Source organism: Xenopus laevis, chromosome 2L, assembly GCF_017654675.1.
Source record: "Xenopus laevis strain J_2021 chromosome 2L, Xenopus_laevis_v10.1, whole genome shotgun sequence".
In the NCBI taxonomy this organism is placed as follows: Eukaryota; Metazoa; Chordata; class Amphibia; order Anura; family Pipidae; genus Xenopus; species Xenopus laevis.
Genome location: NC_054373.1, coordinates 62,266,586 through 62,410,764, shown reverse-complemented (window position 1 = coordinate 62,410,764; position 144,179 = coordinate 62,266,586). Strand labels below are relative to the sequence as shown.

The following is a 144,179-nucleotide window of genomic DNA, read 5'->3' as shown; positions in this document are numbered from 1 at the left end:
GGAGGAGGAGGACCCAGCAGCAGAGGAGGAAGAAGAGGAAGAAGAGGAGGTAGAGAGCGAAGGAGGAGTAGAGGTGGTGGCAGAACCGCGTGCAATCCGTGGCGGTGACACCAACTCCACTGTTGTTGTTGAGCCACACATTCCCTGCTTCCCAGCCATTACCAAGTTCACCCAGTGGGCAGTGTAGGTGACATACCTGCCCTGACCATGCTTGGAGGACCATGCGTCAGTAGTCATATGCACCTTTGGCCCAACACTAAGTGACAGAGATGCGGTGACTTGGCTCTGCACATGGTGGTACAGGTGTGGTATTCCCTTTTTTGAAAAAAAATTGCGGCTGGGTACGTTCCAACTGCGGTGTCCCAATTGCTACAAATTTGCGGAAGGCCTCAGAGTCCACCAGCTGGTATGGTAAAAGCTGGCGGGCTAAGAGTGGCAGACAAGCCAGCTGTCAGACGCCGGGCAAGGGGGTGACTCGCAGACATTGGCTTCTTACGCTCAAACATGGCCCTCACAGAAACTTGGCTGGGGGCAGATGACTGGGAATGGGAACTGGTGGTCAAGGTGGAAGGCGGAGTGGAGGGTGGTTCAGACGGGTCAAGGACAGCAGAGGTAGAGCAGTAAGATGCTGGACCAGAAGGAGGGTGGATTTTAGTTTGTCTGTTGCCTTTGAGGTGTTGCTCCAAAGTGCTTTGTGCTTGCCGTTCATGTGCCTTCGCATAGAAGTTGTACCTATGTGGCTGTTGGGCTTCCCAAGACTCAGTTTCTGACTGCACTCATTGCAAATTACAACGCTTTTGTCAGAGGCACACACATTAAAAAAATCCCACACTGCTGACCTTTTTGAAGCTGGCAATCTGGCGGTAACAGTAGAAGTTGGCGGCGTTGGCGGCAATGGCGGGTGCGTTGGTCGGCTGACCACAGGTGCCGATACATGTTGTTGCCCTACTGTTCCCTGCGAGCTGTCCTCCCTGCTTCTTCTAAGTCTTATTCTCCTCCTGCCTCTCTGACTCTCCGTCTCTCCATCTGAACTATCCTCCTCTTGCTCTCTTCTACTGGGCACCCACAAAACATCAATCTCCTCATCATCATTCTCCTCAGATGCATCAATTTCTTCTAACAGCTCACAGAAGGAAGCAGCAGCGGGGACCTCCTCATCACTCATTATGTCCATCTCTGTTGTGTTCTCTGCCAGAATTAAATCTGGTGTAACGTCCTCATCTCCTTCATCTTCTTCTGCCAATAATGGTTGCGCATCACTCAGTTCAAGAAACTCATGTGAAAATAACTCCTCTGACTCCAGTGAAGAAGGGGCGCCGGTGGTGGAGGAAGTGTTACGTGGGGTGCCCATGGCAGTGGAGGATGAGGATGTTGTGGTAAAGTTAGAAACGGTAGAGGATGGGGTGTGCTGTGTAAGCCAGTCAACTACCTCTTCAGCATTTTGGGAGTTCAGGGTCATTGCCTTTTTAAAACTGGGCAATTTCCTAGGGCCACAGGATAGCATAGCAGCACGGCCCCTAGTGCCTCTGCGTGGCGGCCTGCCTTTCCCTGGCATTATTTTTAAAACAACAACAACAACTCAGGTGGTGTTTCTGGAGACGGTATTATTATTGATATTTAGACAGATTGTGAAAAAGCTCACACAGCTAGATGGCAGTTGTTTGAAAATGAAGAACACACTGGGCAAACAAATTGAAACAATGCCTGCAAGGTCAACATATACACTACTACAGCAGTGGATACGGAATATATTATTGCTGCTTGAAAAACGTCACTCAGGTGGTGGTTCTGGAGACGGTATTATTATTGATATTTAGACAGAATGTGAACAAGCTCACACAGTTAGGTGGCAGTTGTTTGAAAATGAAGAACACACTGGGCAAACAAATTGAAACAATGCCTGCAAGGTCAACGTATACACTACTACAGCAGTGGATACGGAATATATTATTGCTGCTTGAAAAACGTCACTCGGGTGGTGTTTCTGGAGACGGTATTATTATTGATATTTAGACAGAATGTGAAAAAGCTCACACAGCTAGATGGCAGTTGTTTGAAGAACACACTGGGCAAACAATGCCTACAAGGTCAACGTATACACTACTACAGCAGTGGATACGGAATATATTATTGCTGCTTGAAAAACGTCACTCAGGTGGTGTTTCTGGAGACGGTATTATTATTGATATTTAGACAGAATGTAAAAAAGCTCACACAGCTAGATGGCAGTTGTTTGAAGAACACACTGGGCAAACAATGCCTACAAGGTCAACGTATACACTACTACAGCAGTGGATACGGAATATATTATTGCTGCTTGAAAAACGTCACTCGGGTGGTGTTTCTGGAGACGGTATTATTATTGATATTTAGACAGAATGTGAAAAGCTCACACAGCTAGATGGCAGTTGTTTGAAAGAACACACTGGGCAAACAATGCCTACAAGGTCAACGTATACACTACTACAGCAGTGGATACGGAATATATTATTGCTGCTTGAAAAACGTCACTCAGGTGGTGTTTCTGGAGACGGTATTATTATTGATATTTAGACAGTATGTGAAAAAGCTCACACAGCTAGATGGCAGTTGTTTGAAGAACACACTGGGCAAACAATGCCTACAAGGTCAACGTATACACTACTACAGCAGTGGATACGGAATATATTATTGCTGCTTGAAAACGTCACTCGGGTGGTGTTTCTGGAGACGGTATTATTATTGATATTTAGACAGAATGTGAAAAAGCTCACACCAGCTAGATGGCAGTTGTTTGAAGAACACACTGGGCAAACAATGCCTACAAGGTCAACGTATACACTACTACAGCAGTGGATACGGAATATATTATTGCTGCTTGAAAAACGTCACTCGGGTGGTGTTTCTGGAGACGGTATTACTATTGATATTTAGACAGAATGTGCTGGGCAAATAATGCCTGCAAGTGCACTACTATTGGTGCACTACTATGAAGAACAGCAAACAGCACTGGACACGTTAAAGAACAGTAAGATAAGTAAAATAAAAAAAAAAATATATGTATATTAAAAAAAAATTACTCAGGTTGGTGCTGCTGAACTACTAGGAGCAGCAAAGTAGCACACCAGTCCCACTCCCCAACACAGCTAGACTAATAGCACTGGGCTCTTATAGTAGCAAAGTAAAAAAACAAAAAAGAAAATAAAAGCAGTCCTTACAAGGACTATTGGGTTATTACAGCAGTCAGCAGATGAGATCAGAAGAGATCAGTGCCCACAGCAGCTACATACAGAGCACTGCAGTAGAAGGTAGATTACTAGCCAGCAAAGCTACCTAACCTAAAATGTCCCTCAAATCCTTGCAGAGTTCTGTCCCTCCAATACAGAGCAGTATCAAGTTGATTACTAGCCAGCAAACTTACTATCAACTGTCCCTCAAATCACTAACAGCTCTCTCCCTACACTAGCTCTTCCAAGCACACACAGGCAGAATGAAAAAACGCTGCAGGGCTTCAGTTTATATATGGAAGGGGAGTGGTCCAGGGGGTGTGGGGGTGGTCCAGGAGGGAGAGCTTCCTGATTGGCTGCCATGTATCTGCTGGTCTGGGGTGAGAGGTCAAAAAAAGCGCCAGCTAAGGCGAACCCAAAATATCGAACGTCGCGCGACGTTCGCGAACATTCGGCGAGCGCGAACAGTTCGCGACATCCCTAGTTAATAAGTAGAGTGAAATAGTTCCATTCAAACTGACACAGATATTCCCTTTGGTTTGAATGGATCTCAGCAGGTTTGAGGTCTCAAGACATCCAAACAACTGGTTCTGCAGATAAACCCTTATTGCAAATACTGTACATCTACTAACCCATATTGCGATAACCCGGCAAAGATCATACCTTCAAGCATTTGAATATTTAAAAGCAGCACAGCTTTAAGTATGCAAGCCAAAGGGCCTTGGGTAGGAAGTTTGTGTTGTGCAGGTTTTCCACTTAACCTATTTAAGAAGTATGTACAAGTGACCTACTTTTTAAATTTTAGTAAACAAAAAAAGAGTGCATACATGGTATACATACATGGAAATAAATGGAGTGACTGAATTCACTTTTCCTTGTCCTTTAATAAGCTTATATGCATGTGCAGGTGAGCTTTTTTGAAAGTTTCAACAAGAGCGCAGTGCCATACCTCCCAACTTTCTGACAAATTGTGCCCCCATCCGTTTCATTTTCCAATTGTTGGGAGGTATGGCACACACCAGCTGACCAAAAGGAACTAAGGTTTCTGCAGTAAGCATCAGTTAATCTCAGATCCATGTCTCCAGATTCATGATGTAGCAACCCTAGTAACAATATAAGGCAATTAGAAGAGGCAATAGCCCACATAGCCCATCAAGAACAGGTTTGAAGTGTGTAGGTGGCAAGCTAATTACAAAGATGAGATCTAGAAATGAAGCAGCTGAAGAGGTAATTGTGCTGGAATGTGTAAGATACACAAAATGACTACACAGCTTATGAAAGTCAAAAGCATGGGCTTTTCTTGGGCAAAACAAAAGGGGTGAAATCATTGCAATGTTACTCCCACAGAAGTTACTGGGGCAGTAAAAAAAACAACAAAAAACTGCATCAACCCTTTCAGTGCAAGACTTTTCCAATAAGGTAAAAGACGTTGTGCTCTTTCACTTTTTTTGGGTTAACTTGTCTAGGAAAACTGTTTAATGTTTTATGCTTTAAGAACAACATGAGTTCATGAATGAATTTGTGTCTGATTCCACTTCTGCAATTTATGTAAAGATCATATCATGCCCTAGACATGAGCCAACTGTAAAATTAATGTTCCATGGTCCCTCAAATGGCTGGGGAAAATGTTTAACCCAATCAAGTTCAAGTTAGAACTTTTGCAGGCAAATCCCGCTTAAAAAAAGGAAAAGTCACCACCGTTTTTTCAACTTTAATGCATTTTTGGCAGACAGGATGTGATGTAAGAGACATAAGATTGAGGAGGATGTAGCTTCATTTTAGCAGTTCACCTGGTCTGTGGTGGCAAACTCTGGCAAAAGAGGTAATGTTCAGTAAAATCCGCACTTTAGTGAATTTGCGGAGCAACGACCATTCGTCTGAGCTAAAAGTCGCTTGGTGATAAAGTGCGAACAAACGCTAACAACAGTCTTTTTAACTAGCTAATTGTCGTCTGCTCCTGTTACCAAATTGGCAATGTCCCCTCACAATGTCACTTCACCCTTTAGTAAATCTGCCCCTTTATCTCAATTCCAGAAAAATATGGTGATTCCTAATTTAGTTTCACTCATATGTGATACTCATACTCTAGAAAATGCGGAATATTTTTCTATTTTTGTAGCAAATGTTATTTATTATTGACAAATATGGCAAATGTATTTTAAACAATGTATGCTGTATAAAACATGTATCTCCATAAGAAGTATTTTGTAACTTTTCAGTAAGTGATTTACATTTTTACAAGATAGAAATGCATTACTGTGTGCACTTTTCACTGTGCAAATATTCTGTCTGGCTACTTGAATCGTTTACATTTTGTTCTTAAGAAAGGCAAAAAGCAGTCTGGTTGGAGAGACAAGATCAAATTGAAAAGCAATTACTGAGAATTCCACCAGGTGGTGGTGGTGGGTTGTTGAAATAACTTAAATGAAAGTTGCTATGTGAATTACTTAAGGAGGAACTGCATGGTGTCCATTTCATTATTTGATTCATTATTTGCATTCAATGAAAACATTATAATTAGCTTTCTTTTTGATTTCCATCAATATGTATGTAAACATAATTTGTGTGACGGAAGTGCTCTTTATCGACGCAGAATTAGGCCCTCAGTTAGATGGAGAGGACATCCTACTTAAGAGTGGCACTAAAAATGTGCAAGTGCCAGTTGCATCTTTTAAACATTATATGGTTTACTGAAAAAGAACTAACAGAGTAGGATGGAGCACACAATCGGCAGGCTCTGCTGCAAACGGATTTATTATGTCACAACATGTTTCGGATCACATGGATCCTTTTCAAGTCACTTGTTGGTTTAATTGTAATCTGGTCCGCTGGTGTGGCCTGACTGGAGAGAGAGCACTGAAACCGAGAGCTTGAAAAAGGGCCAAATGAGGCCTGAAACGTTGCGGTAATGCCCGTCACTTGAGCAATAAAGGCATTTTAACTTCTATTACAATTGTGGTGCTGTTCATATCGTACTTGGAGAGAGAGCACTATACACAGGTGGAAGGTGATTGAACAAACCTTTTGAATTATTTACTGAAAAACCAATCTGCACAGACACTCACTTATACAGTTCAATGGCCAATTACATCTTAGTGTACACTGTATATTTTAGGGCTATATACCCTATTATCTTGTGAATAGTGCAACACTTGTTTGATACATTTTATTTTATATTCATAATCCTAATTAAAATCGTGTAAGATAAGTTATAAAAACCATACCACATAGAAAAATACAAATAGTTCCAATATGCCACAAATGTAAATAAAAAAAGGGTGCTTTAACAGAGAGTGTTTTTTTTTTTTTTTTAAGATGAAGTCCTTTTACATGAAATGTTTATTTGTTGTCTAATTAAACTGGAATCTCTGCAAATGTTTATTTGTTCGTCACTCGGATTGAAGTCTCTGAATATTCATTGGTGTAGCAACGTTTGTATCATATTATACAACATGGGCATTATGTTCCAGTGGACATCTTCAAAAGCAACTCATCCTTCTAGGAACATTAACAACTGTATTTATTCCCAGAGTGGAATCCTAGCTCGTTTGGTCATAGTTCCCACATAGGGCAGGTAAGTAACATCCTTACTATGGAAGTACAGTACTGAGGTAGATATGGTTCTCACAGAAGGAGATTGTAGCTTCCTGGTTAAAATAGTCCTTAAGGTCAGATCTTAGTCTGAAGGGTCTTGGCACTCTTGGCAGTCTTTCATGTCATCGGAGTAATTCTCTATCTGGATAGTAGTGGTGTGGAAGTGGAACTTATTCTGTAGTTGTGAGCTGGCCTCTTTTAGCACTGTTTGCGAGTCTGCATTCTCATCTGTAAAAAAGGAGTTAGTATTTTGGTCAGACTGGGACCTGATAAATCAGCAGAAAGTCTCCATGTACCCAATGCTTTGTTGAACAATGCAATTAATAATTAACACTCTTTATAGAATAACCCCACAACCCTATTCCCCGCCATCCTTCAATGCTTTATAACAGCTACTTCCAGTACCAAACGGAGCTTTTCATACCTTTAGGTGCCAGAATAAAAGCCGCATATGTTACATTCAAGAAGCATAGAGTAGCTTTATACACAATACAGCAGGTACTATATCAGCTTCATCTTAAATTGTAAATATTATGCACATATGAAGACACTTTGGGAAGATGTGCGTTTTCCCGAAAAATCTTTTCAGAAAAACCTTTTCAAGTTTAGATTTCTGTCAGGACTTGAATTTTCGGATTAAAAAACACTCAAATTTTTCAGGATTTTTTTATTTTTTTTAAACTTTTTTTTTTTTTTTTTTAAAAGAAAAACTAGATTTTTTTAGATTTTATACCCTGAAGCTGGAAATTGCTCGAATCTGAAAATCCTCCTGCTAAAACCTTTTGAATAGCCTTCATGATGTTCGGGGTTTTTTTTGGTGGGTTTCGCTCTAAAATTCAATTCATTAAAGAGATTCGATTTTTTTTACGCAAAAAACTTGATTAATTATAGTTTTTGGGTTTATTAACCCCAAATTTACTCAATCCAAAAAAATCGATTAATTAAAGTTTTCGGGTTTTTAACCCCAAATTCACGGATTCCAGTTTTTCCCATTCAAGTTTTTTCTTAAATTAGAGGAATATTTGAGTTGTGAGGTATAAAAAAACCTCACCTCACAAACCTCAAAGCGCATCCTTTGATAAATAACCCCTTAATCTTGCAAACTGGTCTAAATGAATGCCTTTGGAAAACTATTGCATCAATACTGAAATTATATTCACAGTGAAGCTAAATAACTAACAGGTGCTACAGTTCAGACCAAAAATCAGCATCTTAAAGAGATACGGACACCAGAAATTATGCCTTTTTTACATCTATCATAAAATTGACTTTACATGCTACTTATAATTTTGCCATAGTATTTGCCCAAAGCTTTTACATTACCTATCTGACTTCCTGTGTCAGACTACAGTGAGGGGGCTGCCATATTTGAGCAGCAGGAGTCAGTTATCATTAGAAACTAACTAACAGGCTGAGATGCGACAGTCAGGTTGGCAAAACAGTCAGGTTTAGGAACTTCAATTAACTACTTACAAAAACAAACCTATCAGCACGGCTTATAGGTAACTTTTAATGTACATTTTTTAAGTGTCAGTATCACTTTAATGGCCTTTGTACAGGGGTCATGGAGAGGCCTGCCTGACCAATATCTAGCCAAATTTTAGGCAGATTTGAACCACTTCACTTAAAAAAGGGGGAGAGATCAGCTTTGTGGTTGTGGATATAACACAATTAGGATTTTTATTAAAGACAAATCATAGAGTTTCCTTCCTTACTGATTGCTATATGAACAGAGAGCACAGGTTGGGATACTGTCAGGGCCCAGATATGCAGACTATGAAGAGCTTTCACTCCACTGATCGAGAGCAAGGTGTCCTTCACCAAGTTAAAATCCACTCCCTTAGGGGTTCCTAAAAACAAAAACAAAACTGCAGTGTTAAAAGAAAAAAAAAAACCCTCTTGGCAACCAGAATATACTGCCTTGCAGCCATTGGTTCTTTCCCATAAAAGATATGTTGCTTCATTATTACAGTAATCACCCAAAACACATTTTGAACTCTTTACCAAAGTCTCGGATTTTAAGGGTTGTACATATCACTAGTGATGAGACTGAAAGGGAGAGGGCTCTCATGATATGGCAGATTGCTTTTTGTCAAGAAGTTATCCATTGAATTGGACTAATGAGATTAAAATCTGGGTCATGCCTTTGGATAGATCTGTGGTCTTCGTAAATTGATTAAGGAGAAGGATGAGAAATTTGACCACTAATGGTACCCACACCCCCACAAAAAAAATTTGTATTACAGAATTTCTCTATTGTTTCAATGTATCTGGAAATATTCAAATTAACTAAAAATGGAATATCATTGAATATAGGGGGAACGAAAATCCGAAGAAATATTCACACCTACAGACACAATAAGCATATATCAGTTATCCTTGAGGAAAATGGACCGCTTTGAATGGTAAATTCAAATTTTCAATTTTTGTGTGTGTCAAAACTCACAAATTCGAATTTAACAGCACCAACTCGAAAGTAAATTAGAATGTGAAATTTATCACACCTCGACCATGGAAACAGTTCTAATTCCAATATTCGCCACCTAAAACCTGGCGAATCAATTTACAAGTCAATGGCAGAGGTTCATTGACCCATCTGAACAGTTTTGAGTTTTTTCTTAAATAAGAGGACATTTGAGTTTTGAGTGTATATAAGATTAGAGAGAGAGAGAGAGAGAGAGAGAGAGAGAGAGAGAGAGAGAGAGAGAGAGAGAGAGAGAGAGAGAGAGAGAGAGAGAGAGAGAGAGAGAGAGAGAGAGAGAGAGAGAGAGAGAGAGAGAGAGAGAGAAAGAGAGAGAGAGAGAGAGAGAGAGAGAGAGAGAGAGAGAGAGAGAGATAATACACAAAAGAGAGAGAGAGAGAGAGAGAGAGAGAGAGAGAGAGAGAGAGAGAGAGAGAGAGAGAGAGAGAGAGAGAGAGAGAGAGAGAGAGATATATATAATACACGAGAGAGAGAGAGAGAGAGAGAGAGAGAGAGAGAGAGAGAGAGAGAGAGAGAGAGGAGATATATATATATATATATATATATATATATATATATATATATATATATATATATATAGAGAGAGATATATATATATATATATATATATATATATATATATATATATATATATATATATATATATATATATAGAGATATATAATACACAAGAGAGAGAGAGAGAGAGAGAGAGAGAGAGAGAGAGAGAGAGAGAGAGAGAGAGAGAGAGAGAGAGAGAGAGAGAGAGAGAGAGAGAGAGAGAGAGAGAGAGAGAGAGAGAGATATATAGATATATATAATACACAAAAGCAATGAATATCTTGTAAATTATATCCTTATAAACGGTGAGTTCTGATGTCATTTCTGTCACATGACTCACTGAAATTTGAGTATTATAATAAATAATGTACCCCCAGTTGTAAAATATGAGGATATTAGAAGTTACAGTTATAATATCCTTATATTTTACAAGAGGGGGTACTTTATTCACTATATAATACACAAAAGCCATGAATATCTTGTAAATTATATCCTTATAAACGGTGAGTAGTGATGTCATCAGTTATAAACGGTGAGTAGTGATGTAATTTCTGTCACATGACTCACTAAAATTTGTGTATTATAATTAATAAAGTACCCCCAGTTGTAAAATATGAGGATATTATAAGTTACCTCGGAGTTCCATGACCTGTATAAAAACACTCGGCCTTCGGCCTCGTGCTTTTATATGGTCATGAAACTCGGAAACTTATAATATCCTTATATTTTACAAGAGGGGGTACTTTATTCACGAGAGACAGAGATAGAGACAGAGATAGAGACAGAGATAGAGACAGAGACAGAAGAAAAAAAAAAAAAACACATTGTTGGAAAACACACAGACAACTCAGGGAAAGAATAAGATGCATCAAGCCACTGGCATTAGACCCTAAATCACAGAAAGACTCTTGGACAGGTTCTAAAGCAATCCATTGCCTAGCACTGCCTGCATGCAAAACATTTAAATGAATGCCAATTGATCACATTTCAGATTTCCCCCTGGGGTGGCATTGTGGATTGTCTGTTACTACAAAGGGAGGATTTATGAATTGGACATTACCTAGAGATTTAAATTTACGCGTACAATTGAACCATTTCTTGCCAATCAGATAATTATATTGGTAGGGCAGAATTTGTAAGCTGGTGAAAGACAAGCAAGTTTGAGAAGCTTGGGGGCCCCCTTGAATTAAATAGGGTACAGCTGGCTTTCATTGTGTCTAGTTATCAGATATATCTTTTATTATACTATCGCTAATAAATACAGTTAAATGTTATTATATAATACACTTTGGGCTTTTCATATAATCATGTTTTTAAATGAATGTATACACTTCACAATGATTATCAGCATGCTTTTATCGTTCACATTTTTATATACGCTATATTTTTATAGCTATTTATTGCACTGATCACTTTGAATTACAATACTTACACTACATTATTAGTGTGTTTGCCTTGAGAAAGGTCCCAATGGGAACGGTTGTTTGTACATGCACCTTTAATACACAGTGCAAATGTAATTCCCTGTGTTGCTGGTCTTTTTTCTATTTCTTAATATTCCAATTACCTTGCACCTGGGTCATGAAATAAGTTGTTGTGCTGTCTGATTGATATTTATATATTATATATACATTGCTTCAGCACTTACCTTCCATTAGGACTAGAAGGACATCTCTAAGGATGGTCAGTGTTGTGATCAGAACTAGCACAGAAAACAGGAATGTGCATATAGGATCAATAATTTTATACTCCGGCTGTAGAGACAAAATATTTATTATAACTGAAATATTTAACCAAAATATCCAGCATTCTACAACAGAAGTAAGGTTTACACAGCATAGCATACAGATTGATAGAGGAGGTAAAATGCCCTACTTACAACAAGTTACAGGAGAGTGAATTCTTGGAACTGGTGTAGCTCTAGAAGTCTGACTCTTAAGGCAATTTGCAAACCATTTAAAATTTATAAAATGACTGAAAAACTGTGACAGTGTTTTAACCATTTGAAAATGGGTTTTGGTTTCAATTTAACAAAAACCGACAAAGGATTGTCATAAAGAGACAATCAGTTCCTGTTTGGAGTAGCCAACAAATGTGGCTGTTGAATCCATGTGGAGTGACTGAATAAGTAACTCATTTTGGTCTGCATATGGCCACCTTAACTTAGCATCTGTTAGTAGATCAGTCTAAGGGGGTTAAATTAATCAGTTTGGGGAAAAAACCCGATCAAATTGAGCGAAAATCCGAATCATCCAATTTTTGGAATATTTTCCCCCCGAATTGCTACATTTTTTAGAGTTTTTGCCGGAAAACTTGAATTTTTCAGATTATTGGGTTAAACTCAACCCAGACCACAATGTCTTCAAATTGAGATTGGTGCCTCTCCCAATGGTGCCTCTCCCTCTCCCAGTTTTTGCCCCAAAAAGCCAAACCAGATAAATTCAAGGTTTAGTAAATAACCACCCTTAGTGTCTGCTGCAACCAAGAAGTTATGTAAAATCATTAAACTGCTGGTGGCTTAGCCTAGAAATAGCAGCTAGAAAGACTCTTTCAGTCTTTGCTCTTGCTCACTTCTATCGGTGGAAATTAAAACTAAACACTTTAAGATAACTACATTAAATGAAAAGAACTGCATGGAGCAGTTCTCCGTTAACATTAGAAACTATAACTGAAAGGTTGAGAAGGGACAGTCAGGTAGGCAAAACAGTCTGGTTTAGGAACTTCAACTAACAATTACTTACAAAAACAGAACAAAAAAAACAATTAACATGACCTATAGGTAACTTTTAATGTACGTTAATATTTTGAAGAATAGTTTTTAAGTGTCAGCATCACTAAGTAAAACCAAAATTTCATGAAAAATTCACCAAAAAAGAAATTATCAAGGAAAACATACCTTATAATAAATTACGTAGGCAGCAATGAGCACCCCAACGCTTTGTAATAAATCCCCGACCACATGGATAAAAGCAGCACGGACACTAGGATTACCATGATCTCCAGCACCATGAGAGTGAGAATGGGAGTTTCCAGTTCCGTGACTGTGTCCATGCCCTGTCTGATGAAGAATTAACCCCATTCTTCAGGGAAAAAAGGTTTTACAGATTAGGATTTCATTCAGCTACATAGCAATTAGCCAGAGCAGGCAAATAGATAAATGTATGTAAAAATCAGAGGTGTACTGAGTCCACCTGTAATGTAAAATGATTGGGCTGATTCTCTACTGCCCCATAATCATAATAAACTGCATGAATACCCCTTTCCAAGGAATGATCCAAGAGATATTATGTAGCCTAGTGAAGAAATGGGTCACTGGCCTGCTGATTCCTTGAATGCCTTCTTCTTTTTCCATCTTAGATTTTAATCTTACCATACATAATACTGTAGCTAAACAAAGAATTTGGGTGCAACATATGGTAGAAACTGACGCATACAATGTTACTAGAGGTTGAGGTTACAATATCTTGCCTGCAACAAATGCTAAAATCAGAAATGCCATATCCTGCACTCTGTTTCAATAAAATAATTCTTCATTCTAACCGTTTGCTTGTTACTCTGTAAAATGCCTTGTATCTGTGAACTAACCCAGCGTTAAGTCCAAAACAAATACAAAACAATTTGTGTTTTACAATGTACATGTTGTGAATAAACTTTAATGCATATTTTATCCGATTTTATGAAATCTGGATAAACGATACAATACCTATAAACTGTATTATTTACAGGAGCAATAATTGAGAATTTTGGCTTTGCAGTACTCACATGATATTGACTGCAACTGCACCGGCAGAGGTGATCAGCATAGCATCGCCCGCAATCTCGTAATCTCCTGATATTATACGCTCCACAGCCAGGTAGACCAAGACTCCAGTCACAACCCAGATTGAGAGAACAGAGAGGAGTGCTCCCAATATCTCTAAAAGAAAGAGAAATTAGTGGTTTTAACAATCTCATTTTAAAAAGAAACCCCATCTTCATCTGGTACAGGTCAGAAAATCACCTTACCTGCCCGATGCCAGCCAAAGTTCATAGTTTTAGTAGCTGGCCTTGAGGACATCCACAGAGCAAATAAACTGATCATCATACTGGCAAAGTCTGTCAGAAGGTGAGCAGCATCTGTCATGATTGCTAAACTGTGTGCCAAGTACCCACCTACAGAGAGAAGCAAAAGCCATTTTAAGTACGAATATATGCAAAGGCCACAGGGAAACTTGAACCTCCAAGCACAGCCCAGTTAACACTTTCTCATTTATTCAGCAAACAGTAGCAGTGTCAGGTTGACTACACTATAGGCAAAGCTGCCACATGGAAGTAGGTATGCTGGAAACAAAATCTACTCAAATTTCCAAGCATTTATTGGGGCCAGAGCCCCTGTCACCATCCAACAGCCACCTAACCCAATTCCAGATCATGGGGCATTGGGGAATTGGTGAGAGCAATATTTTTCCAATGCCCATTTTATGACCTCCTTAATGACCATATATATTTTACAATAATTGGCAGGTTATGACATTTGAACACATTTCTGGAAGTTTTAGTGCAATGTTTTGTGTTATAACTGTTTTGCATTGCCCTTTAAGCTGCTAGTCTCAGTTCTCCCAAGAGACCTGCTTATCTTAAATAGTTACAATTGTATATTTTTACAAAAGTATCCAAGTGCAGCTGCTGAGTGTTCTGAGCTTTTTGCCAAAAAGTCTCTTATTTTAATTAAGTTTCAGAAACTTTGTATCTTTTTCTGGCGTCAGTGCAGGAGATCAAAGAGAAAGTCGGGACATTCCAGTAAGAAACCCGGGACTGCTTGAAGAGCTGTCAAAATCGTGACTGTCCTGCGAAAACGGGACAGTTGGGAGTTATGCATTCCCCAGTGCTCCAGAACAAAAGCAAATATGGCTTAGCTCCTAGGCCAAAGCCTCTGTGACCTTCCCACAAATCCCACAAGAAATCCATTATGCATAATGATGTTGTACAAATGCATTTTTTTAAAATTATTTATTCATGCACGTTAAAGGATACAACCATGTTTGACTTGTAGATTACTTTCTTGGTTTCAGCCTGTTCTAAATAGCTATTATGTGGAATTGTTGTAGAAATTTGTTTTGTTTATTTATCTCAGTGGTATGCTCATTTGTACATATGTATATTTTTATTTACAGGCACACAGCACTGCACGGCATTTTATTTTTCTGTAAATATAAGTTATTCAGCAATAGAAGCCTTAGAATTATGGCCACATGGTGCTTTAGCTGCCTAAAAGCCATGTGTGACACTAACCTTCTGGATCTACATATTTGTGATATTTACTGGAGCAGGAACAGCCATGATTGCTCCTCATGTAAAGATTAGGGAAACTATTATTCTCGAGACAAAAACTTTCATTAAAAAAACAAAAAAAAACCAAAAGTGGTGGAATTCTTGTTTAGTTTTATCAGCCAATAAAATAAGCGCCTCTCCTATATACAGTACTCAATGCTTTAATCAGAAAGAAAATCCCATAAAACTATTCTACTGTTTTCTATATCCATTCTTGGTCAGTATAAGGTCCCCTCAGTCAAGACTGTTGCCACATACTGCATTGCATGTAGATGGCCGTTACCCTAGGGTTACTTACCTATCACTTCTCCGATCATGAACAGTAGGCAGACGACTGATGCTACATACAGCTTCCTACGGGCCTTTTTTTTCTCTTTGCTATTCCAATCACCCTGTTCCCGGTTAGAATGACAGTGCTGTTTCTCCTGATGACCCAATTCAATACCGTTTAAATCAGATATATAAGTGAACACCTGGCTATGTAAATCCTTCCCGGGGATTCCACAATATGAGCTGAAAGACATGGGAAACAAAATTGTATGATCGGAGACCAATACTATTTATTTAAGCAATTCATAATAAACCGTGATATTCTGCATCTTATTCAGTCTTTAAATGAAAATGGTCACTGACTCCAGCAAACAAAAACTGATAGTGGCTACAGGTTACACTATTATTCCTCCTTGCTAAAATAAAAAACCTAGCATCCATACAGCAGTGGAAATTTGAAATTGCTAGATATTAACTTTAGGATGAACTGTTCCTTTACATCTTACTACTGGGTCTACCAGTACAACCACTTCAGGAGGGAATTCTAAAACCACACATTTTAATCCCCAATTAAGAAAGGGGAGAACCAATTTGTCAGCACAGTCGCTAACCTTTTGACTAAACCAAACTGGACCACCAAATTACGTTGCTGGGGAGTGCTCACATGTGCACTTTCAGACTGGTCCACTAGGAGAACTGGGAAAAACCACTGTGGGCCCCACTCCTGGTGAACTTCTCCAGCCCCATCTCCTCTGACAACCATTATCTCATATATCCATGCTGCCCTGCCTCCAGTGAAGTCAGTCGGGCCCTGCTTTGTAAGAGCATGTTGTTTTGGGCTGGGTCTGAATTGGGAAAGGGTGGGAGAATGTGTTTGCCTTTTGCAATATGTGGTCTATACTGTCTTGCTCATGTCCTTTTTTCTTCAGGGTTCTCAACAGTGAGCTGCAGGGATCTGCTCCCACTTCAAACTTGCCCCAACCTCTCTTGGCTTAACAGAATACTTTTAACAAAAGTCGATAGGATTGTGTACTGGATTTGCAGAAGCACACTATCTTGTCTTCTGCAAAAAGTGTTCTATTAAAGGGGTGGTTCACCTTTAAGTTAACTTTTAGTGTGTTATAAAATGGCTAGTTCTAAGCAACTTTTTAATTGGTCTTAATGAGAGTCACAGACCCCATTTTAAAACAAATGCGTTGTAAGGCTACACATTTATTGTTATTGCTACTTTGTATCACTCATCTTTCTATTCAGGCCCTTCTCCTGGTCATATTCCAGTCTCCCATTTAAATGAATACATGATTGATAGGGTAATTTGGACCCTAGCAACCAGATTGCTAAAATGGCAAACTAATAACAGGGTGGGGTTATGTGGACAGGGTGGGGTTATCTGGACTAGGTACAGAACAAGATGTAGCCGTTGTGGCTATACAATGCACAGGTATTCAGTTATTTATATGCTAAATGATGTTCACTTTCATATACTAATGATGTCCTTTTGCCTATGACATCACTCTTTTAGTATCAGTTTTGCTCACTACAGTATTTAGTTCTGGGACTCGGTTTGTCTTGAGTGTTTACTTGTGTTCATGCATAAGAAGAGAAATACAATTAAGTATTTCTTCTTCCCTAGCAGGATATCACAAAACCTGTATAGCCAGTGGCCTTGTTCATATACAATTCAATGGGAAATAGCTCTGCCAAGGCAAACTAGGTCTTTAAATATAGTTAGGTCTAATAACCTAACTTAACGTACAGTTAACACCAACAGCCAAAGACCAATGACTTATACTTGGATTATAACACACTGGCACCAATTTCTTCACATAAGTGCTAAATTGCACCAGTGTATTTGCCTGCAGAAAAAATATCAAAGCCTGGCTTTCATTTCATAAGAAAAATAGATCAAAACTTGTTTGATATATAGATAATGGGCCTCAGCAGCTAGAAACCTGTACCCCTCTTAACTGATGCGGTGCCGCTCCCCCCTCTCCCCCTGTGTTAATAACAAGGGTTAAAGGGGTGGTTCACCTTTAAGTTAACTTTTAGTAAGTTATAGAATGGTTGATTCTGAACAAGTTTTCAATTGGTCTTCATTATTTATTTGATGTAGTTATTTTTTAATCATTTCCCTTATTCTTCTTCTGACTCTTTCCAGCTTTCAAATGTGGGTCACTGACTCCATCTAAAAACAAATGCTCTGTAAGGCTAAAATCTATTGTTATTGCTTCTTTTTACCACTCCTCTTTCTATTCATGTTAATTTTCATATTCCAGTCCCTTAATGAAATAAAATGCTTGGTTGCTACGGTAATTTGGATCCTAGCAACCAGATTGCTGGAATTGCAAAATGGAGAGCTTTAAAATAAAAATACTCAAAAAAACACAAATAATAAAAAATGAAACCCAATTGCTAATTGTCTCAGAATATCACTCTCTACATAAAAGTTAACTCAAAGGTGAACAATGCCTTTAAGCATTGCAGCATTAATGTTACATTATGGGGGGGGGGGGACATGTGCAAGACTTCTGTGACAGTCACATGCACAACCTAAAGCAATAAGTGATTTGTGCTTGACTGTGATTTGTGCATGACTGTATGAGGTGCAGGCTAATTGGAATTCACAGATAGAACTATAGCAAAATATCCATCTGGTTAGTATTTTAAAACTCTTAATGTCATTAAAAATAATATTTACAGAGGACCAGCAGCTACATTCGGTAACATCCACGTAAATGCTTTATAAATTGGTGGGACAAAAAAAAAATGCGTCAAAGGTTGGAAAACTTAAAATCAGGGTATGTAATTTTGATGTTTCATTGTTTTTATTTCCTGGCATTTATATAGGGCAGATACATTTCCACAGCTTTTTACATAGATTATGCATCATTCATCAGTCAATGTATGATGATTCAGTGGCATAACTACAGCGACATCAGACACTGAGGCCACATAGAGGCCAAGTAATAAAATGTATCAATAGTGCATGGGAAAAGAGGGGCAGGAGTATAGAACCCAGAGGTCTGGTTAGCAGGGGGACTAGGGATTCAACTGAACTATAGGATTTTCAAACATAACCAATTTATAAGGCTATTATGGTAGCTCAAATTTGTGGCTCAATGGCACCCATTGGCTTTTATATTGTTAACTGTCCCCCTCTTCACAGTGCATCAATGCAAAAGTGGTCTTCCTGCACATCACTAATAAAAAATAAAAGATTAATATGCAGTGTTATGATAGATCTGACAGCAACATCAAATTAAAGCAGCAAAGTACCTACTGGGTGCTGGGTTCCCCTGCAAAAATATTTTCGGGGGTTTGGCATGCACAGCCAACTCAGCATCCCTCCTGCCTGAGTGCGTCCCCCACTCCTCATTCGTTCTTAGGTATTATAGTGGCTGGGGAGAGGTGATTTCTATACTATAGATCCAGCCCCCCCATGACTGTAGGGTCTGCTTCCTCTATGGTTACACCACTGTCTTAAAGAGCATTACGGGACTCCATGTAGCTGTGCCTGTCAGTGCAGCTAAACACCGAAGTAATAGGTGCAGATCTGCTTCTCCCCACCTGCCTAAAAAATGCAGTTGGAAAGAAGTGGTTTCATAAGTTTTGCGTGATGATTACCCCACCCAATTCTGCACCTTATGGGGCATCAAGCATCTTCCATCTCCCATCACATCTGAATCAAGGGTTAACACTTCATCTGATAACTAGTAGATTGCTAAAACAGGTCATTTGCAGGACTGTGCAACACTGGCAGTTTCAATTTGTCCTGAAATGTATTTGAAGAAAATTCCACCATTGCACTTACCTATATTAATCTCTACCAGTGTAGTGTTGATAAGCATGTGAGTAATGGAATCTTATAAGAAACAAACCTGAACTGAAAAGATTCCTGCCTCAGTGCTTGCATGTTCTATACAAACAGGAACATGGGAGGAGTGTAAGAAGGTGAAGTGAATGTGGTTACTATTACTAGGAGGCTAGCGGAATCTAATGGTTATTTACTAACTGAACATTGTGCAAAAACGTCTCTATAACCTCTTACCGTTTCTCCCCACTCAGTAGCAGCCGCTTCTCCATCTCTCCTTCCATTTTGGGCAGCCTTTTCAGTAGTTTTTCTATAGATATGAATCCCCAGGTGTCTTCAGGTGGAACTGATAGTATGAATAATGAATGAGTCAGAGCTTCTTCAGCTCCCAGCTCTCCTACTGGCCTTATGCTCTGCTCTCCTTGTGCTTTATCATTCACTCTCTTTATCCCCTCTGTGTCCGTGTGAATTTAGCCCCGGGTGCAAAGTGCCGGCTGCAAAACTTTTGCAGACTTCCAAACTCCCCCTCCCCCTTCTATTCTATCCCGACCCTTTACTAAAGAAGGCAACTCTGGCACATGATGACCAGTGGGATGTGTGCTCTGCTCACACCCTTTCTATTTATTCAGGCTAACAGCACCATTGTCTCAGAATCTAATAAAGCGTGTAAGGAATTTTGGGATGGACACTTAATTTCTATTTATACTCAAAATCAGGTGATAGTAATTCTCATTGAGGGAATCAAAAGTTACAGGTATGGGATCCGTTATCCGGAAACCCGTTATCCAGAAAGCAGTCTCTCATAGACTCAATTTTATCCAAATAATCCAAGTTTTTAAAAATGATTTCCTTTTTCTCTGTAATAATAGAACAGTAGCTTGTATTTGATCCAATGTTGAGGAGGAGGCTTAAGCAGCGCAGTTTCAGAGTGGCTGCACAGGTGGTGCAGTCACACGTTAGTCAGTTTATTTGCAGTCTCTGGTAACAGTTGCAGGAAGGCATTAAACTAACCACTGACTGAGGATGCTGGGAGTTGGAAGCAACTTGTTAAAAGCCATGCCATTTTTACATTGCTGAATTTATGGTTAATCTAAATTGACATCTAAATTGGTGATTTGCAATTTCTACTGGTATATGGATGCTTGTTTTTTTTATTTATCTTAGCAATGAGGTGGCAGTCTGGAATACTAGTAAAGGGCCTGAATGGGAAGATGAGCAATGAAAAATAAGTAAGCATAACATTTGCAGCTGCTTGATGAGTTTTTGTTTGTTGGAGTCAGTGACCCTGACAACCAGACCCCATTTTTAGTTGAAGGCTAAAAAGATGCAGAATATCAAGGCTTATTATGAATGACTAAAACAAAGAGGTATTTGTATCAAATTATATATATATATATATATAATATAATTTGCCGTTTTCCCTGTCTTTCAGATGCTATTCTGGAGTCCCAGGGAAGGATTCACATAACCAGTTGATCTAAATTGTATTGAACTGTGTCGTCCGGGGGAATCAGCACTGTCATACTAACCAGGAACGGGATGATTGGAATAGCAAAGAGAAAAAGAGGGACAGTCATAAGCGGTATGTGGCTAAGGGGAACTTATACTGACCTAGGATGGATTTAGAAAAGAATAGAACAGTTTTATGGGATTTTCTGGCTGATTAAAGCAATGGGTACTATATAAGAGAACTTATATTATTGGCTGATTAAACTAAACACGTTTGGTCTCTACTGTTTCACTCGTCTTTGCCTGAGAAGCAATCATGGCTGTTCCTGCTCTTGTAAAAATTACAAATATGTAGATACAGAAGGCCTACAGTATATAACATATGGCTTTTAGATGGTTAGAGCACCATGTGTGCCATAACCCTAAGGCTTCTACTGCCCCTCCTCTAAAAACCTTGCAGTGCATCAATGTAAAGTTGGTCTCTATGCACATCACTAATAAAAAAAACTAAAAGAATAATATGCAGTTGTATGACTGGTCTGATGGCAACAGCAAATGCCACAAAAACAAAAAATGGAGAACACAAGTGATGCAATTGCAACAAAGGAGGCTATACATGTGCTGATCGAGTAATGTCAAGTGTGGAGTTTTTAGAGTCCCACACAATATAAACATCTTAATATTGTTCCAATAGTTCAGGCAAATAGTTTGAACAATCAGAACAGCAAGAAATGAAGAAGTGATACAGCTTCTCATTTGTTAACTCGCCATAGACTGGGTGATAGAGCTGGTTATCCCTTAGGGCAAGGGCACACAAAGTGTAAGACCCGCTTCCCTTCATCTGCAATTTTTTGGGGCAGGAAGGACAGGAAGTAGGGAGCACCAGACAACTCCACCAGAGGGGGAGCCAAGGAACAGGCCAGCGCAGGTGGAGCAGGTCTAAACTGAGATTAAAAATAGGCCATGGCATTTATGGTACACAGAGGCCCAAACAGCCACTGTCTGTGGCATCTTACAGCAGCCCCTCTGGCATTTGTCAGAACTCACAGAGGTGCAGGGTGAGCTATACGTCATTCAACAAGGCAGCAGAACTGTTAGGGAAAGCAGGCCAGGGGGCACTGATGGAAAAAGCCAAGATCAAGTTGGCATGCCACCTTCTTGTGTTTCACCCTCTGTGTTCTCATTAAATGGGTTGCCATTGGTGGGGCAGTATTTTTGTTGACAAATGCCTAATAATGGGCTGCTCAATAATCCTTGCCTTGTTTGAGGTCTTGTTCTTTCCTGGATTGAGTGGTTAAGGCAGAAGGAGTGGTCTTGGCCATCCATTGCCTGGATGACTTCCTATTTACAGATCCAAGGAAGTCAGTACACTGCAGATTGCTTTTGTGCCCCATGGAAAGGGTAGCTAAGAAATTTGGGGCCCCTTGTGCCAGAGAAAACAAAGGGGTCCTGTTTCCACAATAAAAGTTCTGGACATTGAGCTCAATTTAAAGAGCATGGAATTTACCCCAAGACAAAATAAGTGCCTTGGTACACTTGGACAGCCAAGAGGTTGGCATTCAGGCAGGTTTAATCACTCTTGGGAAGCCTGAACTTTGCCTGCCGAGTGATGCCTCTAGGCAGAACTTTTTGTGGAAGGTTGGCCGAACTACCTTTGGTAGCCAAGTAGCCCCACCACTTTGTGAGAATAGGTAGCAAAGTAAAGGAGGAGTTGGCAGTTTGGAGTTCCTTTTTGGAGCAATATAATGGTAGGTCCTTATGGAATTTGGAGACAATTGGCAATTATAATTTGTTGTTTACAGATAGTTACTACTGTTAAGGTATTTAGTGCTAGATGTCTGCAACTCATTATGGGTAAGGGCCAACCATGTACCTGTGGTTTTCAATAACATTGTGAATGCTCCCTCTCTGTTTCAGTGGAACCAGCTTTGCTAACTAGCACCGACAGCAGAACAGGAGGAACTTCCTTGTCTGGAGTGGCTGTGGGAGTTGGGGGCCGGGAGATGGCAGAACTGGTTAAGTGATATGTGACCCCATAAACTTGTACCAGGTTTTCCTAGGTGTGGGAAGAATGGGAGGCCAAAAAATCAGCAACTTGGTGAATATGGGGGTGGGAGAACTGACAGGGAGGTGGTTTTGGGGTGGATCAATCAGATGCACAAAGAAGGAATTTCTGTTTTGGCAGTGGAATCCAGGATAGCAGGTTTGTCACTCCACTGTAAATTAAGGGATTGTCCTGATGTCACAAAAAAAAAAAATCATATAGCAGGTGTTGAAAGGTTCAGAAGGGGAAATAAGGCTAAGGATATGAGGAAACTGGTTTCCTTTCTTTGCTGCAAAAAGTTTGAGAAGGTTTAAGAAAGGTACACTTTTGCAGAAGAGCTACATCAAGCCTGTGTATTCCCTTTGTTACCAGCATATGTATATTAATGTGACATATGTAAGAGTCCAAAAGTTCAGCAGCCATAGGAGAGTAATGATCTCCACCTCCAAAGTGTACTCTTGGATTTCTAGGTTCCCCTCTATTTGGCAGTGACATACAACGCATGTGCAAAATGTTTCTCACTTTTGAAAATAATGGGGCTTATCAAATAGAGACACAGAAGAGGCAGGCTAATGTCACACAAGGCACCACCTTGGCTCCTCTCTGCCAGCATTTTCTCTGCAGGCAGATGCTCTACCCTCTGCTACATTATGGTCATTCTTGTTGGGGTTTAATAGAGATTTTGTAAGATATACAGAGCAGGGACATAACTGTGGGTAAGCAGAAGAGACATGTGCCTAGGGCATCCCGGTACCTCTTCCATCTACTAACCCGTAATGGGGACCTTTTTCCCCACATAGAACATAGAATTTGCGCTCTGTGGCTCCCCCGTGTGACCACTGCTCAACTGAGCAGGTGCAAGCGTGATGTCACCGCGTGAACAAGTGCGTGCATGTTGCCCTGCCTAGGCAATCCGACTGACTTGGTCTGCCTTTAATACAGAGGCATAGTTAGCATTTTCAAAAGCTTAATTTCAAACTAGAAAGTTTTTATTTTTCATTGAAAAATCTCGAAAATTCCTAATGCCTTATTTATTAAACTCAGTTACATAAACTCAGTTACTTCAAAATGTGAAAAAAACTCAACCACGGCGCAATTGCATTGTACCCATCGTTTTCAATGAATCTACCAACTAAAATAACTCGCTGTGACAAATCCCATTGACATCTACATGAACTCACCAACTTTTAGATGCCACATTTTTACATTCCATTTTTTCAAGCTTAATAAATCTTGAAAATGCAAGTTTCGGAAGTTCTAATCTGAATTTTTGAGTTTTTGCGTAAAAACCTCAAATTTAAATTTTCATAAATGGGCCCCACATTATACAGTACAGTGCTGAAAAGTCTGTATACATCCCTGCATTACTTTTTTTCTTTTCATAATTGATGTTGCAGCCAAAATGTGCATATAATGTCAAATTACACTGGGGATCCCCTTTTATTCAGGCAGAAAAAAGCATATCTGCTCTCATCAGCTCTGTGTGTATCAGCACTGATAGGCACAGCCTCGCCTGTGTCCATCCAGTTACATTAGATTACATAAATACCATCATTTATTGGGGATTATGAAAAGAATATGTAATGTGCGGTAGGAGCACAAGTACAATAATTCCTATTACTTTAAATGAGAAGAGATTTATATTACATGGATTTCCATGTATCCAGTATGAGCGGAATTACTTATATAATTATAATAACACAATATAAACAAGCTTGCACATGAATATCATTAACACTAAAATTAATTTATTAAGATGCAAAAGAAAGGCAGTGAAATTGTATCACACAAATTGGGATTCACCATGTGGTGTTACCACTTCTTTCCTCCTGCCCTCCAGGTAACAATAGTCCCTAGGACTAATGGATCGACCCAAATAGAGAGTCACAGCACCCATCGCAAATATAAAATATATTTCAATAAATATATACATCCGGATAATGATGACCTAGAATGCAAGTCTTCTGATCATTAGCAGCAGTCCTGAGTCATTGCCCACAGGCTCTTTTTCCACTAGTCTCATGTGATGTCCCCTTTCCCTGGGAAACTCACAGGGAGAGTATGGCATATCCTCCCCACACTGTTCTCACATGCTTTTCTTGCCCTGGAATTCTTGCTGCCCTGTGTGCAAAGAAAGATAAAAATAAGCTGCAACAAGCAATCTAATGTTTTTCAAATTGGATTCTGCCAGAACATGTTTGGGATGGGGAAAAATGGGCCAGTTTTGTGAATTTCTCTTCATCCAGTAGGTTTTTGTACTATACTGCGGGGCATATTTATCAAAGAGTGAAACCCAAGCTTACCTCAGTGAAATTCTGCCACTCTCAATTCTTGCAAGCATATTTATCACTAGGTGAAAGTTAGAATTAACCCTTGATAAATACTGTACAACTTTAAAGGAACAGTTCAGTCTGAAAATAAAAACTGCATAAATAGATAGCTTGTCCAAAATAAAAAATATTTCTAATATAGTTAGTTTGCCAAAAATGTAATGTATAAAGGCTGGAGTGACTGGATATGTAACATAATAACCATAATAACTTCATGCTTTTCAGCTCTCTAACTCTGATTTAGTCAGCGACTTTAAGGGGGACCACATGGGACATATCTGTTCAGTGAGTTTGCAATTGGTCCTCAGCATTCAGCTCAGATTCAAAAGCAACAGTTATGACCCACGTGGTCCTCCCCCAAGTCACTGATTGGTTACTGCCTGGTAGCCAATCAGTGGAAACCAAGAAAGCTGAGAAGCAGGAAGTAGAGTTCTGGCTATTATGTTACACATCCAGTCACTCCAGCCTTTATAGATCTATGCCTAACTAAGATTATTATGAAACATCTTTTTATTTTTATTTATCTAATTTTTATACTGAACATATACTGAACATTTCCTTTAAAGTAATAGAAATTAATAGAGATTGGTGGTTTCACTCTGGCAAATTGTGACAAGCTCTAGTTTCACTCTTTAATAACAATGCCCCTTTAGCTCTACCAGTGCCTAAATTCATAACAAATTAGCATTTGAAAACCGTTGACTATTCTATATATTATGAATAATGAAAAGGAAATGTATAATCATTTGCAGTGTAGGGTAGTTCACGAGTGAAATTTGCAACCAAAGAATGTTGGTAAATAATAAGGTTTCCATGTCATGTCACTGAAGCATGAGAGATGGTAAAAAGTACCCATTAATACTCTATACCGTTATACAATGTTACCTCTGTGTTATACCAAAGGTATTTAAAGATTAAGAAAATAGTTCTGGCTGATTTGAAAATGCTGAAATTGAATCTTGATGGAGAGCAGGATTTTGTTATATAAAGGCTGCAACAGAAATACAAGGTACATAAATAGGGAGAGCCAAAATATTAATACCAATTAGTGCCTCTGTAATGGTCTGAGTGTTGCAAGATATAATTGAGGCTCAGTTGGATGCTATAGAAACCAAGAGCTTTCCTTTGTTATATTTGTCTACAACACATTTTCTTACCTTCAAGTGTGTCCTCTTCAGTTTCTTCATATTCCTCTATTTCCTCTTCCTCATCCTCATCACAGTCTGTAAAGATAAGCGATTTAGTGGTACAGTACTTCTCAAATGGCTTATACCGCACTAGGGTCCCTCTTGAGGCAGTTGAGGATATTTTAATGAGGTATATTCTGTGACACATGATCTGATAGCTATTATCCAATGTACTCAAGCTACCAGGCAGTGGTGTGAATAATAGACTTAAAGATAAATAGGAGAGAGCAACAGTTTTTTCTCTGCTAGGGTCAGTGACCCCCATTTTAAAGCTGGAACAAGGCAGAACAAGTTGGCAAATAATTAAAAAAATATAAGACCAATTGAAAGGTTGCAATGAATAGGGAAGCCTATTAACTACTACTTTAAGGTGTTTTTTTTCTTTAATTCACATTACTTGAAGAATTTATTTAAACTGATTTTCCTTAAAGAAAATGACTGTAGACTGTATTTGTTATAAACAATGGTGACTGCATTAAACAAAGTGCTTTACAACTTCGGTCCCCAACTCACTTGCACTGAAATCAATGCTTTTAAGACACTGGCTGACATGCTCCATGTCTAAAGTGAACTGATCCATGTTTTCAAATCCAGGTTCAGTCTTCTCCAATTGGCAGCCTTTAGATGCATCCATTAGTCTGAAAATATATAATGGAATTAACAGTCAAATAGACCAAACAGCAGGAATATTATATATATATATTATATATATATATATATATATATATATATATATATATATATATATATATATATATATATATATTAGATAGATATGAAAACATATTAGGTTATAAAATAAAAAGGGCAACATTTGCCTAGGTCTAATGACCCATAGCAGCAATTCAGAAGCAATGCTTGCTTTTGAATAGCGGATTAGTAAATGCAACCTACTGGTTGTATTAGATTAGTAGAACTGTAGCAAACTTTTATTGCTTTACTACCTGTAGTGCCTTATTAATACTTGTCGTGCGTTTTAACAACTATATTACCACTTCTTGCACTAACTACCATTTCCATTATACAACTTTTTCATATGTCACCTCGTTTATTTCAATAGCCCTTTCTTACTGCTGGATTTTCATCTGCATGCTTTAATTTTTTTTTTTTTGTTACTACCTGACAATTGTACCATATTGCATTTTCTGTGGTCAATCATCTCTACTTTTGTTTTCTCAGAGCTAAAGTTATTGTTATTATTTTATTATAAACTAGAGTAGATCACAATTCATTTAAAATGTCATATGATTTTCATGCTTTGGATAAGGAATGTTACTTACTTTTTAATAAGCTGTTTGGACTCCTGCAGGAAAATAGCAGAACAGAAGAGGTTAAGCAGAGCATAAGAGAGGGCTACAAAATAGGAAACACAGAATGTGCAAACTAAATTGGACCATTATAATAGTAAGATACAGGAATGTGTATTTCCTGGATGCTACATTTAATTTTGATTTAGACTACTGGGCATATTTATCAAGGTTCGAATTTTGAATTGAAAAAACTTCGAAATTCGAATTCAAAAAGACCAACCAAAATTAAGTCAAAGTTTTTTTTGGTCGAATAGGTCAGTTTTCGATCGAATTGGTCCATATTCAGCTGAATTAGAATCGTACAAATCTAAGGAATAGCGCATTTGATCAAATTCGATTCAAACTTTGATTTCTCAAAGTCCACCAGTTGACTCCAAATAGGTTTTAGGAGGTCCCCCATAGGCTAAACCAGCAATTTGGTCTATTCCCTAGTCGAAGTACACAAAAAATAGCTCGAAATTTGTTTTTTGTTTTTTTTTCATTTGAAAATCCACCTCAACCTTTGATAAATTTGCCCCTAAATGTCAGGTTTGTTAACCTATTATACATCAATTAATAGTCCATGTGTTGAAAGATGAACTTTTTTTAAAATGGTAGTGTCATACACTCTGGATATGTACATTTTCAGCCTGTGTGAGCAGTGTCACAATGTACCATTCCAGCAAGTTGATGGATGCAGAGGATAATGTATTCATTCCATTTCTGCAATTTATTGGTGCACTAAGGGCCAAACTGGCTAGAATAATGTGTTGTGACTTAATCTGCCTGAAATCTTCTCTGATTAAATACTATAGCAGGTCTATTTATAAAGGTATGCAAAATATTTTATGCCAAAAAAGGTGTAAAGGTTATTAAAAATATAAAGTTAAAAATATAAAGTCATCCTTACAGCAAACAAGCAGTACAATTTCAGGCATGAGACATGTTGTCAAATCTGTTTAAAAAGTAGTGACACTCAAACCTGTTTTTTTACTTGAGCTTTTTGAAACATCTTTTACTCCAAAACTATGCACTATAGTGTTTAAGGTATAGTTCATCATCACATTACATTAACATTTAGTATCTTATTCTAGGTAATGTTTCAGTTGGCCTCATGATTTATTTTGCGTAGTTTTTGGATCATTAGCAGTCCTAGTCTGGCTCTTTCCAGCCTGCAGCTGAAAATAGTGCCTGTCTGCTTGAGGCTTTCATTTTGTTTTTCTTATCTGCTGTTAATTGCCTTTTAATTAAAAAGAAACCTTGTATTCAAATTCAAATGCAGTATTTTGTTTACTCAGATGAAAGATCTTATATAAAATATTGGGCATTTAACAATGGATGGGGAGGCAGGTAGTAAATTACCAGAAGAAAGTTAGCAGGTCCAGGCTGCTCCATAGCCTGAAAAGCATTCTGTAGCACATTGGAAGAAGACTGAAGCTGTTCCTGATACCGTACAATGAGGGAACGCACAAAGTTCAACTTCTCTTCCTCAGCTTGTGAAATCCGCTGGACCAGATGAGTCTTTTTCTCCTCCAGGCTCCTGAACAGTGCCTCAAACATCTCATTCATGTGCTCCTTTTTACTTTGAGTGTTCTCCTAAATGGGAAGCAGTAAATAAAGAACAGTTAATTTCACTTTTCTCTGTACAAGTTACAAAAGCAGGATTTATGGTTTCCTTTAAAACCATAAACTAAACTACACCAAACTATATTCTTGAAAAGATATGTTAAAGTTTCCATTATCAAAATTATATTGCCTGCCAACTTGGCCACACTTAACTAAGCAACTTATTGGCTTGTGTATGGGGCCTAAACTGTGGCCTACTTGATTAATAACTGGTCGGGTACTACCCAGATATCGAGTGGGCTGAGTGGAAATCATAACAGTGTCTGCTGCACACTACACATGCAATTTGCATCTTCCAGATCAAAACCATCTATATATTGTATTCTTGGAAAGTATTTCACTTAAATAAAAGCTTCACACCAGATGATAGTTTGGGAAATATTAATCTGTATGTTTCTCACCTGTATGGTTTTGCATGATTCTTCCAGTTGGCTAAGAATACACTGAATTCTATCATTACCCGCTACCAGCATCGATATGCAACTATTCAGCTCTGTCTGTAATAAGATAAGAAATAAGGGAGCAAAAAGTAAAAATGTTATTAAAATTGGGGAGGTAAAGCTTGATACATTTATCTGAAGTTCTGAAAACTTGCTTTTGAATATGTCATATAGCAAGACAGAAACTTATGTTTTGGAGTGGTGAAATGAGTAGCATAACTAGAGGCACAAAAAGCCTAAAACACAGGCCCAGTAAATTAATCTATTACTGAAAATGTTTTCTGCTCCTTGTTTTATGTTGTTATTAATAAATTGACAAAATGGAGAACCGGTTTGGCAGCTACAATTATGGGCATTAGCAATTAGCATGAATGTAATGGTGAGGCTGATGCGATGAGCACATTGGGAGCTAAAACTTATTTTAAAGATGTTGTTCACCTTCCTACACTTTTTCTAGTTCATTTGTTTTCAGCTACAGTAGTTCACCAAAAATAAAGACTTTTTTTCCACTTACTTTATATTGTCTATTTGTGAATGTTTTTTTATATGAAATTTAAAGTTTAATTTTTCATATGCTTATGTCTTTCTGCAACAGCTCGGGGTCGGTCTGCAACTCTATAAACTGTTCTAAATGATACCTTACTTGATACATTTGTTTGGCCCTGAGTTTCATTAAAGGAGAACGAAAGGTAAACTAAAACTAGAAGAAGAAAGGCAACCTTTAAGAGAAAGGCAACCTTTTATTTCACTTATTTAGCTTAGTTATTTGTGTGTTGCTGCTTGTACTTTGTAGCAAGCATACTGTGTCACGATAGCAAGTGTCTCAATCGGATGACGTCCCCAAAAATAAGTCTCTGTTTCCTTCCCACTGCCCTGGGTGTAAACTTAACTGAAGCGATCCTCCTAGCCACGATGGTGCACTCTTAGTTAGCTTGGGTCAAGGGGAGTAATTCTTCACACATGCGCACTAGTGAAATGTAGTCATGGGAAGTAGCATTTACCTAACTAAGATGGCGGTGGCGTTTGGAGACAAAACTTGGGAACTTTGATAAACCAAAAACAATTATTTACTTAGTTTTGTGGGCTAAAAACATAGCAATAGGCCACAACTGCTGTATGTGACAACTATTATCGTGGGAAGTCGTTAGTTGACACCTTTCATTCTTCTTTAAAGGTAGCAGTTATAATTGATACATTAGTTGTTAATATTACCCCAGATGGTGTATCAACTAATGTCGCATATTGTAACAGAATACACCCCTGATTAAACTTCAATTTTGGAAAAACGGTAAAAAATAAAAAAGGAAAGCAACTGAAAAGAAGTCTTCATTTCTGGTGAAATACAAATAATCTGAAAGGTGTTTGGAAGATAAATGTATGTAAATTACCGCTTAGAAATGATAAAGCTGCATATTCTTTAATAGTGATCAGCTCAAATGACCCTCTTCAACCTGCCCTTCCTTCACACCCCCACACAGCTGTGAGACTACACTGCAACCTCAACTCTTTCTAAATATATCAGCTGACTACTTGACTATGCTGCATCTATAAATAAGAAGTAAAGAGCTACTGAGACTCAGCACTGTGTGGGACCTTGAAAATTAATTTTGAGACACTTAAAATGAAAGTCAGGGAGCCTAAGGCTAACAACCAAACCCCTGGGATGTATCCATTGGCTGTCTGTTAAGTGATGAGTGGATAAACTGTGAAACTGTGGCTCATAGGCTATAGACCACAAGCTACATGCAAAAAGAAGCAATGATCCATCCAGCTTGTGTAATGATAGTTTTATATCTCTCACCAGCTCAATGGCTATGCTTTATAAGGGGTAGTCACAGTTTTCATCTACAGATATAAAACGATTGATAGATAACTATGGTAATAGTCATTCTGCCCTATTAAGTCTTGTTGGTGGTAAGTAGTGCATTTGGCTACTGTGTGTCATCATAAATACTAATTTAACAATTGCATGAGGTGATTTTCATAACCTGCTGTGTGTTAATGTGCTTCTGCCAGGGAGTCCGATATTATGGTTCTGGCAAATGGTGTAACCATAGTTTGTATGAAGGTGTTTCTTGTGTTTCTCTTACCTTCTGACTCTGGTACACATTCTGGAGGGGAGACACATCACAGTCTTTATGAACTCCAAATACTTTGCACATAGAGCATGTTGCCACCTGGCAGCTGAGGCAATAAATGTTTATTTTTTCATCTTCGTGCTTCTCACACATTGGATGGTTTTCCTTCTTTTCAGGTCGACTGAGTAGTGGGAAAGAGAGAGGGAGAAAGATTTTTTTATGTAACTAACATTGGATATGTTTTTCTTGCACTACAAATAACAACCTCTAATGCACTGATTATTGCATCTTTGGTTCTCACCTAGAACAGTCTTGTTTGTAGATATCTATTATGTTTTCCACCAGCAAGTTTCTCTGAAGCCCATATACTCCATGACGATCTAAGATAACTTCATGACGACAGGTTGGGCAGCGGAATCGCCCCCCAGATGCTGACGTCCTCGTTGACCAATATGGGTTACCAGCCTGGAGTTAAGAAAATGTGTCAATATCTGTCATATAGCCACATACCTTAAATGTACTTTAATAACATATTATCCACAAGTAAGTGTTTACCATTGTAAAATGATGTATTAATACTTATGGCTAACATTACATTTGGTTTCTAATGAACTACTCTGTATAATATTTGTGAAAAAAAAGTAACAGACAGACATACAGAGAATGTTTAGACTAAATGACCTCCACAAACCAATGATACATATATTTGATGCTAATAAGAGGTTACAGATAAAAGCATCAGGCTGCATAAAGCATTATATCTACATGCAAGAAAATAAACATGCATGAGCCACAAGTCAGTGGTTGCACAAACTCCAATAATGTATAACTAGATTATTTTACAGACACTTTAGAAACAAGACCAGAGAATTTCTTCTTACCTGAAACACATCATTGGCACACTTTCTACACAAGTTATGCTGGCATGGTAGGATTACCACAGGCTTGTTGAACATTTCCAGACAAATAGGGCAGATTAGCTGCTTTTCAAGATTATCCATAGGATTATTCTCCCGGATAATTTCTGAATTGTAATCCATTTTGCCAAATAGTCTTTTTTAGCTTTTAGGTCTCTCCTCTTGTGTCCTTAGGGGGACTTTATGTAACAGTCCTCTGTGTGAATCTTTGCTTTCCAGTCAAGTCGCTTCTCTTGTTCCAAGATTAGCTCCTGATTTCTGTGCAGACCCTCAGACCATCCTATTTATAGTCTGTGTGCTGGTCACATGCAGATGGTGGGGAAGGACATCTCACACATTCCTATGTCTGTACTGCGGGCTCAGATTTCCTATGGTCCCTGAAAGTTTGCAAAGCTGTCACATGAAGTAGTGAGTAATCTGAGAGAACCTTTTCTGTAAACAGGATAACAGGAGGATCCCTTAATGAGTGGAGTTGTTTCGTTTTATTTATGAAACCAGGAACAACATGCAAACAAATGCAATATAAATGGAAAATTCAAGTTATTTAAGTCAATCCACCTGTCCCCCTTCAACATATTTTCTGTTGTTACCGCTTACAATAAACCACACAGAGCTATAATATGTGATGTACTATATTCCATTTATACATTTTTATATTGTTCGTTTGAGTAATGACAGTCAAACTTATGGGCCACAAGCTACATAAAATGTGCTGCCCAATATAGATGGTACATTACTCCTCAACTGAAACACGCCATGGTCTCTTCAGCCTCTCCTTTGTGCTTTAGAGCATGCAGTGACACATGTACCTATTTACATGCATGGTGGCTATGCCCTATTGTCAAGAATACACAAGTATTTCAATTACCGGTAGCTGCAAATATATTGAAAGTTCCAATTGATCCCACACCTGAAGCAGCTTTATTGTGCCTCCCCTGTAAAAATGTTATACATGCTTATAATCCATTGTAGTCTCAAATATTTGCTACTGCTGCTCAATAGGTGATGTCCTGGACCGCTGTCAGAAATCGCAGGGCCACAAACAACAACATTTTCCACCCACTCCGGCATGTGAGCACCCGCCCTCCCTTCTGAAGTCTGAGGCTCTCTGACAGCAGTGGGCCCAGTTAATCAAGTAAGTGCAGCACATTCGGACCCCCTAAGACACAAAAACCCACAGGGCCTGGAACAACCTGGTGATTGCTCTCAACTGGCTTTCAGCCAAATTATCACTTAAGTCTATCAGAGGCTTAATTATATGCATAATATGTATTATCTTATGGCTTGGCTTGAAGACACTTTGGACTGTTACCATGATATTTGGTCTCCCTGGGACACATATACAAAAGATCAACAGATACCTGCAGACTACCTTGACCTACTGGTGAAATTAGGAATTGTAATTTTTTTATACTGTCCTTCACAAGTGCTAACAATGTTGCTTGAGGAAAGGTCTAGAATTGTGTGATAAGATCACTGTTGGCTACCCTTTTGATGTTACATTGTTCTTATTTCGTTTTGTTTTTTTATTTACTTTTATAAAAAAAGTACCTGCCCCAAAAAGTGCACAGATTTCTTTGTGTCATCACTTTTGAGTCCAGTAAATGTCAATAAACCTCCATATTTCTGATATTGTTGCTTTTTCCAGTAATGCTGCTGAAATAAAAGCTGTCTACTTTCCTCTTTTGTCACTGGTAATACATTTTCTTTCAACCTGTACCAATTGCATTATATTGCATCATACTGCATCATACATGCATTCTTTTATAGTTTGTTCTGTTAAACCAACCCAAATTCCATATCTATTCAGCCAGTTTACTCTAAATTATTATACATTTCTATCATTTCTATTACATTTCTATTACTATGTACAGAAAGCACAGATTCGCAGCACAAATCAAAATTGGACACATCCTAAATTTAAAGGGGACCCGTCACCCCAAAAAATATTCAAAATTCTCTTTTATCACATTAGTCAAGCAAAATGAACTTTGATTACACTATATAAATTATTTGTCTCTTGTTTCCTTCAGTCTGGGAATTCATAATTATAGCAAGTAGACAGGAGCCATTTTGTGGACACTGTTATTAAGGCAAGCCTTGCATCATCTCAGAATCTTATTTGTGCACCAGAATGGGGGACCCGATGTCCATCCCCATGCACTGGCTACACAATTCAATGGTGAAGAGAAGGAAGGAATGTGTGGAGAGCAGTGACTGAATGGAAAGTGAAATTAACTGCCTGCCCCTTCTCTATGCCTAAGGCATAGAGGAGGGGCAGACAAAATTTGATTGACAGCTGAGATTTTTAAATTAGTTTACAACAGCTATGAATGCTTTAATAAAAATAGAAATTGGATTTGTTTAATTTGAAAAGGACTTTTATTATACAGTTTTTTGTGTCTAGGTGACAGGTCCACTTGGATTGGATCTGTTTTTTTTGGTTTGATCCAGGTAATGAGCAGAGCTCACGGAATAAGTGGCTGCTTGGAGTGCAGTCACACCAGAGAGCGGTGGAGCTGGGGTACTGTCCACTATTGTTACTCTGAGATAAATGCACCTACCCAATTTTAAATTTATGTACAATTTTTTTTTCTGTTATCACCTTATTGTTTAAACCTCTTGCCACACATAAAACACAGAAAGTATGTTTGTTTTTCTGTAGCTGTGTAAGCCATAAAGATCATATACACTTCCTAGGTAGTGATGCGAACTTAACAAAAATTTCATTCAATCTGTTGAAAAATTTGTAAATCTCGTTTAGCTGAAATGCTTTGGAGTCAAAGGGAAGGCAATGCTACATTGCAGTTTAGGCATTTTTAGCGCTGCAGTGGCATATACATTGCCTTACCTTGTTAGGGAAACTCATTTCCACTACAACTGTTCTTCATGTTGCTACTTTCTTCCAAACACGGTTTCCAGATAGCTCCTTAGATAGACAGGGCGGGAAAGGGCTCCAGTGTAATTGGTTATGTGGAAAGTCGAAATTCTAGTGCAAATTTCCAAAATCTTTCACTCCTCCCTATTCTTGTCATTTATATTAATGATTGTGTATCTTTGTACCAAATGAAACATGGGAGATAATATGCTGTAAAGCACAAGCTTTGAGACAATTTTCAGAATTTATTTACAACACTAAAGGCATAGTATGATAGGTCAGGTTCAGGGTAATCAATGTAAAAACCTGCCAGTATTTTCATGCATCAATTGCCTTTTTTCTCATGTGCAGGATTTTTTCCAAGTCTTTTTAAAAAATAAAAAGTTCACGAGGTGCTGAGCCTTTTAAGTTTTGGAAAAAACTTACGCCCTAGAAAAAAGATGCAATATTGCCTTGCATTTTGTACATATAAGATATGCTTCTGATATATTTCTCTGTGTTATGTTTTAGGTACATTTTGCAGCTGTGGAACTACACAAAATGCAAAATTGACAAAGTCCAGATTGTGTTAGGTATGGTCTTTTAGGTGTCCATAATATGAATTCCATAGGAACCAATCCTCCATAAATGGTAATGAAGTTAAATGTAACCTAATATTTATTAAAAATGTAAAGCCAATAACCGATACTACACAGTTTTCACTTAAAGGGGTGGTTCACCTTTAAAGGGATACTGTCATGGGAAAAAACATTTTTTTCAAAATTAATCAGTTAATAGTGCTGCTCCAGCAGAATTCTGCACTGAAATCCATTTCTCAAAAGAGCAAATAGATTTTTTTATATTCAATTTTGAAATCCGACATGGGGCTAGACATATTGTCAATTTCCCAGCTGCCCAAGTCAAGTGACTTGTGCTCTGATAAACTTCAATCACTCTTTACTGCTGTACTGCAAGTTGGAGTAATATCACCCCCTCCCTTCTCCCCCCCAGCAGCCAAACAAAAGAACAATGGGAAGGTAACCAGATAGCAGCTCCCTAACACACGATAACAGCTGCCTGGTAGATCTAAGAACAACACTCAATAGTAAAAGCCCATGTCTCACTGAGACACATTCAGTTACACTGAAAAGGAAAAACAGCAGCCTGCCAGAAAGCATTTCTCTCCTAAAGTGCAGGCACAAGTCACATGACCAGGGGCAGCTGGGAAATATCAAAATTGAATATAAAAAAATCTGTTGGCTCTTTTGAGAAATGGATTACAGTGCAGAATTCTGCTGGAGTAGCACTATTAACTGATGCGTTTTGAAAAAAACATGTTTTCCGATGACAGGATCCCTTTAAGGTAACTTATTATATGTTATAGAATGACCAATTCTAAGCAACTTTCAATTGGTTTTCATTATTCATTTTTTATAGTTTTATAATTATTTGCCTTTTTCTTCTGACTCTTTGCAGCTTTCCAAAAAGCAAATGAATTGTAAGGCTACAAATATATTGATATTGCTCATTTTTATTACTTGTCTTTCTATTCAGGCCCACTCCTATTCATATTCCAGTCTCTTGCTCAAATCATTGCATGGTTCGTAGGGTAGGCTCCGCTGCGCTGACTCTGCATGTGCGGTCTGTATTTCTAGAGGGGACACAATTCAGGGGTAAGTCTGTGCAGGGGGGAGGCAGGGATGGGGGGCAGTGGAGGGGGGGGGCAGTGGGGACTTAAAAGGGGGTTTAGTTCTCCTGTAAGGAAAAAGGTTTATTGTGCACATGTGGAGAGAAATTAACATGCTGACATTCTGAAATGGCATGGAGATAACAAAGTTTTATAGTCTTCTACATGAATTCCAGAGGTAGGCGTTGTATTCGGTCCACCTAAACTTGTAGGTTTGTTGTCCATGGCCTTGAGGATGGAATGGACAGCTCTTTGTCTGTGGTGTGGGAAGGTAGAATTATACATAAGCACCCCCATTGATTCATGCGCAAAAACATTGGCATTATTTCATGAGAAACAAAAATGTGAAAAATCATAAAGCTACAGAAAATGCAAACATTACCATATTGGTGGGAAGACACTTATATTCTAGACACTATTGCTAGAATTATAGGGACAAGATGCAATCATAAATTATCTTGTTCCAGATTTGATACAATTGCCATTGACAAACAAATCTCTGTTAAGAAAAATTATTTTAGTCTAATCTAAAGTATAATTGCACCCATTAAAATAATAATAAGAACTTATTCCTGCATACTAGATCCATGAATAAGTAATGTACCGGTACTCCAATAGGGTCAAAAACAAAAATATTTCTATCCCATGAAACTGATTTGTTTGTAGTCTAATGAAGTCAGGTTACAACTTCTCTATTGAGAGCATAGGTTAATTTAGGAATTTGTTTACAAGCAAGAAGAACTAGATACATTTCATATATTGCATGGGCTATATAAAGGGGTCATATGATGTCTCAATTCCCTGAGTCATTGTAACAGGTACAGAGGTTCCCAGAAGTGCACAGGAACAAGGGGGAGGAGGAGGGCTGTTGCTTATTTTCCACTGTTACATGAGCACATGATGTTTAGTGCCAGTAGGGATAAGAGAACTGATAGGTAAACAAACTGCCGAGTCCAGTAGACAGGATAATGTATCCAGCAGTGAGGCAACTTGAAATGTTCTAGGGTAGTTAGAAGGATAGAACGTTCCAGCTTACACCTACAAGGTAATTTTACAACAATTATTAACAAACACATACATATAAATATATATAAACAGATTGTAGGACTTGCATGTGCTCCTATTTCCTAGATCATTTTGAAATAAACAACAAGCAAAAGGCTGCCAAGACACCCTTACCTTAAAAGAAGCAATACAAATGAATTTGATTTTATCAAGAAGCAATGCACATGGAACCAACTTTATCGAGAAGCAGCGCAAATGCAATTGACTTTACCAAGAAGCAGTGAAAATTAAATGTACTTTTCCAATAAGCAAATGAATTGTACTTTATCAAGAAGTAGTGCCAATAAATTTCACTTTGTATAAAATTTATACTAGGGATGCACCGAATCCACTATTTTGGATTCGGCTGAACCCTTGAATCCTTCTTGAAGGACACAGCCTAATACCGATATGCAAATTAGGGGTGGGAAGGGGAAACATTTTTTTACTTCCTTGTTTTGTGACAAAAAGTCATGCAATTTCCCTTTCCGCCCCTAATTTGAATATGCAAATTAGGATTCGGATTCAGCTGAATCGGAATCCTGCTGAAAAAGGCCGAATCCTGGTCGAATCCCGAACCGAATCCTGGATTCGGTGCCTCCCTAATTTATACAAATTGTGCATAAGTTCAAGTTTATAATATATTTACTTGTATTGTCATAATAACTGGTTGGGTTCAGAGGGAGACTGTCACTAGCTTTGGTTGGACATAACTTTTGTACGATTGCTGTCAGGGGCAGAACATCGGCTTATCTGTTCTTTTGTACTTTATTTGATCGGAATGGTTAGTGGCAGGTCGGGAGATGGGAAAGTCCGATCGTACGTTGATTCGTACGATTGGATCTTTGCGTCTGTGGCCAGCTTAAACAAACTGTACCAACAGGGGCGATCCTGGCCCCTCCGCCACCTGAGGCAGCAGCAGTTGCTGTTGCCCCCCCTCCCCCAGAAATTCTCTCTTAAAGTACCAGGAGCAGCATTTTTGCTGCCCCTGGTACCTAGTGGGGCGCTGCCGTCTGAGGCGACAGCCTCAACTCGCCTCGTTGGCGAAGCACACCTGTGTACCAACTAAGCAATAATGGCTCTTTCACTAAACTAGTGAACACATGCTAATCCTATTGTTCTTTTCAGTCTGGGGAGAAATTAAAGGAACAGTAACACCAAAATATGATAGTGTATCAAAGTAATTAAAATATAATGTACGTTTGCTCTGCACTGCTAAAACTAGCATGTTTGCTTCAGGAACTACTATAGTTTATATAAACAACCTGCTTTATAGCCATGGGGGCATCTATTCAAGCTGGAAAAAACGAGAAAAGGCACAATTTACATAGCAGATAACGGATAAGACTCCATTGTATTGTATAGGGCTTCTCTTGTATGTGCTATGTAACCTGTGCTTTTTCTCCTTTTTCCAGTCTGAATGGCTGCCCCCTTGATTACACAGAAGCTTATTATATAAACTATAGAAGTCTTTCTGAAGCAAACACACATCATTTACCAGTGCAGGCTAACATTATATTATATATTTATTACTTTAAAATGCTTTAATTTTTTGGTGTTATTGTCCCTTTAAATAATTATTTTTCAGGATGTAAAAAAAGCATTGGTACATGTTCACTAGGTAAATGAAAAAGCATAACAGTTCAAACTTCCCTCTAACACAGATGAATTTAGGCTGGTTATTTTGGCCACTACAGTTCCTAGGATGGATAAGGCATGATTCAGTGTGACACTCTGAAATAGAATAAGACACAGTCCATTTGTACTAAGGTAACTGGTGCATCCCCGAACACGCAGCCCTGGGTGACTTATTGTATAAACTAAACGGTTGAGGGTAAGCATGGCACAGCTTAATTTGACAAACAAGTGTTTATGCCAAAGTCTTTTCCATGGATGTAAAAGGTGAAACATGCAAAGTTGCCAAATGTCCGTAATTTCCTGGGACAGCTCCTATTTTTGATGCTCTACCAGGAAGTTTCTGGACTTGTTCCAGGTTTTTTAAAACTTAATCAAAAGAATTTCAATGTTCCTGTAACCAGAAGGCAGTTATATGAGATTATTTATGAAAAAGGCAGGGAGGTTAAAATGTTGTTTCTATAGTAAGTTGTTATAAAACCTAGAACTAGTGGCACCACCACATTGGATATACTCCATGTGGATGTATATAATGCTTAATATGTGTCAAATATGAACACCAGCTAAGATAGGCAGAAAGCAATTCTACAGAAACTTGCATCATTTAGGAAGATATAATCAAAATACTGGTCCTAGACAAGTGTTAGATGTAATGTAACACCACCTAGAAAGGGATATATATAGGCCTGGTACTGAGCTTTAGAAGTTTCAAAAGTTATGCAAGAGGTGGCAAAGTGTATTGAAACAACTGCAGCAAAGGTCTGTGAGAGTGATTTTATTGTGCAGTGTTACAGCTAAAAGGAAAGTCCCTGTAATTGGTGTGGAGTGCGTTTTTTTCATATATTAGGATTAATAATCTATGGAAAACAGTAACATATATCTAATCAATATTTTTCCAAACACAGACTATCATAAGTAAATGCAAAGTGGCTGTGCTATTGTGGATTTAGTAAATTATCAGAGGAAAGTAGAAACGCCAATAATTAAACATTTTCAGCAACATTTTGAGTATTCAGTTACAAAAATATGCGGCTGGTGCAGAAATGTTAACCAGCACTGAAACATTGAATCAGAGGGACAACCAAACAAAAAGGAATACAAAATTTGGATCAGAGAATGCAATGAATAGGACTTGTGCTGAACATACTTTTTGCGTTTCTTTTAAAGGCAGACTTCATTACATATTATAACATAAAATAAAAGAAAGAAGGGTGAGGAAAAGAACTATAAAACAGGGAAATTGAAGAAACTCCATGTTTGGTCCTTGTGAGGCAGATAATATGTATTACCAGTGCATAGATAATTCCCCTGCATAATGGACTCCTGCTAACAAAAAAAAAAAACAAAAAAGGAAGAAGAAAGGGGGTTGCATACGTGTAATCTGATTATATAGCTCAACAGGCACCAAACATGGAGTAGCTTTAAATTCCCTGTTAGCTAAAAAGTAACTTCAGTTGATTAAACAATAGACAAAAAGGTATGTTGGTACTAGTCATGTTCATTGAACTAATGCTGAACAGAGGGGTATAGGAAAACTATACCTTCAGAATGAGTACTTAACTAACAAACAGCTGATTTAATATTAAGGGGCATATTTATTAAACCTCAATTTTTTTCTTGTCATGTTTTTAAACTTGAATTTTTAGAGGCAAAAAAACTTTTTTTTTTTTTTTTTTTTAGAGATTTATTATACCCCAAAGCTGTTAAAAATCCAAATCCAAAAATACTCCAGCTAAATCCTGTCGAGGTTTCATACGATAATCTAAAAAATGCAATCGACTTGGGCGTCAAATGTGAAAAAGTTGTATGATTCGAATTTTCGTTAAACTTTTTTTGAGACATTTCCCACACCAACTTTTTTGAACTGCTTGTTTGATAAATTAGTTCAAATTGTGGATGAGAGTTAGGTCGATATGGATATCTGTAAACATTGCTCTTTTACATCTCTTACCTTGAACCACCATTTAGTGATGGTCTGTGTGTTACCTCAGAAATTACCAGACCAGAAATAATGCAGCTCTAGTTGTAACATAAATAACTGTGGGAGTAGACAGAACTTTGTTCATTAATTGGCTGATGTGACCTATCATGTACTGTATAAATACATTTGGTTTGTGTGCACCCTGAATCATTTGATCCCAGGGGGTGGCCATTTAGATGAACAGGGTTTTACATATGAGCTGTTTTACGCAATATATTTTTGTACAGATCTAAATTGTTCGGAGGTATATTTTCTGTTAACAAAACAACAGGTTAAAGGGGATCTAAACCCAAAAAATTGCATTCATGTTCTAATTTTAGTATTTCTAGTACATTGGAATGTTAGACTGCTAATCACAGGCTTTTGGCTCAACTGAGAATTATAGACCCAAGGCTTAACTAAATATAGGAACTGTATAGGCAGTTAGGGTTGCTGACTTCAAAAAGAGCTGTTGAGCCAAGCCTGCGATTGGCAATCTAAAACTCTCTAAAATTGCTAAAAGAAACATAGAAAACAGAACAATCATATAAGTTGCAAACATGCTTAGAGGACCACTCTGAGTAAGATCTAGTTTAAATAATAAGCAGTACCTTTCTGTGTGAGTTTTGGCCTTCTCAGTTCCTGCTGCCTGTGACATGGAATGGAAGATCACAATACTCTCCAGACACTACAATTTTAGTAGAAGTACTGTAATACGTTTGTAACAATAACCTTGATGATAGAAGCCAAATCATATGCCTGGGCTTTTTACATTCGTTTACAGACCCAGACACACGAAAAAGGATATGCAAGTACTAACACAACTCTAAATTATTCCATCTACACACTGCCCAACAAGCATGGACTAAAGTATCTTCCATCAACAACCAAACACTTTAGTATTAAAACAAATACAGTACTAATCCAAAGAATCGGAGAAGGTGGCCTGGTACGGTTGATATTTGTATAGCTTGAAATTTTACCAAGGACCTAGGAGTTAAATAGTTTTTATTATTATGAATGCTTCATCTTTATGCTGTATTTTTTATTAAACAATTTATTGTTACATGTTATTTACCATCTAATGTCAAATTGATAAAACTGTGGCCACCATCATTTCTAGCAAATTTGAAGGTGTTAGTTGGTCATTTATGTCTAGACTAGTAATTCCTTGGGAGCGTTGTTGTCTTTGCCTTAGTCATGTATTATCCAATAACTATTTCAAAGGGTTCATCTTTTATAGTGTTAGCAGAGAGTTGATCTGAACTTGCATGTGCAGCTTCTCTGTAAGTGAGGACAGACACACCAACTTCTGTGTGAACAGTAACTTGGTTGCTTTATAGAACTCAGCAAAACATGTCTGCAACAGGAACTTTTCATAGAAAGCATACACAGCAAGAGGAAGAAGAAAAACACACAGGGTTACAGGTCAAACATGACATCACATTGCTAAGCAACAATAGACCCTCCCTGCATTAAGTAACATCCACTGGAACAATCTCTGTCTGTTGTTTTCCAACATATAGATGCCAAAGTCCATTTGGGTATAGTTTTTTGTGTAGATATACAGGGCTAAATTTAAATTTGCTTCTCTGCCCACAGACAGGCTTGATTGATAGCACCCCAAAAAGTAATTTAACTCACCACGCAGTACAATGTTTTGGGGGACCAACCCCCTTCCTTAGGTACAAACAAAATGAAGGCACGTGTTACAAATTTAAACACAAAGCAAGTGACATAATTAGCAGTTGGGAAATACTCCCCTGTATGGAAAACTTTTTAACCTCTTGTATACAAAATTTCCCATACCCACTAGCTACAGAAACAGTTTATAAATATTGTATGGTTATTCAGAATTATATAATATTTCCTTAAAGGGATTTGGGAAAAGTGCACTGTACAATGTGTTAAAAAACCATGTACATATGAATAGCACCACCTCAGAAGACGGGGGCAAGCAAAAAATGTTTTCTTTACACTTCAACTGTACCACCCTGAAGATACTACCATAGTCAGGATCCTGTGGGTGCCTACAAATAAGCCTAGGTAGTCTAGTCTAGGTGTAGGTAGAACTGTTTCAAAAGGCAAATGCCTATTTGCATTTTAATTTGGCATACATTAATTTTGCACATTTAGTACAAATTTTCTGACAGTGTGTGTAAACAGCAAACGATGCAAAGATGTGCAATCCAGTCTTCTCACTGTTTACTTCCTGATTACCAGATCTCCCCTCTCCCAGGAGTCATGTGCCGTTTTCCAGAACATGTTGTTACCAGCAGTATGGGCTGCCATGTAAAAAATGAGGGAACAGAAGGTCGGGTTGGGTTTGGGGTGGTGTAACAAAATTCTTGTGGCATAGGAAAAAGAAGTTGATGTTATGCACTCACCAGTTGTTATATGTCAGTCAGAGTAATAGCTTCTATGCCATGTGTCTGTTCTTTACAGACACCCTCCCTGTCTACAATCTTCTTGCTGCTACTCCTTGATCCTCCCTTCACTGTGTATAAGATGAGGTTATTAGAAATGATAAAACACTGTAATGGGTGAAATTGAACAAGTACAACAAAAGAAGTACAGTAGTAGGAAGACTGTAGATACACATTACTGAAATCATTATCTACAGGTGTTTCTGACCAACCTCCCTTTACAGTTCTGCTCCACTTGCCAGCTGAGGGAACTAGATGCTCACTGTTTTCTGAAACCAACTGACATTAAATAATCTATTTGACAATACAATGAATGAACGAATACTGTGGATGCAACTCGAGCAGAAATAGTGAAATAATGTATATTTTTGTCATGGTTGAGTAGAGGCCTGTCTTTTGGAAAAGAACCTTTTTATCATAATACCGCAATCATGCAGCAATTCAAACGATGTATTGTGTGTCAGCAGCATTGCCATAAGTGACAATGAAAAAAAGGGATTTAGCTGCACAGTTTACACACAAAAAAAAACATTAATAGCCAGATTAACTCATCAAGATCCCATAAAGAACAGAAGTTTTAGAGAGGTAATTCCAACTTTTGTTCAATGATGTGCAATCTTTCTCCATACGCCAGCAAGTTCTGTCAGAATACAGGTGGTGAAATACACAAGTCTAGCCACTCTGCTCTCTCACTTAGCCTACTGGCAAGCAAATCAATCACATGTGCAGGGAAGGAGGGTGAAATATTTGTTTAGGGAGGCTACAAGAAGTGTTCATCTGGACCACTGTGACTTGATTTACTGATAACTCTGTACTTCTTTCTACATGTAGCTTTGTATAAAAGAGGCCACAGTGAATCAGACGGAGGCATATGAGGCCTATTGTTTTATTGGGTCCAGAGCTGCCTGGGCGGGGGGGGGGGGGGGGCTGAGTGTATGTCAAGGCCTGCCCCCTCCCCTAGCCAGGGGGGACAGGTGTGAAGGGGTGGGGTTAGAGGGGGTTAAAAGGTGCAGTCAGAGCAAGGGTAGGCAGATAACATTTTGTTTTAATAACAATAATAATTATAATTTTGCCATGCTGCAGTTTTAACTTTACAACTCTGCTGCCGTTTCACTGTATGTGTTTAAAGGAATTGTTCAGTGTAAAAATAAAAACTGGGTAAATAGATAGGCTGTGTAAAATAAAAAATGTTTCTAATATAGTTAGTTAGCCAAAAATGCAATGTATAAAGGCTGGAGTGATTTGAAGTATAACAAGTCAGTCAGGACACTACTTCCTGCTTTTCAGCTCTCTTGGTTTACACTGACTGGTTACCCTGGCTACCAGGCAGTAACCAATCAGAGACTTGAGGGGGAGCCACATAGGTCATATCTGTTGCTTTTGAATCTGAGCTGAATGCTGAGGATCAATTACAAACTTACTGAACAGAAATGTACCATGTGGCCCCCCTTCAAGTCGCTGACTAAATCAGAGTTATAGAGCTGAAAAGCAGGACGTTGGATTCTGGCTGTTTTATTAGACATCTGTTCACTCCAGCCTTTATATATTACATTTTTGGCTAACTAACAATATTAGAAACATTTTTTATTTTGCACAGCCTATCTATTTACACAGTTTTTATTTTCACACTGAACTATTCCTTTAAGTTTAGCTGTTGAGAATTTGGTTACTAAGAAATGCAAAAAGCCATATTGCTTTGTCTGTTAGAGACAAGAAGTTTTAAAATAGATCCACTGCCACTGTAATCAAAAATGCAGGGCTGGATTTACATAGCTAGCGCCCCTAGACCCGCTGTCGTTTGTCGCCCCTGTCCCCTTCTTTTTTTTCGCCCAAATTTTCATCATCAGCACTGGAGCAATGGGGATTGGCACACAGGAAATTTAAAAAAACTATTGTACTATTGTATCTCCTGCGCATCCCCAGTGTTTCTGTGGATGTGTTTGGGCAGCATGCCACCCCCTAAAATTCTGCCGTCCTAGGCCTGTGCCTTGGTGGTCTCTCAAAACATATATTTTATCTCCATCTTCACACTGTTTTCAATCAGGGATGCCATCTCATGTCTTTAATGACAGAAGTTTCTGATATATACCTAATACAGGGCTACATAGGTTTCAACAAATGACTGCTGGTTGTACTGTTAATTTATGTCAGCACTGAAAGGGATAAGATACCTACTCTGGTTTCACTCTCATCATTTTAATTTCATCAGTAATCTCAAATTAATCACTTGACATTATGTTCCTCATTACCTTTATGGCTACCTTACCCTTATGTCCACATTTCCGTGCCCATTTCTATCCTATGATCCTCATTATTATCATAATTGCCTGCCACTATTACTAAAGGAAAATTCTGTATAGTTGTGGCCACACTCCAGTCTGCCTTAAAGTAATACTGACACTAAAAAAACTACTTTTTAAAATATTAATATACATTAAAAGTTACCTATAGGTCATGCTGATTGTTTTTTGCTGAGAGGTTTGTTTTTGTAAGTTATAGTTGAAGTTTCTAAACCTGACTGTTTTGCCAACCTGACTGTCCCATCTTAGCCTGTCAGTTAGCGTTTCTAATGCTAATGAACTCCTGCTGCACAAATATGGCAGCCCCCTCATACAGGAACATGGAGCATCAGACAGGTAATGTAAAAGCATTGTGCAAATACTTTCTGGCAAACTTATTAGTAGCTTTCAAAGGCAATATTGTGATAGATGTAGAAAATAGTTTATTTCTGGTGTGAGTATCTCTTTAACCAGGGCTGGAACTAGGGGTAGGCAAAGTAGGCCAGCGCCTAGGGCACAAAAGCTGGGAGGTGCCAGGCACATACTTCCTATGTCACCTACCCTATGCCCATTTAAAATGGGACTCTCCATGGAAAATGGGACAACTGACAGATATGGGGAAATATCAAATGCAAATATAATCAATATAAAAATTCCCTCAATACTTTTATGATTGTTACAGTTAATTTACTCTGTAAATGTCACTCAAGGGCATGCATCAATGGACAAATTGCAATCCTTAATGGGGTGACAGGGGCCCAAGGGTCCAAAGAGTACACTGAAGCACAATTTCAGTATATAGTGCTTCGCAACATTTTATCAGCCCCTTAACCAATTCTCTCCTTTTAATTAATCCCATGCAAAACTGTTCTCTTTGATATTTTATCATTGAAGTTCAACATTAATGTGATACTTTTTCAGGTTTGAAAACAAATTACATAAATATTTAAAATATACAAAGGGTTCCTTCACCCAAAAACAAATACTGGGACATTCAAGGTCAAGGCCTACAGAGCTTTCTACCCCCCCCCCCCAGGAGTTACCTGCTTTTAGACCCTCTCCACTGGCCTCCCTTCACAATATGCAATTTCTCTGGGTATTTCAGTTTCTCTGAAAGAATTAAATGTGCACATTCACAGCAATCATTAACAGTAATCAGTGACATGGAAGGGACTAATGAGCTTGTTCATTGAGCATTCAGTTGCTTCTGCACTATGACTTCATATTCAGTAGGGCAGTGGTGGGCTTCACATGCCCATACCTCCTAACTGTCAACTGGGACAGTCCTGATTTTGACAGCGTAGCCCGCAGTCCCGGTCTTACTGAAATGTCCTGAGTTTCTCTCTCTCTTGCTCTACGGCATTGACACCAGAAAAAGATACAGTACAATCTTTCTAAAACTTCATTAAATAAGAGACTTTAGGCAGAGAGGCCAGAACACTCAGCACCTTGACTTAGATACAATTCTTGGGAGAACTGACACTTGCAGCTTAAAGGGCAATTCACCTTCATTAGCAAAACTGTAATAATACATAAAACATGTACCTAAAACCCCCAGAAATGTGTTCAAACTTCCCATAACCTGCCAGATTTTGTAAAAGGGACGCAGCATTAGGGGTGGCCACAAAATGGGCATGGCCATTAAATTTTCCACCATACTATGCACGCCAGATTTTTTTGTCCCTCTTTCCATTTTTCAAATGTTGGCAGGTATGCATGCTGTCTATCCCCTGACAAACTTTACTCTGGAGATGTCTATGGACCTATAAAGTAGGGTTGCCACCTTTTCGAAATGGTGGAGGGGGCGGGTTTGTGACATCAGGGGTGAAGCCATGCTGTAAATGGGCGTGTCAGTGGCATCAGTTTTGACCCTGGCAGCCCTTCAAAATATCAGGCTGTCCAGGTCAAACCCGGACAGGTGGCAACCTTACTATAAAGCATCAAATAATGTTTTCATATTTCTAGCCAATACCCTATGCTTCTTTAATTATGGAGGCCATAAATACATATCCAGTTTTCCACTGAGTGTATGGTTTGCCCTTAAAATGATGGTGCACCTGGTGTTTCTTTACTGACTGTACTATTATTGAGTTACAATATGAGTTTGGTAATGTTTTGTGATAAAAAGTTGGTTTGCCTAAATGTTTAGCCTCCCCAATTCACTTTCCTTTTGATTTTTTTCATATGTTGTGGAGGTCTGCCCTTTTGTAATGTATATGTGGTGGAACGAGTGGACAGATTATTGGGAGGGGCTGGGGAAGACCCAGCGGTCTTGGTACACATAGGTACCAATGACAAAGTTAGAGGAGGTGGTGAACTCCTCAAAAATGATTTTAAAAAACTAGGTGCAAAGCTGAGGGCGAGGACTTCCAAGGTAATTTTCTCAGAGATATTACCTGAGCCACGAGCAACACTAAGGAGACAGTGGGAGCGTAGGGAGATTAATGCGTGGCTGAAAGATTGGTGTAGGGAGGAGGGTTTTGGGTTTTTGGAGAACTGGGCTGATTTTTCAGTCGGCTACAGGCTCTTTGCTAGGGATGGGCTGCACCTCAATGATGATGGGGCAGCTGTTTTGGGAGAGAAGATGGCTAGAGGGTTGGAGGAGATTTTAAACTAGGTGTGGGGGGGAGGGTTCAGTAAAAGATTCAGTGGAAGACAGGTTAGATGAGATAGTGGGCAAAGAAAGGGAAAATGGGGGAGGAGATTTGGCTGGAGATACTGTTAAGGATAGGGAGGACCACATGTCATATGTTCAATATGGTACCAGTATTAAATGTATGTTTACAAATGCAAGAAGTCTGACTGGTAAAATGGGAGAGCTGGAGCTGCTGGTGTTGGAAGGAAAATATGATGTGATTGGTGTGGCCGAAACATGGCTGAATGAGTTGCATGACTGGGCAGTAAATATCAGTGGCTATACTTTGTTTCGGAGGGACAGAGGCAATAGAAAAGGAGGAGGGGTATGTCTGTATGTTAGGCAGGATTTAAAAGCTCATATAAAGGAGGAGGTTATGTTAGAAAATGAGTGTGCAGTAGTAGTATGGGTGGAGTTCTTCACCAATTGTAAAGAATCCAGCAAATTAATTGTAGGAGTATGTTATAGACCCCCTTATGTAAGTGAGGAGGAAGAGACAAAGCTCCTAATGCAAATAGAAAAGGCTGCTAGTTTAGGTAAAGTAATGATAATGGGGGATTTTAATTACCCAGATATTGACTGGAGCAACGGTACTGCCAGATCAGTTAATGGGAACAAGTTTATAAACTTATTGCACGACAATTTTTTAGCACAGGTTGTTGAGGAGCCTACCAGAAAAAATGCTATTCTTGATTTAGTGATCTCAAATGACCCAGAACTTATAGCAAATGTGCAAGTCATTGAACCCCTGGGTAATAGTGACCATAATGTTATATCTTTAATGTCTGGTGCAAAAAACAAAAATATACTGGGGCAACAAAAACCATGAATTTTGGAAAAGCTAATTTTAGTGCCTTGAGGGCTGCCCTACAGAGCATTGATTGGGGCATTAGGTTTTCAGCTAAAAACACAGAACAGAAATGGTTGTCCTTTAAAATGATATTAAATCATTACTGTTCTCAATTTATTCCCTTAAGGACTAAACGTAGAAGCTCTAAGAATCATCGTGTGTGGCTTAATACAGAAGTAAAGAAGTTAATGGGAAAGAAGAGAAAGGCATTTGTAAATTACAAATCTGTAGGGACAGAAGCTGCATTTAATGAATATAAACACTGTAATAAATGTTGTAAATCAGCAATCTGGAAGGCTAAGAAAAGAAATGAAGAGTTAATTGCGGTGGAGGTGAAAACTAACCCTAAAAAGTTTTTTAAATATATTAATAGTAAAAAGATGCAGGTTGAGAGTGTTGCTCCATTAAATAATGGTACCAGTATGGTTGTAACAGATACAGATAAGGCAAATGTGTTAAATCAGTTCTTTTCTTCAGTGTATACAATAAAGGAGTCTGGGTTCACAGGCTCACTTAATAACTGCACGAATGGTTCAGCTCAATCTAGTCAGTGGCTGACTCAGGATATGATTCAAAAAGCTTTAATACAAATTAATGTAAACAAGGCTCCAGGGCCTGATGGCATACACCCCCGGGTTCTAAGAGAGCTTAGTTCAGTTTTAGATCAGCCCTTATTTCTGATTTTCTCAGATTCACTGTCATCTGGTATGGTGCCTATGGATTGGAGAAAAGCTGATGTTATTCCAATATTTAAAAAGGGATTACAATCTCAGCCTGGCAATTATAGGCCAGTAAGCTTGACATCTGTGGTGGGCAAATTATTTGAAGGCTTGTTAAGGGATCACATTCAAAATTTTGTCCTAATGAATGGCATTATGAGCAACAATCAGCATGGCTTTATGAAGGATAGGTCATGTCAGACGAATTTGATTGCATTTTATGATGTGGTAAGTAAGATTCTGGACAGTGGGGGGCAGTAGATGTGATCTATTTGGATTTTGCCAAAGCGTTTGATACTGTGCCCCACAAACGACTGCTTTGTAAACTAAGGTCTGTTGGGCTTAATGAAGTCGTTTGCACATGGATAGGAAACTGGCTACAGGATCGGGTACAGAGGGTGGTTGTTAATGGGACATTCTCTACTTGGAGTAAGGTTCTTAGTGGGGTCCCCCAGGGCTCAGTATTGGGTCCACTTTTATTTAACTTGTTCATTAATGACTTAGGGGAGGGTGTTGTAAGTAATGTATCAGTGTTTGCAGATGACACAAAATTATCCAGCCCAATTAATTCCATCCAGGATGTGGCATCCTTGCAACAGGATCTTGACAAACTGGCAATCTGGGCAGCTAAGTGGCAAATGAGATTCAATGTTGATAAATGTCATGCACCTGGGATGTAAAAATATCCAAGCCACTTATACCCTTAATGGGACTGCACTAGGCAAATCCATTATGGAAAAGGACCTTGGAGTCCTTGTAGATGATAAACTTGGCTGTAGCAAGCAATGCCAGTCAGCAGCATCAAGGGCAAATAAGGTCTTGAGCTGTATTAAAAGGGGCATAGAGTCAAGGGAGGAGGGGGTCATTCTTCCACTGTATAGAGCACCTGTAAGGCCCCATCTAGAATATGCCGTACAGTTTTGGTCTCCATCACTCAAACAGGACACTATTGTATTAGAGAGGGTACAGAGAAGGGCAACTAAGCCGGTAAAAGGTATTGAAAATCTTAACTATGAGGAAAGACTGGCCAAATTGGGGATGTTCACGCTGGAGAAGAGGCGCTTAAGGGGTGATATGATGACTATGTATAAATATATAAGGGGATCATATAATAATCTCTCTAATGCTTTATTTACCAGTAGGTCTTTCCAGCTGACACGAGGTCACCCATTCCGATTAAAAGAAAAGAGGTTCCGCCTAAATATTCGGAAGGGGTTTTTTACAGTGAGAGCTGTGAAGATGTGGAATTCTCTCCCTGAATCAGTTGTACAGGCTGATACATTAGATAGCTTTAAGAAGGGGTTGGATAGCTTTTTAGCAAGTAAGGGAATACAGGGTTATGGGAAATAGCTCATAGTCCAAGTTGATCCAGGGACTGGTTGATTGAGGAGATGAAGAATATTAGTACTGACAGTGGGCCCCTGGTCTAAGGTTTTATGGTGGGCCCCTGGTAGGGTTGCCACCTGGCCGGTAAAAATGGTGGTTGATCCCAATGTTATTAATAGGGAAAAAAGATAAATCTATAGGAAGGCCAGTATTTTTTTCCAGAAAATGTGGCAACCCTAGCCTCTGGTGTCCCAGTCCAACACAGTATGGGCTTAATAAACCACTTTTGATACAACTTTAACAAAAAGGTGTGCACCTGGATTTTTTTGCAATTACTCTACTGACCCTAATGCAAGGGAAGGGTCTTCTGGGTAAGCACCCTGCACTTCCAACAAGTGTTATATTTGGGATTAGGTTGTTGAGCTCTCCACCATCGTCCTATGTTGTGGAGGTCTGTCACACAGTTCACACACAAAATATCTGCAGCAAATCTGGTGGCCCTAGTCATAGTACTAATAAATACCAGTCCACCAAAAATACCATGGGATTCTGCGTTTCTGTTTAAATCGCTTACCAGTAGAAAATAACTTACCAATTAAATCAGGGTGGTTGAGAATATTTTAGGTAAATTAGACTTACTTTTGTTTAAATGTAATACTAGACATATTTGAATGTGCATGTTGATTCTGCAGATATTTGTTAAAAATACCATGTAGCAACATAAACAGGGTCGGACTGGCGCAGTCGGGGCCCACCGGGTTGTGAACCTCGGGGGCCCCGTGCGCATGCGCAAAAACTAGTGCGCATGCGCGAACGTCAGCCCCAATGCGCATGCGCGAACGTCAGCCCCAACGCGTGCATGCGCAACAGCGCCGAAATTTTTTTACTGCCGTTCGGGGGTCAATCTAGGACCGGGACTGGGCCGGCGGGGGCCCAAGTGGGCCGGGGCCCACCGGGTTTTTTCCCGGTTTCCCGCCGGCCCAGTCCGACACTGAACATAAACCAAAATTTTCATCTCATCAATCAACCAAATTTACATTTTAATAGTATTCTGTATCTTCTACTTCTTGGCTCCTTACTTCATTTGCTAAATGCTTGGTAATAGCATGTACAAAAAGCATTTGTATTTTGTAAATGTTAATCCGATTTTCAGACACAAGTACGATCTGTGTCTAAAACACAACTGGGCCTGGGAGTTATTTATTGTACATGAACAGCAGCAGCACAATTGGTTACTTTTTTTTTATTATTTTACTCATTCCCTTATTAAAGATGGCGATGTCTAAATCAACGTCACAAGTTCAGTTTCTATTGGCAGCTGGCTATACGGATGTAATGATTTGATATTTTCCCGCCTTAGTTGCGCACTCTCGCGTTCCTTGCTTCTGCCAGTGAGAGACGTTGTTCCCGCGTGACGTACTGGTGAGAGCGCGCATAGTCTCGGAAACGCGCGGGACAAAATGGCGGCGGCCACAAGAGATAGACTGACTGAGGTAAGCTACTAAACATTTACATTAAATGTTGACATGCAGTGGTGCATATGAGTATCTATATGCTAGACATTTTGGCACATACGATATATATCATCGGCTTTATGCGCTTCGTTAAATAAGCTTAATTAGTAATGTATGTGGTGCATTTACATTGTTAATAGAAGACCATTGTCACAGTACTACTTGATTTCTCACAAACTGATTAATTATGTACAGTCGTGTTTACCTGTGTCTGGTTATATTATAATCGACACCATAGATAATGAGAACTATTTAAGCAAATACATACTCTATATGGGTTTTTGCAAATATTTATTAGTGTGTAGAATTAAATATACCCCTTGTTTCTTTCAGAAGCTAATGTAGGGAAAACCTGCAAGAATGACAAAAGTTGTGAAAGCATGAGAGAAACTGCATGTAAGATATGCTTCTATGCTTATTAGTTATTGTTCTGAAAATATTTCTTTTGTTTAAATGTCATACTTGACATATTTGAATGTGCATGTTGATTCTACAGCCATTTGCATGTTTAAAATATTATGTAGCAACATAACCCAAAAAGTAACATTTTCATCTCATCAATCAGCCATATTTACATTTTAATAGTACTCCATATCTTCTACATCTTTATTGCTAACTTCATCTTCTAAATACTTGCTGCATGGTCTAACCATTAAATCTAATCATATATATTATTGTATTCATTGGCTTGATTGATGCTTTTTTTTCTTCAAGCTGATAAAAGGATAAAAATACTCAGACACTTTTCAGCTATTTAACTTAACTCTCCCAGACATTCCAGCCACACACTTAGGGGCAGATTTATCAAGGGTCGAAGTGAATTCGATGGAATTTTCAAAGTAAAAAAAAATCAAAGTAATTTTTTGGATACTTCGACCATTGAATAGGATAATACGACTTCAAATTTACTTCAAATTTGATTAGAAGTAAAGTTGTTTGAATATTCAACCATTCCATAATCGAAGTACTGTCTCTACTTAGACTTAGACTTCAATACTTTGCCAAATTAAACCTGCCGAAGTGCTATGTTAGCCTATGGGGACCTTCTACAGCAGTTTTCTAAGTTTTTTGAAGTCTAAGTAAAATCGTTAGATCGTAAGATAAAATAGTTTGATTCGAAGGATTTAATAGTTTGATCGAACGATTTTACTTTTACCACAAAATACCCAAATTCGATGAAAAAAGTTTGAATTCGATATTCGAAGTATTTCAATTCGATGGTTGAATTTCGAAGTATTTTTTACTTTAAAATTTGACACTTGATAAATCTGCCCCTTAGACTTGTGAATACACAGTAGTGTAAAATATGGTGTGGTGCTCAGGACTGCCATCAGAAATCACAGGGCCTCATACGACAAAATTTTCTGGGCCCCCTGGGCTGCACCCACTGCAAGCCCCACCTACAGGTCCACCATCCCCACCCCACAGGTCCGCCCCCCACCACACAGTAAAAAAACAAAAAAAATATTGGTGGCTAGGGTTCCCACATGTTAATAAAAAGATATTGGTGGTCAGGGCCCCCCCATAAAAAAACATTTGTAGCCAGGGGCCCCCCCATTAAAAAATATTGGTGGCTAGGACCCCACATGAGAAAAAAAATTGGTGGCCAGGGCCCCCACCCCCACATTATTAGAAAATCAGTGGCCAGGGCCCCTTAAACGTCCATACCTTCCCGAAGTCAGCAGCTCTCAGAAAGATGGGGGGCCCGGCTAATCAAGTGAGTGTGGCGTGGCAGGGCCACCCTTACCCTCGGGCCCCCTACAACTCTTCCCCCCTGTCCCCCCCCCGATGGCTGCCCTGGTGGCGCTACATTACTTTTTCTTCCCCAGGCTGGTTTATTTTTTTGCCTAAAAGGATCACCTACCCGTTGAAAATAACTTACCAATTAGATCACGGGAGTTGCCAATATTTTAGGTATTACTTTTGTAAATCTATATGTATAACATTAGAATGCAAATCATATAATATTAACATATATTATTTTAAACGGGTTGTTCACCTTCCAAACACTTTTTCAATTCTTTTCGGATTGTTCCCTAGAAATAAAGACATTTTTCAATTACTTTCCATTTTTTATTTTTTACTGTTTTTTTTAAATCGATGTTTAAAGTTAATGTTCCTGTCTCTGGTGTTTCAGTGTAGCAGTAATTCAGATGCACTTTTACAATTAACTTTTACAATTTTGCTACATTTAGTTAATGTATTAGTATATTATATAGTATTAGCAACTATTGTATCAATTCCAACAGCAGCCTGTAATGGGATTCTGCTCAGCAGGGACAAACATAAGAAATGTTTCAATTAAATGTATCATTTTAGAACAGTTTACAGGGTCAGTCCCCCCCCCCAGCTGTTTTTGCAGGTGAAAAATGAAACATTACACTTTAGTATTAGAAAAATTAGAAATTCATTGGAAAAAGTCTTAATTTCTGTTGAAGTATCTGAAACCAAATAAACTGAAAAAAAGTGTTGGAAGGTGAACAACCCCTTTAAAGGCTCTATTTGTTGTTATATGCACTGTGTAATACTTCAATTATAAATCACAATGTATTAATGGAATATTTATTAATGGAATGCTTTCATAACTATTGAATTCTATTAGTGCTGCATTTACAGCTCAGGGCACCCTATTTTATAGTTTCTAACTTATAATCCATAAGAAAGCACTTGACATTATATTTTTTCTATACACAACCAGATATTGGCTCTCTACTTGACCACTCTTAGTTAAGTTGGCAGCCAATTGGCCTATATGTGTCTTTCTGATTATTTTCTGATTGTGGCTTGGTTTTTTAATATTTTATTATTTTTTTAATACTTATTATGCTGAGCAGACGGACAAAGTAGGTGTTCTTTCAGTCTCCTCTTATTGAGTTTTGCAAAAGCATAATGCAGAGTCTAAAATATGTCCAAAATCCATTTTACAAATAGTGAGTTTGAAGATGGTGAGCAGCCAGCCTAAGTATGACCTGATCCGGGAGGTGGGCCGTGGCAGCTACGGTTTGGTATATGAAGCGCTGGTACGCAGAACTGGCCAACGGGTAGCTGTTAAGAAGATCCGCTGCCAAGCTCCTGAGAATGTTGAATTAGCTTTACGGGAGTTTTGGGCATTAAGCAGCATCCAGAGCCAGCACCCAAATGTAATTCACCTGGAAGAGTGCGTTTTACAGAGGGACGGCATGGTTCAACGCATGTTACATGGTTCCAGCTCTGTTCTCTACTTACCGGTGAGGAGCTGAAGTTTCTTAAGAAGGGTTAGAGGGGCCATAATGGATTTATAGAATTTTTATCAACAGTAAGCATTGTATTTTTGTTATTTATTTAAAAAAATTGTTCACCACATACCTGCTTTCCCCTGGCTGCAGTGAAACATGCAGGTGCCAGATAGTAGCAAAAATAAACACAACTTTTATCAGTGCTATATTATAACCCAATAGTATTAACAAAAAACTGACATGTAAGTTAGGTTGAAAACAGACACACGTCCATCAATCTTTTATGTCTATCTTAAACCTGGCTAACTGCTAGTTCATCCAGTGTAAGCCAAAAACCCCCTTCTGAAGCTTCTCTGATTTACTTCATTGCAGAGAAAATGCCTTTCTGACTGCAAGAACCAGTCCCTGGTTCAACTTGTACTAACAGCTGTTTTCAATAACTCTCTGCACTTGCTGAAAAGCCATCCAACCCCTTCATAAAGCTATATAATACACATGAGCCATGAATATCCTGTAAATTATAGCCTTATAAACGGTGCTTAGTGATGTCAACGGTTATAATCGGTAACCTGTTTATTCTAATAAAGTAAACCCTGTTACAAAATATGAGGATATGAGAAGTCACCTTGGAGTTCCATGGCCTGTATAAAAACACTCGACCTTTGGCCTCCTTCGAAACGCCTTGGTAACTTGTAATATCGTTATATTTTACAGTAGGGGTACTTTATTCATTATATAATGTATCGTGACAGTATGACTGAAGAGAATGTCACAACTTTGCTCTCACTGTAAAAAAAACAAAAAAAAAAAAACTCTTTCTGAATATTTAGATGGAACCTCCTTTCTTCCTTGGGAAGTTTCCTATAGTTATGACTGTGAGAGAAAAGACATTTTCTATTGTGTTTGTGTCTTCTTGTTTCCTTATAGTTGGTAGAGACGTCGTTGAAGGGCGAGATTGCATTTGATCCACGCAGCACCTATTGTCTGTGGTTTGTGATGGACTTCTGTGATGGAGGCGATATGAATGAATATATTCTTACCCGCAGGCCAAGCCGCCGCACTAACACCAGCTTCATGCTGCAGCTAAGCAGTGCTCTTGCCTTTTTGCATAAGAACCAGATCATCCACCGTGACCTTAAGCCAGACAACATTCTGGTGTGCAAGTCTCGTGATGGAGTAGATGAGCCTACACTCAAAGTGGCTGACTTTGGTCTCAGCAAAGTGTGCTCAAGCTCTGGCTTGAACCCAGAGGAACCAGCCAATGTTAACAAGAGTTTCTTGTCTACAGCCTGTGGCACTGACTTCTATATGGCACCCGAAGTGTGGGAAGGACATTACACAGCCAAGGCAGACATATTTGCTTTGGGTGTCATTCTTTGGGCCATGCTGGAGCGGATTACCATCACTGACACTCATACCAAAAAGAGACTGTTGGGAGGCTATGTTCAGCGGGGGGCTCAAGTGGTGCCAGTAGGGGAAGCTTTGTTGGAGAATCCAAAGCTAGAGCTTCTTATTCCTGTTAAGAAAAAGTCCATGAACCGGCGCATGAAACAGCTGCTGCGCCAGATGCTTTCTGCAAACCCACAGGAGCGTCCTGATGCCTTTCAACTAGAGTTGAAACTTATCCAGATAGCTTTCAGAGATTTCACATGGGAGACGTAAGATCCTCCGTTAGTACATTGTAAGGGACTAAACAGGATCTGCAGAATAGCTTGTGATTGGAAATATAATACCGCCTTTTTGTTTCATAATCACAAAATATTCTTAGTAGCCCTGTAAAAAAATGATCAAATTAATATGAATGTCATAGGTTGTTTCAGTAACCTGTTGCTTTACCTCTAAATGCCTCTGTTCTCTTTCTCTGCCCTAGCAGAACATGAAACATGCACTGAATAAATTCCACACTAGAGGTGGCTTTGACTGCCTCAGGTGTAGCACAGAAGGGCTTGGTGTTTCAGATCTTTCAGGTCTCTTGTCTTGTAGAGCCAAGCCTCTGTCTTATAATAATAATACAAGCGGTTGGCTACTTTTCTATAGCACTGTTTGCCTCTTCAGTAGCAGATATTGGATGATAAACCACAACCTGTAAGTTTGGCAGCACATGGGTTATAATTTCACATTCCAGTGACAATGCTTGACCTACACAATATGTGTGATCAGCTGATGATTCATAAGTTATACATGAGCGTAGAATGGGTTTTTTGTTTTTATGACTGTATGTATTTATTAATATGCAGTATATGTGCAGAGATGACTGCATTTCAATGTTAGATGTCCCCCAAGTGTCTGTCAATAGAAGATTAGACTTCTTTACTAAATTATATAGATGTGGCCTCCCCAACATGTGGTGTTCAGAATTGTAAATCACTTGTATAATTAAAACATCTTTGTTTATTGCTAGCTGTCTAACAGTATCCAATTCTTGAGTTTAACCCTTTGCATGCTGAGGGATTTGATCCACCAGTGCTGCAGTAAACACACTGTGACAGAACAAAGAGAAACATGGAAGCATAGTTGCCACCACAATGGTATTTTTGTCTCCGTGCCATATATTCTAAATGATTGAAGGCCTAAGGGTTAGGTCACAACGTTATTGGGGAGAATATTCTATATGGGTGTGTTTTTGGTAGTTAATGATAATTTGTGAGTTTTTATGCACAGAGGTTTCAGTTTCAAAAGGCTAGAAAAAAAACACATTTGAAATGAGTAGATCTAGGATTTTGACCTCCAAATTATTTAATTATTTTACTGTTATGATATTTAAAAGCATGAAATGTTATTAAAATCTGAAAAATGTTGTGCTTTAGAGATCTTTTAGTTGACTACAGCAATAGGTCTGCAATTTATGGGAGATACTCTTCCAAATTACCTGCATATATAGATTTTTTTTGCTTGCCATAACATCTCTCCCTTTTTTGGGGAAGCAAAAAAAATGGTGTTACAAACTAAGTGTAGGACAAAGGATCTCTTAGCAATGGCTGATCATTCATTTTTATAAACAAAGATATAACAATATATTTCACTGCTTTAATGTACATAATCCAACATTGCCTTCAGGTAGTCCTCCCAGTGATCGTTATGGTTGGCATGCTCAAGTATAATATTATTATTTACATATAATTTGCAGATATATGTTACAAACAGCAGTGATTGAATTCTCCTCGCCAGCATAAAGATGAGCCACTTACTATCCAGCAAACCCTTTACACGCAGCACCACATTCATGCAATCCTACTGTCAAGCACCACACATGCACATTCATTTATTTTCCCCATTGAGCAAATAAAATAGCATATTATATTTTATGAAAAAAATGCAAAAAAAGTTCAAACAAAACTTGTAATTTATTGTGATGTTTCAGCTGTTAATAAATTGTAAACATTATTTTTTTGTTTGTTATTTTTAATTACATCCTAATTAGTATCCATGTTTTGTCATGTTTTCATTGCATATATTTTATTTTGTATATGGTGATGACTTGAGCATATATTTTATTCTTGCTATACTTTTTCTGTTGGGCTGTTAGAAGCAGTTAGTTTAAAGAAATTTCGTCACCAAGTTTTGAAATTTTAAAAGTTGTGCAGTAACGCCCTCCTCAGCCAGCTCTGACTCAAAATGGAGATAAAATGACAGCGTTGTAACATGTCTCCACCCCCTTCGATTTTCCATTTGACAGCAATGACCCTTATCTTTACTGCACAGATGCATGCATACAGATTTGGACACATTTTTCTCACACATTTCAAACTTGTTTAGTGCAAGATTAAACAGAACATGGAATACAGTCCTTCTACTACACACAATGTATTTATGATCGATCAGGAAACTTCTCTCCTGAAAGAAACTGTGTGAGTGGGCAGTTCTGGGGATATTGGAGCATAATACTGAAGGACAATAAAGCAATAACCCCCCCCCCCCCCAACTAAAGTTAGTTTGTTGCAGTAGTACAGGGATGGGATCTAATATCCTGAATGCTTAGGACCTGGTGCTTTTTTCATAAAGTTTTTTTTTTTCTCTAATTTGGATCAACATATTTAAAGGGATACTGTCATGGGAAAACATTTTTAAAAACGCATCAGTTAATAGTGCTACTCCAGCAGACTTATGCACTGAATTCCATTTCTCAAAAGAGCAAAAAGATTTTGTTATATTAAATTTTGAAATCTGACATGGGGCTAGACATATTGCCAGTTTCCCAGGTGCCCCATGTCATGTGACTTGTGCCAGCACTTTAGGATGGAACTACTTTCTGGCAGGCTGTTATTTCTCCTGTTTTTTCTAACTGAATCAGTCTCAGTGGGACTTGGCTTTTACTATTGAGTGTTGTTCTTAGATCTACCGGGGAGCTGTTATCTTGTGTTAGGAGCTGTATTCTGGTTATCTTCCCATTGTTCTGTTGTTAGGTTGCTGGGGGGGGGGGGTGAAATCACTACAACTTGCAGTACAGGAGTAAAGAATGACTGAAGTTTATCAGAGCACAAGTCACATGACCAGGGGCAGCTGGGAAACTGACAAAATGTCTAGCCCCATGTCAGATTTCAAAATTGAATATAACAAAATCTGTTTGTTCTTTTGAAAAATGGATTTCAGTGCAGAATTCTGCTGGAACAGCACCATTACCTGATGCTTTTTGAAAAAAAAACATGTTTTCCCATGACAGTATCCCTTTAAGTCTAGTAAAAAAACAAAAAATGTTTACATGTAAAAATTGCCACTGTGGCAAGTACAAGGTAAAAAAGTAAAACAGACAGAAAATGCAAATGATCTGCTTACAATGGAAATGGCCTTTCCGTAATTCAGAGCTGAAATTTCTGGATGTCAGATTTCAAGATATAATATCCTATAACTGTACTATAATTTAACGTAATTATAAGCTGCAGGAATGGGATAACTGTGCTAAGGACTGATAATTAGTATTTTTCTTCACAATTGATATTGAACAATCTAAACGGGTTGTTCACCTTTAAATGAATTTATAGTATGACATAAGTTATATTCTGAGACCATTTGCAATTGTTTTTCCTTTTTTTTTTTTTTTTTTTTTTTTTTTTTAGTAATTTGTGTTTTTGAGTTATTTGGCTTTTTATTCAGCTGCTCACTAGTCTGCAATCTGGTTGCTAGGGTCCATATTACCCTAGCAACAAAGCATTGATTTGAATAAGAGACTGGAATGTGAATAGGAGAGGGCCTGAATAGATATATGGGTAATAAAAAAAAAATAGCAATAAAAATATATTTGTAGTCTTTCAGAGCATTTGTTTTTTAGATGGGTCAGTGACCCCCATTTGAAAGCCGGAAAGAATCAAGTAAATGGCAAATAATTAAAACGCTATAAAACATAATGAATTGAAAAGTTGGTTTATTTTGGCCATTCTATAACATAACATTTAACTTAAAGGAATTGTTCAGTGTAAAAATGAAAACTGGGTAAATAGGCTGTGCAAAATAAAAAATTTTTCTAATATATTTAGTTAGCCAAAAATGTAATAAAAGGCTGGAGTGATTTCATGTATAACAAGTCAGTCAGAACACTACTTCCTGCTTTTCAGCTCTCTTGGTTTACACTGACTGGTTACCAGGCAGTAACCAATCAGAGACTTGAGGGTGGGGCCACATGGGTCATATCTGTTGCTTTTGAATCTGAGCTGAATGCTGAGGATCAATTACAAACTCACTGAACAGAAATGTACCATGTGGCCCCCCTTCAAGTCGCTGACTAACTCAGAGTTATAGAGCTGAAAAGCAGGAAGTTGGATTCTGGCTGTTTTATTAGACATCTGTTCACTCCAGCCTTTTTACATTACATTTTTGGCTAACAAACTATATTAGAAACATGTTTTATTTTGCATAGCCTATCTATTTACACAGTTTTTATTTTCACACTGAACTATTCCTTTAAAGGTGAACAACCCCTTTAAGTTGCTATCAAATATTCATCAGTTCTGTATCCAACACTTTAAGTCTTTTGGCTACCGAAACCTAGAACTATTTAGACTTCTTTTAATATTCCATGGTTAAGGCAATGGCAAATCAGCTTCTTTGGGCTCCATAAGCCCTGCATTTTTTTTTTTTAGTATGCCATAAAAGAAGCCTCCAAAACAGCCCTCTATAGACTTTAATGTAAAGGATTTGTTACAGCTTGTCAGACAGAAGCAGCTGGTGAATTCATCCAGAAACTTTTTAGTATTGTAACACTTAAACAAATGTGTGACAAGGCTCAATTAAGGTTCTATGGCACTGCTTTTATGGGCTAGTAAATGTATTTGTTAAAATTCCTACAAGTAGCCTTGTATAGCATTGCCCTAAAGGTCCCTAGGGCTCTTCTTGAAAAGCTTGCTCAGTGCAAAACTTGAATATGCTTTTTTTGTTTTGTATAAAAAATAATCAAAACCAAATGGGGGTACGTAAAAATCATGTTTTCCTGTAAAAAAAAAAAAAAAGTGAAATTCATATGGGATAAACGGATTTCTAAGGAGAATGAGTCAAAATTATGGCAAATCCTAAATTGAATCCAAATCGTAATCCTGCATATAGGGAAAGGTTAAAAAAAACCATGTGAGCAGCACATATTGGAGAAAAAACACAATTTCCTTGTTCGTGTGATGAAAAGGGTTTTTTTTGGAAAACCAAATCCCGAATGTGTGCATCCCTACCGGAAAACCCAGGTCCCAAGACAAATTTTGAAGGGAACAATTCTAGGGATGGGATGGGCGAATTTGACCCGTTTCATTTCGCCAAAAATTTGCCGCCAGCAAAATGTTGCCGATGCCCATTAAAGTCTATGGTCGTCCAAAAAATTGTCGCGCGCTGAATTTTTTTTGACGCGCGTCTTTTTATTTTGACGCACAAGGCGAAAAAATTCTCCCATCCCTAAACAATTCCCATTTCTATCGATTCATAGCAACAGGCTTCAGTATCTACTGTTTGAGTAGTAGCATTTTATGACAACTAATTAGTTGGGCCACCAAAAAAACTCTTGTGCCCTTCATAGCCTTTTGGAAGCTCAAATATAAACACTACTTTCATCTTCCAGTTTAGCAAGATTAGACAATCAGTACTTACCATTACTGTCAGCATGGCTTAATACTGCAAGACTATCCAGCAAACCATAAATTAGCCCACACTCCTATTAGGGCCAACCCTAATGTTTGGGAACTGCTGGCCTAATTATGAACCAGTTTTGCTTGACCTCACATGGGGTTGTTAAGCAGTGGTCAGGAGTGAAATTTGGATCCCCAAGTTGGTTTTGACAAGTCACCCTGATCCCCCTTATTGCAAAACTGGTGCAAGGGGCACGTGGAGGATGGCAGATAGGGGTTGTCTGGGCCCCTGATGCGGCAGCTCCAGTAGGCCCAGATCCTCCCATTCCAATGCTGGCATATATTTTATATATATATATATATATATATATATTTATATGTTATGCCACACAAACCCTTACTGCATGGTACGTAGTCAAAATAGCTGTCACTGCCACAGTAACAAAAAAATAGAAAGAAAAAAAAAATTGACACAGCACTTCCTTCATATTCATGCAAAACTGAAATTTATTAAAAGCAGATACCGGTACCACAACATTTCGAAGTACCTAAGACTCCTTTCTCAAGCACATGATTTCAGTGATACAAAATGGTACAACCCTTTTAAAGTGCAAAACAGGAAATCACTTTTAGGATATGACATCACGATAGCCTGGCACATTTGGTTAACCCTTTGATATCATCTGTTTCCTTCACCTCTACTCCCACTACCTCTACTCAAACACAGGAGATAAACCAAAAATAACAAAACAGCAGCATCGGTTATTTACAAAAAAAACATACAAAGCATAATCCTTATTTAACCCATTGGTGGCCAATAAATTTAACTGATGAATCCCCCACACTTCTCTCTTTCTCAAAGCCAGGTCACAATCACCCCCACGTTTAAGTGGAACGACTTCTTCCAACACCATATCATTTAGGTCCAAATCTGAGTTCTCCACATAATCAAGAGGTAAAGACTGGCACACTCAGGGTTTGTATATTATGCAAAAAAGGAGAGTTTATACGACCTTTCTGTCCTAAACCAGCAAGGACCTTCGTCAGGAACAGCAGCATATTAATACATATCCAAAGTTCTCTCGATTATGGTGCTGATCGATAACTCAAATTATCAGCACAAAATGCTGAATTAATTTCTAGTGGCAGTTCTATGTTGATAACATATGGCACAGTCACAATGTTTCCAAATTCTTCTTGATAAACGGGAACAAGTTAAAATAAATGTTAAAAGTAAATGTTTATGAGTCTTCTTTAAAGCACCAGCTTCCTTTAAAACTGGCGCTTGTATGTTTATTCACCTGCTCCTGTCCAAGACAGCCTTGCTATTTGATAGCTACACTGTGCATAAGTGATTCAGGGTTGTTAACATAGAGGGTGTGACGTGTGAGCTCTGTGTCCATTAACCTTTTCTGTTCCTAAAGATCTTTACACAATGCATATAATGTCAAGGGATTTTTTTTTCTTGCGAGTAATTTAAAAGCGTCTAGTTTGGTTTCCTACCAGTCTTATGTCAGCCTGGAAAATCTAAATCTCACAATATTCGTAGTGCCACTGTATGCACGATACTTTCAGAGAGTAGAATGGGTTAATGCTATTGGAGAAGGATCTAATTGCAGAGAACAAAGTCATAACCAGAAGTGAGACTCCATGTGGAAAGGGAGGAGACTTGCCTTGTCTCATTCCTTAAGTTTGACCGATCGATGCTCCTCTGACGTTAGAACTTCCCCACACACCTCCCGGCCGGCCCATACTTTTCTCCACCTTAGATTTACCAACACCTTATAATTACAGTTACAGTTTTACCTCTGCTCCTGTTTGTATGATAACGCTTTGCAGAGATTCTTGCCATATCTGGATTTGGACCCTGGCTCACGCGGAAGGTGAGATTGTAAGAGATTCTCAGTCTTGCATCTTTAGGCAAAATGTACTAACTAATTCTTCTTACAGTATGTAACATTGAATCATATGAGCCAACACCACAGAAACACTGTCAGCAAATGGTAACTATACTGGACATGAGTTTCTTGTTACAACAAAACACATTTCATCTATTGTTGTAAATCGAATGCTTTGACCTGCTCTTGTATGTCAACCGAACTAGCCCATAACTGTATTCTTTAATGGTAGTTACATCTCTCTAAGCTCAAAGCTGGGTAACTTGTATTCATCTAAATATTGTTGAACTACAACTCCCAGTAGCCCTCTGACAATCAAAGACTGGGTGCCTAGTAAATGCATTTGAACTGGAGAAGCATGGGTTGCTAGTATGCTGTTTGATTCATAGCTGGATGCCATTTGATCTTTTATTGCTGTAACCTTTCACATTTCGCTTAGTTATTTCTTTCTTTTGAGACTGTAACTTTGTTATAGCATAGATATATTCATTTGCACTGAATGTGGTGGCCTTCTCGTTTATTTTATTCCATGGATAGGTAGCTGTGCATGTATTTAGAATGATGATTCTACAGTTGGCATGGCTAGCCTGGGTTCAGTCTCCTTTCCTGGACAGAGCAATCCCCTCCCTACAGATTCCTGGCTATTCTTGGCTGGTCCCAGCTGTTTTAACATTTTTTTTTTTTTAAATCTCCGACTCTTTGGAGACCAGCTTTCTGTTTTTAGTGGAGGAAGGAGCTGTCTCTCTGTTACAAAGGTGAGTGCCTGTTTTCCCGTTTGTTAAAGTTAGATACTTTGATTTATTTATTAGCAGAGCCAATGGAAGGGTAGTAATTCAGACCTTATCTCTGTTATTTTTATCTCATCCAATGGGATGCTTACCTTGAATTTCCCTTTGCATGCTGTATTTTCGTCTTTCTCTGCATTGCATAGGCTTTTTCAAAGATGTTATGCAGCTTACTGGCTGACCATCATGGGCAAACCGTGGCATTTGAAAAAACAACAATATTAATTGTGGATTGTTTTTGCTAAAACAACATATATGCAGTCAATTTTTGTGCTGTTGCTTTATAATATAAGTAATGTTTGTCTCTGTTTCCCTGCAAAGAATTGTCACCTCTTTTTTGCATGCAGCAGGGCCAGCATTTAGGTAAACTACCCGTGCAGCCTCATCTGTGCCATGTGGAAGTTTGCATCAGAATGATCAGCAACTTAATTCTCCTCTTCATGACATGCGATTATTCTAAAGTGTGCATGCTAACTTGTGGCAGTACTCATGAAACCAGTAGCATATAGTTGCTGAATATTGTTACAACATCCACAGAAGTTTTGCCAACTCCTGTCTGAATGTGCCTCTATATTCTAAAGTTTTATGTTTTAGTGCTGATGGTTTTATTGGGGTAGTGTAATGTGTTACCTAAACTGTTACTGCTTTTGGATTGCAAGCAGAGGCTTATAAGTGCCTGCTTTAGAACCAAGGTCATTGCCTAGTGGGAACTAATATACAAATGGATACAATAGTTGCTCCAAAGGAGTAGTTTTGTACACTGAAGCTTCATCACTGAAGCAACAATATTGTGCCACACAAATACACTAAGGGGCAAATTCACTAACCTCCGAAAATTTGCCAGCGGCAGCTTCAATCACAGCACAACACTTTGTCAGGACAACGCTTATTCGCTAACATGCAAAGTTACCTCCAGGGCGCCGAACGCGGGCGAAGTTGCGCTAGCGTTACCGCGCCAATCGAATCTAAGTTGCACTAGCGTTGCCTAATATACATTCGACGGGAAGTTAAAGTTCAATGGATGTATATGTTGCAGCAAATACATTACACTACACAAGCCCAGGGAACCATAATAAAATAAAATAAAGTTGTTATATGCCCTACACATGAGCCCAGTGTATAGTTTATGTGCCATATGTTAGGAAATAAAAGGGGGGAAGCTGGTTACCCCCAAAAAAAATTACGCTCTTTTGCAGCCTATCACCCTGAAAAAAAGGAAAAGACGCTAGCATTTTTTGGGACTTAGAAAAATGTTCAACTATTTTTTGAGGAAGTCCTATCTACTCTATTGCACTTCGCTGGTCTGAGGTAGAAAAGGCAAGTCTAGTGCAAGATGTAACGTTCAGTAAAATCCGCATCTTAGTGAACTTGCGTAGTTACGTCCATTCGACAGATCACAAATTCGCCTGGCGTTAGGGAGCAAAGTACCGCTAGACTCTATCTCCTTCACTAGTGAAGTTACGCAGGCAACCGTTAGTAAATTGGTGAAGTTCCGAAATGACTTCACGTTGGCAAGTTTTTCGTTAGTAACTTCGCCCTTTAGTAAATTTGCCCCTAAATGCTTAGAAATAGGTCATTTGACATTATCATTACAAGTCCTTGCAATGTTAATTTGTATTTTCATTGCTGATCTATTTTTTTTGGCTATGATTTGTTCAGAACAGGCATCAACACCAAAATCACTTTGAATGGAAATGTCCTGTAAGAGCCAATTGCAGTCAAGTGACATGTTACATTTTTTAAACAATAAGCGCTTTCAGCTCTTGCAAGCAAATCTCATTAAAGTTAATTGGGGGCATTTTCTATGGTTTTTACCTCAGCCCACAGAGCCACAAAAAAATTATCACAATTGCTTTATGTGCCATTGCCTGAAGACAGCTGATTGGGCAGAATAAAATGGACTGGTTGGAAAAAGACACTGCAAAAAGTGGACAAGAGTTCATTTGGAAATAAAGCAAGAGTAGATAAGAAGTGTTACACAACAAGTTACATATCTGGGATGGTTCAGGGATTGTGTGTGGCATTGCAGGTTAAAGATCAGACTTGGAATTGTATTCTGAATTATAGCAAGAGTCTTAGGACTTTTACATGCAAAAGGCAGAGAGAAGGAATGTTATCACACTGTTGGCTATTCACTTATATTGATAAAAAAACATAAAGTTCACCTAAAAATTAACTTTTACTAGCCTACATCCTTGTAATCTAAACAAGGATGCATGTTTGACATGGTTTCTAAATTGCTTGTCTTTGTATTCAGCCTTTATATCTGCATTTAGATGGTATGATCATTTACAATATACAGTCATAGTGAGGATTTATTATGAGGCTGATCTTTCACAATAATTATTATTATTGTCATTTTTGCCTTTGCAGAATGATCCCATTATCCAATCTGTCATTCATACTGCCTTTTTGTTAGGTTTAGTGAATCAAAATACCATACTGAAGGTAGTTTCTAACTGAACAGCTCCCGAACAGAAATATCAATAATGTAAAAAAAATCTCAAAAACAAAAAGCACATCTTTTTTAACTGCTGATAATTCCAAATTCATTGCATATACAGCTTATATCTTTGACCATTTTTTTGTTTGATTTTAATTTGTGTTTCAGTGATTCTGTTCTTCAAGTCACTCTAAGTTGACTATTTGGGATGATCAGCAGGCAAGCGCAATTGAGATTTGAACGTCACCATGAATTCGAAGTCTCCTCGATTGCATCGAGCAATAGATGGCATCACAGCATTTGACCGTCTAGAGGCTGATAAGGCCAAATACGTTAAGACTCCACAAGTCAGAGAACAAAGGCAAAACCCTGCTATCAATGCCACACTTTCCCCAACTTTGTTACGTAGATCAATTCAATCAAATCACAACCACAACACAGAGACCAAACATACTGCCAGCTGCAGTCCAGTAATACAACCTAGAATTCTGCAATGTCATGTTGAGCAAAGGACAGAACAATCATACATTACAAGCTCAACCACTACTATATCAGGAACTCCCCTTCAACATCGCAAGACTTTAAGTTTGAAGACAGAGCATTCCCGCTATACTACCATTCCTTCCAACATACCAACAAGATCTGTTAAGTCATACACCAGTGAACCACAGACTGATGAAACTCTTAATGTTAATCGCACAAGCTACACAGTTCAAAAAATATGTGAGCCTAAGCAAGATAATGTGGTCCCATCTCCTAGTTCCCCATTGACCCAACCTTTTTCAATGCGTCGGTTTAGTGGAAAGCGGCAACACCGACCTGACTCCCTAATAATTTACCGCCAGAGGAGGGATATCATTCAAAATGAAAAGGAAAACAATGTGAGCAGTGGAGGACTGGTCAACCGGCTTCTTCAAAGCACTCCACTATTAAAAAGGCGTATTCCTCTTGCACAGGGCTCTCCCCAGCCATGTTCTGAGGAAAGCCCAAACTCTCCTAGGGCACAGAGAAAAGCTGAGGAGACGTTGAGGTGCCAGGTTCCTAAGTTCAGTGCCCCACAAGAGGCAGTATCAAAAGATCAGTCCTCACTACCTCCTTCTGATGTTCAGCATTTTTTTGAGAGCTGTGGCTTAGAGGGGAGCCTCCTGGACTTGCTTGATAATGTATATCAACTTGGTGGGGATCCAACAATTGGAAGTTTAGAATCTGTGGACAGGGTAAGTGGAAGAAGTATGGTTTTACATGAGGAAGCAAAAGAAGAGAGAACTCCGGTGTCTGTTATTGAGAGAAATGCTCGAGTCATAAAATGGATTTACAGCTGCCATAATGCCAAAGCTATAAGTGTTCAAAGAGAGAACAACACATCCAGAGAATCTACAGTGTGAGACACATAAAGATCTCAAGATGTCAGAACAAGCAATGGGACATATACAAAAGAAGAAACCTATGCGAGTCACAGGAAAAGAGAGAGACAATTATCACAGGAAAAACAAAAGATCTGTGATTAAATGTAAATGTGTTTTTATTAGATTTCAAAGGGAAATAAAAAACCCCACAAACTTACAGATTACATTGCTTTTGCTCTGGACAAAGCCTCATGTACATTGTATGCAATACTATATAGTCAACAAAAGCAATTTCATGTTTGCCATAAATTTAATCAATGTAGCTATGCTTCACTATATAAGAAAGGAAAAACAGAGAAAAGAACAGGTAAGATTAAGGTAGAGTAAGAAACAGAGAGTTGGGTCCCCCCCATACAGCGTCACTGAACGCTGCAGTAAACAATTGACACCTAACCCAAATCAATTCAGCCTAGCAATTCTGTAAGACAAGTTGTTTGTTTGCCACATAGCTGATCCACGGTGCCCATATCTCCATAAATCTGTCCATAGATCCTTGTACTCAGGCTGATAACTGCTCCGTTGTATAGATAACCTGTATTTTATGCAAAGTCCTTTGCCATACTATGTCTGGCGACAACCAGCTAATGGCCAGGCTCCACTTTGCAGCCGAAAGAATATGCTTGGCTAAGATTAAATGCATTTTTAAAGCTAATTATCTTAATGTCCAGTTTCACTTACAATTCAGGTGTAACTTTAAGAAGGGGTTATAAATGTTGTATTCTCCCACGTGATTTAGTAATGTCTTCCACCAACAGTATGAATGGTATATTTGTTAGTCTTTAACTAGTTCTTCATATGCTGCTCTGTTTCAGGTAAGAATATGATGCGTGTGTGTGTGTGTATAGATTGTGTGTTTTTTTAATGTGATATAGAAATGTTTTGGGTAAATAATGTAGCACCTGGTATATTTATGTACTTTTTTTTACATTAAGTAGAATCCTATCCAAACTGTTTCCCAATTACTACTTACTCACCCACACATTTTACTTGTGTGTAAATGTCAGGTGTGTCCAGACATCTACTAAAGGAAAACTGAACTGCAGGTTGCTGCAGCCAGTCAAAATCTGACCCAGAATGTAAACATTAATTCATTGCATTACATAAAGAGAAAACATACTACAGCTTATTTACCAAAGTATGGTGCAAGTATTAGCATACAGGAAATACTTGTACCAGTACCTCTGACAGTTGCAAAGTGTTTTACCCCTGTGCCAGTGTGCCTTTGTGTCCCTAGTTTGCAGGTTCTTGATGATACATAAGCAAAGGGTATTCAAACGACCCACCTGCCTAAACTTCTGTACGAAGTTCCGCCAACAAAGTGAGGCAAATATTTGCATCCCGGGGCACAACACACAGGGCAAAGTAAAAAAAGGGCACTCTGAGCATGTTTTTGCACTTAGCATCCTTCCCCAGTTTTTTTGCAAATGAGGTCCACACAGTGTTGTATTTTAAGGAAGCACGATCATTTTAATCCATTGTTTTGAAATTCTGAATAATAAAAATACATAGAAGAGTGGTCTAATAGAATTGCTTGTGAACAGTGCTGGGAAACTGTGATCTACTGGTCACCAACTCAAGATCTACTGGTACAAGCTACATTTGAGCCCCTTTGCCCTAAGCACATCAAAGCTTGTTTCCCTGTCCATCCCAGAGAACATATCACTCATAGTTTTGGGAACAGTATTTTACTTCAGAACCTGGAATGCACAACAAAGCAATACACATCAGAAAAGGTCATTTGTGTCCTGCCAATGTACCTCTAACAAAAGGAGTACCAGATATTACTGAGGACAGATCACGAATTTGCAGAACAGAATATATTTAAATGTGAGTCAAAGGTGTTTTGTTAAGTGAGGAATCAAGTTGCACAGCCATTTTCTGAGTATCTTAAGTCATATAGGCTCTTGGAGGAAGACCAAGCTGATAAAACACTCCAAGGCAGAATTTGTTGACACAGCAGCTTGAGGGAATGGCTCAAGTGATATAACTCCTCAGGAGTTCATAGTGATGGGGCTTTTCAGGGCTAGGGGTTTTAAGTGTTCTTGCTCCTTAGCTCAGCTATTTTGCTGGTAAGAAACCCCCACCTAAAGGGAGTTTCCTCTGGCTGGACTTCATTGGGTTCTTCTGGAGGTTCTGCCAGGACACCCCTTGCCTCTGATCGTTCTGCAGAGCTCTGCTGCCACCTATTGGCAAAAACATCCCATAGTGCTGAGGAACGCTTTGGAGGTGGGTTGTCTTTGGGCTGCTCTTCAGGAGATCTGCAAGAGATCGGAGGTTGATATAGAACATATTTTCTATCATAGGACTTTTGTATCTTAACTCATACTTACTGTTCTTCTACTTGCTCTGGTTGTTGTTCTTCTTCTTTACTGAAAAGGGAAGCAACACTTCTCCAACCCAGTGCACCTTGAACCTGTGGGTGGTTAGATGTTACAATGCTATTAATACAACACAGAGCGTACTAGAGAAAAGAATACAGTTGAAAAGAACTAAACTATGTGTCAGTTCAACTTGATCAAATTAATAATACATAATTATTAATGCAGTATACCCTTGCCAAAAGACTAGCATTTACTATAACACAACTGGGGTTTACTTTACTATGACCATGAGCAGAAGTGTAAGAGCATGCCCGTTTAGTGATCATGCAAAGACAACAGGGTCTGGCTGCACTCTGCACTGTGCAACAGATTTTAAAAACTTGCACATGAAGCACAGTACAGCATTGGAGGCCAGCCCTGTCCTTACAGCCTTCCATAGGACAAGCGATAAGTACAGGGCCCTGTTATGGCCTGTATTTGTCTCCATTCCCTAAGTAACTTAGGGGGCACCTACTGTAAGCGCCTTCCCCTGACAGTCATGTTTACAATGATGCTGAAAGCAGGCAGTGCTGTATTCATTGTGGTGTGTACAGTAGGTTTTGATGCACTGAAGGAACTGAAAAGAATTGTAGTAATTCAACTAGAGTTGGATGCAAAGTGAAAACTACAAAAAGATTACCCCTGTTGTGTGTTATTTACTCTGCATAAAAGTATAACAAAATTATAAATTCACTGTTTTAAATTATTATTTAAAACTATTGTTTTAAAAAGCACCAGTATATTTTCACAACACTGTGAAATAAATTGGAAAGAACATATGCAGTATAATAGACATACAAAACAATGAAAAAAGGGCCCTGCTCATAACACCATAGACTAGCAATACTTATTTACTTGTATATGCTATTATCAAATCAAAATAACATCTTGTTGCTATTTCTGATTTTGCTATTGCATATAGTTACAGTACTATGAAACACTTTTCAGGGGAAATATAACTGACTTAAAGGCAGATAAATTAGTATAAATCTTATCTTGCAATAAGGCTGATGTATGTAACAGGTGTATCATCAATGTAAAAACATATTCATGTCCCTTCAGTTATTCATGAATAATGCATAATCCTGCAAGTGTGAGGATAGAACTTAATTTGGGTTATGTAATTAAAGACATTAAGTTTGCCTAGGAGCAGTGATTAATAGCAATCAGCAGATAGAATTTATCGGTCACCTGTTTAAAAGCAAACATCTTATTGGTTGCTGCGGGTTACTGCTCCTGGGCAAACTCAATGGGGCTCATTTATAAACACTGGGCAAATTTGTACCTGGGCAGTAACCCATAGCAACCTGAGGAATGAGACTGAGAATGAGACTGAGGAATGAAATTGCTATCCAGAAGCTAATGTGCAATTGTGTATGGAACGAGGATGCCTGATTATTCTACATCAATTGTTAAACTTGCTTTATAAAGTGTAATCCATTGCCAAGGCTAAGATTCCTATTAGAGATCTATAAAAAGTACACTGTGAAAATCTTGCAATATGTATGTCACCAATCACAGATGTGCATTTTGGATATCACTATTATTATACAAAAAATGCTTGTGTGCAGTTTGATTATATCCTATCACTTCACAGCCAAGCATGCTGATCAAATTGACTATGGAAATGTTGATCTACCTTCAAATATTCTGCTACTGTATTTAAACCTTTTTGGAAAGACTTTCTGCCCACTTCCTGGGATGCTGATCACCTCATGTATTATTAGTAGGCACTAGATAAACTCAGGGTCAGACTGGGCCAGTAGGACACCGGGAAAAAACCTGGATCCGCACCCTACACATCAGAAGTTTTTCCTGCAGTGACCGGAACACAGTATGTGTGCACAGGGGGGGGGGGGGGTTTGTCGGAGGTGGGGCCCCCCAGTCCGAGCCTGGATAAACTTCACCAGCAGATGTTTCATGTGGTATAACTTTTGACAGAAAAATTCTGTAGCGATGACAAACCCTCTTGTGTTAATCAACTGGAATGGCTCTACAGCTTGGTTATTAATCTCTTTGCTTTTGTTATTGTTTCATCCCCATTGTGTATAGTTATCAAACATAGGATTTTTAGAATTTTTTGATACGTTGGGAAAGAATGGGAGAGTATGGTAGATCATGACAGGGAGTTTCAGAGACAGGCAGTTGCTCAAGAGAAGTCTTGCAGTCAGGAAGGGGATGAAGTGATGAGAGGAAAAGAGAGGTAAATGTCAGAAGCAGAGCAAAGGTTACACGAAGGAGTGAATATATAGGGAGTGGCTTCACTGTTAGGGCAAGGGCACACCAGAGATTAACTGCTAGCGATAAATCTCTGCTTCTGCAGGCGACTAATCTCCTGTAAATGTCCTTCCACTTGTAATAATGTGAATCGCTGTTGGTAAAACTCATGTGTTGCTTCAGTCTCCCCAAATTGCTTGAAGTTGTCTTAAGGGAAGTGGCCGACAGGGAGATTTGTCGCCCCCAGTAATAATGCATGACTGTGGGCAACATATCTCCTGAAAATGCATCTCTATTGGAAATAATTGAAATCACCAACGGTAAAACCAACGCATCGCTTCATTCTAAATAAGTTACTTGAAGTTGCCTCGGGAGGAAACAACTTTGTGATATGTTGGTTTTACTGCCAGCTATTTCTGTTATTTCCAGTCGATTGCATAAATAATCGCGGACAACAAATCTCCCCATCGGCCACTGCCCCAAGAGAAAACTTCATGTCACAGCGGGTACATTATTTATTATAATACATAACTTGCAGAAATGACAGAAATTGCATAACTGTGCACCATTATAAACGATGACATTACAAAGCATTGTTTATAAGGTTATCATTTAGAGGATATTCAGGGCTCTTGTGTGCTATAAGACTTTGTTTTTTTACAGAGTAAAATTATAGGCAAAATATACTTAATCATGTTAAAATCAGATAAACATCATCCAGAAAGCTCCCATAGACTCCAGTTTAATGAAATAATTAAACCTTTTTGAAATTATGTATCTCTGTAATAATAGTACAGTACCTTATACTTTATCCCAACTAAACTATAATTAATCTTTATTGGATCCAAATTATCGAAAGACCTCTTATCCGGAAAACCCTAGGTCCTGAGCATTCTGGATAACAGGTCCCATACCTTTACAGAAAACATACTTTTAGCTATATTTCTGTATAAAACTGCCTTGTTAAATTGATCAAGAAATACAGTTTTTGCTATTAAGTAAGAGAGGTGAATCCTGAATATAATGTTTCCATACAAATGGCTCATTGAACTATTGTATTTATGGCTAGAGTGAGTATCCTTCAATTGTGAAGACTATTCTGGACACCTGTTGACCCAAACATGTAAAGAGATCTCTCAAGCAGCTTTACAAAAGGATGTGATGCTGTGCATGATTAAACACATAAGGTGAATGTGGTTATTCTATACCTTTTGGGCGAGCTGGGACATATTTAACCCTTCGGCTTCCACTTCAGGATTTTCTTCCTCTATCATTTCCACAGTATCGTTCTGTAATGCAAGGAAATATGAACAATTGCCCTGGATTATGCCATCTTCTGTTCTCCCCACCTCATTTTTTTAGCATTGTACATTTCCTTTGTCTTTTTCCCATTTCTTTAAAATATGTCCTTTAATTTTTATCAGTCTTCCATATGCATTACACAGTGATTCTAGTTTTCTTTGCTTATTTCCACTACAACCTTTTAAACGAAATTGGTCTTCCTTATCGTATTTGTGTAGTCTTCTTTCATATCTACAGTATAATATCATACTCAATGTCACTCCCTTTTAGGGACAATAGCAATTTAAATTGCAGTATTAACACGTATCATAAGCAAATATCTAGGCAATACTGTCATGTTACTGTAAATTAGCCTTTAATTTAAAAAGAAAGATAAGATATATACTGTATTTTATTATTTTGTAGTGACTAGAGGAATTGTTTTCTTTTCTATTCTTAGCTTGAATCAAAATCTAGAGTTATTCAGAATCGTAATACTTACAGAGGCACTCATATGTCTATACGGACACTGTTACTATATCAAGAAGGATCAACTTGCATTTTATTGTTACTTTCTCATTTTTAACCCTTTTGCATGTCTAATGTGCCTCTTACTCTCACTATTAATCGGTTACAACACAGTTCAGGTATAGGAGAAATTTACTGTATATCCTTTGTGCACTTAAAACTTGTCTCCTGCTCTCAAATTCCCCCTGGGGCTTTCCAGCTGCAACACTGTGCTCTCAAGCCAAAAATTCCCTTACACTATTTGTTCTCTTTCATTCTTCACTTCCTAAGTCACATTGAACAAGTTTGTACCAGTGCAGTTACCCGTGCCAACCAATCATTTTTGCTTTCGTCGTTATTCCTGCAGCTGGTTGCACAATGATAACCACTGAATGATTTCTATAAGTTACTACCCAAGTTTAAATGTGCCCAGGGTTGCTCACTAATACCCAGGGCCCACTTTTGGCAGTTGGCAAGAACTCTGACTATTCCCTCTTACCTCCTCCTTGGGTTCTTCTTCTTGTTCTGCATTGAAGCTCTGCAAAACTTTTGATTTATACAATTTCCAAAAATTCTGACTCATGGTAGAAGAGTTCTATAGAGCTGGTGTAGATGATCTGGAAAAAGTAACACTACTGTGTATCCTCCTGGGTTGGATGCAAATTCACAAAGAGTTCTTTCATGTAAAGTCCTTTTGCAATATTGATAGGCTCCTCAGGTGTACAGAGTATATCTGTGAGTGTGCAGAGTGCTTGACACTGTGCAAAGTTTAGTGCTAATGCTGGAAAGTTGGAATATAATTTTATAGTTCAGTGCTTCTTTTTAGGGTGCAGATTGCCCACTGCGTCTCTCCCAAGGTCTGGCAATGTACAGAAAACTTCCCAATTACCAGCTGGTGCACCAAGTGACTTGAGTGCTGCAAATTATGGATAACATCTCCGGTGCAAGGTTCCCTGGCCCCTATTGGCTCTCACATGCAAGTCGTGTGACTTCATTAATGTTACATGAAGCCGTTCATAGAAGAGAAATTAGATAGCATGCTTGTTAGAAGCTAGGAGACTGATCCTGCATAAGACATGGGAAGAGGACAGAACTGTCACTAACCTTGTCCATGCCACCAACTATATATAAGGTTGGCTGGGCCTTTATATCTAAATGCATCATCACCCAGGCCAATGTGGTATTTTAATAACATCCATTAAGGCAAATTACATTACATATGTTGCCCTTATGCAGATGAAATTGCAATCTAATACACAAAAAATAAAAGAGAAATGGAAGCAAAAAAGTAGATAGTGTTTCAAGCTGAATGAAAGGTCAAGGAAATTGTTTATCCTGAATATAGTGCCCACATATAAGGCAACACATCTCACAAGATGAAGTTCACACAACAAATGCACATCAGGGCAGCATTTAATTTTTTTTTTTAAACATTTAAATTTTTATAGCAGCAATATTAAAAACTATGAATACAGACAGGGTCAAGAAGTAGGCACATCATTGTACTGGTCCCAAAAAGCCAAGTGTCTTTCTTATAGGGCCTTCGATGCACAATCAGGAAATCCACAGCACATTCTGAACTAGGAGCTTCATGTAATTCACCCAGGCCAAGGGACATCTTCATCATTTGTATTCAGCACACAAAATTATGTTGTGGGATCCCCAGGCCTAACTCACTAGGACATGCTCAGATTGTTGCCCATATGCAAGTGTGCAGCAACAAACCTAATCCTAATCCTACAAACCTCGATTTTTTTCTGGTTGAGGTTTTTAGGGGGAAAACTCAAATATTTTGAGGAAAAAAACCTAAAATTTTTGGAGATTTATCATACCCAAAGCTGCTAGGAATCCGAATATGAAAATATGCCATCTCAAACCTGTCAAGGTCATGTAGAAGTCAATGGTAGATGTCCCTAAAGTTGCTTCTTCATATCATGATCTGGGTTGGATAATTGAAAAATGTGGGGTTTGAGCCGATGCTCCAAAAAAGTCATGTTTTTGCAGTGAAAACATGCCAAAATCATGTTTTCGCCAATGGTGCAATTTAAATTGACAATCAGGTTTGTCGCTCCGATTTGTTTCGAGAAACATTATTGAAAAATGAGTTGAAATTGTGGAAGATAATTTGGTTGGATTTTTTTTAAAGATAAATGAGATTAATTAGAGTATTAGTAATTGTGCCCCTTAGTGTCCTTAATGAATTGGGCAAGAAATTATGGATGGCTGTACTTCTAAAAATCATGTGTTATCTAATAATTGTTAGACATTTTCACCATATAAATCAGGAATGTCCAACCTGCAGCCCACCAGATGGTTTTAAACTGCAGCATCCGGCACCCTGCAGCTACTGGAAGGATATTGCAAGTGGGAGCTATAACTCAGCAACTACTGGAGGGCCAATGGTAAGGCAACTGCTGTGAGTGCATCAGTGTTCTTGTATTGTCAGGGACCACCCATGATCTCTCCCTTGACTGTGAGGAGTATATGCAGAGTGAGATGGTTTCTCGTAAGAGAATTATGAGATCATAATATCAATGTTATATCATATCTGGAAGATTCTTTATTCATAACAACGAATGTATTCAATTCTGTAAGACTTCTCACAGCTTTCAAATAATAGTCATATGGATCAGTTATAGAGTGGCACCACAAAAAGGGGATCTATAATCTGGAGACCCATTATTCCTCACAAAAACAGGAATGGCATATTTCATAGCAAAATAATTTTTAACCAATTCTTATTTTTTTCTGACTTTATTTTTCTATATGATTACAAAATAGTACTTTTTACTTGATGATAACTAAGATAGCATAAATTCATGTTGGTAGCAAAACTATTTTATAGTTTTTTATGTTGTGTCTTTTAATATCATTTAGGAATGGTGCTCCATGTTATAAAAAGACCCCTTATCTGGAAAACAAACATAGTAATAGATACCATACCTTTATTGATCAGTACTAGAAGGACCTGTCCTGTTGTTTTAATGAGCCAAGAGTATTTATCTTGTTTTAATATAATATGAGATAGCAATAAAATAAAGTTATTCCTATTTTGGCACTGATCTGTATCAAAATATGGTTATTTATATATGTATATCTGTTTTTATATAGTGCTTCTACGTATGGGTCTTCATCTAAGGATGGGGCCACACCATGGCCGGGCTAAGGTATTTTGGCTCCATAGGCAAGAGCTTCAATCAGTATCCCCCCCCCACTGGGTCCTGCATTACCATTTCTCACCGTAACATTCATATTGCCCCTGTACCTTTGCCAGCACCTATCATATTGCCCCCATTTGTACCTGTGCCAACGACAGTCAGTCCCCCAACCTGTACCTATTCCAGCAGCAGCCAAAAAAATACATCATATTGCCACAAATTTGTACCTGTGCCAGCAGGTGCCAAAACATTCATCTTATTGCCACAAATATCTGTGTACATGTGCCAGCAGCCACCATATTTCCCAATATACATGAGCCAGCAGCAGCCAATCTGTCATATTGCCCCCAATCTGTACCTGTGCCAGCAGCAGCCAAAAAATCCACAATATTGCCCAGAAATATGTACCTGTGCCAGCAGCTGCCAAGAGGGAGGCATGGAGTGCTTCTGCCTGCAGTACAAATCACGGGCAAGAATGGGTTGGAGCAGCAGTTTATAAATTTGAAAAACTTTTTAAGACCAAGCAAACCAGGGTTTAAAAAAAAAAATTCCCCTTAAAAGTGCACCCCCCCTATGATTGTGCACTAGGCAGGTGCCTACTCTGCCTACCCCTTTTTCCGGCCCTGGGCCACACTTATGTAGTGGATTTGTTTTTGTGTGTTGAGCAATCTGTATGATACTTCAAAAATAATCCTGGGGCCCCTATTTATGAGCAGATGGTCATAAAATTAAGTTTGCAATGACAAAATCAACCAGATCAATGGAAAATGACAAATGTTGCTTGTTACTGGATTCACAAATTATTATTTCCGTTTTTCACTAATATTTCACTAGTATATACAAAGGCTGAATTATGAAGCAGGCATACAAATTGACTCATTTTGTGTTTGAATGGCAACACTTCCAGTACATGGCATTAATAATGAAAAAAAAAAGTATAAATGAACATAAAATTTGTTAATCAGATAGGGAGATGACAGAAAGTAATATTACTATAGTAGCACACACACTTTGTGACCAGTGCTTTACCCTTCTTTGAAACATACTGCAGTAATAGAGCAGTTATTGTGAATATTGAATTGGCAATATCTATTGATGTAGTCACTGGACTGAGAGAACCACCTAAGATCAGCATTAGCTCTGGATCCAGAGATTGGCTGTATTATTGCTTTGAATGCAGTTTTCTATTTTGCATTTGTACCACTGTGTAGGATTGTGTTATCTTTTCTAGTGTCTGCTGCTCTACAGCTCATTATCTTGTTCTGTATCTCTATTCTCTCTCTGTCTCTCTCTCATGAAGTCTGTTGCACACAGACATATTTGTGTCTTGCTAGACCCATTTTTTTCCATGACGATTTTTTAATCCTTTTCCTTGGCCATTTTTATTCTAAATACCCATGATAATGTCTGCCGCTGTGGCTGTCTGATATCCTGTTTCACCTGTAACTGATAACTGAGAACAGGAGCTTGTCCTGTGTCTGGAAATAGAATCTGCAGATAAATAATTTCTCACATCTCCCTGCATGTTAAAGACTTGATGCAAGCTACGATATAGTAGTACAAACAGAGTTTAACAATAAAAAGATATGTAGATGGATAGACAGGCTGAGATAGATATTGAAGTTAGATGGATACCAATATAGCAGTATCTGCCCCTGTTAAAGGGGTTGTTCACCCTTAAGTTAATTTTTACTATGATGTCGAGAGGGATGTTCTAAGACAATTTTTTATTTTATTTTTGTATTTGTGGTTTTTGAGTTATTTAGCTTTTTATTCAGCAGCTCTACCATTTGCAGTTTGAGCAATCTAGTTACTATGGTCCAAATTAGCCTAGCAACCATGCACTGATTTGAATAAGAGACTGAATAGGGGAGAATGATCAGCGCCGGATTCCACTTTTGGGCGCCCCTAGGCCGCGCGGTCCGACCAGACGGCCGCGCGGTCCGACCAGGCGGCCGCGCGGTCCTAGTGCCTGCCTTCCCAGCGCGCCGGCGAAAAAACGCCGGTGCAGCTGGTGCATTTGAACGGCGGCTGGGCGGCATGCCGCCCCTATTTCTTTGCCGCCCTAGGCCCGGGCCTATGCGGCCTTGCTGCAAATCCGGGCCTGAGAATGATGAGTAACAAAAAGTAGCAATAAAAATAAATGTGTAGCCTTACAGAGCATTTATTTTTCAGATGGGGTCAGTGACCAATATTTGAAAGCTGGAAAAAGTCTGAAAAAAAGGCAAATTATGAAAGAATTTAAAAAAAACAATGAAGACCAATTGAAACTTTGCTTAGAATTGGCCATTCTATAACATACTAAAAGTTAACTTAAAGGGGAACCACCCCTTAAAGGAATCATTTTACTATATGGTTATAAATAAAAGGAATTTACCCAGTACATTATCCAGAAAGCCATTATCCAGAAATCTCAGAATTACGGGAAGGCTGTCTCTCATAGACTTCATTTTATCCAAATATTTAAAAACAATTTCCTTTTTTTTTGTACTAATAAAAGAGTAACTTGTCCATGATCCCAACTGAGTTATAATGAATCCTTATTGGAAGCAAAAACAGCTTAGTGGGTTTATTTCATGTTTACATGATTTTCTAGTAGATTTAAGGTATGAAGATCCAAATTACAAAAGATCGTTATCTGGAAAACCCCAGACCCTGAGCATTCTTGATAACAGGTCCCATACATTCTAGGAAACCTCTTTCAATAAATTTGTAAATTGTTCACTTATGGTGCACTCTCACTAAGAATTGAAATGCCATAAGTATATGCAGCCCAAATAAGAAGTAATTCATTATTAGGAAACAAGGTTAAATAGAAATACAGGTATAGGATCCCTTATCCGGAAACCCGATATCCAGAAAGCTCCGAATTACAGAATGGCTCCCATAGACTCCATTTTATCCAAATAATCCCAATTTTTAAAAATTATTTCCTTTTTCTCTGCAATAATAAACCAGTAGCTTGTACTTGAGCCCAACTAAGATACAATCAATCCTTATTGGAAGCAAAAACAGCCTATTGGGTTTATTTAATGTTTACACGAATTTCTAGTAGACTTAAGGCATGAAGACCCAAATTTACGATCCATTATCCAGAAAACCCCAGGTCCCAAGCATTCTGGATAACAGGTACTTGCATATTGGGAAATTATGCTACAGAATAATGATAGGATAGCACAGAATGTGGCCCATACTTGATCAGCAGTACTGATATCCATGTTCTCTTATAATGTAGGGCGGTGGTCCCCAACCTTTTCTAACCATGAGCAAGTTATGATGTAAAGAGAGTTGGGAGCAATGCAAGCATGAAAAATGTTCCTGGGGGTACCAAGTAAGTGCTGCGATTGGCTGTTTGGTAGCCTCTATATTGACTGGCAGCCTACAGGAGGCTCTGTTTGGCAGTACACATGGTTTTTATGTAACCAAAACTTTTAACAAAAAAAATAGTATTTTCTGTCTACTGCATTGGCCCCCTGGATTCAAATAAGATTCAAACAAGAATCAGATTGCTTTGGCATGCTCTTTGAGAAGAATCCAGGTCCAGTTTGCATTCTGTGAACAGGAGCACTGGCCCACGTTATCTGGTGATCACAATCACTTGGGGGTGCTTAACTTCTGGCACTCCCAAGTGATTGTGACTTTCTCTCATTTTCATTGAGAAAACTATGATTAGAAAAACTAAAGCATCCTAACCACTAAGCTTTGCTGATTAGCAGTGAATTGGCATTTAGTGGTTATCTGTTTGAAAGCCAACCTCTGTTTGGTTTTTAGTGGTTAAAAGATGTAGTGCAAACCTTCCAAGCTTATTGGTTGTTCGAAATGTCATAATTTGTTTTGCATTTATTGAGACATGATATTGAATACCACCATTATAAATCATGAAAAACAGAGCTGCCCAGAGGCTTTCCACATAAGTCACCAGTCCAGCTGGATAGTTTGCACACAGCTCACATTTATTTATATTTTTAGGCCAGACTCACTCCCCAATAGTATCTTATACTAAATTAAGATACTATTCATCAGTTGATTAAAAAAAGGAAATTTGTTGAGTAATGTGTTTATTTCATTAAACCTTTGGACTTGCACAGGTCTATCATTTCCATTCTGAGATAATGTTCCCTTTTTAAATAAAGAGAGCACATCTGCAGTTCTCTGTGCACAATGTCACACTTCAAAGAGTCCCTGAGGATTAAAAATAGTTGCCTGGCTACCTCTCATTTGATCTTCCTGTATACCATCTATTTCTGGTAATGTTCCAAGTACAGTACATGTTAAGTTTCAGGTTTTGTTACTATTTATTAAACAGCTTGAATTGTGGTTTCAATTAAAGTAACAGTTCAGTGTAAAAATAAAAACTGGGTAAATAGATATTAGAAAATGTTTCTAATATAGTTAGTTAGCCAAAAATGTAATGGAACCCAAAGTCCTGCTTTTCAGCTCTCTAACTCTTAGTTAGTCATTGACTTTAATGGGGACCACATGGGACATAACTGTTCAGTGAGTTTGCCATTGATCCTTAGCATACAGCTCAGATTCAAAAGCAACAGATATGACCCATGTGCCCCCTCAAGTCTCTAATTGGTTACTGCCTGGTAACCAATAAGTGGAAACCAAGTGGCAAATTTCCTTACCTCCGAAGTTGTGCCAGTGTGACTTCGCCAGGGAGCCGCTAATTCACTAAAATTCGAAGTTTCGTTCAGGGAGGCAAAAGGTAGCGAAGTTGCTCTACCGTTTATTTGTCAAGCAAAGCGAAGTTACGCTAGCGATGCCTAATTTGCATATGGCGCCAAGTTACGATGGACGTACATGTAGCAGAAAATACATTACACTACACAAGCCCAGGGAAGCTTCATAAAATAAAATAGAGTTGTTATTTTGCCCTATACAAATGTAGGGGGAAAAAAATTACAATCTTTTTCAGCCTATCACCCTTAAAAAAGTAAAAGACACCAGCGTTTTTTGGGACTTAGAAAAATTTTAAACTTTTTTTGAAGCAAGCCCTATCTACTCTATTGCACTTCGCCTGGTCTGAGGTGGCGAAAGCAAGTCTGGCACAAGAGGTAACATTCAGTAAAATGCGCAAGTAGTTACCTTCGCCATAGCGCAACTTCGTCTGGCGTAAGGGTGCAAAGTAGCGCTAGAGTAGGTCCACTTCGCTAGCGAATTTACACCAGCACCCGTTAGTAAATCGGTGAAGTAACCCAATGACATCACGCTGGCGAATTTGCGCTAGCGTTAGCCGCTTCGCGCTTTAGTGAATTTGCCCCCAAGAGAGCTGCAAAGCAGGAAGTAGTGTTCTGGCTGTTATATTACACATCCAGTCACTCCAGCCTTTATACATTACAGTTTTTATTTTGCGTAGCCTATCTATTTACCCAGTTTTTATTTTTACACTGAACAATTCCTTTAAACCTCAGTCCCTATAGCCAATTTACCCTCTAATCATTAATGTAGCATAATTGTTTTACAAACCAACAGTTGTTATCTTCTGATTGGTTGCTATGGGTTTCTAGACCTGGTGCAGAAATGGCAATCTTTATTATATTACCTTCTAGATTGTTTGCAATATTTATATGCAAAACAAGGGTTGGGTTTGCTATTGAGAATGCCCCTAGGTTGGCCACCCCCTCTAGCCCATAATCCCTTTTTTGTCCCACAATGTGCCGCACACTGGGTGCTTCTCTCCTACAAGCACCCAGAGCACAGGCATGGGGACGGGGCAGGGTGGTGATTCATATAACTGCCAAAATCTTCCCCAGTGCTCCATGTATCAATCGCTCCATGACTTTTCAAAATAACAAAACCGTTTCGAGTTTCCCTGCCATTTTCTTGAAATGCGGCAGAAGAATCCAGCTCAGAATAATTCATCAGCCCCAAACCATTTTTTCAAGGGGTAACAGTGTCCTATTAATCATACACTTCTTTTTCCTGTATGCATGCTCAGCTTGCTATTCAAGCATCATTTCTATTTCTTTGTATAATTTATGCTGGGATTAAAATTTAAAAACGTTTTCAGTTGTTACTAAATATTTGTATGAAGCTTAGCTTTGTAAAAATCCCATGTATTTAAGAGCCAATATATTTAGTTGTACTGTACAGCAAATGGGTATATACATTGAACATACAAATTACATACAAAAAAACAATCAATACCCTATACAAGAAGGCCCAAGAGAGATTGCAATCTAAAATTCAAACATATTACAGAATTGATGACCCTATGCCCTTCTTGTGTTTCATTATTCAGAAGCCCATTATCCAAAAAGATTCGTATTACAGAAAGGCCATCTCCCATAGATTTAATTTTAAACAAATAATTCAAAATGTTAAACATTATTTTCTTTTTCTTTCTAATAATAAAACAGTACCTTGTACTTGATCGCAACTAAGATATAATTAATCCATATTGGAGGCAAAACAATCCAATTGTGTTTATTTAGGGGCAGATTTATCAAGGGTCGAATTTCGAGGGTCGAATTTCGAGGGTTAATAAACCCTCGAATTCGACCCTCGAAGTAAAATCCTTCGAATTCGAATATAAAATTAGAAGGATTAAGCACAAATGCTTCAATCGAACGATCGAATAAAAATCGTTGATCGAACGAAAAAATCATTAGAATCAAACGATTCTAACGATTTTAAGCGATCGATCGAAGGATTTTTATTCTATCAAAAAAAGGTTAGAAAAGTGCTGGGGAAGGTCCCCATAGGCTAACATTGCAGCTCGGTAGGTTTAAAGTGGCGAAGTATGAAGTTGAAGTATTTTTTTAAAGAGACAGTACTTCGACTATCGAATGGTCGAATAGTCGAACGATTTCTACTCGATTAGATCAAATTCGATCTAATTTGACGCATTCGATGGTTGAAGTACCCAAAAAAATACTTCGAAATGCGAATTTTTTTTCATTCGAATTCTTCACTCGAGCTTAGTAAATCTGCCCCTTAATGTTTAAATGATTTTTAGCAGATTTAAGGTATGGGTATCCTTATCCAGAAAACCCCAGGTCTCGAGCATTCTGAATAACAGGTACCATTCCTGTACCAGATCAACTGTTGGCCACCCAGACCCACCATTTTACCTCGGTAGCATTGTGTCAGACTGAATTGCATTTTGTAGAAGTTATACAGTATGAGTTCCATATTGGTGCAGGAGGGCCACACCAGCACAATGTAAGGAGAGTATATTACCTTGTCTTAGATATCTGTTTGTGCATATGTAAAACATTTTACTCTGCCAAAACAGTTGCCCTTTTCTACTCAACAAAGCCTTAAAAATGTGCAGAATACAGAACAAAACAAACAAAATAATAACCAGTTTAGCAACTCTGGGTATTAAGAAGTAAAAGGCATAATGTTTGCCTTGGTCAGTAAACCATGCTAAATAATAACATGTTGGCTCTAATGATTTTACACCAGTAAAATCTAGTGGTCCAGGGCAAAAATTATAACAATAAAACATATCTCCCATTATTTTAATCTGACTTATTTATGAAATAACAGTTACTAGCTTTGTGCTTTGGCTGAACAGTACACAAAATACGTAATCTGCCTTCTGTATGTCAGCAGTGCAATAGCCTTTCATTTTAGGCTATGGGCACACGGGATGAAGGCTCTAACTTTTGCCAACCTGTGTATTTTTGGAGGCTGAGAGAAGCAGATCTGCTCAGTGCCAATGCTCCATTGATTTGAATCCGGTAAGCCTGTGTGTTGTCACATACACAGCAGAGCTGAAGCAGAGTTCAGTATTTGGGTTGACCTCCATCTGATCAAATTCAAATCAATGGAGCAGGAGCACTGAGCAGATCTGCTTCTCTCAGTCTCCAAAAATATGCAGTCTGACAACAGCCACTGACAAAAGCCTGTGTGCCCATAGCCTTAAGGTGGCCATACACAGGGCGATTTGCCCGTGCCCACATTGAGGTGGGCGATAGGCTGAACTGATCGTGGTCCCTAGGGCCCAACAATTGGATCAGAATGGAGGCCCACACATGGGCCAATAATCTGCCGATTTGTGTAGATTTCAACGTGTGCTGAAAATTCAATTTGTCTCCTGGTGTGCCCAAACACCTGCTCATTGGGCAAAACATGTTGCCTCACAGCTGTGCAAACTAAAGCTAAATATGGAAGCCACAGCAGTGAGCGTGAGTTCCCCTCCTTTCAATGGATACAAGCAAACCCAATAATTCATTGCCTAGAAAGGGGGGTCTGAGCTGACATGTAGAATGAGTGACAGCTACACTGTATTGTTATGTTTTGGGTAGCCGTAGAGTATAATAGTGCTTTATTAGCAGAGTCAGACAGCCATTACACAACAGTAAGCTTAGACTCGAACACTCTCAAGCTGTACAGAAAGTCCTGTGTATGCACAGTACATGTACTGTGCACAGTGACACCTGCAGGCCATTTGTATAAACACCACACGTATCTTATTGGTGCCATTTTTAAAATGTCAGCTGTTCATCCGACTGCAAAAAAAACACTATTTAGACTATGTGCAAAGTTGTAAAATTCACCCTGGGTATGTATCCAAACAGAAATAAGCTTTTACTAGTCTAGCACAAGCACAATAAGAATATAGTGCCACTTGGTCCCCTGAGAGCTAGATGTCAGTCTAAGAATGTACTGGTGATTTTGGGAAATATTGTGACTGAGACTCTAACACGCTGTGGGCAGGGCTCGATTTTAAGGGGAACTATCGTGAAAATGAAAATTTAATATAAGCTACTGAAGTAAGAAACTTTCTAAATACAAGCAATTAAAAATTGTGCATTGTTTCTGAAATTAAGTTTATCTTCACTATTCCTCTCTCAGCATCTGTTTTTCTTCATTCTGTCTTCATGCAGCAGTTGGGTGTTGGATGAATGATTCAATATATATTATAGGGGGGGGGCTTCCTTTCCTAGCAGATGAATTAGAGCTCACTCAAATAACTGATTTGAGTACAACAAAATTCTAGAATGCTAGAATCTAAATCGCCAGCGGGATGGCGCACGGAGCGATTTGTTTTCCGAAGTCCCCCAAAGTTTCCTTGTGAGGCAAAAAAATCACTCTCCATATCCCTGTTATGAATACATAGTACAGTTATGGGACCTATTATCCAGAATGCTCGGGACCTGGGGTTTTCTGGATAATTAATCTTTCTGTAATTTGGATCTTCATACCATAAGTCTAATAAAAAAATCATGTAAACATTCAATAAACCCAATAGGCTGGTTGTGCTTCCAATAAGGATTAATTATATCTTTATTTGGATCAAGTACAAGCTACTGTTTCATTATTACAGAGAAAAAGGAAATCATTTATAGAGATGTGGATATTTGGATAAAATGGATTCTATGGGGAAATTCCCTAACCAGCGAAAATTTGCCAGTGATGGCTTCGTAGCCATCGCAACACTTGCGTCCGGGGCGCTGAGCGCTGGCGAATTTTTGCTAGTGTTACTTCGGCAATCAAAGCGAAGATGCGATAGTCTTGCCTAATTTGCATATGACAGGAAATGATAAAGTTACATGGACGTATATGTTGCAGCAAATACATTACATTACACAAGTCCAGGGAACCTTAATAAATAAAATAGAGTTGTTATAATGTCCTACACATGAGCCCAGTGTATAGTTTATGGTCCATATGTTAGAAAATGTATGGGGGGAAACATTTACGGACCTTTGCAGGCTATCACTGTGAAAAAAGTAAAAAACATATTTTTTGGAACTTAGAAAAATTTTGCACTAAAAATTGAGGAAGTCCTATGCACTCCAATGCACTTCGCCTGGTCTGAGCTGGCGAATGTAACATTCAGTAAAATCTGCATCTTAGTGAATTTGCGGAGTTACCTCCATTCGCCAGAGCTATAATTCGTCTGGCTTTAGAGTGCGAAGCAACGATAACGTCTATCGCCTTCGATAGCGAAGTGCTGCCTGCGCCCGTTAGGAAATCGGCGAAGTTCGGAAATGGTCACGCTGGCAAATTTTCGCCAGCGTTAGTCACTTTGTCCTTTAGGGAATCTGGTAGATGGCCTTTCTGTTATCTGGAGCTTTTCAGATAACGGATCACATACCTGTATAACAATACCTATGATAATGTATAAAAGCGGGGAAAACCATTTTATACCAACCCATTGGATGTTTCTCCCAGGTGCTTATTTTTTAATTCCTGATTTGGAGGAAAGTTTTTTAATCCAATTGTACTGCCAAACAGAGCCTCCTGTAGGCTGCTAGTCCATATTGTGGCTACCAAATGGCCAATCACAGCCCTTATTTTGCACCACCAGCATTTTTTATGCTTATGTTGCTCCCCAACTCTTTTACATCTGAATATTGCTCACGGGATAATGCAGTCTTCATTGGACGGTCTTCAAAGGTCCATCCTATGATCTGATTGTTGGCCTGGGAATTAGTCTAATTTGGTCAAGCACATGGATGGCCAAATCAGGCAGAGATCTAACTGTAAATGACCAGCTATTTCAGAAACTGCAGATCATTTTGAATTTACTGCAGGATAAAGCAATTTTGGCAAATTCTCCTATAACCCCCATGTGATCACATTTGGTTAGAAATGACGAAGACACAACTCTTTTCCACTTTCTTTAAATCAAAGCTATGTGGACATGCACTAGGGAAACTTTTCTTTAGCTACCATTCACGGTTCAATAAATGCCAACTTAGTCAAGGTAGATTTGGTCTGCAGCAGGTAAGTAAAAAAAAAACCATTTATTGTATTTATTATAGAACATAGGTGTATATTGCCCCTGTAAGGAGAGTCTTATAATGTTACTGTAACTAATGGACATATATATGTATAGATCACTTATTACTATGCTGTCTACATGCTTTAAACATATATTTGATTGTTTTAACAATATGTTAACATTATGCTTTCTAATATTGCAACTATAGTGGCTAAAGGCAAACCCTTTTGCCGTTATTAGAAATCTTTATTGTTGTAAAATCAATAAGATTTAAAATAAGATAGCTCAGGGTATCGTTCTGGGCAGGCTAATATTTAATTTGTTCTTTCAAAGGTAATGTTCATCTCATGAGCGTGGGAGCAATTGGGCAGCCATTGAGGTAACAGAGAGAGGAACACTGCCACCTGTAATACATATAAACCCCATAAGTGCTTTTAAAGATAAATGCTTATTATACTGTATTTGGAAGTACTTTTCCGTTAAAATAAAAATAATAATTTGTATTAACTGCAGTACGGCAGCCACCTTATTTCTTTTATCAACAATGTTATATTGGACATTTTTTATTTCATATGCATATAAATGATGTATTGCAGCTGGGTGTGGTCTATGTCTCCTCCATTTCTTAATGATGCTGCACAGAGATTTGCAGGTCTGTACTGAGTGGGGTACTTAATGCTCTCTCTGCCAATGTAAAATAAAATCATCCTAAGACCGCAATATCACCTTTATCCATAGCACCACGAAAAATAGCAATATGCTTGCTACACATTACAAACTAAAATATTCCTTGATGAAAATCTACATAATCCTTTCCATATCCCTATTAAGAATACATAGTACAGGTATGGGACCTATTATCCAGAATACTTGGCACCTGGGGTTTTCTGGATAAGGGATCTTTCCGTAATTTGGATCTTCATACCTTAAGTCTACTAAAAAAATCATTTAATAAACCCAAAAGGCTGGTTTTGCTTCCAGTAAGGATTAATTATAACTTCGTTTGGATCAAGTACAAGCTACTGTTTTATTATTACAGAGAAAAAGGAAATCATTTTTAAAAATATGATAATGTATAAAAGCGGGGAAAACCATTTTATTACAACACAATAAAACAGTGATATAACAATAAACAATACTTCCTTTAGCTTTTATATAAACAGTTTTTTTTCCCTAGGTAAGAAATGTCAACATACAATGCAATAAATAATATTTCATTATGTCCTTGTTATTCGGAAGACCTGGATGGACTGTACTGATTAGAAGGTGACTTTATATGCTGCATGCCTGACGTCAGTTGGGAATGTGATAAGAAGATTTCCTGGTATGTAGAAATATAATCATGCGAGGCATGTATTTCTGGGAGATCCAAAGCTCCTGAAAAAAAGGGAGGTTAGATTTTAGAATGATAAAATGTTCCTGCAAATTATTCCTTACTCTAGATTGTGTGTCTAGGATAAGATTTGCATCCTAAAATCAGATTAGAATCTTACATGAAATTCTATTCATTTTTGACTTTACTATTTTGAAAATCATCAATTCCATAGCAATAAAGGACAAAATTATCATATACATATACAAATAAATTGCATGCATCTGCTTTATCATTATAGGTATAGAAATAGTTTATAACATTATGTTACTCAAAAATGACACAAAGGGGGTTATTTATCAAAGTCCGAATTTATCTCAATATATTTTCTGAAAAAAAAACTCTGACCAAATCTGCACGGGTTTTTTGGGCTTATTTATTAATACACTCGCCTGAAATTTTTGTTTGCAGGAAAAAATCGTGAAAAATTAGATTTTCACTATTTTTTTCAGGTCTTTCATCCGATTTTCACGATTTTTTTGGATTTTCCACCCGAAAATTAATTACCCAACCTGCTAGTGATATTTGACATGATTGCAACATTTAATAGTTATTTTTAGACATTTTACCTGTTAAGACGTTACTATTTTTAATAGATTCAAAACTCTGTCTTTGAAAGGCTTCAAAGTTAACTGAAGCGCTGCTCTCACAAATGTCATGAGGAACTTGCTCTTCGCCAGCTTTGCATACTTCAAACTTCACCCACTGGTAACTGTAAAAGGAATACATTTGTGTAGTTTAATATCTGAGCATTTCTTCTCCAAAGTACGTGCTTTATAAAGACAGGCCTAATTGTTGATCAGACAATCATAAAAAACATGGTCATGAAATGTACACATACTTCTCTTATCTGTAATGATACAAATGTATAGATCCGGACAGTAATACTTTCCACTGCCAGCTATTTTCAATCTACTAAAGCAGAGGCCTGCACGAGTGCACGTTTACTGTAGCCTAGCTCTCCCAATCCACCACATGGACATTTCTGCAGACATCTCTTTCTAAGCAGACCATGTAAACAAAGGAAATTGACTTCTATTTTAGCTGGCATAAAGGAACATCTTCATTCATGTTCCCTATGTGTTCTTTCTCTGTGTTGTGGGCAATAGCCTCTGCCCCAAGCCCCGATTCTCACCAGGGACTCCAAATTTTGTGGAATTTAGCAGAGGTTCTGTAAGCTTTTTGGGTGAGTTTAATTAAGGGGAGCAAATTATACACTTACTTAAAGGACCAGTAACATCAAAATTTTTTTTTACAAAATTCGTTAGTATACAACAAAAAATAAACACCAAGACAAATGAAACTTTTAAATTGCAAAGCCTTTATTAAGAAATAACTTACCGAAACTCCACTTCCTGTCCTCTTCAGAAACAGCGAAAGGGTGACCATCTTTCCTGCAGTGATTGATTTCTCCTCCCTGGCTATTCTCCTACTCAGTCCATGTCTCCCAGCACTCAGCGCTGTGCTCAAGGTAGAGAGTCGGGACAGCAGCAGCAGCAGCATGTCCAGCAGCAGCCCCCACAGCATCCCATCCAACAGGTCCACGAGTCTGGAGGCTGCACGCTGCTGCAGGAGAAGGCAAGGATTCAGGAAAGGAATCCTCCGCTGCGATTGCGGCGACAGCAGCAGCATGTCCAGCGGCAGCCCCCACAGAATCCCATCCAACAGGGCCCGCTGCTGCCTCCGCCACGGAGAGCAGAGTTACTTCAGGGCGGCTTCCTACAGCCACTTCCCTCCCTCTGTCGTTTGGCAAATGGCGATCGGCAGTTGTCTCGTTTATTCAGTCACAGAGGAGGTTCCGTGTAGCCGCATCCTCCAGCCACCGCAATCACGAATAAAGCAAGTAAATGTGCCGGCGGCTCCTCTCCCCCTTCAGCTTCTCAGGTCACTTGCCGTGTAGCTGCCTCCTCCAGCGCCGCAATCAAGGATACAGCAATTGAATGTGCTGGCGGCTCCTCTTCCCCTTCTCAAGTCACTTGCCCATGTAGCCGCTGCCGCCGCAATCGCAGCGGAGGATTCCTTTCCTGAATCCTTGCCTTCTCCTGCAGCAGCGTGCAGCCTCCAGACTCGTGGACCTGTTGGATGGGATGCTGTGGGGGCTGCTGCTGGACATGCTGCTGCTGCTGTCCTGACTCTCTACCTTGAGAACAGCGCTGAGTGCTGGGAGACATGGACTGAGTAGGAGAATAGCCAGGGAGGAGAAATCAATCACTGCAGGAAGGATGGTCGCCCTTTCGCCGTTTCTGAAGAGGACAGGAAGTGGAGTTTCGGTAAGTTATTTCTTAATAAAGGCTTTGCAATTTAAAAGTTTAATTTGTCTTGGTGTTTATTTTTCGTTGTATACTAACGAATTTTGTAAAGAAAAATTTTGATGTTACTGGTCCTTTAATCCAAGAGTCCCTCGTGGGAGAAGATGTGCTTTCTGGCAGGCTGTTGTTTCTTCTACTCAATGTAACTGAATGTGTCTAAGTGCTTCCTGGATTTTTACTATTAAGTGCTGTTCTTAGATCTACCAGGGAGCTGTTATCTTGTGTTACGGAGCCGTTATCTGTTTACCTTCCCATTTGCTGGGTGGGGAAGGGGAGGGGGTGATATCACTCCAACTTGCAGTACAGCAGTAAAGAGTGATTGAAGTTTATCAGAGCACATGTCACATGACTGGGGGCAGCTGGGAAAAATCACAATGTCTCTAGCCCCAGATTTCAAAATGAAATGTAAAAAAAATCTGTTTGCTCTTTTGAGAAACGGATTTCAGTGCAGAATTCTGCTGGAGCAGCACTATTAACTGATGACAGTATCCCTTTAAGACCCAAATCTGGGGCAGTTATTCATTAGGTTTTTCCCCATAGCCTTGAGTTTCTAAAGGGGTGACATATAGCAGTTAAAACATTTTATAGTGCAATGGTACTGCAATGAGACAGGAGTACATGTTGTTATTTGTCTCATCCTAATCATCCTGGGATAGGCCAGAGATGATTGCCAACGATTTTGTGCTGTGCAGATAATACAAGTTGATCCAGGGACTAGTCCCATTGCCACTTTGGAGTCAGGAAGGCATTTTTCCCCCTCTGAGGTAAATTGGAGAGGCTTCAGATGTTTTTTTTTTGCCTTCCTCTGGATCAACTAGCAGGCAGGCAGGTTAAAATAGAGTTCAAAGTTGAACTTGATGGACGTGTGTATTTTTTTCAACCTAACTTGCTATGTTACTATGAGAGGGGCGTGACATCACAGGAACAGGTTCCAATTTAACCTGGAAACCAGTTTTTTTTTTGGGGGGGGGGGGGTTCGCCAAGGTGCTTTTTTGATGTTTAAGGCTTTATAGGGATATAATACACAAAAGCCAAGAATATCCTGTAAATTATATCCTTATAAACGGTGAGTTCCATGACCTGTATAAAAACACTTGGCCTTCGGCCTCGTGTTTTTATATGGTCATGAAACTCCTCTGTAACTTATAATATCCTTATATTTTACAAAAGGGGCTACTTTATTCACTATATAGTTTTTCTTTTCTGTCTTTAAAGAGACACTGTCATATCCATTGCTATTTGTTACAATTTAACATCTTACATTCTGTTATTTTAGAGGTTCAGCTTTAACATATTTATGAGTTTACTAATCAGTAGCAGATTATCTGTTCCACTCATAAAATAAATCAATCTTGTGCATCAACTGGCAACAACACAGTAAATGTGCCTTCCAGATAAAGAATGATCATGTCTTCCATTTTGTTTGTGACACTATAGATTGTATTGTGATTATGTTCCTACCATAAATCAAATCAGCAGTTGTTGTTTCTTTCTTAAAGGCAGCAGAGTCACAACTACCAGAGGATGCACTACCAGATATGAGTGTGAGCACAAGTGACTTGTTAAGAAGTAAAATTTTCCCCAAAAGGACACTGCTTTACACAATATTACACTTAGGCACAACATTAATTTTGATGATAGTTATTTTCTATTAAAAGGGTGCTTCACCTTTAGTTTTTTTTTTTTTAAATTCTTTATTTTATCATTTTCACAAAAATAAAAGAATAGAAAGAATAGGAACAAAGAAAAATACAGAAGAAAAGAATGGGAAGGTATTAAAGAATAATCCACTTATTATTGTGTATTATAATACACTTTTATGGTGTATTATATGGGTAATTTCTTGTTAATTTTTTTGGTAGGAGCGCTTTGGCCGCATGCAGTAAAAATAGAGTGAGACTATTTGAAGTTATTTTGTCATCCACAATAGAGAAATTCAGTAGTATTTGACTTTGATCCTTGATATCTAGGCTACAGTTAGTAATATTATTAATCGTGGAAATTACCGAAGTCCAAAATTTATCCAAAATTGAACATGTGAGCCAAATATGGGAGTCTACTGTGGTGTTACACCTCCAGCACAAACTGGATAAGTTCGGGCTCATTTTACTTAATCTAGCCGGGGTATAATGCCATCTGGTAATTAATTTATATTCTGTTTCACTGGACTTTGCTGCCCTAAATGATTTAAATGTGGTAGAAAATATTCTATTCCACATTAATGGTATACTTTTTAAGTTTAGTTCTTTTTCCCATTTAATGCAAATTCTCTAATTCTCGTGTGGATGGTTGGGTTAGAAGTAATTTGTAAGTCTTAAGGTGGCCATACACGGGCAGATAAAGCTGCCGATATCGGTCGTTTGGACCGATTTGACAGCTTATCTGCCCGTGTATGGGGGCTTCCGACGGGTCTTCCCGATCGATATCTGGCCACGATATCGATCGGGAAGGTTGGATTTTTACCCGACCGACCCGTCGGAGCCGCTTGGCGCATCGTAATTCGATCGTTCGGCCATACGGCCGAACGTTCGAATTACCCCCGATATAGCCACGCAGTTTAGTGGCATATCGGGGAAAGATCCGCTCGTTTGGCGATGTCGCCAAATGAGCGGATCTTGGAGTCTATGGCCACCTTTAGAGTGGTTTAGTGATCTTTAATGGGGACATTAACATCTGCTTCCAAGGAGTTAAGATTCTAGACCAATTTTTTAGTATATTTCTTTGTATAAAGAAGTATAGTTGTCTGTACCCCTAAATGTCCCTCGGATGATGACCCCAACGATTTTGTATCTCTGTGAGAGACATTATCTTATTGTTAATTATGAAGTCTTTGATCCTAGTTGGTCTGTTTTCCCACAGGTTCCACCTGTTAAATGAACCAGGTTCCATACTAGGGACAAATTCTGAGTTATACATCAAGGGTTGTAGTATGCAAGGAGAAAGGGATAAATGAAGTTTATTTTTATTTTCATGGCATATTTTTAGTGTTGTCTTTGTCAATGGGTGGGTAGAAATATCCCCTAACAGAGAAAACTTTTCTATCCATAAAGTCTGCTCAAGAATAATCCAGTCTTTTTCTTTGTCTTTAGCAAACCATTTAAGAATTCTAGAGAGATGAACAGCAACATAATAGAGGTAAATGTCTGGCAAACCTAGTCCCCCCCCCTTGTCTCTGGGTAGAACTAGTAAGTTGTGTTTTAGTCTAGGTGTTTTTCCCTTCCAAATGAATCTGGAAATTAAAGATTTTACGAAAGCAAAAAAGCTTTTAGGGGCAAATATTGTGAGGGCTTGAAATACGTAAAGAAATTTTGGAATAATAAACATTTTAACTGCTTGGATTCTTGCCATCCATGAGAGTCCTAATTTTTCCCAATTTTCCTGACTTTTGTGTTGAAGTTAGTAAAGGTAAATAATTGTCTTGAAAGACCTTGGTTACATCTGCCTGAATTATTATCCCTAGGTATTTAATACTCGGCTTTGCCCATTTAAAAAATAAAATTTCTCTTAACTGGACGGTTAAGTTAGCTGGACAATTTATATTTAATATTTATGATTTAGTATAGTTGATTTTAAAGTTGAAGTGATCTCCAAACTTGTTCAATAATCTTACTATACTGGGTAAAGAGGTTTCTGGTTTTCTCACGCATAATAATAAGTCATCTGCAAAGGCACCGCATTTTTATTCTTTATCTGCTATTTTTAAACCTGCTATGTCCATATTATTCCTAATATGATTCAGTAATGTTTCCATCACTAAGACAAAAAGATAAAAGTGAATACTAATCATAGATACAGTTAGAAAATGGTATACTTAACCACAGTGGTGAAGGTGATGTCTTGTTCCGTAAGCAGTTCGAGTAAATAATAAATATAGTCTCACGGGTACATTCACCAAGATTTAGATTAAGGAGTGCTCTTTCGTTGTGGAACTTGTGACCATTTTCCTTGAATCTCAAATGAGAGGTTAGGAAGTTTGGTGATGTCTGTAGACCATCCCGGTAGTTCAATTGCAGGGAGTTGTAGTTTCTTGAGAAAGTTATCTGTATCGGAAGGAGATCTTAATACTGCAGCTATCCCATCCTTAGAAGCCTGCAGAGAAAATGTAAATCCCCAACTTTAGAGGATATTGTTACTTTTGAGTAAGTCAGTAAGAGGTTTAAGGAGATTCCTTTTTGATAAAGTGATTTGAGAGAGATCTTGAAATAGAGTAATCTTATTATCCTCATATGCGAGATTACTTATCTCTCTCACTTTAGAGAGTATGGTTTCCTTCAAGGAAAAACTGTGCAGGCAATAGATGATGTCCCTTGGAGCGTTTGGAGGAGCTGCCTTTGATTTAAACACCCTGTGGGCTCTTTCTATTGTGATGTCCATATTTAGATCTCTTTTCAGAATACTGTTAAAAATTTGCTGTAGTGATTGGACTGCTTCAGAGATTCCCCTTACTTGTTTGTTGTTTCTTCTGCTTCTGTTTTCTAGATCTTCTATTTGTCTTTGTAGTTCATATATGGCGATATCTTGTTGCCTGACTTGCTTGTAAATGATTGCTTGATTTTTTAAGGGACTTACTGGTATTATGTTCCACATTGTCTGTCCGTGACGAGAGAGCTATCATATCCCTCTTTAACTCCTGTATGTCTTCCTTGATGGACATAGCCACATCCTGCAGCATAGCTTTTATGTCAGCTTCACTCTGAAAGTGAAAAGCTCCTCCTTTTCACTTTCAGAGTCTTCTATCAATTGCAGCTTATAGCCCTCTCTTTCCTTCTCCCTCTCCATGCAACCAGCCACCACAGCAGTACTGTCTCGTGCAGTTCCTTTAGGTTAATAATGGAGCCAGTTCTCCCAATGCCATTTCCCTCATTCCTTGGTGCTGGGTAATTGCCGGAGAGTTCACCGCCTTTTTCTTTAATGCTGGCGAGTTAACCACAAGCAATTGTACTCCTGGAGACTTTGCCTCAGATATTTTTATTGCAGGGAGTTTGTCCTTCACTGTTCCCGTTCTCCCCATTGGATTCAACAAATTTAGCAGTTAGTAGAACCTGAGCTGAGGACCTCTTACAGGACTTACACAGGGTTCAGTGAAGTGCAACAGTTGTATCTTTGGCAACTAGGTCAGCTGATAATGACTGGTTGAAGGCTGGTTTAATTGCTAGTGCTGCGGGTTTCCGCATAGCTCATCCGGAATTACTACAGCGGTTCTGCTGTTCAGCCGATTTATGCTATATGCGCGTGTCACAGGTGTAGCCAGGGCTGAGAATTTCTCACAGTGTTTCTCCGAGTTCAGCTTTGTGCAGTTATAGGTTATACCTATAGTTATAAGCTGCGCTGCTAAAGAAGCTAATAGAAGCTTTGATGATCGTTGGTGTAGCCCTCTCTTCTGGCTCACCCGGAGTGAAGTAGCGTGCAGAGTGCTACTCTTAGTAATGTTAGCCGCAGTTCAGCTGTTCATCCCGGGTACGGCAGCTTGCATTATTTACAATTGCCTGGTGCGTTGCTGTAGCGGCTAATAGCCTTTGTAGTGGCTGGTGCTGCGGGCCTATAGCAAGAATCACCTAGGATATGGAAGAGGTTCTCTAGCGTACTTTCTGGTGCGTGGTTTTTCACGGCGGATAGCCTCTGTGATGGCCGGTACTGCGGGTACTGGTACGGCGGGCCTCTCGCAGGTATCCCCCAGGGCACGGAAGCGATTCAGCGGCTAATAGCCTCTGTGATGGCTAGTGCTGCGGGTCTCTCGCAGGGATTCCCCAGGGCACGGTATCGACTCAGCGGCGTACAGTGCATCTCGTCTCCCCCTGAGCCACGCCTCCCTTCACGTCAGCACATCATGACGACAAGTTCACATTTAGTATGTTATAGAAGGGCAACTTTTCAACTGACTTTTTTTTCCATAGCGTTTTAATTATATGCTGCTTTCTTCTGACTTTTTTCAGATTTCAAATGTTTGTAAAGATACAAATGTATTGTTATTGCTCTATTTTTATCTTTCTAAGCTAAATAACTCAAAAACCGCAAATAAAAACCAAAGCAAATTGTAGAAAAATATCACTCGCTGAATCATACTAAAAGAACAACCCCTTTAAATTCTTATATGGTCACACAGAGTAATATTCTGGGCATTTTTTGGGCATGAAATCCATTGGTGTCCATTAACAGCATGCAAAGAGTTCTGTAATTGCCAAATGAGAAATTTAGGGGCAGATTTATCAAAATGTGAGTTTAGAGCTTAACTCGCCTACATTCTATTCATTCCCATGGGATTTTTAGAACTGTGTTTATCAATGGGTGAAACTTAGAACTCTCCATTTCATAAAGACCGTTCCCATAGGAATGAATAGGGAGAGTTTTATTTATTAAGTTCTAAACTCACATTTTGATAAATCTGCCCCTAGTATGTTACCTATTCTGAAAAACAATCAATTAGTCTTAAGGTTTATTTTTTCATTGTTTCCATTTCATTCCTGACTCTTACCAGCATTCAAATGGGGGTCATTGACCTAGGCCAGGGCTGTCCAACTGGCGGCCCGCGACCCCCCCCCTTCTTTGGCCCCCCAGATGCTGTGTCTGGTTACCATATGTAAAATTTAAAAGGTATCACTGTAGAGATAAACTGCACCCTGCATTGTTTAAACCTCAAATTCAGACTCTAATCCCCTGTATCACACCTGTGATCCCCCTGTATTGTTCACACATGTAACACCTCTATTGTTTATATCCTAAAGGCCTGTACTGTTCACACCTAATGGGTGCTAATGGGGCACCAGCACTGTGTCACTGTATGTAGTACATATTAGACTGGTCCGGATTCCTGTCTCCTGCTCTGTTCTGCCTTCCCTCCCTGCAGGGCTGGAACTAGGGGCAGGCAGAGTAGGCGCCCACCTAGGGCACAATCATGGGGGCACAATTTTAAGGGGAATTTCCTTTCTTTCTTTTTTAAACCCTGATTTGCTTGGCCTTCAATAGTTTTTCAACTTTATAAACCCCCTGTTCCAGACAGAATCACTTTGTGGGCAATATCTTGGCTGCTACTTGCACAGGTAAACAGATGATATGATGGATATTTGGCTGCTGCTGGCACAGGTACATATATGGAATCAATAGTGTGTATTTTTTGGCTGATGCTGGCACAAGTACAGATTGGGGGCAATATAAGGAATTGGCTGCTGCTGGCTCAGGTACATGGGGCAATATGGTGGCTGCTGGCATAGGTACACAGATGTTTGAGGGCAATATGATGGATTTTTGGCTACTGCTGGAACAGATACAAACTGGGGCAATATGATGGATTCTTTTGGTTGCCGCTGGAATAGGTACAGATTGGGGGTAAAATATGATGGATGTTTTGTCTTATGCTGGCACAGGTACAGATTGGGGCCTGGGGGCAATCTGATGGATTGACTGCCATTGGTAAAGATACAATGGAGGCAATATGATAAGTGCTGGCACAGGTACAGGGGGCTATATGACTGGTAAGGTGGGAAATGGTAATGCAGGACTGGGTGGGGGGCACTGATTGAAGCCTTTGCCTAGGGTGCAAAAATACCTTGGCCCGGCACTGCCTCCCTGTGTGTGCCATTCTCTGCTTGCCCAGTGCTGCTTGAGTGTGCCATTCTCTGCTTGCCCTGTGGAATGTAAGCCTGTTAGGGGTTTGTTCTTGGGGTTATTAGCATTTGGAAATTGTTGTCAAGGGCCCCTAAGGTGTTTAATCATGTGTTGGGGGGGTTGTTGTATTATCCACAGGGGAGGATGAGGCATATGGATTTAAGGGTATGTTTTTAATATGACTTCAATTTTTCAAATATGAGTGATGAGGGATTTCCCTGCAGTGAGCACCAACCATTTGGTTTTTTGGTGTGCTACCCCCGTTAATGTGGATATGATCTTAAAAGTTCTTGCGGTAATATGGGTGTGGTTTACAGTGGGTGTAAACTGACATAGGTCAGTAAAATTTTGGCCCTCGATACCACAGAACTTGGACAGCACTGACCTAGGCAAACAAATATATAGTGTTCTATGAGGGAACGTGGCCAGATATTGAGTAGATTGCAGGATATTTATCTCATCTCTAAATCTGGCCAATGTGGTCTTTAAATGCTGTTTGCAAGAATATTGTTGAATCTTACCTTGTACATTTTCGTGCTCCGGGGCAACTCTGTATTAAATTCTGAATAGTAGGATGAGTAAATCCAAAGAAATATGCTCCTGCAAGATCCGGTGTAGAAAACCTTTTTCCTCTGAAGTTGCAAGAAAAAAATGTCTACATAAGAGTACTGTATTATGGATTTATCTTACACCAGATTCACTGTGTATTTATACAAAATACATTCACATAAGGAGGCCTATTTATTTAAGGTAGAATTTCTGAATAAAAAAAAGTATGAACAGAAAATAACTTGATCCGAAAAAAATAAAATAAATACAATTACTATCTTAGCTCAATTGATTTAAAACGGTCAAATAGGATCAGCATAGCTATAGGATTTCAATAACTTTTTCTGGTTTTTACACTTTATAAATATAAAATTTTTAGAGCTTTTGAAAAAAAAAAAAGGAAAACCACAAATCTTGAGAGAATCGTAGAAAAATAAATAGCAATTCGATGTTAGTAAATCAGCCCCTAAGTAAACAGATTGATAAAAGCAAAACTTCTTCTTACAATGAAGTGCTGATTTTTTGCAGAAGGATGGAATGGCATTCATTGGCCGAATTTGCTACAATGGAATTCTGAGGATCATCGTCTGGTACAATCTCAAACTGAAAGAAAAAGTTACGTTTTGGGTTTTTATGTAGGTGAAATACAGCATCAGAATTTTAATAAAATAAAGATAGAAATAAATACATAGTTTGTAATGAGATCGATCGATCGATCGATCTATCTATCTATATCTATATCTATATCTATGGGTGGGTTTTTTAACGCAAACTCCAAGTGGGGGTATAAATGCTTGTTGAGGAGCAGAAAAACAGTGTACATCAGAAAACAAGCCAGATTATACGAACTATCACAGATGAGGGTGACTATATAAAAAATGTGCAACCACCGGGAGCCAGAAGTATACAAACAAAGGGTTCCAGGCTCTTCTAATTTCTGTTTATGTTGGGCATAGTAACATTGTGGGGCTCATTTATCAACACTGGGCAAATTTTCCCATGGGCAGTTACCCAGAGCAACCAATCAATGATTAGCTTTTCAAAGCCAGCAGCAAGTAGAAAAATGAATGCAACAATATGATTGGTTGCCATGAGATACTGCCCATGGGCAAATTTGCGCAGTGATGATAAATGAGCCCCAGTGAGTTAGGTTAAAAAGACACATGTCCATCAAGTTGAAATTTAGGTAAAAAACCCCTTTTGAAGCCTCTCAAATTCGTCCTCAGAGGGGGAAAAATTTCCTTCCTGGCTCCAAGATGGCAATTAGACCGTCCCTGGATCAACTTGTACTATGAGCTATCTTCCATAACCCTGTATTCCCTCACTTGCTAAAAACTATCCAACCCCTTCTGAAAGCGAAGTAACTTTGCAAACTGGCATATGTAATAATATATGACCTACTGTAATTTAGCAATCACATAGTATAAGAAAAGAAACAAAACAGAGGCATTATTAGTTTTGACTGAGCATTATTTCTTTACCAAAATAACAGTTACCTGTGGTCTTGTGCCACCATCTTTTATCTGGCAAGTGTAGAGACATTTTTGATCGGTGTTCTTCATGCTAACGTAAACTCTAGTGCTACAAAAGCCTACAGGATAAATGGCAACTTTATCATGAAATTCTGCACGGTCTGAAATGATCTAATTGGAAACGATGGCAAAACACAAAAAGAGAGAGATAATGAATAAAAGACATGCAGAACCACATATACTTAACCATACAATTAATCTTAAACCCTTTAATTGCTAGCAGAATTTCACATTTTGGTTACGTGAAATGCCAGCCGTTTTTGAAACATTTGAGCTCTCTCACTTTAGTGGCATTTTCTGAGGGGAAACCTATGGTTTACCTAGGAAAACTATACATTGTTTTTTTCGGGAGAAACTGAGCTTTCTAAATCTGCCTGAGTTGTCATGTATTTTCACCTCTGCAAAAAGATTTATAGCTCTAAATACAAAAAAAAATGAAAAAATCTTATTTTTCACAATATATGCATTTATACCATAAAAATATTTAATTTTACGCATGAAAATCCAACTGATTTGGAAAGCCTCATGTTTCTCGAACGTGCCAATACCAGATATGTATAGTTTTAGGCAGATTTAGGACATCTGTACAGCAAAAACTCCCGGCAGTATATTACCGAATTTTGAAAGCAGAAGGCAGAAAACGGCATATTTTAGATTCCAAGGCCACAAAATCCTGAAACAGTAGGTTTACCCCAGGAAACCATATATTTTTGTAAAGTACACATTCTGCCGATTCCAAAATGGGTAACTATGTCTCTCTACTCCTAACTACCAAACATCAAAGTTTTGGTGAAATACCTGAAAATTGCCTCAAAGCTTTCCAGCATTGTATCGTCCATGTATCATTAAAAGCAAAAAGCATCCTAAATATGAATGCCGGGGGTCTACTAAACAGTTTGATACCCAATAAACATAGATTTACCAAACTATGTGGCATACAGAGACCCCCAAATCCACATAGGGCATATGAATTTTCACGTATGACACTCTGGGTACTACAACATACCGGTAAGCACCCAATGAGAGCCCCTAACAGTATGGAGACCCTAGAAAACCATATATTTTCCGAAAGTTCATAGTCTGACGAATCTAAAGCAGGTAATTACATCTTTCTACTACAAACTACTAAATCGCAAAGCTATGCTAAACATAACGGTTTTTATGGAATTTCTGAAAATAGTCACAAAGATTGCATTTTTACCCCATTATATACCCCACGTTTTGTAACGTACCCACAAAAGTCATCCTAAATATGAAAGCCAGGAGTGTACTGAACAGTTTGATGCCTAATATGAAAAGATTTAACAAAATAGGTGGCATACAGAGACGCCCAAATGAAAACAGTACAAATGAATTTTCACGTATGACACACTGACTGCTACAATACAAGCACCTGGTATGTGCATTATGCACCATAAGACCCCCTAACAGTATGGAGACCCTAGAAAAACATATATTTTCCGAAATTACACATTCAGACGAATCTAAATCAAGTAATTACATCTTTCTACTGCAAACTACCAAACCGCAAAGCAATGTTAAACATAACGCTTTTTATGAAATTTCTGAAAACAGTCACAAAGCTTGCATTTTACATTATATACCACACATTTTGTAATGAAACAGCAAAAGTCATCCTAAATATGAAAGCCAGGGCTGTACTGAACATTTTGAAGCCTGATATGAAAAGATTTACCAAACTAGGTGGCATACAGAGACGCCCAAATGAAAATAGTACAAATGAATTTTCACGTATGACTCTGACTGCTACAATACACGCACCTGGTATGTGCATTATGCACCATAAGACCCCCCTAACAGTATGGAGACCCTAGAAAACCATATATTTTCCAGAAGTAAACAATCAGACGAATCTAAAGCAGGTAATTACATCTTTCTACTGCAAACTACCAAACCGCAAAGCAATGCTAAACATAACGGTTTTTATTGAATTTCTGAAAATAGTCACAAAGCTTGCAGTTTACCCCATTATATACCCCACATTTCACAACGTACCAGCAAAAGGCATCCTAAATATGATGCCAGGGGTGTACTGAACAGTTTTATGCCTGATATGAAAAGATTTACAAAACTATTTTGCACACAGAGAACTCCAAATGGTTATATAGCAGACAAAATTTCCATGGTCAAAATGAAGTAACAAAGAGAAATGGTATAAAATCACAAATTCTTTATTTTTATATATATTCTATATAACACAACGGTTTTTTTAATACAAAACTGGATGTTAGTGACACTTATCAGTTGATAAAAAAGTTAATATATCTGTGCTATAAGGACCGTTAATAGGATAATATATGGACTTAAATGAGAAAATTAATTATAAAGTGCTAGTGCAATAGATTAGTCCAGTTAATTTATATTCATTCCTAATAATTAAAGTGTCTTAAGTGCTGGTGCAAAAAGTGACTTGTTGCTAATTATTGATTGAAGAATTCCTTAGCAGCTCATTAATTAATTTTCGAATTGATAAATAATAAAGTGCTATAGTGCTTGAATCAAATGACCAGTTCATCCAGAAAATTTCATATACTTGCTCAGACAACTTGTACAACTTAGTAGGAAAAGAGAAAATGTAGTGGGTGGAGAAGTCCCGTTTAGGCTGTCTTATTTTTGCGATCTTCGGGACCCCACAAAGATGGAGAAGTCAGGGCTTCTGGGACTGTGGTCTCAGTGTTACCTTGTCTACCTCTGTTAAGAGCTAGCTATCCTACAAAACCACAATTCCCAGAGGGCTTAAGAGAGAAAGCAGATTGCTTAGATAAGAAATGGATTCCTGAGCAGGTATTGAAGAAATAAACGTTTTTTAAAATTGATCTAAAACCCCCCAAATATTATGTTAAAATGGTATAAACCATTTGTTAAGATGTAGCCGACGCGCGTTTCGCTTTAGCTTTTTCTTAGGCAATTTATCTATTTATCCATTTCTTATCTAAGCAATCTGCTTTCTCTCTTAAGTGCAGGCAGCAAAAGAGCACGTAGATTTCACGTGCCTGCTGCCGCCTAAGGGCCCCATGGCGATCGCGACCCAGGGGCCCCTTGTTCTTCGCCTAGGCTCGTTGCCTAGGGGCTGGGGAACCTGAACGGAGCACGAAGAACGGATCGAGTGACTTTACAAGTCGCTCCTCTGTTCTGAAAGTGCAGGCAGCAGCAGGGCACATATATTACACGTGCCTGCTGCTGCCTTGGGGCCCCTGGGCGATCTCGCCTCAGGGGCCACTCGTTTCCAGCCCCTGCTCGTTGCCTGGGTGCTGAGGAACGAAAAGGAATGGCGCAAATGTCTTGAAAAGCCGCTCCTCCATCCCCTAACCCTGAAATGCTGCAGAACATAGAATCTACGTGTGGCATTTCAAGTGCCATTCCCACAGAACATAGATTCTTTGTGGGGTGGCACTTAAAGGGTTAAACAGATTCCACAGTTAAATGAATTTGTCGGATTCACAACTCCATAGCTCCTTTCAGTTACTCTCCCATCAGTTCCTATCACTTATTATTATTCAAATATGCCCTATTAGCAATTGGTTTTTATACTGCATACAGTTAAACTTCTATAGGCAGTTGTGTATTAAAGGGTCTGTTGCCTTTAATTTAACTTTTAGTATAGTGAATGCTATTCTGAGACACCTTGCAATTGGCCGTCATTTTTTATTATTTGTGGTTTTTGAATTATTTTGCTTTTTATGCAGTTCCAGTTTGCAAGTTCAGCAATGCGGTTGCTAAGGTCCACATTACCATAGCAACAATGCATAAATTTGAATAACAGACTAGAATATAAATAGAAAGATGACTAGACTAGAAAGATGAGTAATAAAAAGTAGCACCAACAGAGCATATGTTTTTAAATAGGGTCAATGACCCCCATTTCATAAGGGTCAGAAGGCAAAAAAATTAAACAATAAAAAAAAATAACAAAGACCAACTGAAAAGTTGATTAGAATTGACCATTCTATAACATACTAAGAGGCAATTTTCGAATTGAAATTTTCGAATTGAAAAAACTTCAAAATTCGAATTTGAAGACCAACTGAAATTAAGTCAAAGGTTTTTTTTGGTCGAATTGGTCCGCTTTCGATTGGATAGGACGTATCCAGCCGAATTCAAATCGTACAAATCAAAGGAATATCACATTCGATTGAAGTCCACCAATTGACTCCAAGTTTTAGGAGGTCCCTCATAGGCTAAAACAGAAATTCGCCAGGTTTTAGATGGCGAATGGTCGAAGGCGTATTTTTAAAGAGACAGTACGTAATAAATTTCGATATTCTAATTTTTTTCAAATTCAAATCGAATTTGCCTATTCCCTAGTTGAAGTATACAAAAAATAGCTTGAAATTCAGATTTTTTTCATTTTCGAAAATTCATCTCAACCTTTGATAAATCTGTCCCTAAAAGTTAACGTAAAAGTGAACCACCCCTCTAATCAAATAAATCCAATGTATAACAATTTATGCAACAGCATACTTCTTATACAGAAAAACTAACTTGCTAAAGGGTACTCCAATAAATACAATGCAACTGACTGCACTAATGCAAATTTACAAGTGATAACAACAAAAAATGAATACTAAGAAAGTGAGTAATTGAAATTTCACAGTTCACCTGAATTCATCTCCTATGGTGTTACTGTTGATCTGGAAATTGAACCCCAGTATTGTACAGCAAATCATATTAGAATGTCATACCCTACCATCCTAGAACTCTGTATCCCCTACCCCCCACCATTTTTCTATGCTCCCTGTTTTGAAACAATTACATTAAAAAAAACTTTGACTTGCTCCTGTATCATCCTTGCATTTGTGCAAGTTATTATTTGCATATATGCATTAACATAGCAATGAATGAGAGTTGACATACTGTAATCTGGCAGCTATGGCCAATTATCATTCTTAGTAGAATTGACGGAGGATACCATTGCAAAGGTGTAAATGACAAAATATGAGGAAAGAGGTGTTACATTTTAAATGGTTTAAAAGGAATAGCATACCTCGCCAAGGCTATACACTGTCAGTCCTTTTAAAACTATTGGTAACACAGGCCTTCCACATTGATCCAAAGCAATAGGCTGAACCCACTTTCTAGTGGTTCCTTCTGTAACTCTTTTTTTCTTAGAAGGTTTCTTCATAGCTAGAACACAAATTACATTCATTACTACTAAGCTTAATAGATTCTGTATGGCATCATATTACAATATGAGCACTATGTTGGGCGACAAGTAAGCCTGAGACAATGCCAGCTAGTTCAAGATGACTCAATATAGCACTTGCCTTCTGATTTGTTTTCCTTTCCCTTTTCTCTTTTATCCTTCTTTATCTTCTTACATGAACCTCCATCATCAAGAACGCTTGAAAAACACATATCAAGGTTTCCTTCATTCATCCCTGCCATGTCTGGTACACTGTAACCAGTTGACACGTTGGAATTATGTGATGTGCCTGGTTCTTCTTCACTTAAAGTCTGCAACTGTAGCAGTCTTTTTAATAAAAATCTATAGAGGAAATAACATGTTTACATTTTTGATTTATTTATTCCAATATAAAAAAAGAGTCATCATTTATAACAAGATTTATTTTGGAAGTCACCAAAACATTAACAACCGATCTGTACAAACGGGCCCGGATTTGTGGAGAGGCCACCAAGGCCCGGCCTGGGCCTAGGGCGGCAGGATTTTAGGGGGCGGCATGAAGCCCAACCACACCCGCATTGGTTAAGAAAAACTGGGGAGGCGCAGGAGGTAAGATAGTTTTTAAAATTTCCTGTGCACCAATCCCCAGTACTTCGGACCTGATGATGAAAATTTGATTGAATAAAAGAGAGGGGACGGGGCGACAAACGGCAGTGGGCCTAGGGGCACCTGCTATGTAAATCCGGCCCTGTGTACAAAGTACCACAGAAAATCAAGACACTAAACTGTTTTGTTGCCAGTACAAACAAACAAATAACTGTGCTCACTGCACTAGGAGGATGTAACGATTTACAAAGAATATTTGTAGATAGATTTTGTTATTGCATATTTGGCACACGTTTTCTAATAGTTTTAGACAAAGGGTACCTTAGTAAATAAATAGAGTATTTCAATTATGACAGCATTTTTTAGGAATAGTAACCTCAAAAAAATTTGTGATGCCCTGCACTGGTAAAATTGTTGTGTTTGCTTCAGAAACTATTGGTTATATAAATAAGCTGCTGTGTAGCAATGGGGGCAGCCATTCAAAGGAGAAAAGGCTCAGGTTACACAGCAGATAAGCTCTGTAGAACATAATGGTGTTATCTGTTATCCACCATTTAACCTGTGCCACATAGCCTTTTTTAAATTTCTGCCATTGCTACACAGCAGGTTGTTTATATGAACTATAGTAGTGTTTCTGAAGCAAACAGATTCATTATTACCAGTGCAGGGCAAAAGTACAAGATATTTTCATTACGTTAAAACACTGACTTTTTGGTGTTACTGTTCCTTTAAGGAACAAAGTTATTCATCATCCATGTGAAAAAGTAAATGCTCCCTTTCACCTTATAACTGGTCCCACTACCAAAATGCTATATAATTCCTATAATTTGATATCCAAAAAGACTAAAACATTTTAAGACTTAAAGTACCAAATACATAAAAATGTACAGTGTTTTACCCAGCAACTTTTTGCTGCATCACCCAGCATTTTTTCCCCTACTGCCTGGCTCCCCTCCAGCACAAAGTCAGATTTTTCTTTCTGAAGCCCGGAAGCCAATAGGACTGCAAGTATTATTTCCAGAAGTGTGCATCCAGGCTCCATTTCTACAAAAACAGTGCTAATAGGACTGGAATGCTTCTAATTATTGGTATTTTAACCCCTGCTGGTTCAGTTTTTTCTGGAGAGAACACTGCTGTATAATATATTTACTCAGGTTCCTTTTAGTACTGCTAAATGTGATAATTTAAGCAGTGACTTTGTGCACTTTACTCATCTGAAAAGCAGACAAATGTTTTGAATTCAGTGGTCACATGAGCTATTATCTATTATTATATAGTCCTAAATAGAGGAATGAAACCATGGCCTCCTGTTCACTAGCATCTAATTATATAATTACATTAAATATGAGCTTATAAGAGGTAAAAAAGTGATTTACCTTCTTTCCTCCTTCGCTTTGATAAATTTATCTTCAATACGTGCGATTTCATCACAAAGAGCAGCATTTTCCTTTTGAAGAGGGAAAAGCCATTTGTTAAACAGCTAATGAGCAATCTGCACACCTAACTAGTCCTTAAGGGGACCATCCACCTAAAAACTTTGCAATGTACATTAATAAGAGATTTTCAATGGTCTTAAATTTAAATGAAACTTCATATTGCTAATGTAAGCAATATATGTCTGTCTGTTTACAGTCTCTGCACTTACGGCTCTGACTCCTAAAACAATATTGCAAGCCAGTTGATTAGACGACCTGGAGGATTACTAACTGCTGTTTCAGTGTTTTAAGAGTCATACCCAGAGAGCAGAAAGAGATATACAAACACTGCATTCAACTGGAATTACATTTAGAAATAACTCCAAAACAACTATAAAACATTAATACATGTATTTTGGAAAATTGCTTAGAATGTTTTCTTTCCTTATGAAGAAAACTGTTATTAGGTGAAAAACCCAATTAATCTCTATCAGTGCAAGATTAATAAATGACCCATAGCAATTTATAACTGATATTATGTTATGCCAATCAGCACTTAGAACATGATTCATCTTTATTCCTAAAACAATGTTGCAAGCCAGTTAATTAGAAGACATGGAGGAGAACTAACTGTTTCAGTGTTTTAAGAGTCATACCCAGAGGGAAGAGATATACAAACACTGCAATTAAGAACCTGATGAATCCCTTTTAGTGCAAGATTAATAAATGACCCACAGCAATTTATAACCGATATTAAGTTATGCCAACCTGCACTTAGAACGATTCATCTTTATTCAGTTTAAAATACTTACAAATACCATAGCTTTGGCAACACGTCTCAAACGGAGACATTTTAGTCTGTACTTCTCCTTATGGCTTTTTTTGGTGGACTTTTTATTTTTTGCTTTTAGTTCTTGATACCTTGAATGTGGAGAGAAGGTGGCAGCAGGAGAATGATTCATTATGCCTGCAATACAAAAAAATACATTGAGGATTTGTAAGGATCTCTGAAAGCCTAATGGAGAAAGCCTAGACAAAACATGTATTGTATTTTTAAGGTAAGTGGTATGCATGCAATGAACAATCATTGCACATACTCTTCATTTCTCCAAACTGCATTTTGATGGGTAAACAGCAGCAGTGAGCACAGCCCTTTGCTTTCTTATAGCACAGGCCAGTGAGAGAGACTTAAAACACAGCCTATGGCACACTCAGAGCCTCAGTAGAATGCAAAGTTAATTGCAGTAGTTGAGCGTTACTGGATGGTGCTTAGACATGCAATACTTTGTTGATGGCTGAGAAGACATCTCGGTATCATATTATAGCAAAGGTCTGCGTTATTAGCCAAGAAGAGAGATAATCGGTTTTCTAAGGCACATGTCTAGGAGCACCCAAGGTCTTTACAAAGTCCCTTGCAAACTGCTTTGATGTAATCCAATGAATTATTTATGGAAACAAGACAAAATTGCTTTAAATTAAAAGAAAGTGTCCTAAAATAAAGGTAGCTGTTGCTAATTTCAAAAAGTAGAAAAGGTCCCATATAGCTCCCCACCAATATCCTGCATGCTTACAAAAGCACAATCAATTAGAAATTATATTATTTTCTGAAAAATATATGCTCATTTTGATGCCAGAAAAAAATTTAAATAGTTGGGACAGGTGCAACAAAAGACTGAAAAAGTTATGTAATACTACTAAATAAAAAAAAAAAAAATAATAAAAAAAATCTTTTGAACCACCTCACCAATTGGAAACAGGTCACATGATAGGGCATAAAAACAGAGGATCCCACAGTGGCTGGGTCTCTCAGAGGCCATGATATTTGGGCCCTCAGACAGCACTGTGTTACAAAAAAAATACTATTCTGTAATTGAAATCACTGTATATGCTCGGAAATACTTAAAAAAAACTCTGTGAACACAGATCGTTGCTGCTCTACTAAGCAGAGAAGAAACCGGACACAATCCAGAAAAACTACAGCATTCTCTAGGCCTGAGCTCGTTTAAGATGGGCTGAGTGAAAAACTGTCCTGTGGTCTGGCAAATAAAATTTTGACCTTTTTTCTGAAAATCGTGGACCTAACATTCTCTGGCTAAAGAGGAGAAGGATTGGCCATCTTGTTATCAGTGCACAGTTCAAAGCCTTTAATGCTGAATGATATCTTGTTAAGGACCTTGCTTATTTCAGCAAGTCAATGGCAACCAACATTCTGCTGTATTACAACAGCATGGCTCTGTAGTAAGAAAACCCCAGTGCTAAACTGGCCTGCCTGCAGTCCTGACCTGTCACCCAATGAAATCATTTGGGGCATTATGAAACAAAAAATACAGCAAATGAGACCCCAAACGGTTGAGCAGCACACACTGCCCTTCATCCTGCTGTCCAGACTTGACACATGAACAGCCTACATACACATTTCCAGTTATTCAGAAGTCAGTTTAGTTGCAATGGAAAGTGCACAGTTACCACCAAATAGGCCACAAACTGTGACACAGATCCTGAGCAATTTGCCAGTATTTAGTTCCTGCCTTGAATTCTGCTTAGATTATGTCCAGCTGCAAACCATTTCAGTTATCTGCTGTCTTTTAAACTGGGCAGGATAGTATTTTTTTTTTACTTTCTGAAGTCATATAGTGGGATTTTACTGCAATTCAAAATATTTTTATACTGTCTTAAACAGTCTGACAGTAGTAGAGCAAAACCTTGTAGCCTGAACCACCATGACTTCATGCTCTGGAATAATTCCATTGTAGTTCCCCTTTACAGTTGGGGTTTATCTTGCATTTATACTGTCCCTGCTGGGTCATTTAAAGGAATAGTTCAGTGTGAAAATAAAAACTGTGTAAATAGATAGGCTGTGCAAAATAAAAAATGTTTCTAATATAGTTAGTTAGCCAAAAATGTAATACATAAAGGCTGGAGTGAACAGGTGTCTAATAAAACAGCCAGAATCCAACTTCCTGCTTTTCAGCTCTATAACTCTGAGCTAGTCAGCGACTTGAAGGGGGGCCACATGGTACATTTCTGTTCAGTGAGTTTGCAATTGATCCTCAGCATTCAGCTCAGATTCAAAAACAACAGATATGACCCATGTGGCTCCCCCTCAAGTCTCTGATTGGTCACTGCCTGGTAACCTGTGTAACCAGTCAGTGTAAACCAAGAGAGCTGAAAAGCAGGAAGTAGTTTATCTGACTGACATGTTATACTTCAAATCACTCCAGCCTTTATACATTACATTTTTGGCTAACTAACTTTATTACAAACATTTTTTATTTTGCACAGCCTATCTATTTACCCAGTTTTTATTTTTACACTGAACAATTCCTTTAATGATGAATACAATGATGTATAAATTGCTAAAGTATTAACCCATAATGAACCATAAAACCCATAATGTTACCAGTAGCAATAACTGAGAGAAGTGGAAAAGGTTCCTCCAGGGAGTGATTAACATCAGGTATATAGGGATACTGAAATGCTAGGAACATACAGGGCATATTACATCGTTCTGGTACCAAGCTGTTAATTTGCTCCCATTTATTTATTTATCTCTCTCTCTTCCTAAAGTTTGAACTTATGTAGACAAATCAGAGATGATGTTTCTCTACTACCTTACCAGGGTGTACTCACACGTCTTAACACTCGGCCGAATCTGATCTATACACGCATTTCAAACATGCTTCGATACCATAACAACTCGCCTTACATTCCTTTCCTGCAGCAGAACGCTCTGTTTACCTTTGCACTTCCTCCTCCCTTTCCTTTTCCGCTTCTGGTCGCTGCTTTTTCGCGTCAATTCTGCCTCCTCCCTCAAGGGTTCGCCGCTCAACCTCGCTACATAGCGGAATAGTCTATTCTCTAACTAGTTTCCCAATTGCCTTGATGGTAAGCGACTACGCTGCTTCCGGTCTCTTACGCTTGGTGCCGGAAGTCGGAGCGGTAAGCTAGCGAGTGTCATATACGAACACAAATGTTCATTAATCAATTTTAATGAGAACTGAGCTTTTTTAGCTGTGTGGATTCTTTGTTTATTCTCAATTTAAAATGCATACAGTCGGAGACTATTGGAAGTTTTAGTAATAAATTGTAAGCTCTAAGGGGTAGGAGCTTCCTGACTCCTGTGACACGTGATATTTTGAGTTGTCTAATAATTGTAATTTTTTATTTCCTTGTCTACATTATGTATGTATTCCATACTTCCCAACTGTCCCCTTTTCAGAGGGACAGTCACTCATTTGTACTGGAAAGAAAAAAAAGTTTCTCACGTAATTGGCTTTTAGCAGAGAGCACAGAACAGCTAACAGGTGCAACTAAGATACTTTGTAACAAATTTGAGACACAAAATAACAGATAACCTGCCAAATTTTGTAAAATGAACATGGTAATTAGGGGGTATGGCCACATAAAGTGGTGTGGTCAAAAAATTTGCTGCGCTACGTGCGAAATATTTTTTGTCCCTCTTTTTACTTTCAAAATGTTGGGAGGTATGTATAAAAGTGTGTAGAGCTTTATGTGCAAGTGGAGTTATAGTTTTCCATACAGTAGTGCGCATAATGTGGTATACAGGTGAAAGCCTTGAAAATTAATGACTAAATGGCTTTAATGTGGTTTCCCGTATAGTTGTAACTATTCCCCAGACTCCGCACTGATATCAGATGGTTTAGGGAACCCATAGTTCATTACTTGCACAACTTGAATACACACAAATCTAGTGCTACCCATGTCTTACTGTCTGAGATGGTGCCCAAGAATTGCAGAACTAGGAGTCGCATAGCTTGACAGTTGCACATGAAATGTCATGATCGGTGGTGGGTAGGCTGACACTGCTGGAATCACATATGATACCTGTTTCAGCTTTTCTGTGTCTTATCACAGAGTTTTTAACAATCTATTTATTCACTGTATATTTAGACATTCATTCTTGGTATTTTAGATAGAGTTATATATAAAGACAAAATATAATGACCTAATGCTTCATTGTTCCATGCCTGTAGTGCAGCATTCACCCTAGTACCACTTAGTTCAAAGTGATTTTGAGAGGTCAAGTGGAAATTATTTTCCCGAACCCTAGTGCATATTTGTTTTTAGTTACAACAGTTGACCTAAATGGTCTTTAGGCTGGATGAAAGTTGAACATGCATGCCCACTTTTAATTCAGGCTGGCTTGATCTCTTGATACAGTGATAAATAAGCTGATTAAATGTGGCCCAGTCAGAAAATAAGTTTCCAGTACAAGGAATGTTCAATATTTATGGGCTGAACTGGAATGTATGTATAAAATCTTCTGTGAAGTAATCTAATGGGTTCTCCCCTCTTTCAAATTTAAAAATGTTTTGTTTCCTTTGCTCTCTTTCTGTATCAATCTTGTGTCCCCTCAGTACACGGCCAGGCATTTTTCTTCCCTTATTTTTCTCTCCATCCCCTTTTCCATTTCACATGTTTGTATATTATTATTTTAATATATTTTCTATATTTCTGTATTGGTCTTTAGCTAAATTTCAGTTTGTGGTTTTCTGTACTCAGACATGACACGTTCCAAGCAGATTGGGAATCACAAAAGTGACAAAAAGAAGAATATCTCCAAGCTCTGGAAAACTAAACGCAGAGTGAAAGATCTGGATCAGATTCACCATGATATGAAACCTGAAAATGCAAAGCTCTTATTGAACCAGGAGCTTGACTACCAGCTACCAGGAAATGGCCAGCACTACTGCCTACATTGCTCGTAAGTTGCTTGTCAGTTTGTAGCATAATAAAAGAGTGTGGCACAAGGTCAGGTGTTTGATGTTTGAGCATTATGTACCTTGTGCCCCATATTTCATATTAATGGACATTAAGCCCCAAAGGGGAAAAATGTACTCCCTGGCATAGATTACAAAAATGTGGTCAATATAACTAAAAATAGGGTCTTTCTATTTGAGTTCCCTTTTTGATGGAATAGTAAAAGACTTATATATGTTTTTCAGGCCGATCTCTTCTCTTTTATATCTTTAAACTCGAACCAGAGATCACCTGACATGAAATAATGCAACTGTAACAGGAAGAAATGTAGGAGTAGAAAACACTGCTCTGTCCTCTGTTACCTAGCATGTATGTGTGGTTTGTGTGTGCCTCATATGAGTCAATAATGGCAGTTTTGTCAGATTATTAAATGGCACAAATTTTCTAGAAGTGTATATTTTTATGTCATATACTTTTATCGAGCACAGTGGCGGACAATCATATGTTTACTTGGGATACTATATTGAGTCCCAAAAACTACAGGATCTAGTCATATTCATGTTCTGATATAATAAATACTGCTTAACAGGAGCTTTCACACTGTCAGTGGTAGTATGTTTTTTACCTCTGCTTTGTGTTGAAGATGTACTTGTGTATGTCTGTTCTGAGGCCCATTTGTCCTTTGTTTGAAAAATCCATATCATGCCTAACAAAGAATTAGGAAATAGCAAGTATATAACTGGTTCACACACACACACACACTATATTGTTTTGGTAACAATATGAATAATTCTTACTCTTATCTAAAAAAAAGTAGTTTTTAATTTGAATTTTAGTTCTTATTGTGAGATATGTGGGTAAAACGTGCACAATATTGTGTATATTTCACCAGTGTTAGTCTGAATATAAAACGTCAGGAAAAATGTGTGTTGTTGCAGCAAGCATGGTTGTAATTGTCTGCCAGCTCAGGAAAAGCTGGATAATGGGTCCCTGGAGTGAATGGAAGAGAGCAGGTTGGGCTTCCATTTCTTACTCCACTTCGTGTTTTGCAGCACCTAAGTTAGTTAGTTATTTTTTTTAAGCTGTAGTTAAAAGAAGATGTGAGACTACACTTCGCTGCTTCCCTATTTAGACCTCCTTGAGTGGAGTAGGGAGAGTGGCCAGTGGAAACCTCCATGTGTAGGAAGGAGGTGCATGTTTGAAAGTAGCTGGTAAAGAGATTGTGAATCTCCACTGAGTTATAGTGTTGGAGAGAACTCCACAGGACTGGAGAGAGGAAGAGAGAACACCCTCCCAGGAGACAGAGTGTTAAGAGTGACTCTAACAGAGGATTCTGAGGCTTGTGTACATCCATGCCTGTGAGTGCTGGAAAGTTGGATATGTGTGAACACCAGTGAGAGTGTTAAAGCGGGACTGCTAATGCTTATGTGAAGCAAGTGTGCAGAACCTGTTCATTTTGTTAAAAATAAAAGCCAGCCAAGCTGCATTTGAACCCTTGAAGGTGGTGTCAGACTCCTTTTCTGTGTTAATCTCTGCCATTGCCTATGGTCTTAGCTACCTGAATGCCACAATATGTATCAGTGTCGGACTGGGATGCTAGGGGCCCACCGGAAAACTGGGCCCACTTTCCGAGCTATTATTCCTCCTCTCTCAAACTCTTTATTTTTATCTTTATATACTTACTATATTTTCCCATTATTAAGCATTTTCCCCATAAAGGAATAGGTAAGGACCATGAAATATGTTAAATGGTTAGAAGCAAGAGGCCCACTGACACTTGGGCCCACCGGGAGTTTTCCTGGTATCCCGGTGGGCCAGTCCGACACTGATATGTATAGTGAAACCTCAATTTTACATCCCTTTATTTTAAGTTTTCCCTAATTTAACTTTTTTTTGCAGTCCCATCAATATATAATGCATAATAAATTTCACAGATTTGACATGTTCCTGGATTTTACACCATGTTTTTTTTCTTAAATGGGGTGTCCCACTACATTTGCTGATAGGATTTCTGCATGTAAATACATTTGTTCAGTAGTATATATAAACACAATTCAGTTTGGTTTTTGAATAAAAAAACTCCTCATATAAAAAATAAAACGACCTTGACTTAAAAGCTCTACAAAGTGAAAGTAAAGTTATTTTAGAAAACAATACATTTGGACATTATACAGTTATTGCCAATGCAGGCTGCTGGGCTGATTTTATTGAGATTTAAAATAGACAGCTATTAGATTAAATAAAGGAGGATGTTAACAGTTAGGGAAACACTTGCATTTTTACTTATTCACTCAGGTGTATAAAAGACAACTTTAAGCTGGCCATAGATGCAAAGATCCGATCGTACGAATCATCGTAGGATCGGACTTTCCCATCTCCCCACCCGCCACTAACCATTCAGATCAAAGTCTTACCAGTCAGAATAGTTAAAGAACAGATCAGCAATGTTCTGCCCCTGACAGCAATCGTACGATATCTATGTCTAACCAAAGCTAGTGACAGTCTCCCACTGAAAATCGTACGATCGGCAATACACGCAGAGATATTATCGGCAGCCGTCAGAAATTTTCTAACCTGTCCGATCGACCAAACGACCGATCTGCGCCGGACGAAAAATGTCGGGACTCTCCACACACGGTCCGAAAATCGTCCGAATCCTCGATTCGTACGATCAGATCTTTGCGTCTATGGCCAGCTTTAGGGTAAGGGCACACCTGGCGATTCGGGGAGATTTAGTCGGCTGGCGACTAATCGCCTCTTCTTTGGGGCGACTAATCCCCCCGAACGGCTTCCCCCTGTCTTCCGACGGCTATAATGAAAAATCGCCTGCGGCTTGGCACACGCGGCGCTTCGTTTTCCGAAGTTGCCTCATGAGGAAACTTCAGATGACTTCGGAATACGAATCGCCGCGTGTGCCATGCAGCAGGCGATTTTTCATTATAGCCGGCGGAAGACAGGGGGCAGCCGTTCGGGGAGATTAGTCACCCCAAAGAAGAGGCGATTACTTGCCAGACGACTAAATCTCCCCGAATCGCCAGGTGTGCACTTACCCTTAGTAATTCATGGCCTAAACCCAAACCCTTTGCTGCATTCAGTAATCTGGGATAAGTCTTGTTGCTGGGGGGTGTCTAAAACTGAACTCCACAGATGTACTTTCATACAAACATGGTTGTGTAACACTCTTGTGTAATGTTTCTAGTCTGTTATTATTACATATGAATGCATGACCTGCAAATTACAGATCAGTGTAAAAGTTGGTTCTGCTTCTTTTGAAGTCTGTTAGGACTGTAATCTTTCACATGAATCCAGAGACTCCAAGCCTCAGGCTTATTGACATATCTTGTTACAAGGGCTGTTACCTGTTTAAACCCAACTACAACATGCAAGATAATAAGATGTTATAAATGTCGTGTTTGTTTCCTGCTGTTTGCTTGAAGCCATTTTCCAGCATTTTTTCATACATGAAACTGTGAATATCAGCAACCACATATTTCTCACTTACTAAGGTCAAATAGCTATTGTAAGCGTAAGACTTTGTGTAGACTTTTTATTCATTTCATACAACACAGATGCATGCTACTGTACAGGTGAAGGTAACTTTTAACTGTGGTTGCAGTTTCTTACACAGTCACCATGTCACCTGACTCTTTATTAATTTTTACTATATGGTCTTTTTTTACAGTCGATACTTCGTAGATTTGAAGACTCTAAACGAACATTTCAAAACAAAGGTTCACAAGCGAAGGTATACATTCTTTTCTAACCAAAAATGGTCTTTTTGAATGCTGTATGAAATTTCACCATGCGCCTAATGCAAAATAGTTTATTAAAAAACTAGTACATCACATAGCAACGTTTCGGTCAGACTGTGTGCCCTTTATCAAGCCAAATGAACAGCATTGCACAGGTAAGACATTTTTAAGGCAGTGAAAGGGAAATGACATCATAGCTTGCATCACAATTACTTCAAATCAATTGATATATGTGCATTCATAGGTACAAAAAGAGGTGATAAACCTTGTTTAAATCTAATGGATGTAAAGATTTGAGCAGTGCCTGGGCAGGCGCCCCAGGCAACCCGACCTGCCGCGTCGCCCCCTACACTGAGCGCGCACAGGCACGCTAACAAAAGCGTCACATCGCACGGCACTTTCAATTACTTAGGCGCGCGCACATATTGCACGCCACGCTCCTGTCACATAGGAGCGTGCGCATGCGCACACAGAGCAGTAATGAAGACCGGATGGGGGTAGGCAGCAGTTAAAGGTACGTGCTGGGCGCCCCCTAAGCTTTGCGCCCTAGGCACGTGCCTACTCTGCCTACCCCTAGTTCCGGCCCTGGATTTGAGTTTATTAATCCACCAAACCTCCCTTCTGTATAATTTAAGTTCTCTATCTCCCCCTCTTTTAAATGGAGGTTCTGTTTCCAGTATCATAAATTTTAATTGATCTGTAGTATGTCCTTTATCTAGGAAATCTTTTGATACAGACAATGTAGTATTGCCTAGATTTATACTCAAACGATTTTGAGAAATACGTGACTTTACCATCTGTGTGGTCTCACCTATGTAGTTGAGACCACACGAACATGTCAGCACATAAATTGCAAATTTGGAAACACAAGTATAAAATTTGCAGTTTAATTGTGATCTTTGTGGTCTCACCTATGTAAATGAGACCACATGGACATGTCATCAAATAGATTGCAAATTAATTGTAATTAAAGAGGAGAGGTTTGGTGGATTAATAAACTGAAATCTTTACATCCATTAGGATGTGACCTCTTTTTGTACCTATGAATGCAAATATATCAATTGATCTGAAGTAATTGTGATGCAAGCTATGAGGTCATTTCCCTTTAACTGCCTTAAAAATGTCTTACCTGTGCAATGCTGTTGTTCATTTGGTTTGATAAAGGGCACACAGTCTGTCCGAAACGTCGCTATGTGATGTACTAAATGTGGGCAGCACTCCACTTGTAAGCGTTCCCTCAGGTGCATGGTAAATGAACTAGACATTTCCAAAAAAGACCAGCGACACCGTGTCATGTTGTGAAAAAGCTGAAAGTGTATTCAAATTAGCACGATAAAAACCAACATGACGTCACATTGGTTTTTTAATGCTAATTTGAATACACTTTCAGCTTTCTCACAAGATGACTCTGTGTTTCGGGTCTTTTTTTTAGAAATATATATATTATATATACACATATATACTGTATATGCTCTTCATAAGTGTGGTGCTGATCCATTTATGCAAATCTTTACTGAGATTGTTTATCATTCATATCAGTTCCTGCCTTAGTGGAGCATTAAGTCTAAGTTCCCTATGAAATTCACACACGTCTTATTTATTATGCTGTATAAAACAAAGTTCCCCAAAAAAACGGTGTAAAAAGCTGTGTAAAATAAATGGCGCATTTATCAAGGTGTGTTTTATTTGATCAAGTCAAGTGGATTTTATTGTCATTTCAGCCATATACAGTAAATAAAGTACATATTAGAAACGAAATGACGTTCCTCCAGAACCCCCCCGGTGCTATACAACAACTCTAGTACACGGTCATGCTGGGCAAAGTGGACATTTCAGTTCCTTATGAATATATTCAGTTCAGTTGGGAGTTGAGATACCTGATGGCATGTGGAAACTTTGATGCCATGCAAACTCCAAATTTGCCACCATTATTTAACACTGCTTCAGAAGTTTGAAAGTAATGGTGATGTGTGGCGAATTATTCCACCTTTTTTTATTTAAATCACATAAAATTAGGAGCCATTGAACCTGCCTATATGCTTTTTGAGCAAACCAGAGTACGTGGTGGAAGCATTTTTCAAGTATTCAATGGCATGTGCAGCAGGTTTGATAAACAGTCAGTTTTTATGTTTTTCTCAAAGTGATGATATAATTAAGTACAGTTTATTGTAGAGAACAATACATAACATTTCTCCAAATAAATATGCATTGTTCTTTCCTTACAGACTCAAGCAGCTAAGGGAGGAACCATACACTCAAGAAGAGGCAGAAAGAGCAGCAGGAATGGGCTCTTATATCCCACCTAAATTAATTAATGTCCAAACACAGGGCATGGAATGAAGTAGACCATGTTCCTCGACTTCATAAACTAAACTGTAATATATGGCAAAGTATACCTTTGAGCTGGAAATGTTTCTGGTCCTCATCTTACTGGATCTTTAAAAAAATTGACATGTATCTGCTTTTGATCAGAATATTGGCACTGGCAACTACCAAATAAATAAATAGCAAATTCAAATCTCTTTGAATATTCTGTATCCTGCTTAAAACATCAGATACAAACTGCCATGTGGAAATTAATTTTCTAACAATATGTTCACCACTTCTATGAGTTTATGGTAAGGAGTGTTCTGCAAGCTGAATCTTGCATATTAAACCCAATACAGTGTGTCTCTGTGTTTGTTTATGTGGCTCATTCAGCCATTCCTAAACACGTCAGCCTGTAGAATCCAATCATGTCTGCTTGCATGGATGCACAAACACAGCTAGAATGCTTAACCCCTGCACTGCGAGTTATGATTGGGCAGAGGAGGTGAATGAACAGAGACAGACACATGTATATCTTAACATTTGTTACGTTTAGTCTCTGTAAAAACAAATATATTACAAGACTAAGAAAATGTGCAACTATATCATTACGTTATACACATATATGATAGAAATACAGAGTATTTTTTTCATAATTATTTTGAACACACAGTTAACGTATGACCTCTTCTATCGGCTTAATATGTACTGTAATATGCATCTGACTGTGAGGAACAACAGTTGCTTCAGTAACAAACGGAGCACCAAGTGCTGAATAAACAAAAAGTACACAGGCAATAAATCGTTCCCTTAGTGTACTGACCCAGTTTGCTTGGTAAGAGTATGGGGTTTCTAGTAAGAGTTACTCTTTGTTTTCTGGGGTCATTTATGGACTGACCTTAAAGGTTGGTGTGTGCACAGTGGCATTACACAGAGTCCCCAACCCCTTAAAGGAAAACTATACCCCCCAAACAATGTAGGTCTCTATTAAAAGATACATGTGTAAAACCCTGCTTCATGTAAATGAACCATTATCATAATAATATAATTTTTTAGTAGTATGTGCCATTGGGTAATCATAAATAGAAAATTGCCATTTTAAAAAATAAGGGCCGACCCCTTAGATCGTACGATTCACTGTGCACACATACAAACCACATGTAAGGTCGAGTTCTGCCTTTTGCTTCCTCACTTCTACCTGTTACAGTTAGTGTTGTAGTATTTCTGGTCAGGTGATCTCTGAGGCAGCAAAGATAGTCACGAAATGGTGGTTCAAGGCAAGAGATGTAAAAGGGCAATATTTATGTAAATATATATTCCAGTTTGGTAAGATTCTTTAATATGTCATTCAATTTGATATAAACTATCTGTTGCTTAAGTATTCATTTTGGGGGTATAGTTTTCCTTTAAGTGCAATATTCCATTGCTATTAAAATGTTTTTTTTTTCTAGTGACCTGTTCTCCATTCATGTGCAGTCTTTAAGAGGTAGTTCATAAATAAACCCCCAATGCTATGTTTGGGTCTAGTAGATGGATTTGTTTTCAGTTTACAAAGTAAAAGATTTGTAGAATGCTCCCATCTTTCACATAAAAAAACACCATGCATTCTTCTGAAGTAGAGATGTTGCCTCTGCTCAAACTCTTCCTCTTATTTAAACAGTAGTGTTATTAGATTACATTTTATATTAAGCTGCAAGAGTTGGGTACTGCAACTCTTTCTCCCACCACTTTGACTGTCTGTTCTTGCACACCAGGCTATATGTAGAACAGACCGTGCTATCAAAGCATCCCTAGTCTTTTTTAACCCATTTAACTAGCAATCTCTACTTATACTTCGTTTATTACATTTTCCCTGCCCTCTATATCTATTGTTCAGCCATTTATGTGAAGCTTCATAGATTTTGCCAAGGTCACAGGTTCAGACCCTCGGATATGCATTAGACTGTGATATGCTCGACTTCTGGACCATTTGCCGGACGCTGTAATAGGATAGCCCAAGGCCCATTAGGGCTAAGAGAAAAGCCATATGGTTTACTAGTCGGTCCTTGGGCTCTGATGCCAACTCTCCAGACACCTGCAACTGAAATATACCCTTGTTTGAGATACATTTCTGAACTGTAACACAATATCAAATTAGCATCATGACAAATACATCTTGCATTTTGGCACATTCTTCCTCTACCTATGGAATTCAGACACATGCCGTCTAAACTAAGATGGCATCCTGACACAAGCACTCTCACAGCCCCCCTGTGCATTCAGATGCATCCACTTGCTTAAATATAGTAGAAACAAGTGTCGCATTCCACCATCTGTTTTGTGTATCGTCACACAGACACCTGGATAGACAGGTGTTACAAGTCTGTGACAGCATAAAGCACAGATTATTCCTATAGCTGCTGGTGGTATTTTGATTTTGTAGTGCTCAATAAATCAGCATGTGAGCATTGTGGTGCTCTAATATATCTGTTTTAACCACATACTATGACTTCTCAACCTCATGATGCATTCTTAAGCGGCAATGTCAACCCACCCCAGTGGCACTCCCCCAGTTGTGCCAAAGTACCTGCAATAGACGGAAGTATCCAGGGGTGAGACGTCCAAGGCGAATTATCATCCTCGTTCTACAAGTACAACTCTTGGATTTTCAGCTATCACTAGAGCAAAAGAATAGAGAATCTGTGTAGTAAAGATGTTAATTTGGATAAATTGTTCTAATATATGTGCTCCATTGCCATCACCACTGCAGTTTTGCTCTTAAATATGCACACTAATAAATCTTTGGTAATTTTCCAAAGTTTAAAGGCACTATATGGGTAGCATTCATAAGCAGTGATCATATTGTCTCTAAACACTGACATCTCTGTCCTGTGCTCCCTTTGACCCAATTCTGTGCTTATTCAACTGCACAATCATATCTCATGCAAAATACAATTATATGTAATCTCCCACATTCACTAGCTACAATTATACACCCTTATATCACCTTGTTTCAGAAGCTGGACACCTTCTCTTCTTAGCAGGTGTTTGTTTCAATCTGTGGAACAAAGATCGTGCATAAGATGTTGTGTGAGAGACACTGCCTGTCACCCCAGCTATTACCCCATGTACCTCCCCTTCTGTAATGACCAACATAATGCTGCCTCTCCCAAAGAGAACAGCTGTCAGAAGAGATCAAAGCATTGTAGGCTCAAAACAGAGCCAGAGAGGGTGTAGAGGGAGATAGAGATACCTAGTTGAAATGAAAGGACAGAGTAGATGGAGGACAACTGGATTGTTATATTGTTAAGTGATATACAGAAACAATATTATATTAACATTGTACTTGAAAAATATATACATTTCTAGCTTTATTTATTTACTTCCCCTTGTTGCAAGATTGTGCCACAAATCTTGTTATAACATCAATGGTTTAACCGGAATTTCTATCCAAATGTCAAATTTCTAGCATGTTTCCTTACATGCACTCAACTATATAATGGTATGGACACTGAGGGGGGAAATTATTAAATTTCAAAATTGGCATTTTTCTGAAAAAAATTTTTTAATCATGAATATGCTCAAATATAATTAATTGTTTAAAACTCAGTCACAATTTATTTTTTTAAATAAAATATTTTAATAAAACTCAGCAAATAAAAGCTGTTGAGTTTCTTAAACAGTGAATTGGAAGTGGAACATTTTAAAGATTTCATGCAAGTTCCTGTACATTTTTTGTCTGGTTTATAAAAAAAGTGGAGATTTCATAAAGTCACTGAAAATGAATGGAACAATGTGGTTTTTAGTTCATGAGCAACTTTTTTCTGCGACAAAATGCAATTATTCTATTTTTTTTAATATATGCTCAAGAAAAAAACGCGGTTGAGGGAAAGAAAGTCCACAAGTTTTTCATTGAATGCAACTTTTTTTTTTTAGACTTGTAAATTGATAAATCAGTCTCTAATTAGTTTTATACATGTTTCTTTTTCTAAAACTTTGCACTGAGGTTTTTTGATTCTCCATTGTTTGCTTGGCCACAGGACAGCTTCAACTTTGGCAGTTAAAATATGGGCAGAAGAAATACAACCTTCCTGTAATTTCAAACAGGAAGTTTCCTATTTCCATCCATATCATCAATTACATAGCTGGAGCCCCATTGAGTAAAGTAACAAAACGGACGCCATTAAAGTGATACATTTATTGGCTAACTATACAGTAATACTACAAGGCAAATCCCTCAGAGTCCAGAAAGCTTGCTTCATAATATTCATATATAGTAAGCCATTTATGGTATCACATTGACGCAAATCTAAAATAAAAATTTTCCTCTGATCTACTGGCTAACATGGTAAAATGCTTTTATCGAATTTGGAGTTCCTAAACGTTGAAAAAAATATTTTTCATAAACATAAAACTGCTTATCAATCCATGCCTAATTGGGTCCCCTATACCCCCCCCCCCCCGCAGTTGTACAGTATACTTCCCTTTTGCATACCCCTTAATCCCTACATGTGTTATTGTTTTAAATCTGTCATGAAGGATTTTATACATACTTCAAACACTTTGTTTACAAATTGCTTTTGTTTTTGCCTGCATTTGTGTTGCTATATTTGTGTAACATTTTCATTTTTATGGTGTAAACATGTATATATGCATTTTGGGCTTTGTTTCAATTACCAATATTTTTTCACCTTTTTGTGCCCTTGAAAGTGATGACAAACCTGTTGAGTTGGTTACATGCAAACGACACACAGAGTACACATAGTTATTTCAGAGGGAGGGGGCTTCTGGGAAAGTGAATAGATGAGGGGGAAGGGGGAAAATTGAAGCCATAATGGAGAAAGGGTTGTCTCAGCAGCAGAAGGAAAATGAAAGAAGTTCTCTGTTGTGGCAACAATCTGCAAAAGGCAAAGTTGTAGGGAGCTATTTGCTGAGAGAAGACTGATAGGTTCGCAGTTTATTACCTACTTCCAGCATACCAGTTCCCTTGTGAACTGAAGTCTGAATTGTTTTTTGCCTACAGGAGATGATGGGATACTTTTTATGATAATTTATGTTTTATGGTAATTTATGTTTTATGGTAATTTATGTCTTTAATTCTAACGTTAATTTATGTTTCATAATATATCACTGGGACCGTTCTCCCCTTTTTAAAAAGTTGCTCAATAATGTACAATGTATGCACAGAAATGGAAGCTTGTTTTTTTCCCTTGAAACTGACCCTTCTGCAGTAAATCCTTTTAGATTGAGGACACTGCTGGTGACAATATTAGATTTGATTTTAACCATGCCCTAATTCCTTACATAATAATCAAGCAATGACCTAAACATTCTGATTTTTCATTTTAGCCTTCTGTAATGTGCAGACGTAGCTCAGTATAAATCACCATTAAGGTTTTATATATGTATAAATAATTTATTCTGCAGAATATGAGTGAGTGATTAGCAAGTCTGAACCTGATTTACAAAGCAGTGATTTTACATTATATTTGCAAAGTGCAACACAGCGTTAAGTCTCCTGTGTAAAGTCTTAAGTACTATATATGGTCTTGGTTGATAAGAAGACTGTACATTTTACCCTAGTAACTAGGAAAATATCACAAAGCATAGCAAACATCAGGAAGTGTCAATTTTTGTGAGACTTTTCAGTTTGGTTAGGGGGTGAGGTCTGTGTCATGATCTCATAGTCTTCCCATCTTATCAGATCTTATTGTATAATACATACTGATTTCTGCAGATGTTCATGTGCTTCTTCCCATAGACAGCCTTATTTCAGCCTATAAATACAACATAGAAAGCATTTTTTTAACAAAATACATGTAAGCTGTGAACTGGTCCAGCCAGTTTGTAAACTACAACAATTTCTATGGAAGGACATAAATGGCTTTAGAATAGTGTGTGATTAGTGCTATCTTGAGCATGGGGAAGTTGGCTTTTGTTGTAAGTCTAAAATACACTTTCAGTACAATTTCATTGTGTTTGTATCCATAGTTTGTCTATATTAACAATGGATATGGATTCCTACACAAAACATTTGCCCAAATACTGGAACGAATTTGCACCATAATTTGCATTTTCATAAATGAGAAAATTGCATACTCTCTAAACAAAAACTACACATTCATTTGTTCAGAGTTCGTCACATGACTTGGGGGGGCCTATTTGCTAAAACTTTTTTCTTAAAACAAAGTCAGAACTCCCTTCCACAAATTTAACTCATTTCTAAATAATTTTTCTCTAAATATTTGGAGATAAAATCGCTACGAAAAATGTGTGTCAATTCGTATAGTAAGACTTAAACTCTAAAAACGCAATGTTAGGGATTTTTTGGATTATCGGATGAAAACCGAGACTTTATCGAATTATCCATCGCAGATCACGATGTCAAGAAACAACTTGACGTCTGCATGAGGTTGACAGCTTTAATATGGCGTATTTTTGGATTCTAATTTTTAGAAGCTTTTGGGGGTATAATAAAATTTTAGTTTTGCCCTTAAAAAACTCGAGGTTTAATAAATAGACCCCTGTTCATCAGAACCAAATCCTAACCATTAGGAATTGGCCAAAACTCAATCATAACCTTTAGAATTCATCTGAAAATGAAATTGCAACTGAACCAAATAAAGAAGACTGAGAGAAGGCCCTGTTCATAAGAGCTTGCAATTTAAAAATATATGAGAAACCGCTAAACCATGCATCATGCAAAAGCATTAGTGTCCTGTGATGAAAGAAAACTCACCTCATGGATCCCAAGAGCAGAAGAGTTGTAGTTAACAACTAGCAGGAGAGCAGAGGCTGCTGTAGAACGAGAGCTTGAACTTGTGCTGTCAGGCAGTCATAACATGCAGTGCAGAATTATCTGTGTGACTGAACTGATTCTGAGATCAGTGTTTATGTTTGTGACCTGAGTGTGAGTGTGTAGACCCTGAGAGTGAGTATGAAAAACGCTTGAGCAAAGCAGTGTGTTCACATGTGTTTTGGTTTTGAAGTGTGTGTTTGAATGTGCTGTTCCTCCCCTTGTGCAGCTGTCCTAACTTGGTATGCAGGGGGAGGGGTAGATATGTATATATAGTTGTTAACCTATATGTAAAGCTGTATACAATGTAATGAAAGCCAGTTTCTTTCACAAGGTCACAGTTATGTTTATCATATGTCACTTACCTGGGTTGTAGTTTTCTATTTAAAGGCCATACCCTAAAATGATATGCCAACTAGTGATCATTTTCCACACACCTAATCATGTCTATGATATGTGTGTCTATAACGTATTCAGTTGCAGAACTATCGGTATACAGAATAATGAATCATTAAAATATTATTGTTCGTAAACAAATCTGTCATCAGACAGACCATGCACGCAAGGACAGCAGGCGGATAGTTATTTAGGATGTTATCAGGAAAAATTGTCCAGCAAATTGTCCACAAATTCTTATTTTCTATGACCAAAATGTTCAAACCTCTCAGACTGTAGCAACAACCCCTATCCATGGCATGATAATGCTAATATTCTTGTATACAACCTTGTATCTGCTGACAAAATTATGTTTAAGACCAACTTAAGTTAAAATAATAGCAGAAAAGAAATTAACATAAAGCTATCCAACTGGATTTCCTTGTAGGGACATAATTGCATCATGATTCACTAAATGAATTCCCCCATGAATTGATCGACACCCCCCAATAATATGTCACACTAAGCCTGAGGATATGTGGTACAATTCTTGGCTTGCTTTATTTTATGGCATAATAATCCACTGCAAGCAAAAAGTTTGAAAGCACTGAGTTAACAAGAATGAGATGGATTAATACTGTAGTTCATATTCTTCCATATATTTTGACTGAACAAAATTTGTGTAAATGGAGAGATAGCTGTAACAATATTGTTATAGGTGTAATAATACACAGATTTATGGTTGTTGCTAAACTATTCCACTCAGAATCCTTTAACAGCCAAAGGGACAGTTTAACATCACCCACCTATTATAAAACATAAAATTTAAAAGAACATAAGACAGAAATGTCTACTTGTTGCAGAACTACAACTCCCATCTCCCTTCCACAGTTGAAATATGCAAAGAGTTCTAATTCGATTACTGTTAGCAAAGATGTAAAGTCCCTCAATGATGCCTCAGAATCCCATAACTTAAATGAAACCATATGTATCAAAGAGATTCCTGTTGCTAATTATGTAGAACTTTATAGACTGGATAAGCCAGCAATCTGCGCACTTCAACCACAGAAAAGGGGGAGGAAATAATCCAGGCACTTTAGAAACATTGCTGCTTTTTATTGTCACAAGGGATTTGGTGCATGTTTGGCAAGCATACAAAACAACAGGACTCACATTGTTCTAGATATATGTATATATAAAAATAACCTTTCTATCCAGCTAAATGTGTATTTGGGTATGTGTTTAGTGGTGTGTAGTTGCAAAAGTAGTGAATAGGTTAATATGACTTCTCCAGTGTCAACAAGGTTTTGCTTTCAGGCATGGAGGGAGGGAGGCACTAAAAAGGATTTTGTGAAATGCCTCCAGAAAGTGACAGGTAACAAGTTTGACTAGAAAGAGGTATTCTTGCCTCTAGGTACAGGTTACTTATGCCCCAGTGTTTTTCATTGCAAATGAAATTTGCTTCATCTTAGAACTCATCTTTTCAGCTTCAGGAATTTTTCCAGATAAAATTATCAAAAAAAAAACCCAAATCCAAATTTCCCTATTACTTGTGATCTGTTTACAATTAAGATAATCACTAGGAACAAAAGACCCCAGACTAAATTACAGTGACTTGCAATTCTAATGCACTTAAATCACAATGTCCATGGTGCATATTGTAGGTGTATTTATTGCAAGAGAAAGCAGATGTTCACATATTCTCTCTCTGCTCCCATGTGCCACAGGCAGCACATTTGTATAAATGAGAAGCAACTGCCAGTTCAGGGTGTGCCACTGCCCTAAAATCTAAGGTGTTAAGTAATTTAGGAAAGCCAAAGTATGAACCACCTCCCTGATTATACAACACAGTTATGGTAATTATTTTATAGGGTGTATTTTAATTTAGACTGCCAAATCAAATGCTATATTATGAATTAAAAGAATGATAGTGTTATAATGTTTGTATGTATTGTATTGTATGATTACAATTGATTGTGCATTTGTATTCATGTTTGTTGCTCCCTGCACAGAATGACAATGGATTGTACCGCTTTCACTAAAATAAAGCAATGCCAAGTCTGACAAACATGTTAGGTGCTGTCATTTAAAAATGCATGGTTGCAGTATAGTGCCCTCTAAATTTCAGGGATGGTAAGTCAATGCCCCCCCAGTGTTGTTAAACTACAGCTTGGTGGTACTATGACAAGTACAGATTATAAGGGATACTGAAAGATATAGATTGCCAACAGCTAGAAATCTGGAGGAATGTGTACTGTGAACTGTTCAGATATGTCCATCCTAGCATTACCTTGCTTCAAAGTTGCACAGTACTCCTGCATTGTACTGCACATCAGTTTATTGCCTTTACTGCTGTTATTCCAGTGCAACACCATCAGCCATAGCTGTCACGGATTGCACAAAATTGGATATGTTCCAGCATTCTCAGGGAATGTTGAGATTTATTATCTTATATTTGTAATGCTCTAGCACATTAATACAAGAGAGTGTGGGAGGAAACTGGAGCACCAGAAGATAACCACACAGTCAATGGAAGAACATACAAACTCCTTTGATAATAATGCAGAGGTTGAAATCATACTCAGGACCATAGTGCTGCATAGCAGCAGTGTTAGTGATTGTGCCTACAAGCATTGAAAGCTCTTTCTCAGCTAATGCAGGAATTTGATATTTTGTTGTGGCTAATGCTATTCCAGAATGCAGGAAATTGGACATTCTCCCTCATGGGAATGTAAGCAATTGGAAGTTCTCCCAGAGCTAATGCTGCCAGGGAATGGAGGAATTTAGAAGCTTTACCTCTAATGGTGCGGCCAGGAAAAGTAGTAAGTTGGAAGCTCAGCTGAAGTGTATGTTGTCATGTAATGCAAGCTTATTCTTCCAGTGAATGCAGGAAGTTGGAAGTCTCTTTCAGCTAATGCTTTTTGAAAATCCAGTAAGCTGGAAGTTCACAGTCAGCTTGTGCTATAAGTTAATGCAGGAATTTAGGAGTTCTGCTGGGATAATACTTTTTGGGGATTCAGGAAGTTGGAAGTCTCTTTAAGCCAATGCTTTTTTCAGAATGAAGGAATTTAGAGGTTCTGCTGAAGCTAATGCCTTTTAGGGATGATTTATTGTCAGGAAATGTAGTAAGATGGAAGTATTGGAGAAGCAAATGCTGTCAGAGAATGAAAGAATTTAGAAGTTCTGCTGCAGCGTATGCTTTTAAAGAATGCTGGAAATTGTCCGTCACATTCAGATAATGGTTTTTGGGAACGCAGGAAAGTTCTTGCTATCCTAATGTGATCAGGGAGTGTATTAAGGAAGTTCTGATGGAAGTTGGAAGCTCTCCCTCAGCTTATGCTGTCATGACATGTATGAAGCTGGAAGTTCTCTGTAGTAATACTGCTGGGAATAAAAGTAGTTGAATGTTCTCCAGCAGTTTATGCTGTCAGGGAGGAAGCTGGAAAGGCTCCCTGTTCTAATCCTGTGAGGGAATTCCAGAAGTTGGAAGTTTTCCTGCAGCTAATCACAAAACAAAATCTGTGGTACCGTGTTAGCCAGTAGCAAAAATAACAAATAAAAAAACAAACAAATACAAAAAGTACTGTAGAAGTTATACCTATATTGGCTAACAATAAAAATACATTGCAAGCTCAATAGAAATTAATAGAGATCAATTGTAGAGATAATACAATTCATTGTATTATAACTACAATTGATCTCTATCTATCTGTAACTTCCTAAATTATTGCCCATGAATACCTTTCACTGATCTTAGGGCTAGTCCACACGGGGAGATAGCCACGCGTTTGCGGTCGCGGCGACAAGGCGCCGCGCCAGTCGCCGCGACCGGCGCAGGCGACAGTTTTGTATGGGCGCCTATGTAAAAACGCCTGTGCTAACCACACGAGGCGATGCGTTTTTCAACAGTCGCCTGAAAATGCCTCGCCAGGCTTTTTCAGGCGACTGTTGAAAAGCGCATCGCCTCGTGTGGTTAGCACAGGCGTTTTTACATAGGCGCCCATACAAAACTGTCGCCTGCGCCGGTCGCGGCGACTGGCGCGGCGCTTTGTCGCCGCGACCGCAAACGCGTGGCTATCTCCCCGTGTGGAATAGCCCTAACAGTATATATGCTGTGCCTTTCTAGCTTTCATTTGTATTTTGCCTGACAAAGGAGCCTTGGTGCTCCAAAAGCTTGCAATGTATTTTTATTGTTAGCCAATATAGGTATCACTTCTACAATACTTTTTGTATTTGTTTGTTTTTTTATTTGTTATTCCTGTAGCTAATGAAAGGCTAATAATTTTCCCCCAGGAGTATGCTGTATTTGTATGCCTGAAGATAGCCCTCAGATAATTAAATGAAGGAATGCAGGAAACTACCAGTTCTTCTGCATTTAATGCTGTCAGGGGATGTTGGAAGTTTTATTTCATCCAGCAATAATGGGCGGCAAGTTTATGCTCTGTGTTTAATCTGAGAATCTTCTTGTAGCTGAGGATCTCAAGGATACTGTTATCTGTGGTCACAGGTTAAGTGTCATAGGATCTCCTTCCTTTAACATGTATTCATTCGTCAACGTTGGTGTCCAATATACCTTGCAGCCCCTCAGAAATTGTTTTTCTCAAATTGCACCCTTAGACATCAAAGGTTAATAAGGGCATTTGGTAGAAGTAAATTGAACAACAGCAGGGAGAAGCATGTTTTTGTAACCAGCAAAATCAACTTACATTAAATAAGGATTGAAATGCAGAAACAGTGGGATGTAGCACATTTTGTGCTGTACTTTGTGTCAAGGATGGCAAAAGTGTAGTTAGAGTATAAATTCTGAGGGTCACAGTTAGTGATGTAACCTCCAGCCACCAGGCACTCCCATACCTCACCCACTGGTCCCCCTGCTACTCTACCACTACCTTACCAGCCACCCTGTGTCACTGGGAGCCCCTCTGTAAATGATATTCTTTTACACGGTGCTTAATGATGTCATCAGTTATACTCAGTGCTTAGTGATGTGATTTGTCACTTCATTCACTGAAACTTGTGCATTATAATAAATGAAGTACCTTCTGTTGTAAAATATATAGCTATTAGAAATCACTTCTGCATTCCATGACCTGTATAAAACTTGACCTTTGGCATCCTGCTTTTATATGGTCATGGAATTCCTTGGTGACTTAATATTTCGATATTTTACAATAGGGAGTACAATTTTCACTAAAATGTTGCTCTCTTTATCCTATAGCTGATAACCAATTACCTGCTTGATATTTTAAATTGATTGTTCTTGTCCCACCATACATATTTGTGCTAATATTCACAAAAATAAGTCATGTCTTTAAAGGGACAGTCCTTATGTAACGAGCTCAATAAATTTGACTTATGCTTAATATACTTTTTGCTTATTATTATAATTACAAACAGCTGTGGGTTTTGTAAGTTATTGAGTTAAACAAAGCAAACTGAAGTTATTCCATGTTTGGTGCAAGGTAGATAATTAGAATATAAGTATACAACCCTGTTCATTTACCCTTTGTTGTAACTGTTTTATGAAGAGTCTATTATGTAGATGAATTATCTGACCTAGTAATCGAAAATCTGTCTGCCTATTATTTTTAATGCCAACATCTAAAATCATCATAGGTTAATATAGGTACTGATATGGTCTTTCATAGTTGCTGTTTTCCCATGCCAGGATTCAGCTTGAAGGCAGATTGTGACTATATACCTCCTTCACCTAATGCAAATAAGGAGGGATTAACTGTAAAACAAAACAAGCAGAACACATTTTCAACACAACCCCTAGTTACTGGTTTGCAAATAAAGCTTTTTTGGCAAAGACAGAGGTGAATCTATTGTATTTATGTAAATAAGTTGGTTATTGAATGTAAAAATACATTTTACATAAAGCATACCAAGATTCCATTAAAGAAAAAGATAAGCCATAATAATTGTAACAAAGAGAGAAAGTAACTGAGAGTCATTGGTTACTGAATAGTGAGGGGTCGACAGGCAGTTCCAAACGTGAATGATCATTAACTGTTTAGGCAATTATTTAAGAACCACAGGTTAAACCTACACCCTTTTTGCAGCATTAAAGGAAGAGTAATACCAAAATATTAACTGTATACATTCAATGTGCTTTTAGCCTGCACAATGCAACATTTTTTTTGCTTTTAGAAACACTTCAATAGTTTTGTTGCTGTTTAGCAGGCATGTCCAACCCACGGCCCAGGATGGATATGAATGCGGCCCAGTTTAACTTCCACCAATCCAGGAAACGTCATGTTGCAATGTCACGCACAGAGAGCATATGTATGCGGTCGCTAATTGTGTGCATGTGTGGTTTAAATTTTACATGGAGTGTGTAGTGTGTGTGGCTTCCTAGAGCAGAAAAAGCAGTTAACAAGTGAGCGTTCGGTTACTTACAAAGGCAGGTAAGCATTCTTCAGCGGCATCGCCCGCTATCAGGGCCGGACTAGGGTTAGGCAGAGTAGGCACGTGCCTAGGGCGCAAAGCTGAGGGGGCGCCAGGCACGTACCTGCTCTGTCGCCTACCCCGTGTCCGGTCCCGTCTCTCCCCGACTGCCACTGGTGGCTTGCGCTTCTGCGCATGCCAAACACATTTTGCGCATGCGCGCTGGCAAAAAATTTTGCGCATGCGTGCTGGAAAAAAAATGCGCATGCGCAGTCAAGAACGCACAGAGCCGGCGCCGTGGCCCGCCAGGTTGCCTAGGGCGCCTGGCCGGGTTGGCCCAGCTCTGCACGCTATGATAGGGATATATGCAGCGCCTACATTTGTGAGCAACTTTTTTTCAAGAATGAACACACAGAGTAAAATTAGAACCAAATTATATGATGAGCACCTTGAGAATTCACTGAGAATTGCAACTACTTCCATTCAACCAGATATTAATACATTAGTTTCAATGTCAATGACACAATGTCAAAAATCTCACTTGGTTTATGATACCCTCTTTTCTTTTACTTTTACAATAAAATAAATAAAAAGCTAGCGTTGCGGCCGCAGAAAGTTTTTCTTCTTCCAATGTGGCCCATGGAAGCCAAAAGGTTGGACATCCCTGCTGTATAGCCAAGGGGGCTGCCATATGCCGAAAAAGGCTGGTGTTTAAACAGCAGACATCAGGTAAACTCTGTAGAATACAATAGCTTTAGTTCTTACACAGAAAGATAAGCCGGCGTTAAATGTAATTCATAGCCTTTCTAAAAATGTAATGATAAGCTACCCTGGTGGTCTAGTGGCTTACCCTGTGGCTGTGCTTCCGGTTGGGTTCCTGAGTGCCGGTTTTCCTATGTCGCACGAGGAGCGCACTTCCGGGTTTTATGCACCGGCGTGATGACGTCATTGCGCATTGGCGCGAAATTCAGAAGTATTTAAAGGGATCTCAGTATTGAACACATTGCACATTGTTAGGTTTGTAGATTCGTAGTATCCTGTGTGTTTATTCCTTGTGAATCCTGCTTGATCTATTGATATTGACTATTGCCTGCCTGCTGACTATTCTACGCTCTCCAATCCTGATCCTAGCCTGTCTGAACATTCCTTGAACTCTGCCTGCACCGACCCGTCCTGTTTGACTATTCTTGTAATCTGCTTGTGCTGGCTCTGCCTGCCTGTCCACCATTGTCTGTCTGGCCTGTCTTCCATCCAGTATGCTTGGTGACCACGATCGTGCCCCTTTGCTCGTCCAGAACCTTTAGCTTTGCTCCTCCCTTAGTAAGACCAGGCGGCATCCAATTAGCGGAGGGCTCCTCCCGAAGTGAAAGGCGGCTGTTTTAGGCAGAAGCCTGGATATAGGGTGCCGAACGTGACAAAAGGTAAAACCTCTTTCATACAAAATAGGACATTTGTCGCCACACAATCCATTATTTGTAGGTGCCAGACAAGCTTCACTCTTCATTAAAGGTGATCTATATTTCCCACAAAAAAGTAAACATATCCCTAATTTACTTTTACAAAATTTTGCGCCATTTCAGAAATAAATAAAGTTTGTCCTGCTTCACCCTATATCCAAACAGTCATCAAAATGATCTGCAAACAGATGCCAGCAGTGTTACTTATGACAAAATGATTGACTTTAGGTAATCTTGACTATTGATCCCTTTTAAGGCACTGGCACTAAGCTCAGGCAAGGCTGGCACTGATTGCAGGTAGAACATGATACAACAATTGGGGGAAAGCAGGAAAACATTTTAGCCTCCTCCTACACCAGAAATACCAAGAAATAAAAAAAAAGTGATCATACCTAAAGTATTCCAAATGGGTGCTCCCAAATTTAATTAAGCTATTAAATCCCCCTTTTCTGTATGAGAACAGAGATAGGAAAATGGAAGGAAAGGTAGATAATATGTAAGAGAATTTATTTAAAGAAAGTGAGTGAAGAGGAAAATAGTTTGGAGTGGCCCTGTGGTGGGGCCCCTGGCACCCCATTCCAACACTGGGAGAAGGATTGTATCCATGCAACTAAGATACAAAATTTTCATTTTCTGCAGGTAAAGGTGGCCATACACGGATAGATCCGCTCGTTTGGCGATGTCGCCAAACGAGCGGATCTCCCTCCGATATGCCCACCTTGAGGTGGGCAATATCGGGCTGATCCGATCGTGGGCCCTAGGGCCCCACGATCGGATCCTAGCGTTCGCCAAACGGGCGGTCCGATCGCGGGACCGCATCAACGAACAGATGCGGCCGCGATCCGACGGGATTTTTAATCCCATCCGATCGAGATCTGGCCGAAAGTCGGCCAGATCTCGATCGGGGAAGCCCGTCGGGGGCCCCCATACACGGGCCAATAAGCTGCCGACTCGGTCTGTCGGCAGCTTTTATCGGCCCGTGTATGGCCACCTTAAGTCATCTATTACAATAATGCTACTTTGCATACTGTTAATTTTATGCACCTTAGGTATGAGAGAGAAAAAAATGATGTGTATGCAGATTCCCCCAGGAGCCCCCCATTATATGGATGGATTGTGTACTCAAGCTAGCCTTGGTAATACTACTTTGACCTTAAAGGAGAAACAAACCCGTACTAGAAAAAAACTTACCCCCCTACCCTGCGTACACCAACCTCCCTCCTCCCCCCACAGCCTAACTGCCCCCCCCCCCGGGCAAATGCCCCTCCGTGCAGATCTTGCCTTGGAGTTTACGGTTGTCATCTTCTTTTTTCGGTCTTCTCCGGAATGTAAGCGGAGGTTCGGCGCATGTGCAGTTGGAGTAAATTTCTGGTCCTGAACAACTGTGCATGCGCTAGAAGTCACGAAAATTTCCGAAAAGTTTTCAGAAACTTTTGTGACTTTCGGCGCATGCAAATGTTTGAAAATTTTTGGGACTTTCGGAGCATGCTCCGAAACTCCGTTCAGATTACGAAGAAGACCGAAAAAAAAAGAAGATGGCGCCCGTGAACTCTCGAGGCCAGATCTGCACAGATCTGGGGGGGCAGTTAAGCTGTGGGGGAGGAGAGAGGTTGGTCTACGCAGGGTAGGGGGTAGGATTTTTTTCTAGTACGGGTTTGTTTTCCTTTAAGGAAGACCATCTTTGGACCATCTTTGAGCAGTTCTTTGTATTTCTGTGCTTTGAAGAGATATTTCTGTGCTCTCGCAATGGTACTGATCTTTTATACCATAAGCTCTTATGTTATAGATTCCCAAGTTTATAAAAACTCTGTGACTTCTTTGTGCAGGGTTCTGACTCTCTGTAAATTCAAAATCTGCAGAGCTCTTTTCACCTACTTGCTCAGCTGGATCTGAAAATACTGTATGTGTGCCATGGACTTTAATCCTTATTTGGATTCCCAACAATAGGAATCTTATTTATGAACTCTTTAACAAATGTTCTGGGCTTAGTCCCGAGTATTATTTTAGAATATCTGCATTTGTTATTTACCTGCTGGTAAATTTCCTTTTTTAATTTTTAAAAAAAAACATATTAGGTGCTACTGTATATAACATGTAGTTCCAATTGTTTACCATTGGGTGACATTTATTTTGTATGTATACGTATCTATGGTGGGTTATTACTTGAGGAAGGGCAAATTATTGTCCCAAAATCTGTGATCCTATCCCATGTATATAGAGCATGTTAATAAAATTTGTGCAATGCTTCAAGTATCATTGCATCTTGTTCATGACATTTTGGAGTAGACACGATTCATGATACAGGCAAGAGTCTCAATACAGGAATCCATAATAAGGTGTGCAGTGTGTTCAGGAATCCAGGGGAGGCGGTGCAACTTGCTCAGAAACAATACCCAGTGACTCTACTATCAGCTGTGTGTGTGTGTGTGTGGGGGGGGGGGTTGTACTAAGGGTTTGAGCAGAATATGGTAATGACATCTTCTTCTTGCACCCTCATGGGTGCAGATGTAATTACTAGTCCAGCCACACTAATGACACCTTCCCAGTGTGGGCACAATGACATCAGCATCTCAACTCTGGTAGAGGTGCTAAGACATCAGTGCCTGCAATTGAGGTTTGGTCTTACAGATCCATTCCCCTGTCAAATCTGGAACCCAATGCATTGGGTATTTTTTTTAATGCAGTATGGCTACCCCACCTTCAGACTGTTTTTAGTGCCACACTCAGGGCATTAGGTTCTGGCTGGTATATGATTGAAATATGTTTCCCATTACCCATTTTACTGCCAGGAGGGGGTCTGCCAATTTGTGTTACAGAGGTCGAATACATTCTCTATATTTTTCTGTGCATTGATTTTGGCAAGACCCCTTATGTATCTTCAGTTACATACATGAAAATGTTATATATTTAAAGAAAGTTGTACTTTCTGAAAATCATTTACAAAGGGAATTTTGTAACATGAACCACAATATACTGTACATATATATACAATATAATTCTATAAAAAGATTGAAGTTTATAAATCCCAAAAGGAGAAGAGTAACTGCCAAGAAGTATCAGAGAGCAATTTCAAGGTACTCAACAATTTTTTTTTTAAACATACATATTCAATTAAGGAAACATGTCTGGAAAAAGTTGCAAGGCAAAAACTGTGTACACTGTAATCAAAACAACTAGTTTTAATGGATTCAGTTTAATTGCTTTTTATTGTTTAATCCATTTCAGATGTTACAGTGGCTAGTGCGTGTTGAGAGGATTGCTGCAACTACTATGTATTGTGATAAAAAATATATATGCCATATTTTCCAAATAAAGACTCCCTTGTCAGTTATAATACATCAATGTGACATATCAATAAAATGTGAGACATCTAAATTCTAACACATTTTTTTGTAATTCCGATTTAAAGAATTACTTTCGAACATCACTCTTCCACAAGGTCTTTGTAGTAAATATGAACGACTATTTATTCAGAGTACTCTGATGCTCTAATGCCTGGGTTACATACAGTATGAGGGTTGCATTTACAAGCCATACATCTCAATGATGATGTATGTCATAATGGGGTTTTTATGGCTTTATTTTAGGTGCTCTAAAAGTAAAAAAAAACAAATTTTTCTTTTTATGAGCAAGAATAAAACAAGAGTGTCATAAATGTGAGGTTCTTAATACTAACTATATAGAAATATTAAAAAGCATGCTTTTTGGAGACTTCATCAGGCTGTTATAAAAAAAATTAAGATGAAAGTACTGGGAAAATAAGACAGAGTCATAAATTCCAGTTCCAGCATGAAAACATATGACTGGACTTAGAGGGGCACCCGGGAGCCCAGTGTTCACCTTCCAAACACTTATTCAGTTAAGCTTGTTTCAGATAGTACACTGGAAATAAAGATTTTTTTTTCAATTACTTTTTATTTTTGACAGTTTTCAGTTTAAAATTAATGTTCATTTCTCTGGTGTTTCAGTCTGGCAGTTCAATTATCCAGAAATTGGAATTCCTGCCGCCTCTCTAGCTGATAATTTTACTGACCCTTGTCTTTTGTTGCTGATCCTGGCAATCCCCTCACTACTGAGTTCCTCAGTTACTGATCTATATTTTTACAAAATACACATCCCAATAAATTTTAAATTACACTTTTTATTTGGAGTTGCTGATAGGCTGAAAAACATCAGCGGCGATGCTTTGTGATCCACTGCTCATCCAAAATTCTGGATTATTTACTGTTTTTTATGTTATTTTGTGCATAGACTTGTTTACCTCTAGCAAGATCTGGGCCAGTGTGCTAGATAACCCAGGGTAAAAAAAGTGTGTTTGGGCCACAAATATGATGACAAGGCAAACTAAAATGGTTTTCAGAGATATTTTGTGAAAGCTACTTTCTCTCCAGTGAACTGTAATACATGGACTTTACCTCTTTTTAAATGGGAAACTTACTAAACTGTGGTTTAATGTTTAATACATTAGTTTTACTCTTTATTATTTTCCATACAGTTGGTTAATATTTAACAATTTATTTTTAATCTTGCCAGCCTAACTTTTTTTTTGCTCCTGAGAGCACATGCATGCTGTCAGTCACTGACAAATTTCAACTGTTCTAACTGGCTGATTCCAGGATCAAAAATGTCTAGTGTGCTAATGGAGTTAAAGGGGTGGTTCCCCTTTAAGTTAACTTTTTGTATGTTATATAATGGCCTATTCTAAGCAACTTTTAAATTGGTTTTCATAATTTTTTTATATATTTTTTTTAATTATTTGCCTTTTTCTTCTGACTCTTTCCAGCTTTCAAATGGGGGTCACCGACCCCTTCTAAAAACAAATGCTCTGTAAGGCTACACATGCATAGTTATTGCTACTTTTTATTACTCATCTTTCTATTCAGGTCATCTCCTACTCATATTCCAGTCTGTTATTTAAATCAGTGCATGGTTGTGACTGCGAGGGAGGGTAATTTGGATCCTAGCAAACAGTTTGCTGAAACTGTAGAGATCTACTTAATAAAAAGCTATAACTCAAAAACTACAAATAATAAAAAAATGAAAACCAATTGCAAATTGTCTCAGAATATCACTTTCTACTGCATAGTAAAAGTTAAGTCAAAGGTGAACAACCCCTTTAAATTTGTAGTTGAAAAAAGGAGGTTAGATTGAGGGCAGACTGATAAACTGTTTATATTTCAAAAATGATATGGAAAAAATAATAAAAAACTACTTGAGAAATATAATTATTATGCCTACATTACAGCTTGGGTACATGTTTATATTATTAATGTCGACAGTGTCTATAACACAGTCTTTTTAAAGCTGTTGAGACTGAAAAAAGTAATTTGGAACTGTAATAGTTATTATTTTTAGTTTCTCGTATGGTCAGTCCACACGAGCAGATTCTGGGAGATTAGTCGCATCCAGCTACAAATCACCTCTTCTTCGTGGGCGACAATCTCCTCAAACTGCCTTCCCCCTGCCCTCCGCAGGAGGCTATTTGTCGCTGGGGCAACTAATCTCCCTGAATCTGCTCGTGTGGACTGACCCTTAAAGAGAGTAGGGCCTAAGGCACATATCTTATTTTTGGGCCCCCACAGCTATCCCATATACAATTGTGGCAATAGTGCCCTTACCCTTCTTAATACACACAATTGCAATGGTAAAGCTTGAGAGGGTTCTATGTAGAGTATTTGACCTTTTGCCCAAAAAACTCCAGGTGTTCTAAGCAATGTTTTGAGTAATCTACTTGAAAATGAAGTGAAGTCATCTTTCTGAAGGGATGTTTTTGGTCACACCCCTGGAACAATGGCTCTTCTGACCCCACCCTGGCTATAGAGCCAAGAGATTCCCATCAAATCCAGGTAAATTTACAGCTCTGTTTTGATTGCATGTAAGTTAAATGCAATCAATGCAGCTGCACAGTTTGCATTTTTAGGCGTGTCCAATGTTAAAAAACAAAGTAAAGCTAAACGTGTGAAAATTGTTAAACTGCAGCACAAACAAAAATAAACAAAAAAGGGCAAAAACAAAATTTTCACAAAAAGTGACTTAAAAAGAGGGGAAAAACGTATAAAATGTGAAACCAGAATGTAAATAGCAAGGGGCTGTAGTACATAGCACTAACGTACAGCTCATACAGTTGTAGCTGCTTTAGCATGCTAGTAGTTTTCAGCGCATTTTTTTTGTAATCCGGTGGAACCCCATCACGTTAGTAACGTAGCCGGCCATACTTGCGCATTCCTGGGCGTGGAAAAGACCAATCAGACATACCTGAGTGACGTCACCCAGGTATTCAGGCCGGAAGTTACCGAATGGAGTCTGTGTCGGCTTGGAGTCCGGAGACCGTGAGATGTTACCTGAGGGGTGAGACTGAGAGTGAGGGGGGCT

The 144,179-nt window shown here is 38.5% G+C and overlaps 8 protein-coding genes and 1 long non-coding RNA gene across 20 annotated transcripts in view; 4 read left to right on the top strand and 5 right to left on the bottom strand.

Moving 5' to 3' along the window:
• Positions 1-6,503: 6,503 nt before the first annotated feature.
• slc30a2.L (solute carrier family 30 member 2 L homeolog) lies at positions 6,504-19,789 on the bottom strand. The gene is given in 8 exon segments (NM_001091884.1): positions 6,504-7,028; positions 8,516-8,650; positions 11,471-11,576; positions 12,719-12,902; positions 13,585-13,738; positions 13,828-13,974; positions 15,431-15,645; positions 19,451-19,789. Coding segments are annotated over 8 exon segments (1,134 nt in total). The 5' UTR covers positions 19,498-19,789; the 3' UTR covers positions 6,504-6,882.
• Positions 19,790-24,432: 4,643 nt separating this feature from the next.
• Positions 24,433-32,822, bottom strand: trim63.L (tripartite motif containing 63 L homeolog). Its single transcript, NM_001097708.1, is given in 9 exon segments — positions 24,433-24,827; positions 26,194-26,259; positions 26,737-26,861; positions 27,504-27,526; positions 28,875-29,108; positions 29,540-29,635; positions 31,669-31,837; positions 31,958-32,121; positions 32,538-32,822. Coding segments are annotated over 9 exon segments (1,071 nt in total). The 5' UTR covers positions 32,697-32,822; the 3' UTR covers positions 24,433-24,792.
• Positions 32,823-52,825: 20,003 nt separating this feature from the next.
• On the top strand, positions 52,826-60,104 carry pdik1l.L (PDLIM1 interacting kinase 1 like L homeolog). 3 transcript variants are annotated; one of them, XM_018244962.2, is made up of 4 exons: positions 52,827-53,484; positions 53,842-53,901; positions 56,437-56,732; positions 57,648-60,104. In XM_018244962.2, exons 2-4 carry the CDS (start codon positions 53,886-53,888, stop codon positions 58,380-58,382), a joined length of 1,047 nt encoding a protein of 348 aa, XP_018100451.1. In that variant the 5' UTR covers positions 52,827-53,484; positions 53,842-53,885; the 3' UTR covers positions 58,383-60,104.
• A 5,483-nt stretch (positions 60,105-65,587) lies between these two features.
• fam110d.L (family with sequence similarity 110 member D L homeolog) lies at positions 65,588-70,449 on the top strand (the record flags this gene model as incomplete). The annotated part of the gene is given in 2 exon segments (NM_001171813.1): positions 65,588-65,643; positions 69,055-70,449. A coding segment is annotated over 1 exon segment (1,137 nt). The 3' UTR covers positions 70,272-70,449.
• Positions 70,450-72,271: 1,822 nt separating this feature from the next.
• LOC121399943 (uncharacterized protein C1orf232-like) lies at positions 72,272-77,336 on the bottom strand. Its single transcript, XM_041581947.1, has 4 exons — positions 77,157-77,336; positions 76,078-76,158; positions 72,623-72,705; positions 72,272-72,550 (listed from the first exon to the last, which is right to left on the bottom strand). Exons 1-4 carry the CDS (start codon positions 77,238-77,240, stop codon positions 72,325-72,327), a joined length of 474 nt encoding a protein of 157 aa, XP_041437881.1. The 5' UTR covers positions 77,241-77,336; the 3' UTR covers positions 72,272-72,324.
• Positions 77,337-91,510: 14,174 nt separating this feature from the next.
• Positions 91,511-114,907, bottom strand: tbrg1.L (transforming growth factor beta regulator 1 L homeolog). 7 transcript variants are annotated; one of them, XM_018244656.2, is made up of 10 exons: positions 114,769-114,907; positions 111,843-111,997; positions 110,992-111,062; positions 109,152-109,372; positions 108,872-109,011; positions 103,831-103,977; positions 102,840-102,937; positions 102,307-102,417; positions 92,444-92,586; positions 91,511-91,879 (listed from the first exon to the last, which is right to left on the bottom strand). In XM_018244656.2, the coding sequence occupies exons 2-10, from the start codon at positions 111,990-111,992 to the stop codon at positions 91,731-91,733; spliced, it is 1,230 nt and encodes a 409-aa protein (XP_018100145.1). In that variant the 5' UTR covers positions 111,993-111,997; positions 114,769-114,907; the 3' UTR covers positions 91,511-91,730. The 7 variants fall into 7 exon arrangements, 6 of the variants coding, with proteins under 6 accessions (XP_018100145.1, XP_018100146.1, XP_018100144.1 ...); XM_018244657.2 differs by having other exon boundaries at positions 114,732-114,883; XM_018244655.2 differs by having other exon boundaries at positions 114,647-114,811.
• On the top strand, positions 114,834-123,021 carry znf593.L (zinc finger protein 593 L homeolog). Of its 3 annotated transcripts, none has more exons than XM_018246453.2 (4): positions 114,834-114,969; positions 116,554-116,755; positions 120,434-120,496; positions 122,729-123,021. In XM_018246453.2, the coding sequence occupies exons 2-4, from the start codon at positions 116,556-116,558 to the stop codon at positions 122,841-122,843; spliced, it is 378 nt and encodes a 125-aa protein (XP_018101942.1). In that variant the 5' UTR covers positions 114,834-114,969; positions 116,554-116,555; the 3' UTR covers positions 122,844-123,021. The 3 variants fall into 3 exon arrangements, with proteins under 3 accessions (XP_018101942.1, XP_018101943.1, XP_018101944.1); XM_018246454.2 differs by having other exon boundaries at positions 114,840-114,915; XM_018246455.2 differs by lacking the exon at positions 114,834-114,969 and adding an exon at positions 114,980-115,116.
• A 1,211-nt stretch (positions 123,022-124,232) lies between these two features.
• Positions 124,233-130,012, bottom strand: LOC108708108. The gene is made up of 5 exons (XR_001934388.2): positions 129,529-130,012; positions 128,515-128,566; positions 125,797-125,847; positions 125,377-125,467; positions 124,233-124,890 (listed from the first exon to the last, which is right to left on the bottom strand). It is a non-coding gene; the product is annotated as an uncharacterized LOC108708108 (long non-coding RNA).
• A 13,870-nt stretch (positions 130,013-143,882) lies between these two features.
• cnksr1.L (connector enhancer of kinase suppressor of Ras 1 L homeolog) overlaps positions 143,883-144,179 on the top strand; it is a 22,223-nt gene continuing 21,926 nt past the window's right edge. Inside the window, exon 1 of one of the 2 annotated variants that reach the window (XM_041581945.1) lies at positions 143,883-144,155. In XM_041581945.1, coding sequence (XP_041437879.1) covers positions 144,104-144,155 — 52 coding nt within the window. In that variant the 5' untranslated portion in view covers positions 143,883-144,103. The remainder of the gene's footprint in view (positions 144,156-144,179) is intronic. The other variant, XM_018246450.2, reaches the window with a different exon arrangement.

Coding starts and splice junctions, on each gene's coding strand:
- pdik1l.L (XM_018244962.2), top strand. Junction 56,733..57,647: donor GCTCTGTTCTCTACTTACCG/GTGAGGAGCTGA, acceptor GTTTCCTTATAG/TTGGTAGAGACGTCGTTGAA.
- LOC121399943 (XM_041581947.1), bottom strand. CDS start 77,240: ATGAGTCAGAATTTTTGGAAATTGTATAAATCAAAAGTTTTGCAGAGC. Junction 76,159..77,156: donor AAGAAGAACCCAAGGAGGAG/GTAAGAGGGAAT, acceptor CTTGCATTACAG/AACGATACTGTGGAAATGAT. Junction 72,551..72,622: donor CCAGAGCAAGTAGAAGAACA/GTAAGTATGAGT, acceptor GATCTCTTGCAG/ATCTCCTGAAGAGCAGCCCA.
- tbrg1.L (XM_018244656.2), bottom strand. CDS start 111,992: ATGAATCATTCTCCTGCTGCCACCTTCTCTCCACATTCAAGGTATCAA. Junction 109,373..110,991: donor AAAGCGAAGGAGGAAAGAAG/GTAAATCACTTT, acceptor TTTCCTCTATAG/ATTTTTATTAAAAAGACTGC. Junction 109,012..109,151: donor AAAGGAAAACAAATCAGAAG/GCAAGTGCTATA, acceptor TTTGTGTTCTAG/CTATGAAGAAACCTTCTAAG.
- znf593.L (XM_018246453.2), top strand. CDS start 116,556: ATGACACGTTCCAAGCAGATTGGGAATCACAAAAGTGACAAAAAGAAG. Junction 116,756..120,433: donor CACTACTGCCTACATTGCTC/GTAAGTTGCTTG, acceptor CTTTTTTTACAG/TCGATACTTCGTAGATTTGA. Junction 120,497..122,728: donor ACAAAGGTTCACAAGCGAAG/GTATACATTCTT, acceptor CTTTCCTTACAG/ACTCAAGCAGCTAAGGGAGG.